We start from the raw sequence: 144179 nt of genomic DNA, 5'->3' as shown, positions 1-144179 counted from the left end.
CAGTTACTGTTTTTTTGTACTTAAAACATTTTCCTGGGACAAGTTTTAGTCTGGCTCCATGCCAAAATTATCGTTGTTACATCGTATTCACAAGATGGGATTCAGACCATTTTATAATTTTGGACTTTATTTCCCTTTAAAAAAAAATCCTCCAGAGTCCACAAATCTGAAAAAGAAAATGTAGGGATACTCTGCAAAAAATGTTTGAGACATGTTAAAATACTAGCCTAAATTAAGAGAAGAATATTCTTATTTATTTGGCGATGAGAAAAAAAAAACTAAAAAATGTGGTGCGGTTGGAATCGAACGCGAGTCATCCCGCTTACTAGAGACTTCGCTTAACCATTACACCGAACGTGCTACACAACTTTTGGTGGGAATTTAATACATCTTATAATTCAGCCCTATTTTAAAGAGTACAGCGCCCTCTGTTGATATGGATTGCCGTCATTACCTCCGGCAAAATATCCACTATCATATTGTTTGGACGCGACGGGCTGCCACTGCCAGCACTCGACTCCTGATGATCCCAGGCATGCCAGGCGGGAAGGGGAGGGGCTAGGAAGGGGGGGGGGCGGGCAAAGGGGAGAAGGCCGAGGAGATCATACCGTGATCATACGTATATGTTTTTCATTTATCAAAGAATGCATTTTTATGATGTAGGCCTACGATAATCTGGTCTTGCTGGTCTCTGCTCTTGACATTGAACACGGAACAGCGCGGTTCTGAGTGCTGCACAGGGGTGTGAAATCTCAGCTTTTAAGCTGATTTCAGCTTTTGTTGTTTTGGATTTCAGCTTTTTTCCCTCACTTGCTGTGTACAAAAGTAGGCCTAGTATTAGCTCTACTGAGTGGAGCGTTGAATTACGGGTACCCCTCCATACCAACGCTCCACCGATTCGCCATACTTTGGTAGCACCATCACAGTAGCATAGTCACAAACCCACGCGAGGACAAAAAGACCCCAAAAAACTGGTAAAGAGATTACAAAATAATACGTGCTCCGATCCGCGCGGCGCCGTACGACAGTATGGGCTTTGAACACACCCAAGGAGCACGTATCATTACACAAAACAGTCGTTGATAAAGCGCGACTTGTTTTTCTTCGCGATCGAGCAATGACGGTGACTTCACGTCAGACGCCCTCATTGACAAGCTAATTCAAGAACTGAGCCTCCATGCAAACACATTGAACTGTAAAATTTCAGACTATTTTGCTGTTTTTTTCCAAAATGTTCGCTGTTTGGGAACAATATAAGGGGTCTCATGGAATGTCAAGAATGTATAGATCAATCCAGGATAACTGTCTCTCTCATTTGTAATCTCTTTACCGGTTTTTTGGGGTCTTTTTGTCCTCGCGTGGGTTTGTGACTATGCTACTGTGATGGTGCTACCAAAGTATGGCGAATCGGTGGAGCGTTGGTATGGAGGGGTACCCGTAATTCAACGCTCCACTCAGTAGAGCTAGCCTAGTATAGGACTAGGAGATTTCCAAAGTTCAGCTTTTTTGCACCTTTTTCAGCTGTTTTCAGCTATTTTTATCAGTGCTGCACTAGGCCTGTGTAATGATTTATATGTTGTCTTGCACAGGATAAATTCACGAAAACTTAATCTATCGCTTATCAGTGCAATATCGATAATGCACCTTAGTTTCACAGTAATAATATGCGCCAATTGTTTACGGGGCAAAAAGAACATGTGTTGCTAACGTTAGAAGTGAGCACATGTTGGAATGAACGCATGATGACTTGGAAGCGTAAAAGTTTTTGATTGGCAACGCTTGTTCTTTTTGCCCCGTCAACAAGATGGCGTATTAGAATTACCGTGAAAGTGCTTATTGACTGTGCCGAACTTGTGTGTTTAGTTGTACGTGTTCATCTTTTCAAACCGTGGACGAAAAATACCAGAGAACAAAAGAGAACAATATTGTCTACAATTCCCAGCATACGTCCGTGATTGGGGTCGTGTACAAAACCTATGGGAGTCGTCCTAAAAAGTTAGAGTACAAACAAAAGAGGGACAATAGGACGTCCACGATCGACGGCGAACACACACGTGATCATACAGGAACTTGCACAGTCCATCGGTCAAGCTAGTGGGATTCTAAGATGTCGGCAAAATGCAAAAAAAAAACCCACGTTCTTGCACAATTGACTGATCACACGAACTTGTTCCTGCAAATCAACTCATCACATCAGTTAATCTGTTAACCCGTTTCTCTACAGTGACTGAAAAGTGAAGACGCAAACTCTGGCCTGCGCAATCGACTGATGCACAGTTTGTTGTCCCGATGATATCCGGTTCGTTAGTGTGACGTCATCTCAATTCAACCATGCATACTTCACACAATGTAGCATACAATGTAGCACGAATGGAACCGGAAGTTAACGCAACTCGAGCGTTTATACAATGGGCGCTAGTAATCAGTGGTGTGCGCGCGTGTATGACGTTTTTACTAACGAACCGGATACAGAGTGTGTCAAAAAAAGTGCAACATTCAGAAAAGTGAGAAAACAAATAATTACGACTGTAAAATGTTTTTATTCGATGAAATTATTTATAACAATATTAATCATAACGGCAATTTATAACGCGCCGGTATCCGCCAAAATGACGCTTATGGCGCAATACATTAAGATCAAAATCAGAAATATTAAAGCCTGACTATTTCTCAATTCACTCCTTTTTACCCCATTCCATTTGGGTCCCTAGATCCAGAAATACAGTCAATTAAAGCTACAGTCCATCATTTGTAATTTGTGCATTTTGTTCGTTTGAAGCAACAAAAGAGTTCAAAATCTAATGGAGGATACTGAACAACTAACCTGATAAAGTTTCAACTAAGCTTCAGCTGTACATTCCGAGAAAAACAGCATTCTAAGATCTCAATTTCAAATCAAAAGTTACTGAATCATGTTTTGAATTGCAGCTATACGCGACGTTGCGCACTGATCCGACGAATTATAACAACCGCGCGCGCGTGTGCGTCGTTCCAATACTTGTACGCGCTGCGCTGAATAACAAAACGAACTACTAATTTAAATTTTCCTACGGTGCTTCTTAAGAATCACCGTTGGAAAGGCCTTCTTTCGTTGATTACTTCAAAATGACAGCTTCCCAGAAAGAATAATTTCACAGGGAGTTTAGTTCCCTTACTATCTTTCAACCAAGTTTGTTTTTCAACAATAATTATGCCAGTTACTTTTCGGATGGCTGCAAATGATGGACTATAGCTTTAAGTGAAAGGGTGTAAATTTTACTTGGGCCACTCTCACCTGTGATGTCACCAACTTCAATGCCTATTAGTGCATGAATATCATATTCAATGCTTAGCCCAGATTCAGCATGTCCAGGTGAGAGTGGCCCAAGTAAAATTTACACCCTTTCACTTAACTGATTGTATTTCTGGATCTTAGAGTGGGTTGAGAAATAGTCAGTTTAATGTACTATATACTTTCATTGAGGAAAAAAACATTAAACTGTATACAAATATTGAGTGGATCGGCGTGGAATTGGATGAATATTATCGCAAGGTAAAATCTGAACTTTTCCATTTCACGAGGCGAAGCCGAGTGAACTGGAAATGTCCAGATTTTACCGAGCGATAATATTCCTCCTATTTCACAATTTAAAGCCACTCAATATTTGTTTTATATAACTGACATATAGATCCTTGTCATTTATTTGAACTTTTATTTCAATACAAAATTGGTGAACAATTTATTTTTCTCTTCCAAACCACCCCTTCACGAAAATGTTTGAACCCAACGCTGTAGCGCTGGCTCTTTGGAACAATACGCGCTATGCGCAACGCTGAACGCGCACACCAGCATGCATTTGCACACAAATACCGCGTCATGGAACAAGAATGATCCTAACTGTTGAATAGTATTTCCCATTCCCCATGGGCGGATAGTACTTTTTGAGCCCCGGCGTGAATGGCAGTAATAACGAATGACACGTGATGTGAGTTCCACAAATCAAATGACAAGGATCTGTGTGTCGGTTATATAATTTTAATTTTTGGCTTTTCCGCAAAAAAGCGGAAAAGCCTTTTTTTTTGTTCTCATTTTTGGCTTTTCCGCAAAAAAGCGGAAAAGCCTTTCTTTTTGTTCTCATTTTTGGCTTTTCCGCAAAGTTGCGGAAAAGCCTTTGTTTTTGTTCTCATTTTTTTTTTTTTTTTTTTTTTTTTTTGGCTTTTCCGCAAAGTTGCGGAAAAGCCTTTGTTTTTGTTCTCATTTTTTTTTTTTTTTTTGGCTTCTTCTTTTTGTCGCCTAAACCCCATAGACTTTGTGCACGTTTTTTCTCAACGCCACTTTTGGCATTAATCTTTGTCATACATCATTCAAAGTTAGCATAAGCATAGTCCCTATAGCAAAGATGTGTCCCAAAGATTGACGTCATGGTGACGTCATCGACTAATTTATTATAGATTTTTGAATATTTAATTTTTCCCATAGACTTTGTACACAGAAATTTAAAAAAAATTGTCGATTTGCAAAGGGCATTTTTGACTCTTTGCCAGTAGTTCGTTTACACCAATCTTTGTCCAAGCAAAGACCCTAATTTAAACAACATTGTGTAATGATGACGTCATGATGACGTCATCAGGTGTGTATTTATAGGCAATTAAATTGTGACACTTTTAATATTCAAAAATGCATAAGAAATCAACCGTACGCGTCCGCAGCATTTTGTTGCTGGCAAGTGGTAGAATAGGTTGAGGTCTTTATTTCATTCAGTGTGCGTGAAATCACGTGACCCTTGCTTCCGGTCGAAAAAGGCCCAAACCGGAAGTGGCTTATCATTTAAAAGTGGTAATAGATATGAACTTGCTTTTAACGGTGTTAGTCTCTTGGCTGACAGTATTCTTCAAATCATTTACCGATGACGTCATGCAATCTTCGAGCGCCCTCTAGCGACAGGTTGAAAATTTGCAAAAATGTATTTTGAATAGATGTCTGTGGCGAAGTTTGTCGTAATCGCCTAAATATTGGTGTATATGATGACCTTGACCCACTTAAGACGTGTGCGAAGTTTTAGGCAAATGACGTCATCAGACCGGAAGTTACAATAAAAAGACCCTTTTTCATTTGAAAATTCCTGAAAAATCAACCATGGCAGTTTTTATATTTGTTTTTACTTTAATTGTCGATTGAAGAGTAGGTCTAAAACATTTCAATGTTTCGAGGCGATAAGCAAACTCGAACATACCCTGCGCACGCTTAAAACTTCACGTTGACAATACCTCTGCTTCAAAACATGCACAGGACAGAACGTCCACAATGTACATGTATATGTACATGCACGTACGTTGTACATAGGCACATACATCGTATGTCAGTCAGCCTGCAGCGCACGTGTTGCTAAGGTCAAATCCTGTCCACAGTGACCGTTTTAGCAGATTTTCGGCTAACTTTGACAGATTTTATGTTCATGCATGCGCATAGACAGGGACGTATTATAGCACTCTTGGCATTAATCTTTTTCAGATATCATTGAAAGTTTGCATAAGCATAGTCCCTATAGCCAAGACGTGTCCCCAAGAGTGACGTCATGGTGACGCCATCAAGTGATTTATTATGGATTTATGAATAATTAATTTTTCTCATAGACTTTGTACACAGCTTTCTCCACAAGTCTTTCCCTATACAACACTGATATATCTTACTGAGTAGTTCTGAACTTCGGCTGAGAATTACTATGAGAAGGAAAAAGAAATTATATTTTTTTTACGCCTTTCATTTGATTGAAAATATTCCCAAGAGTTAGAATAGCAAGTAATATTTTATAAAAATGTTTCAGTTTAAAGGAAAATCACGCATTTAAAGGTGCAGTTTTTCTGCTGTGGGATTTTTAACCTATTGACTTTGTACACGTTTTCAAGCCACCATTTTCATATTTTGGCGATCTGGAATCGTCATCAAAGTTACAGCCAAGAAAGACCCTCATACAAAAATTATGCCAAGACTATGACATCATGATGACGTCATCATCAAATGATTTATTATGGATTCATGAATAATTAATTTTTCGCATAGACTTTGTACACAGCTTTCTCCACAAGTCTTTTCCTATACAACACTGATATATCTTACTGAGTAGTTCTGAACTTCGGCTGAGAATTACTATGAGAAGGAAAAAGAAATCGTATTTTTTTACGCCTGTCATTTGATTGAAAATATTCCCAAGAGTCAGAATATCAAGTAATATTTGATAAAAAGGTTTCAGTTTAAAGGCAAATCACGTATTTAAAGGTGCAGTTTTTCTGCTGTTGGATTTTTAACCCATTGACTTTGTACACGTTTTCAAGGCACCATTTTTATAACTTGGCGATCTGGAATCGTCATCAAAGTTACAGCCAAGGAAGACCCTCATACAAAAATTCTGCCTATACTATGACGTCACGATGACGTCATCACCTAATTATTTATTGATTTTTGAAAATTTACGTACATATTGTGAAGTCTTATATCTACAGAAATGTAAGTCCGATTGGGTTGAAACTTGGTATGTGGCTATACCAGGATGTGTTATAGATTAAAAATGAGGTGACGTCATGATGACGTCATCCTGAGATTTTATATGAATATTTATTTGTTCGGACCTTTTAGCTATATCTCCCGAACGCAACATGCAAAATGCAAAATTCTTTTGACAGATTTTATGTTCATGAATATTCAGGGCATATTATTGATTAAAAAAAATCATAATGCGGAAAAGCCCTATGTTCTGTTGCAAACAGACATAGACCTCTAGTTTTGGCTTCTTCTTTTTTTCGCCTAAATCCCATAGACTTTGTGCACGTTTTTTCTCAGTGCCACTTTTGGCATTAATCTTTGTCATACATCATTCAAAGTTAGCATAAGCATAATCCCTATAGCAAAGATGTGTCCCGAAGATTGACGTCTTGGTGACGTCATCGACTAATTTATTATAGATTTTTGAATATTTAATTTTTCCCATAGACTTTGTACACAGAAATTAAAAAAAAATTGTCAATTTGCAAAAGGCCTTTTTGACTCTTTGCCAGTAATTCATTTACACCAATCTTTGTCTAAGCAAAGACCCTAATTTAAACAACATTGTGTAATGATGACGTGTCATGATGACGTCATCAGGTGTGTATTTATAGGCAATTAAATTGTGACACTTTTAATATTCAAAAATGCATAAGAAATCAACCGTACGCGTCCGCAGCATTTTGTTGCCGGCAAGTGGTAGAATAGGTTGATGTCTTTATTTCATTCAGTGTGCGTGCAATCACGTGACCCTTGCTTCCGGTCGAAAAAGGCCAAAACCGGAAGTGGCTTATCATTTAAAAGTGGTAATAGATATAAACTAGCTTTTAACGATGTTAGTCTCTTGGCCAATAGTATTCTTCAAATCATCTACCGATGACGTCATGCAATCTTTGAGCGCCCTCTAGCGACAGGATGAAAATTAGCAAAAGTGTATTTTGAATAGATGTCTGTGGCGAAGTTTGTCGTAATCGCCTAAATATTGGTGTTTATGATGACCTTGACCCACTTAAGACATGTGCGAAGTTTTAGGCAAATGACGTCATCAGACCGGAAGTTACAATAAAAAGACCCTTTTTCATTTGAAAATTCCTGAAAAAATCAACCATGGCAGTTTTTATATTTGTTTTTACTTTAATTGTCGATTGAAGGGTAGGTCTAAAACATTTGAAAGTTTCGAGGCGATAAGCAAACTCGAACATACCCTACGCACGCTTAAAACTTCACGTTGACAATACCTCTGCTTCAAAACATGCACAGGACAGGACGTCCACAATGCACATGTACATGCACGTACGTTGTACATAGGCACATACATCGTATGTCAGTCAGCCTGCAGCGCACGTGTTGCCGAGGTCAAATCCTGTCCACAGTGACCGTTTTAGCCGATTTTCGGCTAACTTTGACAGATTTTATGTTCATGCATATTCAGGGCATATTATTGATTAAAAAAAATCATAATGCGGAAAAGCCCTATGTTCTGTTGCAAACAGACATAGACCTCTAGTTTTTCTTTCTTCTTCTTCTTCTTTTTGTCGCCTAAATCCCATAGACTTTGTACACGTTTTTTCTCAGTGCCACTTTTGACATTTATCTTTGTCATACATCATTCAAAGTTAGCATAGTCATAATCCCTATAGCAGAGATGTGCCCCGAAGAGTGACGTCATCGTGACGTCATCGACTAATTTATTATAGATTTTTGAATATTTAATTTTTCCCATAGACTTTGTACACAAACATTTAAACAAAATTGTCGATTTTCAAAGGGCATTTTCGACTCTTTGCCAGTATTACATTTACACCACTCTTTGTCCAAGCAATGACCCTAATTCAAACAACATTGTGGAATGATGACGTCATGATGACGTCATCCTGTGCTAACTTATAGGCAATTAAATTGTGACACTTTTAATATTTAAAAATGCATAAGAAATCAACCGTACGCGTCCGCAGCATTCTGTTGCCAGCAAGTGGTAGAGTAGGTTAAGGTCTTCATGTCATTCAGTGTGCGTGCAATCACGTGACCCTTGCTTCCGGTCGAAAAAGGCCCAAACCGGAAGTGGCTTATTATTTGAAAGTGGTAATAGAAATGAACTTGATTTCAACGGTGTTAGTCTCTTGGCCAATAGTATTCTTTAAATCATCTACCGATGACGTCATGCAATCTTCGAGCGCCCTCTAGCGACAGGTTGAAAATTAGCAAAAATGTATTTTGAATAGATGTCTGTGGCGAAGTTTGTCGGAATCGCCTACATATTGGTGTATATAATGACCTTTACCACCTTAAGAAATGTGCGAAGTTTTAGGTGAATGACGTCATCAGACCGGAAGTTATAATGAAAAGACCCTTTTTCATTTGAATATTCCTGAAAAATCAACCATGGCAGTTTTTAAATTTGTTTTTACTTTAATTGTTGATTGAAGGGTAGGTCTAAAACATTTCAAAGTTTCGAACATACCGTGTGCACGCTTAAAACTTCACGTTGACAATACCTCTGCTTCAAAACATGCACAGGACAGAACATCCACAATGTACATGTACATGTACATGCACGTACGTTGTACATAGGCACATATGTACATCGTATGTCAGTCAGCCTGCAGCGCACGTGTTGCTGAGGTCAAATCCTGTCCACAGTGACCGTTTTAGCCGATTTTCGGCTAACTTTGACAGATTTTATGTTCATGCATGCGCATAGACAGTGACGTATTATAGCACTTTTGGCATTAATCTTTGTCAGATATCATTGAAAGTTGGCATAAGCATAGTCCCTATAGCCAAGATGTGTCCCGAAGAGTGACGTCATGGTGACGTCATTCAGTGATTTATTATGGATTTATGAATAATTAATTTTTCTCATAGACTTTGTACACAGCTTTCTCCACAAGTCTTTCCCTATACAACACTGATTTATCTTACTGAGTAGTTCTGAACTTCGGCTGAGAATTACTATGAGAAGCAAAACTCGGAAATCGTATTTTTTTATGCCTGCCATTTGATTGAAAATATTCCCAAGAGTCAGAATATCAAGTAATATTTTATAAAAACGTTTCAGTTTAAAGGCAAATCACGTATTTAAAGGTGCAGTTTTTCTGCTGTGGGATTTTTAACCCATTGACTTTGTACACGTTTTCAAGCCACCATTTTTATAACTTGGCGATCTGGAATCGTCATCAAAGTTACAGCCAAGGAAGACCCTCATACAAAAATTATACCAAGTCTATGGCGTCACGATGACGTCATCACCTAATTTTTTTTATTGATTTTTGAAAATGTACGTACATATTGTGAAGTCTTATATCTACAGAAATGTAAGTCCGATTGGGTTGAAACTCGGTATGTGGCTATACCAGGAAGTGTTATAGATTAAAAATGAGGTGACGTCATGATGACGTCATCCTGAGATTTTATATGAATATTTATTTTTTTGGACCTTTTAGCCATATCTCCCGAACGCAACATGCAAAATGCAAAATTCTTTTTTGTTTTGGTCTGTTATGTAATAGCTATTCGCACAAAACTTGAAAAATGTGTGACGTCATCATGACGTCATCAAAATGCGATTTTTCAAAAATCCTATAAGGAAAGGTCCAATTGTCATGAAACTTGGAGGGTAGGTTGTTAATCATACTAGTATGCACAGTTTGAAATGACGTCACGATGACGTCATCAAAAATTTAAAAATAATTGTCAATTTTCAAAGTGCGTTTTTGACTCTTTGCCAGTAATTTATTTAGATCACTCTTTGTCCAAGCAAAGACCTTGTACACACGCACATACATCGTATTGCCGAGGTCAAATCCTGTCCAAAGTGACCGTTTTAGCCGATTTTTCGGCTAACTTTGACAGATTTTATGTTCATGCATATTCAGGGCATATTGTTGATTAAAAAAAATCATAATGTGGAAAAGCCCTATGTTCTGTTGCAAACAGACATAGACCTCTAGTTTTTTTTCTTCTTCTTCTTCTTTTTGTCGCCTAAATCCCATAGACTTTGTACACGTTTTTTCTCAGTGCCACTTTTGACATTTATCTTTGTCATACATCATTCAAAGTTAGCATAGTCATAATCCCTATAGCAGAGATGTGCCCCGAAGAGTGACGTCATCGTGACGTCATCGACTAATTTATTATAGATTTTTGAATATTTAATTTTTCCCATAGACTTTGTACACAAACATTTAAACAAAATTGTCGATTTTCAAAGGGCATTTTCGACTCTTTGCCAGTATTACATTTACACCACTCTTTGTCCAAGCAATGACCCTAATTCAAACAACATTGTGGAATGATGACGTCATGATGACGTCATCCTGTGCTAACTTATAGGCAATTAAATTGTGACACTTTTAATATTTAAAAATGCATAAGAAATCAACCGTACGCGTCCGCAGCATTCTGTTGCCAGCAAGTGGTAGAGTAGGTTAAGGTCTTCATGTCATTCAGTGTGCGTGCAATCACGTGACCCTTGCTTCCGGTCGAAAAAGGCCCAAACCGGAAGTGGCTTATTATTTGAAAGTGGTAATAGAAATGAACTTGATTTCAACGGTGTTAGTCTCTTGGCCAATAGTATTCTTTAAATCATCTACCGATGACGTCATGCAATCTTCGAGCGCCCTCTAGCGACAGGTTGAAAATTAGCAAAAATGTATTTTGAATAGATGTCTGTGGCGAAGTTTGTCGGAATCGCCTACATATTGGTGTATATAATGACCTTTACCACCTTAAGAAATGTGCGAAGTTTTAGGTGAATGACGTCATCAGACCGGAAGTTATAATGAAAAGACCCTTTTTCATTTGAATATTCCTGAAAAATCAACCATGGCAGTTTTTAAATTTGTTTTTACTTTAATTGTTGATTGAAGGGTAGGTCTAAAACATTTCAAAGTTTCGAACATACCGTGTGCACGCTTAAAACTTCACGTTGACAATACCTCTGCTTCAAAACATGCACAGGACAGAACATCCACAATGTACATGTACATGTACATGCACGTACGTTGTACATAGGCACATATGTACATCGTATGTCAGTCAGCCTGCAGCGCACGTGTTGCTGAGGTCAAATCCTGTCCACAGTGACCGTTTTAGCCGATTTTCGGCTAACTTTGACAGATTTTATGTTCATGCATGCGCATAGACAGTGACGTATTATAGCACTTTTGGCATTAATCTTTGTCAGATATCATTGAAAGTTGGCATAAGCATAGTCCCTATAGCCAAGATGTGTCCCGAAGAGTGACGTCATGGTGACGTCATTCAGTGATTTATTATGGATTTATGAATAATTAATTTTTCTCATAGACTTTGTACACAGCTTTCTCCACAAGTCTTTCCCTATACAACACTGATTTATCTTACTGAGTAGTTCTGAACTTCGGCTGAGAATTACTATGAGAAGCAAAACTCGGAAATCGTATTTTTTTATGCCTGCCATTTGATTGAAAATATTCCCAAGAGTCAGAATATCAAGTAATATTTTATAAAAACGTTTCAGTTTAAAGGCAAATCACGTATTTAAAGGTGCAGTTTTTCTGCTGTGGGATTTTTAACCCATTGACTTTGTACACGTTTTCAAGCCACCATTTTTATAACTTGGCGATCTGGAATCGTCATCAAAGTTACAGCCAAGGAAGACCCTCATACAAAAATTATACCAAGTCTATGGCGTCACGATGACGTCATCACCTAATTTTTTTTATTGATTTTTGAAAATGTACGTACATATTGTGAAGTCTTATATCTACAGAAATGTAAGTCCGATTGGGTTGAAACTCGGTATGTGGCTATACCAGGAAGTGTTATAGATTAAAAATGAGGTGACGTCATGATGACGTCATCCTGAGATTTTATATGAATATTTATTTTTTTGGACCTTTTAGCCATATCTCCCGAACGCAACATGCAAAATGCAAAATTCTTTTTTGTTTTGGTCTGTTATGTAATAGCTATTCGCACAAAACTTGAAAAATGTGTGACGTCATCATGACGTCATCAAAATGCGATTTTTCAAAAATCCTATAAGGAAAGGTCCAATTGTCATGAAACTTGGAGGGTAGGTTGTTAATCATACTAGTATGCACAGTTTGAAATGACGTCACGATGACGTCATCAAAAATTTAAAAATAATTGTCAATTTTCAAAGTGCGTTTTTGACTCTTTGCCAGTAATTTATTTAGATCACTCTTTGTCCAAGCAAAGACCTTGTACACACGCACATACATCGTATTGCCGAGGTCAAATCCTGTCCAAAGTGACCGTTTTAGCCGATTTTTCGGCTAACTTTGACAGATTTTATGTTCATGCATATTCAGGGCATATTGTTGATTAAAAAAAATCATAATGTGGAAAAGCCCTATGTTCTGTTGCAAACAGACATAGACCTCTAGTTTTTTTTCTGATTGTTGCATTTTTTAGGCACACTCTGTACATCCCCCTTCCATGCTTTACAGATTGATACACTTAGCTGTGTTCGATTTGAAGAAGTGATTATTTTTACTTTCAAATTGCCAGTGTTGTAGTACTCGTACTCGAATACTGCTCGAGTACGTTTTTGGAGTACTTGAACTCATACTCGTACTCGAATGTCAAAGTACTTGTACTCGAAATGACGGTACTCGTACTCGGGCAGCAAAGTACTCGTATCAGACTTGTCGAAATTGTACTTGATCATCAAAGTACTCGTACTCGAATTATAATAGCAGTACTTGAAAAAAAATGGTATAGCTCGACTGAAAAATGGTATAGTGGTCAGGCTCGACTGACCACTGCCATTTTTAATTATCCATACTTTCCGTTGGAAATGGTGGATTGGCTTGCAGAGAAGTCAAAGTTTCCTAATTTTTTACTGTGCACGTCCAGACAAACACATTTAACAGCTAGCCGTGAGTGGGTCTGTATATTGGTTTGACTGGACCTGGGCCAATTACGCACAATGAACCATTTGCCAAATGGCCGTGTTCGGAAATAGAAGTACTCGTACTCGGAATACAAGTACTCGTACTCGTACTTGGAAGTACAAGTACTTGTACTCAGAGACCTGAACTTGTACTCGTACTTGTACTCGGTAACCTAAGTACTCGGCAGTACTCGGTACTCGGAAAAAAAGTACTCAACTACAACACTGCGAATTGCAACAGATGGCATACAACAAATGAACAAGTTTTCATATGCATCAAGCATTTGCTTCTTTTTTTCCCCAGGTCAGTCCACAGATCCTACCAGTCCGATGCATCACAAATTCAGAGACTGGAGCCATTCTGGCCAAGCCCTCAACGGTCAAGTTCGGCCTTCCTAAAGCCCTGATCATCCTGGCACCCTTGATGTACCTGGGGGCCACAATCAGCAAAGAGGGTGCGGCTTTCCTGGAAGAGAACGACATCTTCATACCAGATGACGACGATGACTAGCCATGCGCAGGTAAAAGACGTATGTGAAGCAGGGGCCGGGACACGACCGTGAACAGTGCCAAAAAACAAACTCCGCATGTAGATCGGGGGATGCACCTACGACTGTATTCTTGTACTGCGCCTTGTCATGAAACAGTCGTAGGCGCATCCCCCGATCTACATGCGGAGTTTGTTTTTCGGCACTGGTCGTGGTCGTGTCTCGGCCCCTGCTTCACGTACGTGTTTGTATGTGTACATGATGTACATCCATACTACCATAGACAATGCGGTAGTTGATAAAAGCCATAACGTTTTTTAATGATCGCTGTGTGATGTCTGTGCAATAGTGGTTGAATTTCACGGATTTTCAACCCAAAAAATATTCGTGAGTATCATTGAAGCCCCATTACTTCGTCTTTGACATGTGGAAATGCCAGTAGGTGCTTTCAAAGGTATTTTTGTCAAGTATTTTGCATGATTTTTGTGGTGAACTTTGAAATTGTAACATTGACAATACTTCCGTAGTGGGACGCTAGTATGACAGACCAACATCCCAAATGTCAAAAAAGGAGTTCTAGCGCCCCAGTTAGTGGGACTATCTCAGCCCCTATTTGGAGGCTAAAATTTATTGTCGCAAATAGGCTAGATCGATTGCTTGTGGTCCAATTAGTAAAATACCAGAATTTGTGGGGGTAGGAAAAGGTAAAATTGGGATTAGGGGTCATTAAAGTTGGAAAAATGTTTGTGCACAAGTCTATGTGAATGCCTCCCTAGTGACCCATTATCAGTTGATAAGATTATTATAAGATGATGACAACGGATGCGATTTTAGGATGTGTGTGGTGGATAGAACAGTGTAGGAGACGTTTGTTGAAACACTACATGTATGTGAAGTGTTCTTCTCTGACAGATATATTTCTAAAAAAGAACTGGAGGTTTTAATTTGACAGTTTGGTCAGTGTGCTCTAACTTCTAAGAGCACATTTGTTTGGCTACGGATCCAAATCTGGATCCAGGAACCAATATCTTGTAATGTCAAAAACTGCGCTTGATGTAGATCTGAAGTCACATGACTAGCCAAAAGTAAAGATTGAGACGGTTAAACATTGGACATCTTCTCATAAGTCGCCATTTTGAATCTCGCGCTGATCCGTCTCTCGGGAAGGATCCCTGAGATCCGTGATCCAGATCAGAATCCGAGCAAAACAAACGAAGGGATCCTGGATCCGGATCAGGATCTGTGTGAAAAAGACACCACCAAAAATAGCAGTGGTTGGAGATGCTAAGCAAACTTCTGATGATCGTGGTCAGAACGTACTGACTTGGGTTGAATACCTTGGCTTCTCTTAGAACCACTTTTTTTCACAAATGGAGCATCCTGATCCCAAATCAAACACCAGTTCTCCTAGATCTTTCTTTTAGAGATGGTTCTTCACAGAACCCGAGTTTTTGAGTTTTAGAGAGATGTTGATGTACCCTATAAAATTTGAGCTAAGCGGTTAGTCAGACAAATACCCGTGGAACAATTGAGTAGCACTTTTTGAGCTAATCGAATAAAACTAAAAGTTTGCGTAAGCTTTCGTGGCGACAACAACTTCATCAGATGCATCAGATAAAATTTGATTGTAACAACGTAAGTGTCAATTTTTTTTAAGTTATTGGTTTATTTCTTTTTGTTGCTTGTGTTTGTTCAGAAAGCATTTTTAAAACTCCAGATTTTGAAGGGTCCATGCAATGGAATTTTTTTACAATCCTTTGAAATGCACCATATTTTCAATTTTCGTTTGCCCTTTTTTCAAGGGTATTTTGATGCCTTTTTGGTTTTATGCTAATGTAAATTTCCATATTCATGAGCAAAAGTGTGTTGTCATTTCAGGGAAAAAACCTCAATGTTTCAGCTATTTCAGCACCAAAACTTGCCACAATGTTGGATGTGTCGCTGTCTTAAATTTTCTTTTCTTTGGTGATTCATTGTTGTGTCAGTACATGGCAGTAAGCCAATGAGCGAACTTTTCCCACAAATATTTACAATAAGCAAACATTTTGGGTTCACATTTTGGACAAAAAAAACCTAAACTGAACAGTGTCTTCCTGAAATGACATCAAAGCAACAGCGCCCTCAGTTGTCCAACAAAAGCATGGAGAATTTGAAATGTTTCAAGAAGTGCACTTTTCAGTAATAATAACCAAAAAAGGGATGTTTAATATTTTTCATACGCTTAGAGACGAGTGAAAAGAAAGAAAAATGCACTTCAATCTTAGAACCTTTTCCTCATTCCATTCCTTTGCCTCATTCCAATGTTTGTTTTACTTGGTGCAGGTTTCATCTTCAGTACCGTAGCTCAAGTGTGTTTTACCAATCAGCCCTTTTTGACTGAAGACTGCAGCATTCTGACCAGAAGATTTAACAGCACAACCCATTTGTGAAGGACGGAACAATACTCGAGTGAAACTCACTCATGACCTGCTCCAGGAAAAGGTGATATAAGTCGCGCTGTGCCTTTACGTGTAATGGCCCGCCGAACGTTGAGAGGGTGAAATTTTTCATCAAAATTTGATTTTCGTTTTTTGTCTTAAATAACATCTTTGATACCTAAAGTTTAAGGATTCATTCACAGAAAAGTTTGATTTCGATGAAAAAAGGGAAAAAAATAACCTTATTCTGTGTGCATTGTTCTCTTTATTTTACATCCAAAAACTATCATTTTAATCAATATGCAAATTAGCCAAAATATAGTAATCTGGTTTCAAAAAGTCTCTTTTTTCCAAAAATCATTGAAAATATTTATTTTAGAATCAATATCCAAAGTTTAAAAGTGATAGTAAAACAGAAACATGTTGGTTGCTAAGAGATTAAAAGTGAGCTTTTCATGCCCAAATCTACAACCGAGCCAGCTATTTCAAAGCCTGTTTTCTCAGTTGTGTAAATGAACTCCATGGAACTAATTAATATGCAAATTCATCATATCTCCACAACGAGAAGGGCTATAGAGCTGTGTCATATACCAAATGAAAGCTTATATTGTGGGCTTTCCAGTCGTGCATGTAACTTGAATTTTATTTTTTACGACTTATATCACCTTTTCCTGTAGTGGGTCACATATTGTGCACAGGGTGAAATTACTCACAAAACCTCTCGGTCAAAATGAACCAGCGCATTCAGTTGGGAACTTCAACACGTTGATAATCAAAATAGGTGATCCAACTTAGATGCACTTATGCAAATTTGATCGAGCAGATCTGTTGTGTTGTCAGACAAAGTGTGTAAATGATCTTGAAACTTGCAATAATCTACAGTAATTTCACCCTGTGTTGGGTATTGTAATGGGGACCTAGATGTATGTACATGTAGTTCAGTTCACACACATGTACGTAGTACTGCAGTGGGTCATTACATACAGCATACATTAGCTTAGATAGCAAAAACCTACAGTTGTTGGAAAGTGGGTATTTATTTCAAAGTGGTGGATGTAAATTAATGAATGGGCAAACATTTGTGAATGGGCAAATCATTATATGATATTTATTAGTGATTTTTATAATATAACTCTTATGGATGTACTTTCTGGTATTTCGCATAGCGTACCTTTTGGGGGCTAATAGTCATAATAGTGGGCCAGCTAAACTTGGATTTTTATATTTTGGAAGATATATTTCTTTTTTGTAATTTCGCTGTGGATTTTTTTTCGTTTGGATATGCCCCTATGCTTAATCTTTTGTCAATTAAAACATTATTTTGTTAAAAAACTTCCTCAAATTAAGAGCTTTTCCTTTCCAAGTACTGTGTTTCCTGGTATGTTCATTCATATCCTTGTCCTTGGTGTGTCTCAATACTGGACGAAATTTGTGCATGGGGTTTGCACCAAAGAAACTAGATTGAACTAACATTCTTACAATTGACTGTTGAAACTTGGTAGTACAAACATATTGATTTAACCATAGTTTACTGATTAACATGTTAATTATACCTAAGGCATGGCTCTGCTTATAATATGATGGTGCACCTACATGTACTATCATCTTTCTGTGCGTATGGTGCGATCACGGACATTTTGTGCTTTAAAAGGGATTATATAACCGACATACAGATCCTTGTCATTTGATTGGTGGAACTCACATCACGTGTCATTCGTTATTACTGCCATTCATGCCGGGGCTCAAAATGGGGAATGGGAAATACTATTCAACAGTTAGGATCTTGCTTGTTCCATGATGGCAAATGCATGCTGGTGTGCGCGTTCAGTGTTGCGCGTAGCGCGTATTGTTCCAAAGAGTCGGCGCTACAGCGCTGGGTTCAAACATTTTCGTGAAGGGGTGGTTTGGAAGAGAGAAATACATTTTTCACCAATTTTGTATTGAAATAAAAGTTCAAATATATCAAATGGCAAGGATCTATATGTCAGTTATATAAAACAAATATTGAGTGGCTTTAAATTGTGAAATAGGAGGAATATTATCGCTCGGTAAAATCTGGACTTTTCCAGTTCACTCGGCTTCGCCTCGTGAAATGGGAAAGTCCAGATTTTACCTTGCGATAATATTCCTCCCATTCCACGCTGATCCACTCAATATTTGTATCATATACAACATTTGCTTTTGCTGTAATTTTCAGAAAACAGATAGATTTGAGGGTTAGTACTTTTTATACAACACCTGAATAAATCCCCGTCATCTGATTGGTGAATTGTAGATCACGTGACATATTATTATTCGGTATAATGCACGGTGCGACCATGCGTTATACCGTTTCACTTTGCGCTTGTTCCATGACGCGGTATTTGCGTGCAAAATGCATGCTGGTGTGCGCGTTCAGCGTAGCGCGTATTGTTCCAAAGAGCCAGCGCTACAACGTTGGGTTCAAACATTTTCGTGAAGGGGTAGTTCAACATCTTTAAAATCAAAATAAATTGTGGTTTATAATTTACCAATCAAATGACGAGAATTTATTCTGGTGTTGTATAAAACAAATAACGAATGTTTTACGTTCGTGCGATGGAAAGAATAATTTCATTCGGTGACAGATTGAATGTTCTATTCCACTCGGCTTCGCCTCGTGGAATAGAACATTCAATCTGTCACCTCATGAAATTATTCTTACCATCGCACTCACAAACATTCGTCATTTGTATAATAGCAAATACTGTTACACTGACCTGGTCAAAGTTTTGTTTTCATAGATGCTGGAAAAACCAAGAAATAGACTGATGTCTGGTTCCCTGACCCCACATCTCTGCAGCTGTAAGATACTGTGCAAACTCCTTGATAGGATATCCCGCATAGGATGAAACGGAGCAAATTAAAGACATCAGAGAACTGTAAGGTCAGGGAACCAGTCTAGCTTACTTGCACCCGTTTCAAATGTGTAACCAATTGCAAACAGAATGTGGACTGACTAAATTTGGGCCAGTATTTGAAAAAAGCCAGTTTTTCTGCAGTGTTGGTCAGCCGACCGTTGTTGGAAATTAAAGAAAAAACACCCACTTTTCTTGAAAATGACAGCACACCAGGTGCCATGATTTTACAGGATGCTTTAGACTGTCATTCACTAACAGTCAAGTAAGGTATTTCACAATAACTTAGTAGTTTTGTTTTTTGATGTTTGCAAATGTTGTACATTGCCTTTGATGCTGTTAGCAAGTAAGGCCGTGTCGGAATCACTTAGCTTATGGTCGGCAATAACACACGAGTCTATGGGGAATGGCTGCAGCCACTAGCCAGTGGCTTCCAAAGGTTTGCTTCTTTTTTTTCAACAGTAACGAAGCGATTCAGATACGGCCTTACACATAATGTATGTGCACATAAGCTAAACTTCCTTGCTGAACGGTGAAACGGGTCCGCTCATAAGTCCGAGGCCTCATAGGTCCGACGCCTCATAAGTCCGACAAAATCGCATCCCCTAACCAAATAAAGGCCCATAAGTCAGACGCCTTAAAGGTCCGACGCCTCATAAGTCTGACGCCTCATAGGTCCGACGCCTCATAGGTCCGATGCCTCATAAGTCCGACAACGGAAAAACGAGGCGTTTAATTTGTCGGACTTGTGAGGCGTCCGACTTATGAGGCGTCGGACCTATGAGGTGGAATAAATAAATTTTATGCCTCATAAGTCCGACGACTCATAAGTCCAAAATTTCGGACTTATGAGGCGTCGGACTTATGAGGCATTGGACTTACGATACGGCCCCGTTGAAACACGCGCACAATTGACACAGGGTTTTTCTTCGTTTACTGTGAGCAGAGCTATGAAAATTGGCCCAGTTTTTAACATTTTTCAACTTGAATTTGCACTATGTACCGGTACATTTTTTTCAGCAGTTCAGAAATGTCATGTATACCTGGGTAACAGTCATGCTATAAATTTGGGGTCCACTTTTTTTGCCCTGTCCCTGTTACATCTGACATTATGATTTTATAATTCTGATACACTCCTTAATGCAGTCGTCCTCCGAGAGTGATTATGAATAGCAAACTACCTACCCAACAAACATAACAACCATTCTTAATGATACTTGAATGGCGAATTAAAAAAGTTCAGAGGTAGTAGGGAAAGGAAAAAATGTCACACTTTGGACGCTTAATTTGTAGAATGACCAACCAACAAAAGATGAGGATTAGCATGCTGTTATGGATTACAATTGCAAAAACATTGGCAATAAATAATTCAATGTGTGCAAAATTTTTAAACCCAGTCGCGTTTTTCTTCCTTTTGGGTTCTTTGAAAGTGAAGAATGCAAAGACATCAACATATAAATCACAATAAAATACCAACTATTGTAGATAATTATTGCATAAATTGGAGATTCAGATAAACAGTGGAAACAAATTACTCATTGGTAAAGTATTTTGTAAATAATAGTCCTATAGGAGTGGAGTTTGAGGAAATAAAAACAAATCCTATCAAAACTTGACATCAGTTTGAGAAATGTTATCATTTGTGTTTCTTTCCATTGTTCAGTGTGATACGAAGTTGCAGAGAAGCCAAAGTTATTGTTGGCACCCATTTGCAGAGCTGCGCATGAACATTTGTGCTATTTCCTTCTTCCTGCAAGGGAACCGGTAATTTTTTGATGCATGAATTAACTCGTTGTACTTTTGATTGCATTTGAGCATAGTATTTCTGTAAATGTGAGGTGGAGTGTGGGGGATGTTTGTATGTATATTCTTTGTACCCTCGGGGTGGGTTTGGCCAGGAAGGTTTTTTTGGGGGGTTTTTGTCCAATGTTTTTTTTTTTGGGGGGGGGGGGGACGCGGGGAGAGAGCGGTGGATCAATGGTACACATGTAGTTCAGAAATTGAGTGCACTGTGCGCACCCCCCCGCCCCCCTACCCTCCACTTCTGGATGCACCCCGGTATTAAAATCCCACAGACATCAGTGCTAAATACACATACTTCAAAATTCTTTCACAAATACCCGTTAAAGGGAATGTACATCATTGGCTTTTGCTGTTATTTTTAAAAATGAAATATTTGAGGGGTTAGTATAATAGATCAAATATTGTTACACTGACATGTTTGAAGTTTTGTGTTCGAAAATGCTGGAAAAGCCAAGAAAAACAAAAACGTTCAAGTAGTCTGGTTCCCTGACTCCACTAAAGATGAAATGGATCAATTTATAGATGCCGGAAAATTGTTAGGTCAGGGAACCAGTCTAGCTGGCCTGCACCCGTTCATGAACATGTAACCAATAGCAAACAAAATTTTGACTGAACAAAATGGTAAATTTGGAGCAGTAGTTGAAAAATAGTTAAGTTTTTGCAACGGTGGTTTATACAAAAATACCATTTTCTTGAAAACGACTTCACACCAAGTGCCATAATATTTTACAGGATGCTTTAGACTGTCCTTAACCAACATCCTAGTGAGGTATTTCGTAAAAACTTGGTAGTTTTATTTGTCGATGTTTGCAAATGTTGTACATGTATATTCCCTTTAATTCTCTCCAGGTATTTTGATGATCAACATGTCATCTTTCATATTCTTTTCAATTTATGGTGGGTTGACCATTGACTTCTCGAGAAATTCTCATCCAATGAAGACGACCCCTGTTTTTTTCCCCCTGTGGAACAGTAGCCATCTTGAAAAAGGATCCCTCCACAACATGGCTAAATGGCGCCACTTTCGGGTGCAACTGCATCAAACATTTTGAGAATTGGAAGCCCCAAGTCATGCAAGTCTGGGCCAGAGGTGCATTGCCATATCTCTTCAATTCCATGGCTCTCGGAACTCGCTAATAAAGAGTATTTTGAGTGTATATAATATTTATTCATGAGCTCGGATATTTGGCATATTAAATGGTGTGCACCTTTCTGTGGATTGACTACTACAGTCGACTCTCGTTATAACAAACTCGTTCGGACCCAGCCAAATTGTTTGTTATATCAGAATTTTGTATTAAGAGGAACATCAGTCCCATTCATTGTGCACATAAATGCACAGTCGGGACCAAGGCTTTATGTTTGTTATAACTAGAATTTTGTATTAACAGAGTTTGTACTAACGAGAGTCGACTGTATATGAACCTATTGATAGGGTTTAGTCTATTATCTATAAAAACAGTGGTGCAACAGGGGGATGGGGGACCCCTCCCCTCCCCTAGGTGCCTGCATGCACCCCCTCCCTTTGTGCCCCCAAGCCCCTCAGAATTTGTATAAGCGCCCCTCCCCAATACAGAAAATTAGGCCCCCTAAGTCCCCACCCCCACCCCCTTAAAATTAGGGACCACATTTATACCACTAAAAAAGAACACATCTCCATGCAAAATCAACTTCAATTCATCAAGACATTCCAACACAGACAAATTTGCAAACACATTTCATCATTTTATTGTAACAGGTATAAGCCTAAATATCCCATTCTCCACTTCTTTCAGAGTTTTATACTGTTTTTGCTTCCACATTATACAAAAAGAAAGAAAGAAAAGTTACACATAGAGTACATTATACGTGTAATACTACAAAATTAAGCCTTTATTTTAATTTTACACCGTTCCAAGCAGCCACCACTATTTCTGTTTAATAAGACAGTATTCAAATAATTCCGGAAAGCACCACAAGTTCTCAATCTCTTAGGTATTTTTTTTTTACATTTATGTTGTTTTTTTTTGTACATTTTTCTTCAATACTGGAATGGAGGACTGCGGTTCAACACGGAACTCTGGCAGTGCACAGTTATTAAGTAGAATTCCAACACCCAAAATGTCCTTATCCTAGTTTCTGGTGTTGTCAGCAGCAGGCCCAGATAGAACAAAGCACGATACATGGAAGATATTTTACATGTTGTTTGTTATAAAATGGAACTACCCCACCCCCATGTCCACCAGAAGTCTTGGTGCCTACATGTATACAGGGTGAGTAACAAAACCCCATGAAACCCAAATGTCGGGACCATTGTTTTAGTAAAGTTCTGCATGTAGCACGTTCAAAACCTAGGATATGAAAGCCCAATTCATAAGCCTTCCTTTAGTACAAGAATCATTCAATTCACTCATGTAATTTATCGTTAGTTACAGAATTTTAAACAAAACCACCATTTTAAAGTTCTATCCACAGATCACAAAAAGGTAGGTGTTATTTTAGCAAAACGAACAGATGACATAGGGATGTGTGTGAATTGTTTTTGTTTTGCTGAAAGAACACACATTTTTTGTGTGTTCAGTGGACAGAACTTTAAAATGGTGGTTGTGTTTAAAATTCTGTATTTTGAAATTAAAAGTACATGAGTGATTTGAATTACTGTTGTACTAAACATGCTAAAAGAAAGCTTATGAATTGGGCTTTTATATCCTAGATTTTGAAAGTGCAATATGCATCACTTCACTAAAACAATAGTCCTGACATTTGGGTTTCGCTTTTTTCTTTACTCACCCTGTCAGTTATTCACCAACATCAGAATCTTTTCAAAAATAGCATGTCTGATATCAAATTGTTTTTGCCCTATTTATGTTATTTCTTGAGTTATGTAGAAAATATCAGCAATTTGACAAATCAAAGCACTTTAAGATTGGCCAATTATTACCCCCGACTGACAGGCCAACACACATCACAAAACCACTGCCAATGTTGGTTTTGAATTTCACTAGCCTTGTTTCAAGTCAATTGTTGACACTCGCACTCTCATCGCATTTCACTTTGGTCAACTAATGAAATTTATTTTTGTAACTCAAGTAAGCTGCCAGGAATTACGCTTCACAAAGCAGCAATGCACATGACAAGTTTGAACCGTACAGAGAGGAGCAAATTTAAAGCAGCACGTAACTTTACAAAAGTATGCTTCAATATTTGTTGATCAATTTAATCCATTTCTACAGACGCTTCTAAATTCTGCTGTACAGACATATCTAGTTTACAACTGCCTTTCCATCTCTACTCAATCACCAAAAAAAAAATTCACATTCTTTTTTTTCTCATTTATTATAAAACGTTTGATAAGGCCTCTGGAAAAATGGTAGATTTTGTTTCATTTAACAAGCAGAAAACTGGCAACATACATGAAGTTTTTTTTTTACGCAACAATTTTACAAATAGGGCAGTTGGAGTGTACACAACCCGTATGAAGATATTTACATCCCAACTTGAATTACCATAGTTTAACGTTCTGGGTAGTTACATATAGGCAACCAGTACAAAAAACTATGCTACTTTTAACATTTTATACATGATATACGTGTAATACCTTCAACATCTTTTGAAAAGGAGATCAAAAGTCAGTCGATTTATTCTCAAAAAAAAAGGAAGAATTACAATTTCGGTGGTTGAATAAATATCTCTTTGTAGCAGCATGCATTTACATGTAGAAGGGAAATATGTCAAAAGAGCTCACACAGATATTGAGTCAGAAAACGGCTTGTGTGTTTTTGTCCTTTTGACCTCTGACAAAGGGTCAACTTCATTTGAATATTCACAGCACTCTGTGTGTGTAAGCAGAGATCTAAGCCAATCAGATTACAAGGGAAGATTTAATACAAATGGCAACCAATGCAAAAAGCTCTGAGGGTAGCACATACTGCCTGTCCTCGTGCAGAATCGTATGAGATCAGGTCTCCAGTCTAATGGTTACACCACATGATTCAAGGTAAGACTTTCAAATATTGGATACCAGAAAGCAAATTTGAGGTGAGGATGGCTCCCTTCATTTTTTGGAGAAAAAACGAGTCGGGGTCAACTTCATGGCTCTAACCCTCCTGTGCAAACATACATTCTGTGCCAAGTAGTCCTTTCAGTCAAAATCAAACAAGTGACTGTTTTCACCAGTTAAGAACTCCCAGTTTACATAAAGCAGGATTGACTGGCTGGGACTGTTTAAGTACCTTGATATACATGTAGCTATGCTTTGACTCCAGGTGAGTGATAAAACAGCTGTGATCACAACTTGTCTGCTTTGTCTGTTGACCCAGTTTGACTAGTCATGGTGCTTGCTCAACATGTGATCTGACTGCTGGTGACTAGCCTTTCTTAAAAAGTATAGCAGGGGAAGTGGAAGTGAAGTTTGACTGTCTGTTTCTGTTTAAATAGCGGGAGGGTTAACCATAAGCACACAATTCTGTTCTAAGCAGAAAATTCAGTGCTGATGTTCAGCTTATTTCAGAGGTTAGCAAGCAATGTTTGCTGGTGCCAATGAGTACGGACTATGTGTACAGGTACACGCCCCTAAAAGGGAAGAATTGGGGGGGGGGGCGACTTGAAGGGACAATTGAACGTATTGCTGACGACGCCTGATGCTCACGCGAGGACACCACTCTTTTGTGCACATACGGAATAAAATTGATCATGCGTACTCCATGTGATACCCATGCAGTTAAGTCTGTATTTGCCTGCAATTGTAGACCCCCTGTTGTCCCTCTATTGTTTGTACTTGAACTTTTTAGGAAGACCTCCCATATGTTTTGTACACATCGCCAAATTGGGGACCTTCGGGAATTGGGGACCCTATTGTCCTCTATTGTTCAACGTCCCCTATTGAATGCAGAAACAAACTCAAACCAGCTTGTGCACATGGTGTGTTTCCACACTGCAGCTCTTGAAAGTTGCCAAAACGCACCATCTACTGTTCGCACTTTGACTCCATATCCATACCTAAGGATTCTGTGCTTACAGGGTCAGCGCAGAACTTCTTTGCTCACACTGTAAGCACAGAATGGTGATATTAAGCACAGAATTCAGCAGCCAGTATAGAGCCATGATTGATGACATTGGGCCTTGGTTAGGCCCATGGGCCTTGGTTAGGCCCATGGACCTTGTGCATCAACAGGAGATGGCCCTTCATGACTACCGGGTAACTCTGTCAAGAGCTCCAGTGGGATTGAGGGACACACCGCATGCGCATACTGGTGCACGCGCGCCTTTGCGCCAGCATCAGGCGCGTCTTTGCGTGAGCGTCAGACCCCGTTGGCAATGCATTCAAATTTCCCTCCCAGTGGTCTCCTCCAACTCTCCCTTTTAAACTGCTGAGGGGGTTTGTGCACGGAGTCCATACACATACCGATTTGTTCATGCATGCACGCCTTTGCGCAAGTGTCAGGCGCGCCTTTGTGCGAGCGTCAGACGCCGTCGGCAATGCGTTCAAAATACCCTCCCAGTGGTCTTCTCCAACTCTCCCTTTTAAACTCTTGAGGGGGTTTTGTGCACGGAGTCCATGCGCATACTGGTTCAGGCGCGCCTTTGCGCCAGCGTCAGGCGCGCCTTTGCGCGAGCGTCAGGCGCCGTCGGCAATGCATTCAAAAATTCCTCCCAGTGGTCTCCTCTAACTCTCTCTTTTAAACTCTTGAGGGGGTTTGTGCACGGAGTCCATGCGCATACTGGTTCACGCACGCCTTTGCGACAGAGTCAGGCGGGCCTTTGCGCGAGCGTCAGGCGCCATCGGCAATGCGCTCAAAATTCAATCCCAGTGGTCTCCTCCAACTCTCCCTTTTAAACTCTTGAGGGGGTTTGTGTACGGAGACCATAGGAACCACATACAGTCCACATATATGTAGGGACTCCAGTTTGGATAGACCATGGGGACATGGGGTCAGGTTCTGTACAGCTCTTTGTTCACACCAAGTTGAAAGAAAAATGCTTGTGACTATAAATCTGGTAGAACCCAATTGCTTTCTTGTATACTTGTAACCAAAACATATTTAAAAAAAAAGTTAAATTACGTACAGCAACAAAACAGCTTGCATAGAGCTTTTTGAAATTATTCTTACACAATGCAGACATTTAACAAGCCTTTAAATAAATTTTAAAAACCAATTGTATTCAGGGAAGTAAATTTCTTACAAGTTCATATAATTTGTAGGGAGGTGCAGTTTGCAAAAGAGATATATTCAGAAAGGCTTACAAAAAAAATAATCATATTGCGCTTGCTCTACGTGTGCATTTATACATAAAGTGTCGCAAAAAAAACACAAACCCTACAACTGTTGCATGATTGGAGGTGGATTTTATGAATCAAACCAATAGTTCAGGGAACAGGAAGTGAATTTAGGGCACTGTGCACAGGGCCAGAGGTGAAAGACATGTACCCTAACATTTACATGTAGTTCCTGTTTGTTTTGACTTGCTGTGCATTATCTGCTTCGGAAATGGTCTTTTTAAAAAAATGATATGTGCTACTGTTGTTTGAAGTTTTTCCATGTATTATTTATCTGCACCACAAAGTAAACTGCTTTTTATGGCATGCGAACAAGGGGAAACATGTCAACTGGGAAAGTCCCTGAAAATTCAGGGTGTGTTTTTTTACCAGCCTGCACTGTCAGTGTCAGCAAGCACTTATCCCAGCCGGAACTTACAAATAATTCTATTTTTTTGCATTTCCTTGTAGGAATAGGATATGGTAAATGAAATGACTTTTACATGTGATCTCATTTTATTTCCCAGAATTATATTTTAAGCATGCACGTAACATTAACATTGTAAATCGTGCCCTGTACCACAGAGAAAAATATTACAACCTACATGTAGTGTAGAAGATATTATTTTAGTTTTATCTTGATGTTTTCCAAAAACATGTACCTGTATCAATGATGGTAGCCATTTTTGTCGTGTTCCCTGAATGTATTTCACAAATTGTTAACTGTTGAATGGGATGGCGCCAGACTATTGATGCAGCCTTATTTTACTTTCGAATTTGTTTTTAAATCTGGCTTAAAACATTAGGGAATGTTTAATTACAAATTTTCAATTATTCATTTAAGCAGACTGGAATTATTTAGTAATGTACTGGCTTTCATTTCTCTTCGCAAGTTCCAACAAGGAAGATTTTACCTCACTTTCAATTCAACATGGCCGACTCGTGAATTAGGCCCATTTTCTTTCCACCGAAATCTGGTTGAACTAAAAACAAAGAACCACGCTCAGATCAGTTAGCAAGTTTTGCAACAAGTCTTACACAACAAAGACTGCCAACTTTGCGGGTCGTATAAATTTACGGTCCAAAGTTTGACATTTTTCCTGTCCCTGTTTAATAGTCGGTACTTTGTAATTTGCCACTGAAGTGCCATTAAAAAGGACTTCAAACTAATTTATTTGTTGGGTAGGTAGTTAGCTTCACATAATCACTCCCAGGGTAAGTCCAAGAGTTCCCGCACGCTGTGTCCCAAATGCTGTTTCGTTAACAAAAGTTTTAAAAATTCACGGATTTCAGTGGTTTTTTTATTCTACTGTTGGGCATCTGCAAGGAGAACACCCACAAGAATTTTGATGTTTATTAGACATTGTGATGAAAATGTAATAAAAAAAAACATGGCATTACGTATGGGACAAAAATGGGATCTTTTCTTGGACTCAACCCTTGGAGGAAGAATACATTAAAGCCCAAGTCCATCATTTGCAGCTATCCAAAAAAGTAACTGGCGTAGTTATTGTTGAAAAACATACTGGTTGAAAGATAGTAAGGGGACTAAACTCCCTGTGAAATTATCATTTCTGGCAAGCTCTCATTTTGAAGAAATCAACAAAAGAAGGCATTTCACACGGTGCGTCTTAAGAAGCACCGTAGGAAAATTTAAATTAGTAGTTCGTTTTGTTATTCGGCGCAGCGCGCACAAGCATTGGAACGACGCACAGGCGCGCGCGGTTGCTATAATTCGTCGGATCAGTGCGCGACATCGCGTTACAAAGCTGCAATTCAAAACAATTCGAAACATGATTTAGCAAGTTTTGATTTGAAATTGAGATCCTAGAATGCTGTTTTTCTCGGAATATTAAGCTGAAGCTGAGCTGAAACTTCATCAAGTAAGTTGTTCAGTATCCTTCATTAGATTTTGAACACTTTTGTTGCTTCAAACGAACAAAATGCACTAATTACAAATGATGGACTATAGCTTTAAGGAGTGCATCTGGATTTACAAGATGGCAAATGTAACAGGGACAGGGAAAAAAAATTGTGGGACCCTTATATGGATAATTATGCATATTAATTGATCACCAGCCTTTTTTTTTTAACTTGTGACTTGTTCTGTACTATACCACAGCCCTTTTCACACTAGACAAATCTCAGGGTTGACGCAGGGTTGAAAACATGCATTGTTTTACACTTGAAGAATTTCAACCCTGCGTCAACCCCGAGATTGATTTCGCCCCGGGTTGAACACAACCCTGCTCCAGACCAGGGTTGAGATTTTTAACCTCGGTTGAAATCTTTGTCAGGGTTCAAAGCGGTAGTAACTGAGCACGATAAACTTGATTTGCATGAAACAAGTGTGAAACGATGCGGGGTTGACAATCAAAAACTCAACCCGGGGTGGCACTTGGTTCGCCCAGGGTTGAGTTCAACCCGGGTTGAGAGGCTCTAGTGTGAAAAGCCCTCAAGTGTATTAAGAACCACAAGGGCACCTTGATGCATGCATAACCACACATTTTTGGGCGTGAAATTTCTCAGCACACTCTGTGGTCATTTCTTGTCAACATAAATAACCATGACACTTGGCAGGTCACAGGGTTCCCCAGGGTGTAGGCTTACAACCCTCCATTCATCTTTTTGTTTTCTTGGAGGGGAAGGGTTTAGGCACTTTTTGTGTTTGTCTGAACACTTTGCCATGGCAACGTGCAAGGCAGCCACCGACAATGGCAGATGGATTATCTCCAGGGCCAGAAAGAGGTCACTTCATATTACCCAATCACTGCGCACATTAAAAGAATATTATGCTAGACTTTTCCCAATTTTATTCACGAGTCGTCCATATCTAATTGAAAGCCAGATAAAGTCTTCATTTCTGGAACTTGCGAGTAGAAATTAAAGCAATGAAATTTAAGTTCATTGATGAATAAATTCAAAATTTGTGATTAAACATACCTAATGCTTTAAGCCACATTAAAAAAAGTTAAGGCTTGAAAGTGTGGCTTGAAACGCACTCCAATCATAAAATAGTCTGGCACCATCCCATTCAACAGTTTATAATTTATAACATTGATTTAGGGAACACGATCCAAAATGGCTTCCTCGTGCATAAGGTCTATATCTTGCCAAGTATGACTTCACCGTTGACAAAACATGCCACAGTGACTGAAATACATGTACATGTACATACATGTACATGTACATTTTTTGTACATGTACAAAGTTCAACATGGCTATCCACTAGACGTAAATTCTACGAAATTCAAGGGGTCACAATTTCCCTTTTTATTGGCAAAATACATGTTAAGCACCAGTTGCACACATGTACATGTAGGTTGAGGTACATGTATGTCACATTCACACTGTAACAGAGCATGCAAGTATTGTAATGGAGACGACATTTTCACACGTTCATTTGTACTGTAGGTTTTTTTTTTTCACAGGTTTTCGATTTAACATGAAGACCTGGAATGCAAAGCACATTTTTCTCTTTTCTACGTAGGCCCTTAATATGTCTGATGTGGCATTAACTCTTTTTTTTTAAATTATAGAATAAGAATACCACAAAAGTAGTTAATTGCGATTGTTCCATTAAGTGAATGCACTTGAGTTGTGTGAAATTGATCGCTGTCCTAAAAAGACTCCAATTTCTAAAAAGTTTGCCGACTCACTCTTCAAATTGGCATATTTCACCCAATATTTCACCTAACGCAAAGATGTGCTTTGTAATACGCTCCATGGTTATTGTACAGAGGAACAGTACTGTACCCAATAGCACTGTTAACAGTAAAATGTACAATGTACAATGTACATTGTCAGGGACATATTGTGTCGCCTTGACCTCGGTACACACACAAATGTATGGTAGGAAATAACTTGTGGTAGGTTGATAGGATATCCGCGATATTACTTTGCAACATGTAGGCCGTTTTGTGCAAGGGTGCCAATTGTGACTGAAATTACAGACTTTCAGTATTAAAGCACAGTGTACACATAACAGGTATGGAACTCAATAACTAGTGGCTTTTGATTCAGAGATGCCACCAATATATCAATAAAAAGCCTGAAACACTACTAAAAAAACTGAAACTACATGTACCCTTGTAACCCCCTTTCAAAAATGTGTTTTCTGGAAGTTTCAGACCAAATCCAGCACTTTTAATTTGTCACATTTTTTGAAGAAAAAAAAAAAAAACCCTGAATTCAGGTTAAAACCTGAAAAGTGGCATCACTGTTGATTGCATTATCAAAATGGGGAAGGCAGGGGTTTTTTTGGTGGTTTTTGCCAATTAACCAACACAGTGCATTGTATGCTCAGTGTTTTCCAACATGCTTCTCAAGAAATTAAAAGAAAATACCAATTGTCGTTGTGGTTTCTAAATCATGTGTGATGGGTTCAAACGCTGACTGGATACATAGTGCTTGTGTTCTTGGGCAAGACACCTTACTGCAATTGCCTCTCTCCATCTCCCTAAGAGCATAAATGGGTGCCTGTGTCGGTAGCGACCAGATAGTGCTGACACGTGTCACGCTTCTGTTTCTGTGTTTATTATTCACCAGATCAACTTGGGTTCAACTCTGCTTGACAATAAAACTTAATATACAATATTTTAATAAATCTGTACACCTTGCTAGCCCTTGCATCTTTCCGAATCCATTTTATAATACTCTAATCCCAATAACACTAGTACTGAACTGGTATACGCTACAAATCTACATGCCGGAGAAAAACTTAAAACCTACAGAAGTATCGTTATCCTGGACTTGATGTCTAAGAATCCACAATGATTGTATAAAAAGTTGCACAAACAAAACACGAAGAAAAACAAATATCCTTCCTGAATGGTTACGGAACGGATCATGCACATATGCGTTGCGTGTACATCCAGGCTACGGAAGTGCGTACATGTACAGTGATTTAAAAATATATACAATGAAAATAAAACAGGAACTCTATTTTTTTTGCATTTTAATCATGCCATGAAATTTATGGACACCCATTTCTTGCCATCCTGTTGATGGCAAGAGCACTGTCCAACAGGATATCCTGCAAGAAACCAAGTTGGATTTTTAAGCTTCGGGAAGATTGGGCATATGATATAATTTTAATGAGGGTCATTCTGTAATGTTAAGGTTCTAGAGTGTGACACTTTTCCCTGTCCCTGTGACCTCTGAACTTTGTAATTTGCCATTCAAGTATCATCAAAAATGACTTGAAAGTAATTTGTATTTGTTGGGTAGGTCATTCGCTTCACATAATCACTCTTGGAGGAAGAATGCGTTGAAAGGTAGAGTATATCATTTGCAGCTATCCAAAAAGTAAGTGACGAAATTATTGATGAAAAGCTTACTTGGTTTAACGATAGTAAAGGGCGCGCGCAAGCGTCGACACGACGCGACACGACGTTCAGCACATGACAGCGCATAGCTGCAATGGGCTGAATGCCAACGTGTCCTGGATGCGGATTTCAGGCACAATTCAAAACATGACTAGATAAATTTTGAATTGGAAACGAGATCCTAGAATATTGTTTACTCCGAAGATACTGCATCCACAGAGCTAAAACTTCATCAGGTTAGTTATTAAGCACCCGTCTGTACTTGAGCAAGTTTATTTTCAAATAAAAAAAAATGCACAATGACAAATGATCTACCGGTACCCTACCTTTAAGGATTGCATCCAGAATGACAAATTCAGATATCAGGGACAGGAAAAAGTGGACCCCAAATTTTCCGAATGACCCATCTGCACTTTTACTAAGAGCTCCTTTAATACTAAACAATATTTTGTACGGTACATGGCTTTTTAAGTTGAACTATTTGCTTAAATTAAAAACCCATTGTGTCCTTTTATCTTCATGACCCACAGACAACAAAATGGCCGAAGTATTGAAAGCCCATCTAAAGTCCAAAGGAAAACTTGCAAATTAATTCATTTTTTATTTTAAGTGTTTACCCAACAAATTGTGTACAGTCAGTAGTACCTCAATCAAATTAGGCCCTGGTTTTAACAGAGATTATGAAAATGGTATTTTTGAACGTGCTGAATGGCAGGTCATTACACATCATACATGTACCTGTACGACCAGACAAATTTTGCTCAATTTGGGGGGTCAATATTGAAAATGCAACTCAAATTTTCCTTCCCTGAGCAAAATTTTGCAGTTTAGATGACAGTGGATTGTAATCGGTTTCAAATTCATAAAACAAACAAACAAACAAAACGTGTGCGGTACACACATCATGTGCATGTACATGTGATGAACACCCACTTGCAAAATGAAAACAAATACTTTGTGGTTTGAAAATCCCCAAATATTTCAATTTCTCTTAAAAAGGCAGCATTTCATATCCATATGCATTGCTGGGCTAGTATTTTTTTCTTCTTCAGTTTCTCATTATGAATGGTATAGACTAATTCGGCGGCAGCCATATTCTGCGGCGACACCAGGCTTGCGTGAGTCGCGCTCAGGTAGGACGCACGCACTCCGGGCTCCTTCGACCAATCCAGTTACCTAAATACGCGCGCCTCATCTTTGAGATCGCGTGCGGGTGCAGCATGCGTGCAAAAATGGCTTCCGAGTTTGCTCGGCGAATTGCACTACAGCCTTGTAATTACAAAAGAAACGTGATTAACTGTTACGGGAAAATTTGAGTTATGCATTGATTATTGTGGCAGAAAAACTCTGTTATTACTTGCTGATTTGCGTCATTGACATCACATGACAGAGTCCTGTTCACCGTTACAAAGAAGTTTGAGAATTAAGAAATATAACGTACATGTATTGTTGATCTTTTTTTGTTCAGAACGCCAATTAACATGTTTGTAAGCCCTTTTAGTCAACTGAAACAATAATAAACAACTACGCCCCCTTAATCCACCATATCTTTTATACACGATTTACACTAAATTCTAAATATAAAACAAAAACCAGAAAGCCGACAAGACGTGGTAACCTTAATAACGTGGCCATTTTCAATGTCCGCACATACGTACTTGCATTAAAAAAAAAAAGACACTTGTTTTTTTTTCTTTTTTCTTTTTTATAATAAAGGAAAATATACATGTATGTACATAAAAAATAGTCTTATTCAGTAACACTTGCCGTATATATTCTCTCTGACAATCTGTGTGTGGTTTTAACAGGGACAATTATTCATTAAAAACAAATCTGTGTGGAAATTGTTCTCGAGAACTTAATTGTTTTTTTAACACTGGTTTTTCATGTTGTCATGGTTTGTTCGTTGAACTATTCATGACAATTTGGAAATGTATCAACATTTTCGAAACTTGGAACGTTCTTCTGGGAAAACCACCAGCAAACTTTTCTTGCTGGAGAACAGCTTAGTTGGGAACTATCCCACTGCAAGTGAGAAAATGCTGAGAACATGTTAGCTTGTTCCTAACAGGGGAAAAGCACCGTTTTCCAAAAAGGAGGATTGTGAAAGGAAGAACAGTGTTTCGGGTTTTTACATGAAGGACTCTTTCAGAGAACTGTCATATATATCACTTTATTTCACATATCGTCGTGTCCTTGCAACAAGGTCGAATCTCCTAAAATGGGCCGTACCTGAAACGTGAGTTTCAGAATGTCAAAAGGTTGTATCTCACTTAAAATAACCCGGATGTACACACAAAGTCAATGGGCGTCGAGATTCGGCCTTGTTGCACGGAGCGTACATGTACTCACGCGAGATACGACTTTGTTGCAGAATGAAGTTACAACCTCGTTGCACTGACGCAACGATATGTGGGACACAATTTAGAGCAAGTTCAAGCAAGAACCATGGTTTACCATGGTTGGGAATATCTTCAACTGAACCCACACTAGTCAACCACAGCTGGACTAGTCTAGTCGACTATTCGGGACCGGCCTACTGAGGTCAGGCACCTCCCTGTCTACCATTGCCTTGCATATCATAACCCTAACCATGCTTAATGCAACAGAAAACAACAAAAGTAAAAAGTTGTTGCATACTGTTACTTTTAGCAGCCAACTCAAGTCATTCTGCTTTGTTGCATCTTGTTGCATTTAGAATGGTAACTGCTCAAAGTGCCAAGGCGATACAACAGACTCCACTGTTGCATTTTGTTGCATTTAGCAGGGTAACTGCTTGGTGCCAAGGCCGGTATGCACTGGGTTCACTGCACAATGCAACAGAATCCATTGTTGCAGTTTGTTGCATTTAGCAGGGTTCTCATTTGAGTTGAGATGGATTTTGTTCTATTTAGCAGAGTACCTGAGGAACACCCGATCGGGGTTAGTGATAATGCACAACACGTACCGGTAGCCGGAACCAAGACGTTTTGTAACATTTTACGTTTTGACCATCAATTGCGCGTTGCTGTGAGTGTGCAGGCGTAAGTTAAAATCATGAATCCACAACGATTAGACCACCGGTCCTCAACTGAACTTGCTCTAAGGGGTCCCAGTAAAGATGTTAATCCTAGGGGTTTTCTTTCGACCTGAAAACACACTCGTGTGAAAGGTAAAGTAAAGATCAACTTGTACACTGAACTGTAGGATAAGGTTCAAGCTTGAACTGAACGCGACATTAGGGTTTATCCACGGAAGATTAAAAAAATTTTTTAAAAATTGAAGAGTTACCACTCGCTGGATCCTCGAATTAAGAAACTTCATATTTCCAAGGCCACAGGCGACCGTCTTGGAGAAGGCAAGAGACTCACTCAACTTGGAACAAAAACCACAAGCTACTGCAGCATAAGGCCTTCTAGATTCTGCTTGAGAATAATGTCCCGGACCGCGTAGAATACGTACCGAATGTTGTTCGTGTCTACGGCGGTGGTGAAGTGGTGGAAGAGCGTTTTAGTGCGTTCCCGGCGCCGCATGTCAAACATGAGCAAGATGAAGGCCTGCACCTGCTTGAGGTCGTCGGACTCGCCCTCGTAGGCAGCAAAATAGTCCTTCAGGTTGACCACCTTGATCTTCTCCTCGAGAAGGTCCGTCTTGTTCAGGAAGAGGATGATGGAGACCTTGCAGAAGTACTTGTGGTTGACGATGGTCTCGAAGATGTTGCAGGACTCCACCAGCCGGTTGGTGATGCGATCCTCCATGAGCACCTGGTCAAACTCGCTGGAGGAGACCAGGAACAAGATTGAGGTCACGCCCTCGAAGCACTGGAACCACTTCTGCCGCTGCGAGCGCTGGCCGCCGACGTCCACGAACCGGAAGGGGACGTTCTTGATGTCGATGACGTGCTCCACGATGCCCTTGGTGGCCTTGCGGGCGTACAGGATGTCTTGCGTGGTGGGCAAGTAATCCTACCAGATTGGAAAGACCATAAAACCAAAAATTGAGATCAACAATTTGTCACTGTTGAACAAGAAATTGACTGGAGCGGGGCTTGAACCTGCGACCTCCGGATTGCCGTTTCGGTGCTCTACCAACTGAGCTATCCAGCCCTGTGTTGGCGGTTCCCCATTTTGTCAATGTCTTCGTTCAAGGGGTGCAAGTCAGAAGCCATAAACCTGTATATGCCATGTAGCCAGGGATCACGCCCAAAGTCATGATACTAACAACAGTAGCTGCCCTGCAACCTAGGAAATAGCAAACGGGCATCACTCAGCTACAGCTTTTCATTACATATCAATTTAGAATGAGATCTGTACATTTTTCTACAACATTATTTTTTAGAAATGTCATCAAGTCAATTGCAAGTCAATTACACGTCAAATCTCAAATCAGGTCACAAGTGAAGAGGCAATGACGATGACAGAAAAATTAACGTTTGTCACTTGAATAGAGTGATGAATGGTTGTGGGGACTTTACTTAATTAACTGTGTGGATACCACCTAAAAATGGCCGAACATGTATTTCTTCCTGATAATTTTGAATTTTTTTTATGTAATGCAATAAATTGGCCCCAGTTATTGAATGATTAGTAATTTATGTACCTTCTTCCCAATCCGATCCAGCTCGTCCAGAAAGTACTTTACAGAGTCCGCCTGAATAATGAAAAGAATGAGAAAACAAAGAGCATGTTAAGGAAATTTAGTGTTTACTGAGAGGATTTACACAATTCCAGACACTCTTGCATTTTAACCACTTTGCTCCGGGATTGTTTTTGCAGAAAATCCCGGTTTTGCAAAAGGTGAAAATTTCCAGCCAACTTCTGATATATATACAGTCAAACGCCACAAATACTGATTCGCATGAGTACTTCCAACAGTCTTTGTACGATATTTCTTGCTAAAACCTCATAATGTTTCAATACTCGGGGTTTGTGCACTGGAGCGTAAATTGTACAACAAATACATGTACCGTATACAAGTACTGGTAACATGGGGCTAGCTGATGCCTTGTGACAGAATGGATCCATCATAAATGTACACTATCCAGGCATATTTTGGATCAATTCTGCAACGGTTGAAAGGTCATTGTATTTGATCATAGAGGCGTGCAAATGTTATGCCAAGAGCACAATTGCACGAGTACATGTACGCTGTACACGGTATGGTAAATACGGTACATACATGTACAGTGTATGTACATGTATTCACATACAATCGGTGTGCACTCAGTTGGGATGATATTGTTGCACTAGTCACAATGCATAACAAAAATAGTAGTCCGAGTTCTTTTATATTCAACTACTGCACAATACACTGTCTGTGAAATGCACGTTGTACAAGTCACTTGTCAATGCAATTTTCATAAGTTCAGGAAATAAACGCCTCCAACAGTATAGCACACATGTACATGTACAAATGTATAGTGGCCTTAGATAAAAAATTTAAAAGAAGTGTAGGCCTACTATGTTCAAAACATAATCATATGAACACGTGCAATCTTTTACTTTTGCCATCTACAGGTACGTACAGGGGCATTAGAAAGTCATACAGTTCGCAAACATACAAAACTTTACACAGAAAAAGAAAGAAAGTGTACATATTACACAATCGTTGTAGAGTTTGGATTCACAGAAAGAAAACATGTCAACAGTGTCTTTGTAAAATGGAGGATTTCGCACGCTATATTGAGGCTACATGTATTTGACAAAAACGTGCGGCTGATTTTGGAGGATGCACTGTTTCAAGGTCTTTGGCCGGACCTTGTGTTGCTTATGCTAAGCCGTGCATAAATTTACATTGTAGGCCTAGATTGTACTTGGAATCCTCTGCACTGCTCCAGGATGACACTAGCTCTGCCTCAACATGCGGAGAGTGATTGCTGGTGGATTTCGCAGGATTGAGGCAGTGGTCACCCCTCCAAGGACCACATTCAAGAAATTACAGAGGATTTTGGAGGATTGAGCTTGAGGCTGTGTGCAATTTTTTTTACATGGAGGCAGTTGGAGGATTTTGCAGGATTGAGGTTGCATCCTAGCAAAAATGCCTGGGGAGTTACAGGTACATGTAGGGTTAGAAAAGTGAACAAAATAACACCAGATGCCACTACCTCAAAAATGGCTTCTAATTTTGTTTGCCGGATTACACTATAGACTATCAATTTAGCTTCCTATTAAAAATATAATTACAAAAGTACTCTGCAGGCATTAAGCTTATGGATGTGCACATGTATTTATGTACATGTATCAAATGCCAGTCCACTGTCTTGTTTATAATTGCCGTCTGTATGTTATGTCTGACAACCAAATGCCGTCTGGATCTTAAAATATTAAAGGGCAACACAGTGACATTTAAAAATGGTTGATGTGATCATATTTGCACGTACATGTATGATGTACACACTGTATCTTGGAGTATCATGACACACATGTACATCGTACATATGAATTTTATCCACAACGACTTTCTCAGTATTAGCAAGGTTCTGTGACTCAAATAATGTGAGAGTTTTATGTGACATACACCATGTTGTACACATGTATAGAACAATCCTTTAACAAATTTTCAAATAAACCACATAGGTTTTAGGCTAAATAAGAAAAAAAAACAGATTTAGCTCCCTGCCTTTATGAAAAAAAGGAAGGAGGCGGCCCCCTTCCCCCCCCCCCCCCCCCCCAAACAAATGGCCACCCGACCCGTTTTCCAAAACGACCGGCTGGGCTATTTTTCAAGATGGCTATCAACTTTTTTAAAATGGCCGCCACTTGGACTCAGGAAATGACATACCAGCTTTATACATGTATGGGCTAGATGCAACAGACAAAGAGGCCAAAGTGATGTCACTGTTTAAAATTTATCATTTGTTCTGGGTTTTTTTTTTCAATTACATGTACCAAAAAGAAAAAGAGGCGGCCTCCAAAAAGGAAGCGGGTGGGGGCGCTAAACATGTTTTTGGAAGATTTCCTGCGATAGAGGAAAAGGATACTTCTTTTGGCGAAGGAAGAAGAAACTAAAGAATGCTACAATGTACATGCACTTACTTCAGGAATAACCAACTTGCCCCTATGAACCATGGAGGAGTTGCCATGGAATCAGCAAATTCCTGGTCAGAAGCCAGGGATGTAGGTCTTAAAGGCAGGTCTCGGTTTCGAGATTGGTCTCAAGACTGATTTTCGCAGGTCTCAATCATTTCAAAGTCTTGACTCAAAGAACTCGGTCACCGAATTTCTGGTAACGCAAACTCCCTTGCGGTAATTGGGTACAAAGGAATTGTACCACATGCGCTATGCGTGGGTATACCACATCGAGTTGATCAATCGCAACCATGTCGGCACACTCTGCATTGATAAAGTTTGGTTTCAAAGACCACACTGAATTCCATGACCGGAAGGCAAACAATTTGAAACACTCTGCGTTTCTAACTAGTGCCCCTTGAACTAAGACATTATCGACAAAATAGGAAACCACCAACATCGGGCTGGATAGCTCAGTTGGTACATGTAGACCATTGGAATGGCAATGCGGAGCTCACAGGTTCAAATCCTACTCCAGTCACATCTTTGTTCAACTTTTAAATAACTTCAATAACATTTGACGTTAGACAGTTTGAGTCCAGAATATTTAAGACATGATATTACAATTTTTTTAAAAAGTGGAAGTTTGTTCTGTCCATAATCTCCGGTAGGCACACAGTCTCTGGCCAAGAGTTCCTGGTACCCGGTTATTCTAAGCAAACGAAAGCTTTCCCAACATCCATAAACCAGCAAACAAGAGTGTACACATTCCGTTCCCTATAGATCCATTTTTTAAGCCTAATGTACCTGAATCCAATTAAACCATACCCCTGTTTTGGAGTATTGCAATGGATTCAGGATACCTCCATATTGAAAACAGGGGGATTTTGATGGATTCAGGATTGTAAGCCGAGCGGTACTGAAGGATTTTGATGGATTCAGGATACCTCCACACTGAGCAGTCACCAACATCAAATTTTTTGTGCATGACATAATCGGTGGATTTTGGCGGATTCAGGATACTTTCTAGTAAAAGTGCTCAAGGGGTTAGGGTTATAAACAACAATGTCCAGGATTTTTTGCTTTCATGATTTCTCTTGATTGAGTAGGTCCACGAAATTGAGCCCAAGCTCAATTTCCCTGAGCTACTAAGCACAGAACGTTGCCTGGCATGCAGAAAATATATTGTACTTGCTAACCCACAACTGGTACCAGCTTAAAATGTCGTGCCACTTGTGGCTGCTTCGTAAGTAAATTTTTGCTTCAAACTAGGCTTGGACGGTATTTCAATAACATCGTATAATTTTTAATAACGACCAATACCGAATGATGTTTTAAAAATGTATACCGCGATACCGAAAAAGTTGGTATGGATTTCAATACCACAGAAACCACAGTATTCTCTCTAAAATGTGGACGGATGTGTGCAAAAGCCCTTCAAAAGAAAAGAAAAAACCATAAAACATCTCAAGTGGGCAGATCTGAAATATTTGGATAATTGCTTTAAGTCTTAGTGATCATGCTATCTCCTGATACTTTCGCTTACTAGCCATCCAGCAGAGCCTTTGTTGGATGGACCTTTGCCACGTGTTTGTGATTTCCTTATCACTTATTCTCCTTTGATGACGTAATACTGTCCAGAAAAGGGTTGTACCGAATACCTCGTTTATTGTTGTGATGATGGACTCTCAAAATCCAATACTGCACAAGTCTACTTCAAACATAAATTTTATAAGGAAGCACTATTTATACTTGGCAAATGGGACCCAGACAAGCAAATTTAAAGTCTGTAATAAAAAACCACATCCTCTGAGTGACCACTGTTTGCTATTTCCTGGGTTTGCAGCATTGCTGCCGTTGCTAGTATCGTGACTTTGGGCGTGATCCCTGGCTACATGGCCTTACGGCTTCTAACTAGCCTCCTTGAACAAGGACATTGGGGAGCCGTCAAAATACAATGTTCATGTAGGGCTGGATAGCTCAGTTAGTAGAGCACCAGAGTTGCAGGTTGAACTTCACACCCCGTTCCAGTCAATTTTCTTCATTCAGCTTTCAAATGTTTGAATTTTTAATAAAAAGCATAAACTTTGTTTCAGGATACGGACAGCACATCAAGTTCTACACACCCTTCCATTCATTGAGGTTACATGTGTTCTGACAAGGTGTCGATTGCCAGGATTTGACAAAAATGCCTAACATTAGGTACTACAGTATGCCAAACATTTCGTTCGCTGGAAGCGTGGCAGAGGGGGCAAAACCTGCCACATTCAGCTGTGTGGTGGAAGTCTGAGGAATGCATCAGCATGGCTGGCAGAGATGAATTAAATTTCAGGTGTAATTGACCATGGAGGCAAGTTGATGCTCTGTCACTGACAGATGCCTGTAAATGCCGGAATATATGTCACGCACATGAACTCATTAAAAAAATTATTATACACGTATCTATAGGCATAAATGTACATGTACATGTATGTTATGTATTTATATATAATCACTAGTGTGTATTTTAAATTCCAATATCATCCTATCCTACAATTCGTCGCAGAGCTGACATACATGTACCGGCGAATCGACCATTTTGGCGATTTCAAGATTTTGTTATTTTTAGGGTTTATGAAGGTTGCTCTTTCAAGTATTTATGCCAAAATTCTTAATTTTTGTCTGGATTTTGAGATTCAGAGCCTCCCCTTGTGGCGAATCTCTCACAACAACAAATCCATAATTTGACATAGTGACGAATACGGAATTTCGCCGGTAACCAGCTTATGTTAGGTGTGCGTTCAAAGTACCAACGAATGTTATTCATCAGTTTGTTGGATTGACGCGCGCGTGCGTGCGCGATCCGACAAACTGACAAATAGCTACAAACAATTCACTGGTAACCAGCTCATGTAAGGTGTGGGTTCTAAGTACCAACAAAGGTTATTCGTCAATCTGTCGGATTACGCGCGCACGTGCGATCCGACAAACTGACGAATAGCATACAAACAGTGTAAAGAGCAACCGGCTATTGGAGATTAATGTAATTTGACAAACTGACGAAAACGTTTACGATCAAATAAAATCATATCGCACAACTTCTCTGATTAAATAAGTGACCTGATGGATACTTAGTTTCCTATTTTATTCCGAATATATATACTAAAAGGGTTTTATCGAAACATTAAGGGTAAAATATGGCGCCCAGAAAAATGTCCAACTTCAAACGCGAATTACTCGAAACAAGGTTTTCGCTTATTCGTTGGTATGTCAGCTCTGCGACGAATTAAAGTAATTTACATGTATGTCCAGTTCAAAATATGCCGTATCTCATTCACTGCCTCCATTCTTGTGGCCTTTTCACAGTTGTCTTCCCTAACCGGATCCCATCAAACAATGGTACGCAAGGCATATCGTTTGCACTTACACCAGGTTGTACCACGGGTTGGCTGAAGATTTTGAATGTTCTTCCCGGCCGGGTGCAGCCTCTCGACCCTTGTGCCGACCAGGGTTGGATTTCACCATTGTAGAGTGCCAGACCCCTTGCTAGTGTGAGATTCTTGCTAGTGGGAAGAGGGGTTCCTGAAATCTCTGTGTTGGACCCGGGTCCGATTCAAAGATTTTGGACAATGTAAACGGCCCTTTTGAGGTGGTTACTCACCTCAACAAGACATGATCAAGCCGCCACCTTTGACTTTGTTTGCTTGTTTCCTTAATTTTTTTTTTTAGCATATATATACTGTACATAGGTCTTGGCCAAAGACTTTAGTCATGTTAGTGATCAATAGCGATGGTTGCATTGTTGCATTTTTTCATTTACTTCCTCACACTAACGTTTAAGGAAATTTGCAGCAATGGGGGCGTGGCCATTTTATGAAAATTAGACCGTTGGTGTAAATATTAACATCTTCGAACAAAACGGCGGCTTCCCATTTGATACCAGTGGTCGCACGCTCACACGGGAGTATCACTGCGTTGCGTATCTATTAAGTGATGCTTGATCACCGCACGTAGTGCGTACCTGTTTAAAACCGTCGCGCGAGCGGGCGTGACTGACTTTAAACCATTTCACGATCGCTGATTGGTTCCCTAGGAAAGCCAAGGGAGAAAATAAAGAAAAACTTAAACTGCTGATTTCCCAAGACGTAGTCTAATCATGCCGTTAGATATGCACGATCCACTATCGAATCACTAGCATCTTGGTCCTGGAGGGGCTTGGAAATACGGTACGTAGCTTTGTTAGTCTGAGCAACTTGTACATGTATCAAAAAAGTCATATCCATATCCTCTTGAGTAATTCAAAATCAATACTGTACAAACATCTACACAATTCTGAGAATATACGTACTTACTACTTAGCCTAAATTTCGAACTTAAATCCATCTTTCCCCTTCCCTAAAAAAAACCCCAGAGAATCCGCCAAGTCCAAGTGGCACTTCAGTATCAACTGAGGCATTGATTGGCTTGGGTTAGTCCTCCACTTTTACTGGCCAACCATGACAAGCGTGTGCGTCTGGGAGAGCCAACTAAATGGATATCAAGTACACTCAGCAGTGCCCCTCCTTTTTTTTCTCTCTCTCTAATTGAAAAGGAAAATACAGCAAACAAAGGTGGTTGGCCGCGGCTAAACCATTTGGGAAGAACGGGACATGCCAGGATCATGAAGGATCAGAACTCTTCGGTCGGTGTAAGAACTCCTCTGAGTATTTTTCATAAAAAATAAACTCTCTTGAGTGATCCATGTTTGCTAGTATTTCCCCAGTTTTCAGCATTGCTAATGTTGCACTAGCATCGCGACTTTGGGCGTGATCCCTGGTTATTCACGGGTTTGTTGCTGCTGATTAGCACCCCTTGAACAAACACATTGACAAAATGGGGATCCGCCAACATAAGGCCAAGAAAAAGTCTTCGGTTTCTGGTATGGAGCTTGCCCCAAAAGTGGTGCGGCGATGCGTTTTTTGTTTTCCCCCTTGTTTTTTCTTCAAATGTCGGCTGATGACTGCATAGTGCATAGATGGTGCCCGACTAAGTTTAGTGCAAAATATATTGGAGCCAAGAGAGGCCACATAAAGCTTATACTCGATCGTAACCCCATCTAAAAGCACGTTAAAATTGTGCAGCAGCAGGATTCCAGTCAAACCAGTGAGTTTGGCGGTTTTGAGACATCATCTTACATTGAAAAAAGAATGTTTTAATTTGCCGATGCGCATGGCTACGGCAACGCGCGCGCATACCAGAAACCGGAGACTTGTGGTTTTTTTTGGCCTAAAGCCAGATAGCTCAGTCGGTAGAGCACTGGAATGGCAATATGGAGGTCGCAGGTTCAAACCCTGTTCCAGTAAATTTCTTTGTTCAACTTCTAAAAAATTATCACTATGCACCTACATATGTAGTCAGTTGAGGTTTACAATGTATTTGATAATATTTTCGTAAACTGTATGCAGTTTGCCTATTGCCACTCCCTGATATACAGTATGTACTGCGCGTGTATACAAGTTCACATATCTATGATTTATCATTGAATTGCTAACCCCGTGCCCTCCTGAAAGCATCAGAACCCTGACTGTCATGTTGTGAAGCCATCACTGATGGATAGCCCAGACACCATTCACATGCATCAGCATGATGATTGATGTCTCAATTCTCAATATAGTAAGCACATAATAGTACACACTGTATGTACATGTACTATGCGTCATTAATGCACAGAGGCAGATTTTGCTGGGAAGAGGATGGCTTCTTCCATTTATAAGGCCCCCCCAAAAAGTCTCCGGTTTCTGGTATGGAGCTTGCCCAAAAAGTGGTGCGGCGACGCGTTTTTTTTTTTCTTTTTTTCCTTTTTTTTTTTGCTTCAAATGTCGGCTGATGACTGCAAATGGTGCCCGACTAAACTTAGTGCAAATATATGGGAGTCCAGAGAGGCCACATAAAGCTTATTCTCGATCATAACCCCATCTAAAAACACGTTAAAATTGTGCAGCAGCAGGATTCCAGTCAAACCAGTGAGTTTGGCGGTTTTTAGACATCATCTTTTATTGAAAAAACCTTTTTCATTTTGCAGACGCTCATGGCTACGGCGACGCGCGCCCATACCAGAAACCGGAGACTTTTTTTTTTTGGCCTAATCACTGGGTATTCATGATTTTAGTTCAATAATATTAACCCTCCTATGCAAACATACATTCTGCGCTAACTACCAAGTAGTCCTTTCAGTCAAAATCAATCAAGCGACTGTTTTCAACAGTTAAGAATTCTAAGCCTCCATATATGTCAAGCAAGATTGACTGACTGTGGCTGTTTATGCTCGATACAGCTTTGCTTTGGCTGTGGGTAATTGATAAACCAGGTGTGCCCACAACTTGCCTGCTTTGTCTGTTCATGGTCTGTTGACTGAGTTTGACTAGTCACAGTGCTTGCTCGACATTATGATCTGACTGCTGGTGACTAGTGTGTCTACAAGTATACACATGTAGCAGGGGAAGTGGATGGACATTTTGGCTGTGACTGGTTAAATCAGGTTTAAATTTGGTTAATTTCACAGCCTTGTGCTTGTGTGAATTGCATTTTTGTCACCTGTTTTTTTTTTTTGCTATTAAATGCACTGACTAATATCTACACAACTGTACAAAACCGTTTCTCAAAGCACATTGGCTACTGCGGTTTCAAAGCCGGATACTTGTGTCCTTGGGCAAGACATTTCACCATAACCTGTCTTTCTCTTTGTCTCTATTCTGAGTTAATTAGGTAGGTGTATATATCAGGGAGGGGCATGCATTTGGCAAGCTAATTGACAGTAGTAAAGTAAGCAGGTGCGTACATTTTGTCCTTGAGCAACACACTGTACTATAAATTTTCTTTCTCTCCTCAGGCTTATCAGTATTTTTGTAATTGGGTGCACACAGATTTTGTGTGTGTGTATGAGTGAAATGCATGCATTTGGTGAGCCCGGTGACGTAATGAATTACAATGTAGCAGGTGTGGTCATTCACTAGATCAAGAATCTCAGATGGAAAAGAAGTACGCAAGGAATAACGAACAAGGCTGCAATGCTCTGCAACTCAAATAATTCTGCTGTATAGGACGGGCAAGGGACTTTTTCCCCCAGATCAATTGTACTTCTTGTTCAAATGGTACTTCCAAGGGGCATGAGCCACATGTCACTGCATTTAACTTCCTCAATCCTGCAACATTTTTAGTGGATTTTGGAGGATCTAAGAAGGTTGTATTGCATCAAGTCACATGTCACTACATGTCTGGCTTCTCCGATCCCTTCCTCAATCCTGAAAAATCCCCTCAAAATCTGCAGGTGGATTTTGAAGGATCTGGGAGAGTTGTACTGGCATGTCACTGTATGTACCGGTATGTCTGGGCTCCACCTTCCTCAATCCTGGAAAAATCCTACAACAATATTCTGGTGGGTTTTCAAGGATCTGGGAGAGTTGTACTGGCATGTCACTGTATGTTTATATGTCTGGGCTCCACCTTCCTCAATCCTGCAAAATCCCACAAAAGCTTCAGGTGTATTTTAAAGGATCTGGGAGAGTTGTACTGGCATGCATACACGTGTACCAGATCTAGTTGTACTGGCATACCACTCTATGAGCCTATTATGTATCTGAGCTCTAACTTCCTCAATCCTGCAAAATCCTACAAAAATCTGCAGGTGGTCATGGTGGTTTTTGAAAAATCTAGCATGTCTGTTACCGGTAGTTTGACCTTAACAGGAAAAACCAATGAGATATATAAGGCTCCAGAAAACAATTTGACTGTCACAATCAATATACCAAAAGTCTGAGGTACTTCCTCTTCCTCGTGCTTCAGAGGACACACTTTCTGTTAAGTATGTATAGTATATTGGTTCAAAATGGCACTCACTAGTCACTAAATTATATGCTGATTTACATGTACATGTTTATCAGCTCGAAAATTATGACACATTGTTCTGGTTTCATCTATAAAAAAAAATAAATAAATAAAACTAAAAGCAACTGTGTCTCTACTCATCATCATATAGGCCTAGGACTAGGCCTACAGTATTCAACAAAAAAATTCTTTTTCCAGGTTAGTCATGTTAGTTATCAGGATACACATGTTAAAATCTACATGTTTATGTACATTGTACAAGAAACAACAAAAACTTGCTATTTTGACTTGGGTATCATCAGTGTCACCTTGCTCTATTTTCTCTACGGCATCACATAAAACATACTTTATATTGCAGGAAAATGAATAAAAATGCTGCAAACTGCTTAAACACCGACAGGTTTGACCTAGATAATACCAATAAAAATGTTAGAGGGCCTTACGCCTTGGTCCTAGCAAAAGTCCTGCTAGTGCTATGACTGAAAAGTTAGGCCCTAACCACTATTAAACTAATAGTAGGCCCTAATTTGTTACTTATGTTTGTTTTGAATTAAATTACAGAAAATAATAAACAATTAGACATAACGAGGGCTATGCATGACATTTGACAGAGAGTGATCAACATTTATTTACTTTGCAAAGCATTATTATGGTCTCACAATGCATTGCTCAAATACAATAATTTTAGTACCACATACTGTACAAACTAAAGTGTATGCCAAAACCACACGCATGAACGGTTCCGTGTCTGATGATCGGACCGCCCCGGTCCGGTAGGCCTACGTGTACGTGGGGCGTGCATACAAACTCACCAACTGAAATTCACGCCTTCTGTCGTACGCTCCCTGTATTCCGCTGTCGGCCCATAACGCCCGGCAATTCGGCACAAATTGCCCGAAAACCGTGGGCTCTAGCTGGGCCGTGTCGCAGCCCATGACCTGGGCAACGTGCTCCTCGTTAGCCGGGTCCCCCCACGGTATCTGCAGCTTGCTGCGGGCGTCCTGCAGCACTTTGAGCCCCTTGATAACGTTGGAGTAAATGATATTGCGGTAGTCTTTGAAATCTTCATCCGTGAACTCCTGTCCGTGGATGATTTTCATCTGTTTCAGGAAAGTGCTCTTCCCACTCTCGCCGGCACCTAGCAGCAAGATCTTGATTTCTCTCCGGATGTAAGATTTGTACTTGTTCAGCTCCTTGTCGATGGCCTGGCTCTTGGATTTTGCCTCTATCTCCTGCGGAGACAGGCAGCACGTAAAGACACTCGCCGCCATGTTGGCTGTAATGTGTTCCCATACCACACCCATGACGTCACGAGCCGGAAGTGAAACTAGCTAGCTGCAGTCAGTACGCGCGTTAAACCGTTGGGTGCACACATGTCATCATGATCATTGAACTGTGCAACCTCCACCCGTCAAAATCGCACCGTTGTGAGATTGACGAGTTGGGTGTTCCCAATCCCCATGAATCAACAGTCACTGTGCGACATAACAATTGTTGACATACTAATTAAAAAGAAGTTGAAACGATGACTGTTTTTTTGGCTTTGTCCATCGGTAGAATTTTAGAGGCGATGCTCCATATTTAACTGTCTCAGATCCCTCAATAAAATAGTCAAGATCAATCAAAATATACGTCACCCTTGGCCCATTAGTAAAATATGTAAATGTGTACTATTGTTCCCTTCATTAAGGCACTCGCAGCACCAATGCTCCATGAATATTCCAAGTTTAATTTTATCTCCTTTGTTGCACAAACAAATATATACACTTTTTAAAATTAGTCATCTTGCCAGCAGACCAGGCAATGGTTTTGAGTGAATCTTTTTTGTACATTCATTGGTACATAGAACAAGGTAATGATAAGACTGACTGAATAAAAAATAAACAAATTTTAACCACCTGTTTCCTTGCTCTATGGTTAACCCTCCAATTTACCTGCAACGCATAAAGTGCATTGTATTCCAAGAATCTAAATTGAGGAGCGTCTCCCTGACTGAGTAATATTTCTCATGTTTGTGATTACGAATTATTAAATTCACTTTATTTATTGTTTAATAAGGGAATAAATGTGTGCTCCGGAGGTTTTTATCACTCTGTTTAATACCACTTAGAGTCTGGGTGCTGATAATTACCCGAGCCGGAGGCGAGGGTAATTATCAGCACCCAGACTCTAAGTGGTATTAAACAGAGTGATAAATACCGACGGAGTACATATTTATTCCCATTCATAAATACCTTTTCGGTAAAAAAAAATCATATAATTCGTTCAAAACATCCCGATTTTGTGCAACAAATTCACTTTATGCTTTTTGAATCATCCCTCCTGCAAAATAATGGAGTGTTCAGCTGGCGAGTAAGATGAAAACAACCCTTTTATGGAGATTGACGCGCGCGTATCATGTTCTATGCGATGTCGCGCAGAACGCACCTGGCGCGTTGCGTTTTGAATTTAGAACTATAAAATTCTAACTCCCTGGTAGTGTTGCGCATGCCTACGTGAGGATTGTGAACGTTCAACCAATGAAACGATAAGAGGCACTGGATTTTTAGGAGTCCACATTTTATTGTGACACTGGAAAAGTGTTTAAGACCAGCTAGCCATGTCTTTATCATCCGTTTAATACCGGCCACGTGACGGGCTCTCGACCAATAGGAATGGCTAAACTGTCTGAGGTATTTATGAATTGCACTTAATACACTTTTCATTATTTTTTTTTGGTTGTCCATGATACATCCGAGGAACTTTGCTCTGTATATACAGGGTGTGGACTGCCTGTACCTCCCAAAATTGACACACCGCCACATTTGATTGACTCTCCCCGCCTCCCCCCCCCCCCCCCTTGCCAGCCATCCTCCCCTCTCCGGCCCCGCCCCTTACTTCACTGGTACCTGACAGAACATTGAACGCTAATCTATATAGTTGATGGCAGGATATGTTTAACCAGCGCTGTTAAAAAAAAGATGGCAGCCTCCTAGTCTGAAAATTTTGCGAACCGCCCATTGCATATAAAATCGAACAGAAAAAAGGAATAAACATGGAAGATACAGTGCAAAAAATACAGGACATAGATGAGAAGTTAATAAAGGTAGGTGAGGTCGAAGATGTTGTTTTTCCTCCGAAATTAGGGAAGTTTTAGGGAGTTTCGTTGTGAAGTGACGATGTCGATATACCTCCACGGCCTGTGATAGGAAAAAGTGGTCTATTTCCGACACTTGTGAATCGCACAATGTATATCACGTATGAAAGATTTCCGTGCTAGGCCACCACTTTTTTTCAAGTGCCAAAAAGTTGCATCCTTTATGGTTATTTCCTCCACTTTCCTTACTCTACTCTCACCCTCTGCTTTCCTTAGGCTTTATTCCTGTTTATTATTATATTAACCCTCCTCTTGCTTAGTCCGAGTAACTTGGACCCAACTTATCGCCTTTTTTAACATTTGGACATGGTCTGGCGATCGCCAGACCATGTCCAAATGTTAAAAAAGGCGATAAGTTAGGTCCAAGTTACTCGGACTATCGCCAGACCATGTCCAAATGTTAAAAAAGGCGATAAGTTGGGTTCAAGTTACTCGGACTACCTCTTGCTTAAGTTAAGATAGAGGTCACCAATGGTCCGCTACTGGCGCTACTGGCGCTAGACCATGCACGATCGCTTGTTGCAGTGATCAATCTTTGGACGTATTTAACCCTAACTCCCTAGGCCTTTTTGCTAGGATGTAGCCTCAATCCTGCAAAATCCTCCAATTGGCCTCATGGAAAAATAGCATATAGCCTCAATCCTGCAAATTCCTCCGTTATTTCTTGAATATGGTCCATGGAGGGGTGACCACTGCCTGAATCCTGCAAAATCCTCCGGCTATGACTGTCAATAGGCTGAGGCAGAGGCAGTGACATCCTTGAGCAGTACGGAGGTTGTCAAGTATAATCAAGGACTAAATTTATGCATGGATGAGCATAAACAACACAAGGTCCGGCCCAAGACCTTGACACTGTGCGTACTCCGAAATCAGCAACGCACTTTTGCCATGTAACCTCAATCCTGCATATTCCTCCAATTTGCAGAAAGGATTTTGGAGGATTCAGGGCGGTTAGGGTTAAAGTATCCATTTTCTTCCTCACCTCCTGGCCTACTGTGTACAAACCAATGGGGGTCTTGACCAATGTTGACCCAAGTAATAAGCAGGCTGACAATGCATGTTTCCATAGGAGGGTTAATCAGTCACTTCAAGTTCATCCAAATTCGGACCGCTGACTCTTGTTTGAAACACAACACTTTAACCGCTACTGGCGCTAGACCATGCACGATCGCTTGTTGCAGTGATGAATCTTTGGACGCATTTAAAGTATCCATTGAAAAAAAAATATTGATGAGAAATTAATTTTTCATAATGACGTATTGCACTGTCGTTGGCTGGCTCATGCATTGTCAATGGTTGTCAATATAAATTTGAACTTGCTCGCGCAAGTTTAAACTTGTGCGAGGGACTCAAATTGCGCTCGACAGAAACACATAGTGTCATATTCCAGTAATCTGAGAGATCTGAGGTCATGGGTTATGATATGGGTTTCCACTGCACGTGCGTCAACTTTACCAAGGTGCATCGGTGGCTGTTGCCTGTCATCAGTGTTGTAGTCCAGACCTCCATGTCCAAGACCGAGACCGAGGCATTCGAGACGGAGACCAAGACCGAGACCAGCTCTTTCGAGACCGAGAGCGGACTTCCGAGACCGAGACTTTTGAAGATCGAGACCAAGACCGAGACCAAGACTTTTGAGACCGAGACCGAGACCCAACATAAAGAAAAACTAAAAGAAATCTCACAGTCCAAATATAGTATTGGCAGGTTGAAAACATTCAAAAATATTTTGGATGAGTTTCCTACCGGTACCCTATTGATTGATTTTTAATGTAAATATAACTCGTAACAAACTATGCAAGACCTTGCACCCCAAAAATGTTGTCAGTCGGGCGAATTCCAATTTCAAAATTAGGCCCTCTAAATTACTGCCTAAATTGCAGCCACCAAAGTTTGGAAGTCGGTATACAACTTCCTGCAAACAAAGGTCATACTTTACTTGCAGAAGGCTTATTGTTGAACGTAAAGTCTAGCAAATACTTCTTAAATGTCAGAAATGAAGCACAAGAACGTGTTACATTTGCACGTGCAAGCACTGCTGGTCACGTCTAGGACAGTACAATGTGTACCAGTGAAATACATGGGCAATGTAACTGTGCAAGGGTACTGAATTGACAAGCTGAATTGACTGGTCTTTATTCCAGCTTCAATTTTTCATCTTCAGCATGAAAACTTACAACAAATTCTTTTATGTTTGGAGTAAAGACTAGACTCGTGTGTAATTCAGCTTGCAAATGAATAAAGCCATTTGTAAATGGTGCATTTTGTTGTGGTCTCAACCGGTCTCGGGGGTAAAACCCGATACTTTAGCATCCAAGACCGAGACCAAGACTGAAACCAGAGCTTTTGAGACCGCGACCAGCCCTCCTGAGACTGAGACTTTGATAGGATGAGACCGGGACCAAGACCACAAAAAAGGTCTCGAGACTGAGACCAGGTCTCTTGACCTACAACACTGCCTGTCATTCAATTCTGTCAACAGCGCACGCATGTGGGTGCATTCAGACCAATGATTACTGAATGACAGGTAACAGCCACCGATGCACATTGGTATTAAAGTTGACGCATTTTCATGTCCTCTTTGGATACATCTCCACAATCTGTGAAACCCCTATCAGATATTTTGAAGTTATTCACAAACTCCTCCAACTTCTTTTTATTTCTGTTTCAGGGAGCAGAGGATCTGACCTTCATTCAAGAAAGTCTCAGCAAAAGCAGTCAGATGACATCAAATATGGTAAGAAATAGATGCTGCCTTGCTATTTCCCAGTAGTGCTGTGCATTTCCGGGTACTGCGGGAACCAGGTACCTACAGACTAGTCCGTCGACAGCCATTTTCTGCGGTGGCACCAGGCTTGCGCAAGTTGCGCTCAGTTAGTACACACTCACTTCGGGCTCCTTCCAACCAATGCGTGCCTCGTCTTTAAGAACGCGTGCAACATGCGTGTGAGCTTGGCACCACCGCAGTAACAACTTCTAATTCTGGTCGCTGGTTTCCAGTTATGCAGTAAAACATGGGTGCCCGGGTACCTGTAGAAAACCCAACCCCAAAATTTGCACAAATTCCAGAAGTTGTTTAAAGAGCTCTATAGCAATTCAAGAGCTCTTTAGCTCCTTAGACAGTACAGTGCACTAAAGTTTGCTAGCGTCTTGCATGCTACTGGCTGAAAATTCGAAGTTTGGTTCAGAGCTAATGTAATATGCAAGATGTTGAATGTGTCTGCATAGGCAAAACAGGTACATGTATGCGTGCTCATGACACTGCCGCTACAAGATTCCCAAGATGTGCTGTGGTAGCGGTTCATGGGTGTTAGCGGTTCATTTTGATAATGCTCTCTTTCGGCAGGTGGTTGCATACTCTATATACCAACGTACATGTAATGACCCAAGACTAAGCACCGTAGATATCTGAATTGTCAATATTTGATATATCGGAAATCCAGTATTGAGAATATTCTATAAAGGCCTACATTGTATCGATAATACCGTGAACAATTTAAAGATACTAAAGATGGCACTTTGATTTAAAAACACCAAAAAAAAAAAAATCTTAAGTCCCAATTTCCCACAGCTTTCTCTGGAGCATATTGGTTGCAAGATAAATGTAAATCAAATTAGGTTTTGCCCTTCACCAACGTATAAACACTGTATACTTGATGTGTTACCTGTTACCTCCCAAATGAAAGTTGGAAAAAAAGAAAAGGCAAAATGTAATTTGATTTACATTACCCCGATGCAAAAATTTACTTACGAATAGTTAATGCGGTACCCGCTGCTACATGTGCTATGTACATTATATTCAAACTGGCCAACCGATCCCATTTGCTCGGTGGTCCAGTGGTTCGACATCCTCTACTAGAAAGTAGGAGGTCGTGGGTTCAAGTCCCACCTGAGTGATTTTTTCCCAACTTTCACTCTGGAGGTAACACACTGAGTATACAGTGTTTATACGTCGGTAAAGGGCAAAACCTAATTTGATTTAGCTCACCCCGACGCAAAAAGTTCCATCTTATGAAAGAAAAATGTAATTTTGATTGCTTTCTATTATTCTACAGGTGACCATACTGACGTCCTTTGAGGAGAGATTGGCCATGTTGGAGCAAAACATCCTTCCAGTCCACAGGGAAACAGTGTCACTTCAGAAACTCCAAGAAAGTATCCTTTAATCGAGGACAAAACGAGGCACTTTTTATTTTTTAGTTGAAACACCTTTGTGGATGGTATAATTGGCTCATTGTCATAGCGTATCGTTTAATGTTCTGTTTAATTAGGGTTACAAAGCTGGGTAAAATCTGGGCCTGGAAGACCCCACTGAACCAGTTAACGTTCTCTCCAGTTCCACAAAGGAACTTTCCCGTTTAGAATGGCTGAACATTGCTTCCAACACAATGTAGGTGTAGATGTTGCTCATGTGTGTCAACTGTGAAGGTCAGCCATACACAGTGTCCCACTGAGGATTTTGTTGTAAAGAGCTACACTTCCTTCCTTCCTTCCTCCTCCTGATGAAGTGTAGATCTCATATGCATAAGGACAAATCACACTGCATACATGTAGGTGGGCTTGCATGGTGCAAGGCATGGCACAAATCACAAGTGCAATATTTACATGTGCTAGTCAAAAAGGGCACATCCTGGGTGATTACTTAAGCTGTCTTAAGGGCGTCAAGGGTTGATGCTGCTGGGTCACTCTTGAGGATATTCCAGTCACGGGTAGTGCGTGGACAAAAAATGAGTTTGAGGACACTGAGAACCTGCAAAGTGGGCTCAGGAAACATGAGACATGGTCTCTGGTGCCAGATGATAATGGAGTAAGGTACTGGGACCACTTGATGTCTATCAGGTCATATACGGTGCGTCGTCTCCAGCCTGCTCATACGACGCCTGGTAGCTACGGTAGTGTGCCATTGGAGATCTTGAACCATGGCTGATACGCAGCTTGTCCTGACGTAGTTACCTGTGACTGTGGCTGAGCTATGTTGCACCTGTTTTGTTCTCTTGGTATTGAGTTGGTTATGGGGATCCCATAAAGCGGCTGAGCACTCCACAATCGGTCTAACGAAGGTCTTATAGCTTTGATGTTACGGCTGCAGTGGCTGAGGCTCCGGCTCAAAAATGCTCAGGACAAGTTGGCCGTCTTTGTCACCACGTCAACATGAGAGTTTAGATCAAACAACAGATCAGAGAGGAGAGAATAAAAAAACAATACCGTTGATTTAGAATAAGGTATCATCACCGACGGTATGGCGGCTAACATCTTTTCGTGCTGCGTACCCATCCGCCAGTATCGACAGAGAGAGCAGGCCAGAAGGGCTGCCACAGCTCGCAGCGAAGCAATCGACAAGGAGCTTGCCGGGACCCGGACAGACCTCAAAGTCCTACTCCTGGGCTCCCCAGGGTCGGGCAAGAGCACCTTCATCAAACAGCTGAGAAGTACATGTATCGACGGAGACGAATTCACAAATGAGGAGGTCGAACGTTACCGTGACATTATTTACTCCAACGTTATTGAAGGCTTGAAATCGCTTTTGGATGCTCGGAGCAAGCTTCAGATTCCGTGGGACGACGCAGCCAATGAGGAACATGCTGCCCGGGTCATCGACTGTGACACATCGCAGCTGAATCCAAGGACATTTGCAACACACGTGTCCAGTTGCAAGGCACTGTGGGCAGATAACGGCATTCAGGAAGCATACAAGAGGCGGGATGAATTCCAGTTGGTGAGTTTGTGATCGTCATGCAATCTGTCTTTACACAAACTGCACGTTGAGTTTGTTTGCTAAATACTTCTGATCGTTTCTTTTAGATGAAATCATCTTGAGTATTCATGACTCCACATTTAAATGCAAATGGCTTTATCTGTTTGTTTTTTTGTTATTTAACAACAAAACCTCCATAAATGGATAATGTTAGAGTTTTTGTCGAGAGTCGTTTAACATGATGTATCCAAATGCTTCTCCCAAGGTATAACTGAATGGAATGTTGAAAACCCCAAATATTCGGAGGATTCTGGAATCTTTGGTTAATCCCAAAATTTCCTCTCCTCGCATTCATAACTTGGCGTTTAAATCAGAGAATGGAAACAAGGTTTAATCATTTTTTTATCAGATGACGTATTTAATCATTCTCCAATGGAAACGAGGTTTAGCCTACATTACATGTGTACCTCACAAGGATGATATGTTATTATAAGTATATTAATCGTTTTTCTTATTGTCCGTATTATACCATACAGGAAAGCTGTGTCGGGTACTTTCTTGATGAGCTGGATCGGATTGGAAATGAGGTGCTTACGTGGCTTTTGACTTTTTGTTCGTCAGTTTGTTCCTGTAATTTACTTGGGTGCATTAGTTGCTCAAAAAGAAAAGGATTGTGTTTCCCCATTTTTCACCGAAGATTTGGACTCGATCCCCTTTTTTGCAGGATTATCATCCCTACATCCAGGACATCCTCTACGCGCAACAAAGTACGCCAGGTGTAGCGGAGTACGTCAGCGAAAGCCGCGACCTAGTCCGGCGGTTCATCGACTTGGGTGCCCTGCTGCGGTACAAGAAAGTCTTCACTCACTTTGAAGACGTCAGAGCAGTCTTGTATTTCGTGTCAGTTGATGAGTTTGATCAAGTCCTGACTGCGGGGACCAATGACGAGGGTACCGGCAGCACCAACTGGCTGATGAAGGAGTGCGACGCCCTGAGCTTGATCCTCAAATGCCGGTGGTTCACCGGGTCCCAAGTCTTTCTCATTCTCAACAAAGCCGACCTGTTGGAACAGAAGATCAAACACGTTAATCTCAAAGACTTCTTTCCACAGTTCGATCGTGACCCGAGAAATATAGATCAGGTGAAGGAATTCATTTTTGACTTATTTGAGAAGCGGTGCGACAGTCGATGGGGGGATGCATTCTGTACGTACTTCATCACCGCAGTGGACCAAATAAACATGGCTTCTGTTTGGTCAGCCATGTCGGATGCTATTCGGCCGCTGCCCAAGGGTAGCCCCTTCGTTCTCTATTGACTCCCTCCATGAACAGTAGATGCCGCCTTGTCACCTCACATGAGAGCTCCATAGAGAGGGACACACTGTGTGCGTGCATACAGTCGTGTTTTACATAACTCCCGAGGATAAGCCGTTGTCTTTTCCTTTGTCCCTGTAATATAACACTCTCCCATAGATTAAACACGTAAACGCATGATCGAGGACCATTTTCGACAGCAGATGAACGATGGAGGTCAACAAAGAATCTGTTGTTCTCCCTTTGTGGGTCCTTGGGGTGTATGTAGTGTATGCCCACTAATTCGTGCATGGACGGCGTGAAGTAAGCTTGCCTAACTTTATTCTGAATGGGCACAAATCTGTAACATCTTCTCATGAGCATCAGGAGCATCAGGCAATGCATTCAAGAATCCCTCCCAGTGGTCCCTCAGGAGTGTCATGGCCTAGCGGTTAAGAGCACCGGACTCATGCTCTGGTGTTTCAGAGGCAACAGTGGCATGGGTTCGAGCCCGGTTCTGAAAACTTGTGCCCTTAAGCAAGGCACTTAACCATTATTGCTTCGTCCTTCTGATGGGGCGTAAAGCCGTAGGTCCCGTGTGTTGTATAATGCACGTAAAAGAACCCAGTAACACTTATCGCCAAGAGAAGGGGTTCGCCCCGGTGTTTCTGGCAAGTGCGCTTATCCTCGTACATATGAGGCTGCACTTTCAGTGAAGTAAGGAAGGAAGGACCAACACTCTCTCTGTAACCATTGAGGGGGTACTTTGCACAGTGTTCATAATTTCAGTTAGCAAACCCGCCATTGCAAAACGTCAGAGAGTTGAAGCAAATAGAGATATCACTGTTAAACTGAAACTGTGCCCCCTATTGGTGGTTAATTGTAGGGGATGGTGTACAGTACATGTACACTCGGTACCTCTCGTGATCTTCCAATGTATTAAAGCCCTCCGATCAGACCTCAAACAGAAAATGGGGTGGGGTTGGGGAGGGTGGGTGGGGGGGATCAGTGGAGGGGGGATCCGTGTTTTGCGGAGAAAGAAAGTTGCAACACTTTCTTGAGTTGCAACACTTTCTTGAGGGCGTCCCTCATTGTGTGCAAACTTGATGAGGGCGTACGTATGTGAGCGCACGTGAAATCGCACGCGTGGCGTCAATTCGAATCTACATTTAAATTCAAAATATTATGCTGATTTTGTTTTGTTCCGCTTTGATGCAACTTGTCTGCTTGACGTTAACTGTATTTTGTTCGTTTTCTGATCTGTTTCTGACTGAAACTGTGCCTATCTGTTAGGCTGATGGCTGAATCTGACTGATGAAAACTGTGCCTATCTGTTAGGCTGATAGCTGAATCTGACTGATGTAAACTGTGCCTATCTGTTAGGCTGATAGCTGAATCTGACTGTAAACTGTGTCTTTCAGTTATCATGATCTGAAGCGACCACTGTTGATGTAACTGATGTTTATGCTGTATGGATTTGTTGGGGTGAAAAGTTGTGAGTTGTTTTTCCGTGTTTTTCCGTTATATCCACTGTTAGCTTAATGTTTTATTTTGCCTGTTTGATTCTTTGCAGAATTGAATAAAATCCTTTATCTGAATACTTGAACCCTAGTGAGCCATTCCTTCCCTCGCCAAACCCCAAGGTACAATTTTCTCCACTAGCATATAGAACCAAATCATACATGTACACTTGCAAGTTAATCATACATGCAGCATGCAAGTTATGTGCTTTTCCATGGATTTGGGGATGCGCACAATGCACATCACGCTGTATCAAATTAATGATTTAATCACTCTCTGATCGAGCTATCCGGTTCGTTAGTGTGACGTCACTTCAGTTTAAATATGAATATTTAATATAAATATCAAATTAATGATTTAATCACTCTCTGATCGAGCTATCCGGTTCGTTAGTGTGACGTCACTTCAGTTTAAATATGAATATTTAATATAAATATCAAATTAATGATTTAATCACTCTCTGATCGAGCTATCCGGTTCGTTAGTGTGACGTCACTTCAGTTTAAATATGAATATTTAATATAAATATCAAATTAATGATTTAATCACTCTCTGCTCAAACTATCCGGTTCGTTAGTTTCCACAGGGAAACAGTGTCACTTTAGAAACTCCAAGAAAGTATCCTTTAATCGAGGACAAAATGAGGCACTTTTTATTTTTTAGTTGAAACACCTTTGTGGATGGTATAATTGGCTCATTGTCATAGCGTATCGTTTAATGTTCTGTTTAATTAGGGTTACAAAGCTGGGTAAAATCCGGGCCTGGGAGACCCCACTGAACCAGTTCAAGTTCTCTCCAGTTCCACAAAGGAACTTTCCAGTTTAGAATGGCTGAACATTTCTTCCAACACAATGTAGGTGTAGATGTTGCTCATGTGTGTCAACTGTGAAGGTCAGCCATACACAGTGTCCCACTGAGGATTTTGTTTTAAAGAGCTACACTTCCTTCCTTCCTTCCTTCCTCCTCCTGATGAAGTGTAGATCTCATATGCATAAGGACAAATCACACTGCATAGGTGGGCTTGCATGGTGCAAGGCGTGGCACAAATCACAAGTGCAATATTTACATGTGCTAGTCCAAAAGGGCACATCCTGGGTGATTACTTAAGCTGTCTTAAAGGCCTCAAGGGTTGGTGTGATGCTGGTGGGTCACTCGAGGATATTCCAGTCACGGGTAGTGCGTGGGAAGAAGTGAGTTTGAGGACACTGAAGACCTGCAAAGTGGGCACAGGAAACGTGAGGCATGGTCTCTGGTGCCAGATGATAATGGAGTAAGGCCCTGGGACCATTTGATGTCTATCAGGTCATATACGGTACGTCGTCTCCAGCCTGCTCATACGACGCCTGGTAGCTACGGAAGTGTGCCATTGGAGATCTTGAACCATGGCTGATACGCTGCTTGTCCTGACGTAGTCACCTGTGACGAACCTGGCTGAGCTATGCTGCACCTGTTTTGTTCTCTTGGTATTGAGTTGGGTATGGGGATCCCATAAAGAGGCTGAGCACTCCACAATCGGTCTAACGAAGGTCTTATACATGTAGCTGGTAGCTTTGATGTTAACGGCTGCAGCGGCTGAGGCTCCAGCTCAAAAATGCTCAGGAAGAGATGGCCGTCTTTGTCACCACGTCAACATGAGAGTTTAGATCAAACAACAGATCAGAGAGGAGAGAATAAAAAAAACAATACCTTTGATTTAGAATAAGGTATCATCACCGACGGTATGGCCGCTAACATCTTTTCGTGCTGCGTACCCATCCGCCAGTATCGACAGAGAGAGCAGGCCAGAAGGGCTGCCACAGCTCGCAGCGAAGCAATCGACAAGGAGCTTGCCCGGACCCGGACAGACCTCAAAGTCCTACTCCTGGGCTCCCCAGGGTCGGGCAAGAGCACCTTCATCAAACAGCTGAGAAGTATCCACGGAGACGAATTCACAAATGAGGAGGTCGAACGCTACCGTGACGTTATTTACTCCAACGTCATAGAAGGCTTGAAAGCGCTTTTGGATGCTCGGAGCAAGCTTCGGATTCCGTGGGACGACGCAGCCAATGAGGAACATGCTGCCCGGGTCATCGACTGTGACACATCGCAGCTGAATCCAAGGACATTTGCAACACACGTGTCCAGTTGCAAGGCACTGTGGGTGGATAACGGCATTCAGGAAGCATACAAGAGGCGGGATGAATTCCAGTTGGTGAGTTTGTGATTGTCATGCAAACCGTCTTTACACAAACTGCACGTTGAGTTTGTTTGCTAAATACTTCTGATAGTTTCTTTAAAGATTTAATCATGTTGAGTATTCATGACTTAGCATTTAAATGCAAATTGGGCTTTATGTGGCAGAGAACCAAACTTAGAAAAATTTGCAGATACATGTACCACCTTTGTGGACAGATGAAGCTTGTCTGAATGATTCATGATGACAGTCAGAGTGCACTAACCAGAGTTGATGTGTCAAAGACGTTGAGGAGTTTCTAAAACCACCTCTCTTTTTGAGTTAGACATTTAACAAGGTGTGTCCATTAAACTTCTCCCAACGTACAATGTATATCCGAAGGGAAGGTAAAAAAGTAATAAATGGAGAATTCAGGAATCTGTGCGATTCAGGGATGAGGGATATGTGCGTTCACACGTTATTATAAAAAATACACACATAGTGCAAACATACAGTGCTCAAGGACAAGAGCTGCCTTAAGAAAACGTTTGCCATCACAAAGCTTTGGTTGCTGACATTAAGCAGCCTATGTTATCTAACCAGGATAATACATTAATTAAAGAGGTTGTGGAATGCCGGAAGACATTTCCGTAATTTTTCGGGTATATGTAGCCTAAGGTTTGATGAAATAAAAACGACTATTGTTTCTGTCATAAAATGAGTACAAAAGGTACTTTTGAGAGCTGTTTTTCAAGTCCTGTCATGCCTGTTTCGACCCGAACGTGCAATTTGTGTAAAAGTCGTCGTTGCGGGCAGCAAACAAAACACAGTAAATCGTGACGTAATAAACAGGACTCCCGATGCAGAGTAGCATAAACGAGTCCTGTTTATTACGTCACGATTTACTGTGTTTTGTTTGCTGCCCGCAACGACGACTTTTACACAAATTGCACGTTCGGGTCGAAACAGGACCTGAAAAATAGCTCTCAAAAGTACCCTTTGTACTCATTTCAAGTTGGAAACAATAGTCGTTTTTATTTCATCACACCTTAGGCTACATATACCCCAAAAAATGACGGAAATGTCTTCGAGCATTCCACAACCTCTTTAAAGTTTTGTAATAATTTGTCTTTTGTCTATGTACAGGAAAGCTATGTCAGGTACTTTCTGGATGACTTGGATCGCATTGGAAATGAGGTGCTTAAATTTGCTTTTGAGTTTTTATTTTTTCAGTTTATCCCTGTAATTTACTGAGTCCGATTATCACCCATTGTCTAATGGAGCCCTCTCCGTATCCAACGTCTGATATGTGTGAGCAATGCAAATTTTATGATCAGAGTTGACTTAAGAAATTGTGACGTCATTTCAATCAGAAATGTGGACTAAGCTGTTAAATAATGAAAGGCTTGCGGAAACACCATGTGCGAATAATTTCTCAACTAAGAGAATGGTTCTGAAAAGAACCAGAGGTATAAACTTGACGTTCCGGTCAGTATGCTCTGACCGTCTTCAGGAGAGTGCCTAAACTCTAAGAAAGTGAATACTTAAGTAGCAAAAGGCGAAGTCAATGAAGTGAGAAGTTGCATCCTGTGAGGGTGCCAAGTAGACAGGATCCTAGAACAAGCTTGGTGCCCACTGAAGTGGAACAGTAGGGTTGCAGTGTCAGTAGAGGGAGGACCTAGGGTATAGGAGACCCATCAATCTAAGGTGGTAGCTGAGGACCTAGGGTATAGGAGACCCATCAGTCTAAGGTGGTAGCTGAGGACCTAGGGTATAGGAGACCCATTAGTCTGGAGAAGTGGGATCCAGATGTCGTTGAGGTGAAACCTGATGTCTTGCGGAACTGTGTTGTGCTTGCGGATCTCGATGGCTTCCCGTATGCGTCTTGGATGCCAGAACTGGATCGGTGCGATGAGTTCCGCCGCATCCCAGTCAACTTTGTGGTCGTTGATGTGGGAATGTTTGATTAAAAAAAATCCGCAAACCTTTCATTATTTAGTATCTCCACCATGCAAAGCCTCAAATCTTACTGACTAAGCTGTTGATTGGTCAATTTGGCTGCCATGTTTTTGAAATACAACAACGGGTTACGGAAGATCCAATGCAAAGTGCCCGCTGAATGGTCAGAATCTCAAGGTCAAAACTGCATCTTGTTTTGCATAATTAATCGCTGAATCTGCTTGCATATCATCTGTGCAAAGGTATATTCCATAACTTACTTGGGTGCATCAATTACTATTTTAAAAAATGAACATGCCCACTGTTTTTATGTATTAATGTTTTGTCAAAAAGTTATTACAAAATCTTGTGTGTGTAAAGAAAATATTTTTGTTGGTTAAAGAAAACAGTACATTTCAATTAGACGTTGCCTCAATGAGACTTTCTGTTAGCAAGTATCCTTGGGTCAATCTGACAGTTGATATTTTGTGTTGTCATTCACTATAAAAATACTGAAATATTTTTGTCTTAGAAGCAGTCAAATCTGTATTTGAACCTTTTCAATTGCTTCAAAATTCTAAAACTTCAACCCTAAAACTGATCAGCCTTTTGAGAAATGTAGACCAAAGTATCTGACTTCGGGGAGAACTGAATCCTCCAAATTCGGGGTTGGATTTATAGAGGATTTGTAGGATTGTGTTTCGCCTTTTTTCACTGAAGATTTTAACTCGATCTCCCTTTTTTCCAGGATTATCTTCCCAACAGCCAGGACATCTGCCACGCGCATCAAACTACGCCGGGTGTAGCGGAGTACGTCGGCGAAAGCCACGGCCTAGTCCGGCGGTTCGTCGACTTGGGTGCCCCGCTGCGGTACAAGAAAGTCTTCGCTCACTTTGACGACGCCAGGGCAGTCTTGTATTTCGTCTCGGTGGACAAGTTTGATCAAGACCAGGGCATCGACGGCGCCAACCACCTGATGCAGGAGTGCGACACCTTGAGCGTGATCCTCAACAGCCGGCACTTCGCCAGGGCCCACATCTGTGTCATCTTTAACAAAACCGACTTGTTGGAAGAGAAGATCAAACACGTGAACTTCAACGACTTCTTTCCACAGTTTGATGGTGACCCGAGCAATGTAGACCACGTGAAGAAATTCATTCTGGAGTTATTTGAGGAGCGGTGCCGCAGCTGGGGGCGGGACCCGTTCTTTATGTACTTCATCACCGCAGTGGACCCAATAAACATGAAATTTGTTTGGTCGGCCATGTCGGATGTTGTTCGGCCGGCATCCTGGTTGAGTTCCTTGGTTCTTTATTGAGAACATGCACATGCCTACGTAAGGATTGTGAACGTTCAACCAATGAAACGGTAAAAGGCACCAAACTTCATAGGAGTCCAAGTTTTATGTGACACTGCAAACGTGTTGAAGACCAGCCAGCCGGTCTTTATGTATACTGTTTAAAACTGGTCACGTGACGGGCTGTCGACCAATCGGAATGGGTAAAGGTGGGGTGGGGGTGCGGGGTCAGGGAAAGGGGGGGGGGGGTCTTTGCCTTCAACCCCAACGGCAAAATTTTTTTCATTAGCATATACATGTATAACCAAATCATACATGCACGCAACAACGCAGCATTGCAAACATATACAATATTAATCAAATTAGGTTTTGCCCTTCACCGACGTTTTTAAACACTGTATACTCAGTGTGTTACCTCCCGAGTGAAAGTTGGAAAAAATCACTCGGGTGGGACTCAAACCCACGACTTCCTGCTTTCTAGTGCAGATGCTTTCTAATGGGATCGGTTGGCCGGTTAATAATAATTAATATAATTAATAATTGTAAAAGTGCTTTGAGGCCTTTGGTATAAAGCGCTATATAAGCACCACATTATTATTATATTTCTGAAGTATTAATGTTCATCTTTGTTGCACTTTTCTTCCTGATGACTATTTTAAAGTGCATCAGGTGGAGAAGTCTGGTGCACTTTGATGCATTCAGCTACCAACACCAGTGCATAAACGGCCGCTTCTGAGACAATGAGAGCTAGTCCCATTGAACAATGCCACAGTTGTATCCTGCTGCATTCATTGACCACAGACTCTGAGGCAGTTTGGCCTTGAGTCTTTTGGCTTGACGGATCTTGCTACACTGGGCAGGCTAGTCTCTCAGACACTTGTGATGGTGATGGTGGACTTCTTGTTGTAGTGAGCAAGGCGAGAAGATTCTCCGGCGATGCGCTCATTTTAAGCACGTCGTTGACAAAGCTGTGAATGATGCTCATCCTGTTGCTCGATAAACATTTGTGTTTTATTTGGCCGTGGTTAGGCATAAAGTAGCAAGGTAACTACCTTAGTAGATTTGTAAATTTTTATCACCCAACAAATTATAAAAACTGATTAGTTTAAATTTTCAATTGAAATAACTAACATGTACAGTTAAACAAAGAAATTTGATGTAGCAAGATTTGAATGTGTGACCTCCAGAATTCTGTATGCTCGATATTCTCCCAAGTGATTGTAACAAAAGAATTCACAAACTACTTGGCCAATTTCACACGCTGCTCGGCACAAAAATTTGCTCAGCACAAAAAAAGTCTGGCTTATAAAAGTAGGTTACCAGCCAAAACTCCATATGATGTATATTGCTCGTGATTAGTATTCAGCTGTTGTTTGCTTAGCATGAAAATCATATGGAGTTTTGGCTGATAACCTGCTTTTGTAAGCCAGACTTTTTTGTGCTAAGCAATTTTTTTGTGCTTAGCAGCGCCGTGAAATTGGGCCCAGTTCATAAGATGGAATTTGAGACCTCCAGAATACTGCCCACGAGCTCTATCCAGTTATTAGGTTGGTAGTTGCCAAATTAGTGTCTTTGTTTACTGGGCACTTGTCAGAAACCATTAACCTGTATATGTGCCGTGTGGCTAGCAATAATGCCCAATCTTGCGGTGCCTGCACATTAACCTCGTCCCCAGGGCTTACTTGATTTCAATCTCATTTCCCGATAGTAAGCCCTGGATGGGAAGCTGTCTTCCTGTATCCTGATTCGATAGTGCAATTAGCAGGTATTGGTTTATATCGTGTACTTGGTGGTGTTATTTCCAACGTGTATTATGTGTTTTCACATTCATTGTAATTATTACGTCCTCAAAAATACTCCTTCTATTTCCAATTTGCTCATATGAAATGTGATACTGCATATTGGCTGGATACGATTGTAAAATGTTAACTTCGAAAGTGTTTTCGTAACTCACGCCGCGACGAATTGATTCTGTTTTTAACCCAGACACCAAATACAATACATACTGATGTAAAGCACAGGCAGGCACCAGACTATTCCGCATTTGCATACGTATCCAAACATTTTGGATAGGCAAATGATCCAATACCAGGGTGAGAGAGCAGGTAGTGGTGTCGAGCCTGGACATGAGGTTGCCTGCATATAGGCAGTGATGCACGCACTGAAAATGGCAATCAGGAATCACTCAGAGAGGTTACCGTTCTATCACAAGTCATCCAGTAATGCACAAATGAAAACTGACTATTAGGCCAAAAAAAAAAATAAGTCAGTCTCTGGTCAGCGCGCGCGTCGATTTTAATCATGCGCGTCGATCTTTTTTTTTCCAAAATGTTCCGCGGTAGCTCCAACAGCGCCCTCTATTTCCGCACCTCCTCAATTTTTTTTTACCAAAGAGCACCAAGGAATGGGAAATTGCACCAAGGCAAATGATCGAAAGCACCAAGGCAAATTTTGGAGGACACCAATGTACATGAGGACACCAAAAAAGCAAAATAGTACCCACCTTGTCTGTACAATCCAAGCTTGAAGAAAAAAAAAAAAAGCCGCGTGGCCGCGTCAATTCCGGAACTTTGGTCTGACCAGAGACTGAATATTTTTTTTTTTGGCCTTAAATACACTTTCAATCAATCTTAAGGCTGAACAAAGAAATTGACTGGAGTGGGAGTAGAACCCGTGATCTGTCCAACAAGTCACTGGTGCTCTAGTCTGCGTATCACTCGTTATCCGCGGTACCAAGTATAACGTCTGACATCTAAGCATGCATAACGTCATTTCATTCCAAAATCAGGACTAAGACGGTGATTGGTCAATTTCGATGACGCTTTAACAACCTGTACAAAAATGCTTCTCATCGTGGGCGTGATGTTTACGCACCCGGGGAGCTCGAAATTACGCTCGTAAAGAAGGCGTCTGCTGATTGGTCAGTTTCTTGAGGTCGTACTCAGTCTAGTTGCATAATTAATCGTCAAAATCTGTTTAGGTATTATAGACTATGGTCAGCTTAGCCAGGGCCAGGGTCTATTACACAGGCTACCGGGGCGCTTGCAACTGAGCCATTTATTGGTTTCTCCCAATTTTCCAGTGTCTTCAAAGACTAAGGCTGTTTATGATTAGCTGGAAACAACGCACTGGTCTATGGGAAGTGGCTGCAGCTGCTTCCATAGACAACACACTGGTCTATGGGAAGTGGCTGCAGCTGCTTCCATAGACAACACACTGGTCTATGGGAAGTGGCTGCAGCTGCTTCCATAGACAACACACTGGTCTATGGGAAGTGGCTGCAGCCGCTTCCATGGGTGCGTGTGTTATTTCCAGCAAAAGCCAAGTAACTCGGACGCGGCTTCATAGTCGGATGTGCCACACCTTGGAATTTTTCCTAGTAATGAAGGTGTAGGTTTAACCAAACACAAAGACTCTTTCCTTAATAGTCCCCCTCCCAGATCTGTCCGTCACCCTGAGTGTATTTGATGATGTGCTGAGCCACCACGATGCAGTCAGGGACCTAGAGCAAGCCGTCAAGGCAGGGTGAGTAGTTTGACAGGTTCTTGATGGCTGTGGCTTCTGTCTTTTGCCATTACATGCTATTGAGAAAAGCCGCAGCCGCAGGTAGCAAAGCCAGTTTTTGACATGGCCACAAACAAGTCAGTTTTCAATCCCCAGCTTGTCTATGTCTTTGGCTTCAGGCTCCTGCTTCATCACTTTGGAGATGAATTATAAAGGACAAAAGTGTGTTACCTTTGTAATTCAGACTAAATTGTGGAGGCTTCCAAATTTGAAATTGTTAGGAGTCTGAGCCAGGGTTGAAGAGATGACTCTGTGGTAGGCCTAACCAGAATTTATTTTTATGCCCTGCCGGCGAAGCCGAAAGGGCATACTGAGTTTGCCTTGTCCTTCCTTGTGTGTGTGCAAGCAATCAGTTTTCCCACCATAACTTGAGAAGCACTTGACATACCAACTTCAAACTTACTATGTGGGTTAGTCTTGGTGTCCTCTAAAAGCCTGTTGAGTTTGAACCTCATAGGTCAAAGGTCAAGGTCATTGTGGTGAAAACAATAGAAATGGTTTTCCCACAACTTGCATTTTCCTTCGATGCATGTTTAGTATATTGACACATTTCTTTCAAAAAAAAATTAATATGTATTACTATGTGTCGTTTGTGTGTATAATTATAATGCCATACCTTATTGTGGGGCAGCGCTTACACAATCTGCAATCATGTCAGTCAAGAAGTGCAATTCATCTCAGCGGGGCATTGGTGTATGTTTACACATTCTTGTGTTTGTTAAGACATCATTGCTCATAGCGATAAAATAATAAACGATAATAATATTTGAAGGAAAGTACCACAGGAAAAAGTGGTCTTGATTGGCCACCTCGTTTAACAATAATTGATCAGGGGAAAAAAAGTGGGACATTCATGTGGATGGGTTTACGCATGCCAAACTTTATCTGTACACTTTGCAGGGCGGGCAATGGTCTGGAGCAGTACCTGAGCCACATGCAGCAGATAGAAGATGCCAAAAACTTCTTTGAGGAGCACAACCCAAGCAGCCCCGAGCTGGCTAAAGCCGTGAGTATAGACCTTTAATCATGCTGCCACCATTTCGGTCATGTTCCCTGTATCCAGTAACAGTACTGATTGATGTACTGATTGATAACAGTACTGAAGCTGTTCGTCGGTTTAGTACATTCAAATGAAATGTTTTGTGAACCAAATGAAATGTTTTGTGAACCAACCATGTTTTTTTCCCATTTTCTCCTCAACCAGACGTTGTTGTTCAACACTGGCAAGGATTCCCTACAGAATGAGTTCAGGGTGTTACTGAGCCGACACGGCCAGCCGGTCCCACCCACCATGGTGCTTGAGCTCATCGCTGCTGAAGACGAAGGTAGAAACAAGCTCGAAATGATCTCGGAAGCTGCGGGCCAATGCCTTTGTGTTCATGCATATGTGACGTGATGTGCCATGTAATTTCTGGAAGGAGTAGTGTTTTCAGTACAAACATCAGGTTTTTGAACATAGGGACTGCATAAATTGGTAGGGGGTCAATGGAGACCCAGTATGGGCCTGAGGAACGAGGTGATTGATAGCATTGCAAGTAGTGCTGTAGCCGAGTCCACCCCATCCGAGTCCGAGTCCGAGTCTGAGTCATTGGTATCCGAGTCTGAGTCAAAGTCCGAGTCCTTGGTATCCAAGTCTGAGTCATTGTTATCCGAGTCTGAGTCCTTGTCGCCGAGTCCGAGTCTTAGTCCGAGTCCTTTAATGAATGTGTGGCACGGTGGCAGTCAGGCTATATGCCACATGTACATGTACATGATGTAGGCCTACATCATTATCAGTACGATGTAATTCACATGGCTGTTTTATTGATCAATTTTGATGGGGTATAAAAGTAAAATATTTCACAGAATTGTATAAACGCACACCACTAATGGTTCAACATTTTGGAGAGGAAAAAAAGAAAGAAAAAAATCCCCCCCCCCCCGCAACTGGATTCGTCCCATCATTTACAAAGTTCCACAAGCTCACCGAGATTTGTTTACATGCTGCAGATAACGGGTGAAGTTGGAAGTAGTTCCACTAATTTCAGAAATTGTGGCTTTGCAAATGTTATAGTTTGCAGAATGTCTCTTCTTGCCCGATTTGTGGCACAAATACTTCTTGTGATTGGTAAATCCATACTTGATCACTCGGAAAGCGCCGACATGATCTGTGGTATCATGGAGCTATAAAGAGTAAGTCCGAAGCCTCGGCAGTCGACAAGAAGTTGAACACGTGTTACCAACGATCTGCGGGATGATCAGATAGACTGCTCAGTATATGCGCGCGCGTGCGTGCTACGTACGTACTGCGTGCGCCCAAACCTTGAACTGTAGCTAATTCATGCATCGTTTTGCAAAAGATTTTCATTTAAATTCTAGCGCACGCAATATTTTAGCAGATAAATGTATGAGAATGTTCGCAGGGTGTACAAATTGAAAAAGTGCTGTACAATATAGAAATTTAACATTAATCATGTCATGCAAGCCACCAGGCCATTGAACGTGTCAAGTAGGCACAGTCTCATTAGTCTGGTTCCATGGATGAACCAGACTCTTCAGTAAAGTTATAGGTAAAAATATGTGGGTTTTTTTCCGGACTGGGGCCGAGTCCTCAAGAAAGTCAAGTTCTCATTGTTCGAGTCCGAGTCCAAGTCTGAGTCCCCACTATCCGAGTCCGAGTCCTTGAAAATCGGGACTCGAATCCAGACTCAAGTCCGAGTCCGGACTCGAGTCCTCCAGCACTGATTGCAAGGCTGTTGCTGATGTTTGTTACTAACTAACTAACCAACCAACCAACTAACAGAGAGACATTAGTATTTGTTGAGCTGCTTTCCACAGCTAAAACCTGCATCAAATAATCCCTTTACTGGTGAGCTCATTCCCTGTATCCCACCATTGTCCCCCCAAAAAAGTCACCTGTTTCCCCTTAAAATATGTTACGACTCAACAGTATTCTCCTAAACTATCCGAAATACCTGAAATAGTCAAAATATTTGAAGTCAACAAATAATTAAAGAACCTCTTAAATAGTTATTGAAAAAAAAAAACCCTACCCTTTAGGACTGTAAATTATTTGAAAATGCTTAGATTTTTCACATTTTTGTCTTTTTCAGATTTTCCTTCTGATAATGTGTCCCTCAGTTTGAGCCAAATGCCCGGTAAGTTGATAGGAGATACCACAATGTCTACTGTGTTAAAAGTAGTCAAACTTTGGTGGTGCCAAAATCAATGATACTTACAAAATGGGCCAGTGAAATTTAGTCTTTTTCCAGTCATAAAATATGTGTTTTTAACATTGTTGGTTTTTAATAACCAGCTTTTGAAACAGAACAAGAATTTCAAATGTGAATGGAACGTAAGAAAAAAATGGTGATCTACATCTTCTTGATTATGCTTTGTAGAGTGTCTGACAAAATAGGAATTTCAGATTTAGACACTAAAAATGAACTTTTCAAGGCATTTAATCAGTAATAACAATGAAACATTAAAGGTAGAGTACGTCATTTGTCATTTGTACGTTTTTACGTTTTAAGTAACAAAAGTGCTCAAAATCTAAAGGAGGTTGCTTAACAACTGAACTGATGAAGTTTGAGCTCTCTGAATGCTGTATATTCCGAGAAAACAATATTTTATGATCTCGGTTTCAATTCAAAAGTTGACAAGTCATGTTTTGAATTGCGCCCGAAATCAGCGTTTAGGACACGTTCTCATTCAGCTGATTGGAGCTCAGCGATGTCCTGCACTGAACCGATGAACCATAGCAACCAAGCGAACGTGTGCGTAGTGTCAACGCTGGCGGGCACCAGTCGCCGAATTGAAAACGAATTACTAACGGAAATTTCCAAAAATGCGTCTACTTTAGAAATGACCTTCAAGTTGTTTTCTTCAAAATGACAGCATGCCGGATGGAATAATTTCACCGGGAGTTTAATGCCATTACTATCGTTCAACCAAGTAAGCTTTTCAACGATAATTTTGTCAGTTACTTTGTGGATAGCTGCAAATGATATACTCTACCTTTAAACATATGCAATGTACCAAGTGTAACAATAAAACGAATGGCATTGTGAAAAAAATGTACAAAAGTTCTCCTCTTTCATAATCTGCGAATAAGTCATGTTCAGCCTCCTACCCCAAGCCCTGACTCACCCAATTTCAGTTTAATTTTTCAGAAACACTTCAAACTCCCTCTTTTTGAATTTTCACTTTCATTCAACTTTGTCCAGAATCGGCCATGGAAGACCTGACAGAGATTGCCAAGTGGCTGAAGGACCACAGCAAGACGCTGGACTTCATCGACATCTACCACGCCACGCGCTCCATCGTCCTCAAGAAATCCCTGGAGTTAATGAAGGAACATCTCAGGAGAAACGCGGCGCCGTCTTCAGGCAACTTCTCTCCTATGGTGGTCTGTGAAACTATTGTATTTTCCACCTTCTATAAATTCGCTCTCTAAAAATATTTTCCTCGTAAATTTTCAGGGTTTATGACCTACTTTTAATCCTCATAGTCCTCAGCACTGTCCAACCCTTCAATTTTTGCAACCAATAAAACTCCACTTTTTCCGGTGGAGTCAGCACCCACACTTCAAATTACTTTGAGATGATCTGAGGAGGACTAAGGATAACACTTCAAATCCCTGCACAGTTCTTTTGCGTGGTTAAGCTCAGGGCAAGCAGGTAGATTCGGTCACATCGCTTCACTGCTCTCCACAGTGCTGTTTTTGTGTGCAGTGACTCTATGAGACACAGTTACTTTAATAATAATAATAACTATCTTCAAGCAAACACAAATCCTCGATCCCGATTGGGCGATCCATGGCAACAACAGTGTGATATTATACCGTATCGCACGGTCCATATCGCACCCCGCGTATTGAGCTATGCCAAGATGCGAGCGACATTCCAGCTTCATGCGCTAATCCGCTAAAAGGTTCGTGTTAAGTGTGCTAGTTGGCTTGAAGATGAATTTGTTATCATGCTCGCGCTCGTTGATCACGGAAAGTGTAGTGCGTGTTCTGTGTTCCACTCGCGCCTGCAGGATAACTAATAAAATAACTATTCATAAAGCGCCGTCCATCTTAATAAAAAAATCCTCAAAGTGCTGTACATTGAAAGACAAAACACTGTTAAGAAAATGAACAGTTCTTCAAATTATAAACATTAAAACCCTAACATGATTTACTAGCAGCCCTACCCATCCTGGCAAATTCCAACACCATATGGGAAGAAACTTCACACACATGTTTCTGACTTTGATTCTGGAGGTGTGCCAACCCGATGTAAAAGACTGTCAGTTTAGGGGTACTGTACCCATCCTGACAGATTCCAACAAAGCATGTCATTGGGGTTTGATGGGTTGAGTTCTGCTAGGGATTAGCAACCCAAAAAAAAGACATTGTAGGGCTTACACTTCATATCCCTTCATTTGAAACTGACCTGCTTTAATTGAAAGGGCTTTACATATTGCTCTGAATCTTGACTTCCCACTGGGAGGGTCAATAGAAGTGAAACACAATACAATGTCCCGCCTTGAGAAAGCCAGTAATGTGACTCTTAGGAATTGAGTCCATTTTTATCACTATTTCCAGCCTTTTAGTTTTTTAGTTATTACCAATTTCTAATAAATATAAAATATTTTGTTTTTCCAGACTGCTGGCAAAGCTCACAAGCTTAAAGACACGCCCAGGGGAAGGACAGGTTCAAATCTAAGGCCGTAAGTAATTAATTTAATGAAGTCAATGTAAGGTCCAGCAAAGAAATGGATGCTCCATGGATCACTGAGGCAGGCTAGTTTGACTACACCACGAGTTGTAGCCGTCAGTATTTGTTTTTATAACACCTCACCCACAGATTCTGCTTGACTTAAAGAGATATCTGACTGACTTGACCTTAATTCAATTAAAATGCATTTCTATTTCAATGTCAAATTATTTGAAAACTTACTTGCATTTTTCCAAACTACCCCTCCATGAAATGTTTGAACCCTACTCTGTAGTGCTAAGCGCGGGGTAACAATACGTGCAAGACGCACGTCCGTAGGCGTTTCCACACATTCATACTGGTTGCTACGTTGGTTGCTATGCGTGTAGTACTTGTTTTACCCGTTGTATAGCATTTTTGGCAATGCACAGCAAGATAGTAAAAAGTAGCGAATGCCATGTGACCTGCTCTCGGCCAATCAAGATACAGAATCTGTGGGTGAGGGGTTAAATTATTTATATTATATTTGCAAGTGTGTTGTCCATCAGCATAGTTGGTGATTTTTGTTTTTAGGTTTCAGAGCTTATATTGTACAAGAACTTTAGTCATATATGGAAGAAAAAAACTGCAAAGAAAATCAGTTGGAGTGGGCCTTATTCACGAATTGGCCATTTTTTGTTGAGTTCCCTGAATTTATTTCATTAATTGTTAACTGTTGAATGGGATGGTGCCAGACTATTTATGCAAGCAAAATGCAGCCTTATTTACTGGGTTTTTTTTTTTAAATCTTTCTTTAAAAATTAGGGAATGTTTGATTACAAATTTAAAATTATTCATTGAAGCAGACTGGAATTTATTTTAAATTAACTTGCTTTCATTTCTCTTCACAAGTTCCAAAAATTAAGATTTTACCTTACTTTCAATTCAATATGGCCGACTCATGAATAGGGCCCATTGGATTCAGACAGTTGACAGATAAATTCTCGTGTGAACGTTAATTTCACTATTTCCATCTTTCCAGGGTTGTGGCTCGGAAAGGTTCATCAGCAAGCCAGTCAAGCAAAGGGGAAGCTTGTTAGTAAAACATCATAAGTTAAGACTTTTAAGAAATTGAATTTAAAATGTTCAAGTTTCCTGATCAAAGTAAAGACAAAAGTTGCCATAACTTCTTTTTTTTCTTGGAAGGATTCTCTTTTTTGTCTGTTGCTTTTGACAGTTTAGTACACGACAGCCGTTATTGAACTATGTTCATTGTAGCCTAAGATGGTGTCCAATAATGTTCATATTGCTCAGAGGCATGGATATTTGTAGAAAATGCATAGCTGCCAACTGTTACGAATTTTTCGTAATTATTACGAATTGTTTGTTAAATTACGAAAATACGATTTGTTACTAAAACATTACGAATTTCCCATTTTCTACCTAACGAAAAAAAAAAATACTTGTATTTCAGTAAAAAATTCAGTTTTACTTGTTTTCAGTAAAAAAAATATTTTTTTTTTTTTTTTTTTTTTAAATTATCTTTTGGCCTACAGTACATTATTATTGACAACAAGAAGGGTATGCACATGTATGTGTACATGTAAACCATGTACCTGTACTCGATGTTGGTAAAGCTTTTGATAAAACGAGCAGTTGAAAATGACCGCGCAGGTTGATTACTAATTGGGATTTTGAAAAGTTGGCAGCTATGAAAATGTGGTCAGGTTCAATTCATTTTAGTTTGCTGAACAATTTCAGTGACATTAATTCTGAAAATGTTGACTTTCAGTAACAGTTAGTTTTAAATTTTGCCTTTTGTAATATATATATATACAGCTGGACGAAAGTACAACACACTTGCCCCAGACTTCAATGTGGATCTTGATTCAGAGATTGAGAATTACCTGTATTGCGTCAGTGGGCTTCTCAAACTCATGCAGGTTGGTACATGAATTCCTGGAAAACTTTCTAGTCTTGGTCTTGATCTTTGACTTCCTAGTCTTGCTGTCATACCTGGAGCTCCAGGTCTTGGTCTTGGAATGACCGGTTTTTGATATTGGTATCGGACCTCAAAGTCTTGGTCCCTGTCTTGAACCACAAGGTATGGGTCATAGTCTCTGACCTTCAGGTCATGGTCTTGGTCTTGGCTTCATGCTCTTATGATCTTGGGTCTTACTCTAAAACCTCCAGATCTCACTCCAAGACCTTCAGGTCTCGGACTTGATCCTGGCTCCATGCTCTCATGGTCTTGGGTCTTTCTCTAAAGCTACTGGATCTCATTTTTAGTCCTCTAGGTCACGGTCTTGGTCTTGGCTCCGTGCTTTTATGATCTTGGGTCTTACTTTAAAACCTCCGGATCTCACTCCAAGACCTTCAGGTCTCGGACTTGATCCTGGCTCCATGTTCTCATGGTCTTGGGTCTTTCTCTAAAGCCACTTGATCTCATTCTTAATCCTCTAGGTCTTGGACTTGGTCTTGGCTCCATGCTCTCATGGTTCTTGGGTCTTACTCTAAAACCTCACGATCTCACTTTAAGACCTCCAGGTCTAAGACTTGGTCTTGGCTCCATGCTCTCATTGTCTCAGGTCTTACTCTAAAACCTCTGGATCTCACTCTAAGACCTTCAGGTATAAGACTTGGTCTTAGCTGCATGCTCTTATGGTCTTGGGTCTTGCTCTAAAACCTCTGGATCTCACTCTAAGACCTTCAGGTCTAAGACTTGGTCTTAGCTGCATGCTCTTATGGTCTTGGGTCTTGCTCTAAAACCTCTGGATCTCACTTTAAGACCCTTCAGGTCTCAGACTTGGTCTTGGCTGCATGCTCTCATGGTTCTTGAGTCTTACTCTAAAACCTCACGATCTCACTTTAAGACCTTCAGATCTAAGACTTGGTCTTAGCTGCATGCTCTTATGGTCTTGGGTCTTGCTCTAAAAGCTCTGGATCTCACTCTAAGACCTTCAGGTCTAAGACTTGGTCTTAGCTGCATGCTCTTATGGTCTTGGGTCTTGCTCTAAAACCTCTGGATCTCACTCCAAGCCCTTCAGGTCTAAGACTTGGTCTTAGCTGCATGCTCTTATGGTCTTGGGTCTTGCTCTAAAACCTCTGGATCTCACTCTAAGACCTTACAGGTCTAAGACTTGGTCTTAGCTGCATGCTCTTATGGTCTTGGGTCTTGCTCTAAAACCTCTTGATCTAACTCTAAGACCTTCAGGTCTAGTTGTTGGTTTTGGCTCCATGCTCTCATGGTCTTGGGTCGTACTCTAAAATGTCCGGCTCTCACTCTAAGACCATTAGGTCACGTCTTGGTCTTTGCTCCATGCTCTCACGGTCTTTGGTCTTACGCTAAAACCTCTGCATCTCACTTCAAGACCTCAATATCTCAGTGTTGGTCTCGGACTTCCAGGTCTTGGCCTGTATCTTGTACCTCATGAACTTTCTTTAGGACCTCTGGGTCGTATCTCCGATTTGGTCTGGATTTCAGACTCTTTGGTCTTGGTCTTTGTATAAGACGTCTTCCCCTTGGCTTTGTCCTCTGCTATTGTCCCAGCCTCGGTTTCCAAAATTTCTATCTCTGTCTCAATATCTGACATCTGTTTGTCAGTCTCTTGCTCAGACATCAGGGTCATGATTACAATTCTGTATTTATTTATATAGTTATTATTCTTCTGTCTACTCCAGAGTGAAGCTCTGATCATGACTGGCATCATCCCCGGCGAGCATCAGCGCAAGACCTTCGATAAGATCACTGAGAAAGCAATGACAATGATCTTCCAAGATGGAGAGGTGAGTGCCAAACCGCTGCCATTTTTTGTACTCTAGCTTGGTTAGTGTATTTGAGCTCTACTGTGCTGTTCTTGTCCCGTTGTTGCTTAACACAGAGCTCACAGCAAAAACTTTGAAGGTCATGAGATGAATTTTTATCAGGAACACATTTTGTGCAACTTGCTAATCATCTTAAATGTATGAAAACTATTTGACATCCCTTTTTGGTTAATTTTAATGAAAAGTGCACTTCTTTAAACATTTTCAGTTTTCAATTTTCAACTAAGGGTGCTGTTGCTTTGATGTCATTTCAGGAAGACACTGTTCAGTTTAGGGGGTTTTCTGATCAAACTGTGAGCCCAAACTTTGCATGTGAACTTTGCTTTACTATTTTTAGCTGCGGAAAGCAGCTCTACACGTGCTCATGTCGCTCCATTAGTCCGTAGGTTAGTTAGTTAGTAACAAACGTTGGAATGCGCGCCTGTGCACTATAACTCACCTTAGCCAGCTCCTGCTAGAGGCCCAGTGCCAGGTTTATGGCCCTCAAGAGAGGGCAGATGGACTTGCATTATCGAGGTCAAGTTTGCATGTGACGTCCAACAAATGGGAAATCCTTTATTTCAATGCCAGAGACATGTAGATGCAAGAGCGCCATCTATCTCATACAGACTAGGCAGAAGGTACACAGTTAGGAACACAAACTCAATTGCTGTAGCTTCCGAGATCATTTCAAGCTTGTTTTCGCACATTCTCATTCTAAACTTGGTCAATAATATTCCCTATCCAGGCAATATCGTCAGCTGCCAAGAGGGCGGTGCTGAAGCACGACTACACGGCTGTCCTGACCGTGTTTCCCGTCGCCAAACATCTCAGCCAGATCAGACCAGAGTTTGAGGAGACGCTTCAAGTAAGGCTCATGAATTGTTAACAAAAAATCAAATAAACCACAATCAAAAAAACTGATTGGGCTCATTGTTTTTTTTTACACCAGACGAGTTCGAACCTGCAATGTCACGAAAACAGCACTGGTGCTGCAGATGCTCTTATGAACTGAGCTGTTTTCATAAACTTTGAAATGGCGATTTGGGACATCTTGAAGATTTTGTTTGATGTCATCGAATAAACTACAAACAGAAATGATCAGCCCGAGGTCCTGTTCAAGGGGCTCTAGTCAGAAGACATACATGTAAACCTGTATCTTTGTTCTGTTACTTGTCCTAGGGAACGACACCAACTACGCGTTCCAAACTCCCCACCCTGATTGCTAGCCTGGAGACCACTGGAGCCAAAGCACTGGAGGAGTTCTTTGACGTCGTCAAGGTATGTTTTAGCATTTCTTGTCATTTAATATAGAAAATCTCTTATGAGTGATAGTGAAAAACACCATTTTTGAAAAAGACAAGAAATATCAGCCAAATTTTAACATTACGTCAAACACCACAAGTACTGACTCTTGAGAGTCATTTGTACAATATTTGTGGGATACTTCTCATCGTAACTTCACATTTTGCAATACTCTGGGGTCCTGCCACGGAGTGATGTTTGCTTCAATGACAGGCCGTGTACAGCAGCCAAGTTCAAATTCAAAAACACGGTGTGTTTGTAACCAATGGGAACCACTGACGTGTATACACGTCCACCGCCGGAGACTAGGGGAAAGCTTGATGATTTAGTCTGTTACCGCCCCTGCGTATAAACATTGCCGGATTGTGTTTACATGTCCTCCGGCGTTAACTGGTTAAGCGGTAATAGGCAATGACAGTCACAAAGCCTGCTTTACCCAGAGTGTATCATTGAATACAGTTGAAATCCATTTGTAGACTATACCGAATGCTGGTTTTTTTTAAACTTGATAACAAGGGCTCACTTTTTACACTGATCGTGTGATTTAAATTAGAATTCTTGTGTTTTGTGTCTGGTATTCTTGTGTTGTGTGGTGTTGCATGTAAACAGTGAAGTTGGGTGATTGAAAAAGATGATAAAGTCAACTATGAAGTTTAAAAGTGGCCTGTTGAAGGCAAACACTTGACAATGCACCGTATTGCGAATCCCTATATGTTGGCTTGTTTTAAAAAAAAAATTAAAATTGTTGTTTTTTTTTATTTCAGAACGATCCAGACAAGTCCAACATGCCCAGGGACGGCACAGTTCATGAGCTGACCAGCAATGTAAGTCCTTACTGTAAAGTTACCTAGAAAAAAAAATTTGTATCAGGGGGACTCTAGTAGCACTGGGAAGCCTCCTCCATCTTTTCAAAGAGTCACTATTGCCTTCTCTGATCATACTAAAAAATAAAGTAAAAAAAAACTGTTGAGATGGTTTTTGGGTGACACTGGTGCCTAGTGCGTAAGGCGCTCGTCTCTCACTAATGTGGCCCGGTTTCAATTCCCAGCTCGGACCATACATGAGAAGAGTTGTTAGTTGATTCTCTCCTGTGCCACAAGGGTTTTTCTCCGAGCTCTCCGGTTTTCCTCCTGCAAAAATCAACACTTTCAATCTGGCTGTGCTCCGTGGTCACCTTTACATGCCTTCGGCTTGACCACGTTGTAGCCGCGTCCTTCGCAATTCAGCTTCTCAGCTGCGAGTAAGGATGATTAGCCCCCAAATTAGGATTATGTATTTTTCAGTTGTTTTCATCAATTCTCTCATTTAGGCACTGACATTTCTGGAGCATTTCCTGGATTACATCGATACAACTGCAGCTATGCTGACGGCACACAGGGGTCAGTAAATATAGTTTGAAATCGTACTGAGTTATCTTGGTTTACATGTAAGACATTAACCTTAGTTTATATGCATTTGAGGCTTCACACATACCACTCGGCCGTTCCGTGCTCCACTCGCGCTAATAGTATTTTATGATTTTGCAGACCAAGGCTATTCAGCCAAGACGACGGACGTAGAGGCCAACAAGAGACAAGTGTCAAATTATGTTGGTGAGTAGACAATAAGATAATAGTCGCTTTTAAACAGAAATGTTGGCTCAAATCAGGATGAGATTGAACTATAACCTGCTTCTGTTTTTAGTTCTTGTATAGTTTTTAAATGGATATGTGAACCTTTAGCAACTTCCCCCCTACCTCCAAATTTTGCGAGGTGCTCAAGATTGCACATTCAAATCCCGCTCCAGTTAGTTTCTTTGATCAACCTCATATTTGTTTACAGTTATTAAACCGCACCACCTTCTCTTTGTGGTTTATTTAACCCTGGGAGCAGCTTAGCAAAAAATATCACACGGAGTGGCCACGTGGAGAATTTTATCACCACATGTGTTTCTAGGTCAATAACCCCCGCATGCCTGAACATGCACAAGATATAGGTCATTCACATCGTCAGGGATTGTCTTCAACCGGTCTGAGCTCTGGGCGGCACGAGGGGTTGACACAAAGAGATCGGGGGCACAAAGGGTTTGGCCGCCACTGTATTCTCCAAGTACTGCACAAAGGCATGAACCGCCATCTTGGCTTCTGTCTTTCAACACTCCTTACTCCGGAGTAACTAGGGTCTGGCCAATGGGAGTCTACAGGTTTGTGGTGTATAGTAGGGGTGAGGATTACATGGAAGCTTGGCCTAATTGGCCCATTGAAAAAAATATGCCCATATTTGAAAAATGTGGAGAATTTTATCACCGTGTGGCTGCTCAGATGGTTAAAGGGTTCATGACATTAAGTTTACTTGGAAACATATTTTGTGCAACTTTCTACTACTTAAGTTGAGTGAAAAGTGCACTTCTTTAAACGTTTAAAATTGTCCATACTTTTCCTGACAAATGAGGGCGCTGTTGCTGTGATGTCAATTCGGGAAGACACTGTTCAGTTCAGAGGTCTTCTGTTCAATTTGTGAACCCAGTTGAAAACATTTGTGAGAAAAGTTTGCTCATGGCCTACTGTCATGTACTGAAACAACAACGAATCACCAAAGAAAAGAAAATTTACGACAGCAAAATAACCAAAATTGTGGCAGATTTTGGTGCTGAAATAGCAGTTTTGAGGTTTCTGCCCAAAATGACTCACACTTTTCCTCATGAATATGCATATTTGCATTAGCATAAAAACTTAAAAAGGCACCAAAATGACCTTTAAATGAAAATTGAATATAAGGTTAAATGGGATACAAAGGTGCATTTACAAGGATTGCGTAAAATCATTGCATTACATGGGCCCTTTAAGTTAATGATTTGTAAAAGCTGATCGTTCTCAGTAAACAAAACATTAAAGGTTTTAATATCTGGTAACTATTATTGTGAAAACATATTTTCATCTTTCCCACATGTTTGTTCAATCTGAGTCATAATAATTCAACACAGTTCACTGGAAAAGTTTTTATAAATTTGAATGATATTTTGATGACAAATATCTGTCTTTCTTGCATACTTTTTTTTCAATTCACGACATGAGGAGTCAACGCAGTTCAGAGTACAGATTCATTGTTTTCACTTTACATTTTCAAACATGTTTATCATTGTCTTCGTGTAGCTAAGGTCTTAGGAGCCCTGAGTCTCAACTTGGACCAGAAGGCCAAGACCTACTCTGACCAGTACCTGGGGGCCATCTTTCTGCTGAACAACTACCACTTCATCCTGAAATCACTGGAAAGGTACGCGATTCTGGCAAGTGGCAACCTGGAGCAAGAATGAGGCCTGAACTCAGTTGTTTGAACAAACAGATCCATTCCCCCAGAAAATCCAATTTCTTGAACTTTCGTAACTAATATCAATGTTGTATGTTGTCACGATTTGTTTTTGCTCATATCATGTTGCGTCCCCTGCTTACTGTTCATCTTAAAGGGAAAATACAACATTTGCAAACATCGAAAAATAAAACTACCAAGTGTTTACGAAATACAGGATGTTGGTAAATGACAGTCTAAAGCATTCTGTAAAATTTTGGCACCTGGTGTGAAGTCACTTTCAAGAAAATGGTATTTTTGTATACATTTCCAACGGTGGTCGGCCGACCACCGTTGGAAAAACCTAACTATTTTTCAACTACTGCTCCAAATGTACCATTTTTTTTTCAGTCCAAATTTTGTTTGCTATTGGTTGCATGTTCTGAATGGGTGCAGGCCAGCTAGACTGGTTCCCTTATCGTACAATTTTCCGGCATCTATAAATTAATCCATTTAATCTTCAGTGGAGTCAGGGAACCAGACTATCGAACATTCTTGTTTTTCTTAGTTTTTCCAGCATTTTCCAACACAAAACTTCAAACATGTCAGTGTAACAATAATTTGATATATTATACTAACCCCTCAAATAGTTCATTTCTGAAAATTAAAGCAAAAGCCAATGATGTACATTCCCTTTAACCTAAAAAAGCTGAGAGTGACTTTTGAATTTGCTTACATTCGTTGCATAACAACTTTCAAATGCAGCAACCTAGACTGTTTTTGTGTCTAAACACTTACAACAAATTGCTCATTGTGTGAATAGTTGAATGTTGCTTACTCATGTCTTCATTTTCATGCCGCAGGTACGATTTGACGAAGTTGGTCATCATCAGTACGCCAGATATAGAGTCTCACTATGCTGAGATCATCAAAGAACAAAAGAGGGAGTACTCAAAGAGGTTTGTCATTTTGGAAAAGAATCAAATGTCTTTTGTAACAACAAAATGCATGCAAACAGCTCAGCACCCGATTTCACGAAGCGCTGCGACCCGTCGCAACTCGAGTTGCGACGTGTAACACGTCGCAACTCGCGACGCGTCGTATCTTCCATTTCACGAAAGTTGCGATGTGTTAAACGCGTCGTAAGTTCCTTGACAACGGCTTAAAACACGTCGCAAGTTACGACATGTCTAGTGGTCATCGCAAAATATGAAGAGTCATTTCTAAGCCAGTTTTATGCCACAAACATTACATTAACGAGATTATAATACCGATGCAATGTGTGTAAAGTTGTAAATAGAAAATTCATTGAATAATTATGAATTACACCGGAATATTAGAGTTGAAATTTCAAAGTAGCTATACAGTCCAATGAGAGCTTGTTTTCCTTCAAAATTGCATCGCACAGCCGCCATTTTGTTTTATGTTTTAACAAATTTCGAGCTGAGATCCGACGACTCTTTGTTGAATGTCAGACGACTATTTACTGTACGCTGACTAAAGACATAAACAGTCACCGAGTTGTGCTATAAATACACCTATGACGCGTCGCACTTACGACGTGTTTCGTGAAATGGATCGCAGCTGCGACGCATCGTAGAGATACGATGCGTCGCAGCGCTGCGATGCATCGTAAGTTACGAAGAGTTTGATGAAATCGGGTGCTGTACCTGTATGAGTAACGATTGGTTTGTAAGCTCACTTAGACTTTGGTACAGCCTGCTACTTTAGCTTTGAACCAACTTGTTTGAGAGTTGTTGTAGTTGATACAATTCGTCGCGGTTTTGACAAAGTGATGAATCCATCCAAAACTGAGATTTTAAGCAACTTGAGATTTTTTGATATTCTAATATTTTATGATGTCCTCTACATGGTTACCAAATTTCGAGACACAAAATTCCATCGTTTGTAAAATACGCTAATCACACAAAGTAATTAATGTGCGACAAACTCAGTTTTGACGAAGTGACGAATCTGTATTTTGTGCTTAGTCTCATTGATTTTACACATGTGCTATATTCAGATTTATATAGCCTCTACAATTTTGCATTTTGACGAAGTGATGAGTCTCCGTTCTCAAATGTGAACATTTTACATACACGCGTGCTGTGTACAAACATATGCTACATTACGTGTGACGAAGTAGAATTTTCGTTTTGACGAAGTGACAATTATCTTTAGTAGTAATAATGTCTGCTAATTAAAAATGATTTTATGAAAACAGACATTTTGGGGGGGGGGGGCTATTTAACTACTGGGCTCTCCCATCAGTTATATATTTTTTAATTTTAGAGTAGAAATGTATGCGAAAACACAATTTGAAAAATCGAAATTATTTATCAGAAATAGGAATTATTTTACTCAACCATTTAAGAAAAAATATTTAAAAATACAAGGTTCTTTTTGTGGAAACAGTGAAAACTTGTTACTTTGAATAAGTATTCATAAATACCTCAGACAGTTTAGCCATTCCTATTGGTCGAGAGCCCGTCACGTGGCCGGTCTTAAACGGATGATAAAGACATGGCTAGCTGGTCTTAAACACTTTTCCAGTGTCGCAAAAATGTAGACCCCTAAAAATCCAGTGCCTCTTACCGTTTCATTGGTTGAACGTTCACAATCCTCACGTAGGCATGCGCAACACTACCAGCCAGTCAGAATTTTATAGTTCTAAATTCAAAACGCAACGCGCCAGGTGCGTTCTGCGCGACATCGCTCAGAACATACCAGCGCGGGTCAATCTCCATAAAAGGGCTGTTTACATCTTACTCGCCAGCTGAACACTCCATTATTTTGCTGGAGGGATGTTTCAAAAAGCATGAAGTGAACTTGTTGAACAAATCGGTATTTTTTGAAGGAATTATTTGATATTTTTTACCAAAAAGGTATTTATGAATGGGAATAAATATGTGCTCAGTCGGTATTTATCACTCTGTTTAAGACCACTTAGAGTCTGGGTGCTGATAATTACCCTCGCCTCCGGCTCGGGTAATTATCAGCACCCAGACTCTAAGTGGTCTTAAACAGAGTGATAAAAACTTCCAGAGCACACATTTATTCCCTTAGTATGACCATTTACATGCAACAATTGTGTGTGTCCTGTAATTGGTAAATTAGAAATTGGAAGTAGATGTTGTTGAATTGAAATTGATGGAGTTTATGACAAGTCTTCACCCAAGCCTGATTAGGTTATTAAAGTATGATTCTTTCTTTTTTCTGCTGGCATGAGTAGCTTGAAATCTTACTTATTTCTCTTCTTTCTGTTTCAGTTGGAACAAAGTCTTGTCCCACATCCTTGAGACAAACAAGCCCATGTCATCTCAGCGCATGGCCCTGGAGGCGGCTAAACTAAAGGATAAAGAGAGGCAACAGATCAAAGACAAATTCAAGGTAAGAAGGAGAGTGACTCGATTCAAATCAATCTTCTAGAGTTTGAATTCTGTGAAAATGAGACCGTCATGCTTGGGGTGTGTTTGTTTGGGTACGGATCCAAAATCGGATCCTTGGAACCAGTTCTGCGCTATAACAAACAAAACTGCACCTGATTCCGATCTTATTAGGCCACACCACTAGCCAAAAGTAAACATGGAGACAGTTGAATTTTGAATTTTGCACTGATCTACCTCTCAAGAAGGATCCCAGAGATCTGTGATCCAGATCCAGATCAGGATCCGAACAAAACAAACGAACGGATCCCGGATCCGGATCCTGGATCCGGATCAAGATCTTTGCGAAACAAACAGGCCCAAAGAGTATTTAATTGTATAAACCCGGGAACAAAATTTCTAAGTCATTACTGAGGCGGATCCAAGCTTGCATTGGTTGGGCCATGGGGACCAGTAAAGAGAAGACAGTGTGAAGAAATGACAGTTTTAGATGTGGGGAGGGGGGGGGGAACCTAGGAGAATATTCTGAGGAAAACCCACGGAATCAGGTAGGGAGTGAAACCCCAATCCGCATATTGGCCCAGGCAGGAATCGCACCTGGGTCACAGCGGTGGAAGGCGAGGAAAGTAACCTGACCTGTGTCACACCAATTCTTATAGTCAAAGGCACATTTTGATAACCCTGTTGGTAAAGGACCATTAAATGCGCATATACAACCTTCGTGCAAGCATGGTTCCACTACAGTAAGGCTTCTGATTGAGGTAAACATTTGTGATTGGCTTTTGTAGACGCAAGTTGGTCACTTAAATAGAAAAAACCATCAAAATGAGCATTGAGTGTGTGCATACCATCTTGAAAGATAAAAGCCTGTCATGCATTTCATTGCATGTACCCCTTCTGTTCCTCTGTGGAGTTCACTTCCTTTCAAGTTTTTTCTTAAACGCAAGGAAACGGCTGGAAAAAATTGGAAAGATTCTAACTTTTCATTGTCTTTAATGCAAATTTTCATACGTTTCTCTCTTTATTCACTGTTTCGTGTTTGGACGCACTGGACACTAATCATCTTTCTTTAAAAATTACTCTCATATAGGGTGAGTAAAAAAACCCAACGAAACCCAAATGTCGGGACTATTGTTTTAATGAAGTTCTGCATGTAGCACTTTCAGAATCTAGGATATGAAAGCCCAATTCATGAGCTTTTTTTTAGTACAAGAATCATTCAAATCACTTATGCACTTTTTAAGTTACGGAGCTTTGAATACAACCGCCGTTTTAAGGTTCTGTCCATGTATCACAAAAAGTTCAGTGTTCTTTCAGCAAAACGAAAACAAATCGCATAAGGATGTGTGTGAATTGTTTGCTGAAAGAATGCACATCTTTTTTGTGATCCATGGACAGAACTTTAAAACGGTGGTTGTGTTTAAAACTCCTTAACTTGAAAAGTACATAAGTGATTTCAATGATTCTTGTACTAAGAGAAAGCTTATGAATTGGGCTTTCATATCCAAGATTTTGAAACTGCTACATGCAGAACTTTAATCAAACAATGGTCCCGACATTTGGGTTTCGTTTTGTTTGACTCACCCTGTATGTATGCATTCTTCTATGGACGTTATTAGCTGGATTGCATGGGTAAAGCTTGTAGTATGCACAAATTCTCATCAGAGTATGTACAAAAATGCAAAGTGTCCTTTCTATGGCTGCTGGCGGCAGTTTTACTGCGGCAATAGCTTTCAAGACTTTGCACTAGTCTAAGCCCTTGTTGGGGGCATGACTCTGCACATGTAGTCCATGTGGTGTGGGTCCAAATTGAAAATGGACCTCATGCATGAACTGTAGATCACAAGCTTTTCCGCTTTTGATAGCTCCTGTTGGAGGGACGCACTCTGTACGCATACTGGTTCGCGCACATATGGCGCGAGGTACATGTATGCATGACTCATTTTATTTTGAATGTGCACAAACAAATAGTGTATTCACGTGACTGTCAGGCGCCATCAGCAGTGCCTTCAAATCGTCACCGGCACCAAACCGACACTCACGTGCCAGTGGATGTCAGTTCGTGAAAACCGCATAATCAACAATTTCGGTTTCACGAACTGACACCTGGGTGTGTGCGCACGCACATCAGACACTGAAGCGTAATAGAACAGTTTTCGTTTTCAGGAACTGATAGCAAGCGTGTTGTAGTATAAATACAAAACGGAGAAAAACGCTTTGAAAGGTTTGACACGAATTATATCCATCCGTAAGCTTGTGGGCTTACACAAAAATTTGATTGAAAATTCTTTTTTAATGGTGAAATTAAGATCAGTGTCAGTTAATGAAAACGGAAATTTATGGAGTGCGTACATGAAGTGCCGCACTGTGCTGGGTGTCAGTTCGTGAAAACGAAATAATGCGGTTCTGCAAAATACGCCCGCGTGCCAGGCACTCGCGTGCACCTGAACGTCAGTTCGTGGTGTCGGCAACGAAATGTTTCTCCCAGTGGTCTCCCTCAACTCTCTCTTTGGACCGTTGAGGGGTTCTTGTGCACGGAGCCCAACTCCCTGTTGTAAATAATAACCTTTGCTGTTAACACTTTGGTATTACGACCCCATGATCTGCCAGGAGCAATTCACCTATAAGGTGAAGGACAAAAAGGAGCGGCAGCAGATCAAGGACATATTCAAGGTCAGAGGTTAAGAGGTCACTCTCATCACAGGTCATCATGCCCGGCCACCTTCAACAAAACGCCGCCCCCTCCCCACTTCCCGCCTCACCAATACGCAAAATCAAATGCTCCCATATAAAATTCATCTGCACTTCAATCATTTTCAAACTGGCATTGTATACACGGTGCTGTGGGAGAGACTGTGAGAAAAAAACAATGCCCTTTGATGGTTAAGCTGATGAGCATACATGATTTTAGCAATCATTGACGGCAGATATCCTTACGATTTTGTTACTAACTCATTTTCTTATTCAAATATACTAACCATTTCCCCCCACCACACCACAGCAGGTGCCGTTTTCATTTCAGCAATTTTGCACAAATCAATCATGTAAAGCAGTGCTGCCTTTTTCCCCCTCTAAATCCAGCGCACTTGAGTTAGGAAGAGACAAGCAAGAAAATCTGCAAATAATTCATCCCGTTTTATTGCACTGCTTTTTTCCTCACACTTGCCAAGCCTTAGTCACTGTGGGTGGTGGGTGGGGTTTGGATTTTTTAAAAGGGTGAGAAGCTAGGGAGCCAGACGATAGGATCCTAAGAGAATCTTTTTCAAAGATTAAACCCAACCCTTCTCAATCCTCCGAAATCCTCCGGGCCAATTTTTGGAGGATTTTGGAGGATTGAGGCTCGAATGGCAAAAAAGTGTTGGTTGATTTTGGAGAATGTATTGTGTCGAGTTCGTACATGTACTGGTAGGCTGTACCCTGCATTGTTTATGTTAAGTCATGCATAATTGAGCCCTGCACAGTTCTAGCCACTTCGATCACTAAAAAGGGGTTAAGGGCCATGTCCTTCAGACAGAAATTGTGTCCTTCAGACAGAAATTGAGCTGAAGGAGTATTGACAAGCACGTGCGACCCAGACTATTTTGGTTGGAGGGTGGATTTCGGAGTACCCTGTTTCTGTAAATTGCCATTGCTCCTTACACGTATTTACCATTTTTGTTCCTTCATGGGTGGATATAGGATATGACAAACCACCATAGTGGTGAACCACCCCGTAGTATTAAAAAAAATTAATTCATTATTCTAAAAATCAATTTTTTTTTTTAGAAATTATATTTTTTTCAAAAATGTTGCCCAAAATTTTTGGCCGCAGAAAAAAATTGGGTGTTTTTTTTTTTTTTTGGGGGGGGGGGGCTATTTTGACGTTGGTGGCGCCATTTACACCCCTATTATACTACTCGAAAATAGGCCACATACATATAACCACGTTCAAATCTTGGGTGCGCCACTGTCCATATCGGAATAACTGTCCCCACTTGAAAAAGCTTTTACATCCAGAAAAATTCTGGATGTAAAAGCACCCCAGCACCCTCCATTCTTATGAAAAGTCCTGGTTTGCCACCGTGTCCATTGTAATTTACTACTCAGGATAGCAGACCCCAACAAGACGTCGTCCTGGATAAAGAAGATGTAATTAGATTGTAAGAGAGAGATGTCCCGAGTCGGTTTCACTGCAGGTGTCAGACGGTTTCACTGCAGGTGTCCGACGTGACCGCAGTCACGGTTTTTGGAGTTTGTTATTGTCCTGCGCGTCCCCCCCCCCCCCCCCCTTCCCAACACTCAGTTAAAGATTGACATTCAGACTGTATATTGCATTTCGGACATGGTTGGCCTTGTTTATGACCGTTAGGCATGGTTGCATATTTGTAAACTCAGCCGATACAGCTGTGTGTTTTGAAGGTCTTATTGTCCTGCAACCCCCCCCCCCTTCCTTTCCTCAATTAAAGATATAAATTGACATTGAGATCATGGATATTGCATTTCGGACACGGTTGGCCTTTTTATGACCGTTCAGCTTGACCGGAACTTTGTAATATCAGCCGCTCCAGCTGCGTAGTTTTTTACGGTCAAGGGTAGCTTTCTGAACAGGGTTTTTGGGATGAAAACAAAAAAGTGAAATTTGAGGAGTCAAATTCTTGAGGGCCTGAAGAATAAAAAAAAATGAGGATTAACAGTTTAGAAATTTTAAAGCACAGCAGAGGGGACTGCTGTTCATAAGTCCTGGTTTCAGGGTTTAGTTTTAGACTTGGCCAAGAAAAAAACAACCTGTGTTTCCTATTACCCTACCCAACCTAGAAAATTATGCGGAACCTAAATCTTTTTAACATGTAAAGATTTAGTATTTGCTGACATTGTCCTGTATGTTTTTGAAATTCTTAGTGCAGCTTTTAAGTTTGTCGGCAATGCGGTCTTGCCGCACCGTGTAGAGAATCATATAAACAATGGACCAAATGAAAAATGAGCAGATAATTCATGTTTACTGTTTTGAGAATGCATGCAACAACAAGAAGTTGAAAAATTAACCGACCATCGTCCCTCTCAGTTTTGTTCTGGTTATAAAAATTTAGAGCAAAGAAAAAAAAAAGATTTTACCAACCCACCCACCCAATAAACACCTGTTATTGGTGTTATTTTACTTCGCCTCTCATTTCATTTATACAGGTGCGGATCCAGAGGGGGGTTGGGGGGTCAAAACACCACCCCCCCCCCCCCCCCCCCCCCCGGTCCTCTCTGATCTCTGAGACACACACGCAAAATTATAACAATTATTGTAATAATCAAAAAAGCATTACCTATAATTATGTCTGCCTGTCCGCAACAATATAACAAAATCTGACGGGTCTGACCCCCCTGCAAAAGTTCCTGGATCCGCCCCTGCTTAGGTACATTGCTAAATTTATGGACCTTATTTCACTTTTAAATAGTTGCTTAAGTGCCCATACCTCTTTTCTTTTCTTTTTCTTTTTCATTTTTTTTGGAGGGGGTGGGGGTGGGGAGGGGGTTATAGGGGCATTTTTTAATGTTTCATCTTGCATCCAGGCATTTGGATGGCCAAAATGGAACCATCTGAAATTGTCATAGAACATTGGCATTCTCATATCATGGTAATGATAAATACACAGAAATACGATTTTCCTTTCATACATTTACATGCAAAGCCCCTGTGCATTTAATTACAACATTATTACTTTAGCAGTATTTTAATTGGTTTGTTGGGCTTTTAATTTAATTAGTGATTTATGTATTTATGTGGTTTGAGGAAAAAACAGTATTGCTAAGAAGCTCATCTCAATCCAGAACCCATCAAATTCAGTCCATTTCTGCATGCATGAAAAAACACATTTTACATTAATAAATGCCATTCTGTTTTGGGAACCATAGCAAAAACAACATTATTTAAAATTCCATTGTTTTTCCTATAATTGAATTGTATTATATATGAAGAGTTTTATTTCCCAAAATGCAATGTATCCATTTTAAAAAAGTGAAAAAATGCTCAGTTATGACAATGTGTCAAACATACACGGTATAACAGCTGCTTCTTGCTTTATTGTATTTTGGGCAGCCACGAGAGAGCGGGATTCTAAAAAGTAACAAAATGGCGTTCTGCGCATTTTAGAAACATAACTCTTCATATGTGTGACAATGTTTAATGTATTTCAATGTCAATTGTATATCGTGTGCTTGAATGCTGTAATTTCATTGGTCTAGAATGGTCACGTGACCAGTCTGTAAAAATGCATATATACCGGGTACACTGCGTACAAATGCATATATACTGCACAGACATGACAGAGTTGTAATGACTCGAGTCAATGACTCGACTCGAGTCCGACTCGAGTCACAATTTTTGGTGACTCGACTCGACTCAAGTCCCCAAGGGTAAATGACTCGACTCGACGCGAGTCACTGCAAGCAAATGACTCGGCTCGACTCGAGTCCCTCATCAGAAGACTCGACTCGACTCGAACGAAGGCTAATAAAACTCGAGTCCCAAAAATAAAAGCACAACTTAAGGTGCTTTTTGACCAAAAGAGGGCCTCGATATACGGGACGATAAATAGCTTTGCATATGCAGTCTTGTTACAGAAGAGATTCTCAAGGCTTCATTTATGAAAAAAAAAATTAACATTTGCCCCTTTTACGACCCTGGAACCTGACAAGGAGATATCTCATTTCATCTTCCGGATCATTAAAGCGCGCTCCCGTTGATGAATTCTCCCCTCATTAGAACATCAGAATTCATCAGGTTTGATTGGAGCAGATGGTGCTTGCATCTTGGAGGTATCGATGCATGCACGACGCATACCTAATGAACGGTGGCCGCATAAACTGGACCCTGGAATGACATGATGCAGTCAATAAAAGATTTGTGAGAGTGTTGCGATTTGTTTTTTTTCTCCTGATCCATGGGCTTATAATTCTTCAAACCTTGATGCCATGACATGTGGCAGTATTGATTGTAGTTGTCTTTGGCTGTGATTAACAAAATGAGTATAACCACTTCTCTTATAGTTACTCACTGGATCCCGAATGGGAAGATCTAAAGTATTGGAGTAAAACGTCTTGCCCAAGGACATAAACCACCTTGAATACATTTATATTGAGTGCGTTCGATTACTTCCCCCAGCTTACTCCCGCCTGGCTCCTCGCGTAATGACAGACATGCGCAGTGGAGCTAAATGGACGAACGATTTCGGGGAAAGTTTCGTGCAAGAGTTTGAAAGTTGAACTTGGACATATCACAGGATGCATCCGAATCAAGTGTCTAGAGCTAGGTCTAGGTCCACGCCCATTGAAAATACACGGGTCCGCGCTGACAATAGACGTAGCCGTAGCTCTGGAAGCCTGTTTCGGAAAAAATGTCGCAACCTGACGCCACTTCAGCGGTTTGTGTACAAAGTCTATGGAGAGTCAAGAATTTTTTTAAAAGTATTTCCTAACAAAATTGGAAAAGTTTCTCATTATCGTCATTTTTGCAATGAATGACCTTGATTGAGATGATATATGAAGAAAAAAGTGGCGTCAGGTTGCAACATTTTTTTCGCCCGTATTGGACACGGTCTGAGGCACCCGCCGGACGTCACGTTGGCAGCCATGTTTATTGCATGGCCTTATGGGAAACTTACCCGAGTAACTGGCTCGGCGAGTCGTTACTTGGGCCAGACTTGAGTAAGCGTGAGAAGTCACGTGAGAGGTCAATCGAACGCTGCCACGCTTGCACGAGTAAGCAGGGGGGGGGATCAAACGCACTCATTAAAGCCAGGGGCAGGGAGCTCAGGTTGTACTCGGTTTGATTGGAACCAGATAGTGCAGGGATGCATGCATGGCACATGCTTAATCAAGGGTGGTCACCTAAACTTGGCCATGGAAACAAACATATTGCAGTCACTAAAAGATTCTGAGAGGTCTGCAATTGTTATTACCCCTGATCAGTGGGCTTATAATTCCTCAAACCTTGATGCCTTGATATGTGACTTGTTTAAGTGTTAGTGGTTGTAGGTTCCTCCTTTGGCTGTGATGGCAAGTGCTCAAATCATAACCATTGCAGTTAATACCCACTTGATGCTGAATGGGAAAATCAGAAGAATTGGAGCAAAACGTCTTGCCCAAGGACATAATAAACCACCTTGAATCCCCAATGTGGGGTTGGACTGTGTTTGATTGGACCAGGTTGTGCTCCCATCATGAGTGCAACGATGCTTGCACAATGCATGCCTAATGAGCGGTGGTTGCATACTCTGGGCCGTACAATATGATGCAGTCACTGCAAGGTTCCGGAGGTTCGCAATTGTTTTTACCCCTGATCTGTGGGATTATAATTCCTCAAACCTTCATTCCATGATATTGTAGCGGGATCCTACTGGGCTCTTGTCCGCCAAATCCGGCCAAACGCAAGAAAAGGGGACAGACAGACAGGATTTCTAACTCTGAAGGAAGATCTCATTTATTTCGCCAAGCGGACTCTGCGGGCAACTTGCCGCACCGCTATAAGAACTGCAACTGATCAATTCCCAGCATAGACATGCACACAATCTGAACAAATGTATACAAATGTAGCAACTTTACCCAACCCTGGAAATCCAGCCAAGTTCTTCCCGCGCAATTGAACAAAAGAACCCCACTTAGCCAACCTATTTGTAGAGCCTATTTCCGGAGCGCGCGCCAGCCAGACCCAAATCCAGGTCAGGTGCGCGCTGCCGGAGCCCCTCCGCCGGAGCGCTAGTGCTAGAAAGCAATGACAACAAAAGTGTGCATAGACTGTCCGTTACAATATGTAACCTGTGGGGGTATTTTGGATTGTAATGTCCTGTTGGTGTGAATACCAACATGGATGACTTCACTTATACTCACTTGCTGTTGCTTGGGAAGATCAGAAGAAATGGAGTAAAGTGTCTTGCTCAAGGGCATTAAACCACTTTGAATCCCCAAGCTGGGGTTGTACGTAAGGTTTGATTGGAACAGTCCATCAGTCACCTCACGAAATTATTCTTAACATTGTATCGTAAATATTCATTATTTGCATACTATACTCTCGCTCGTTTCAAACCCACTTGCTGTACATTCCCCAGCCAACTCTTTCCCCTGTCCAAAATGCAAAACAATTTACTGCCAACAGATTTCTTTTGATGCAGAAGGAGATAAGAAGTAGAATATGTCAAAAGAATTAAGCTCCAGAGTATTTTTCTGGCAGACAAAAAAGAATGATTCAACAATACCTCAGACAGTTTACCCATTCCCAGTAGTCGAGAGCCCGTCAAGTGGTCGTTCTCACATGGATGATAAAGACTTGGCTAGCCTGTCTTTTTAACATTTTCTAGTGTCACATGAAATTTGGACTCCTGTGAAATCCAGTGCCTTTTACCGTTTTATTGGTTGAACGTTCACAATCCTCGCGTAGGCATGCGCAATACTTCCAGTGAGTCGGTATTTCATTGTCCTAAATTCACAATGCACTCGGCGACATCGTGCAGTTCGCGCTTGCCAATCTCCATAAGGAGTAGTTTACGTCCTACTCAATGGACACTCCACTATGTAGCTAGAGGGGTGTTTAAAAAAAATGAAGTGAAATTGTGAAACAAAATTGTTTGAAATTTTGAATTTTTGACTTGTTTTGACTTTTGGACCGAATTTTTTGTTTGTTTACAGAAAAGGTATTTATGAATGGGAATAAATATGTGCTGGGTCAGCATTAAACACTATGTACTTGGTCGGTATTACCCTCGGGTAATTATTAACATTCAGACTCCAACTGTCTTAAATGTAGTGTTTAATACCGACCAAGCACACATTTATTACCTAATTTGAGTCCCCATTTAATGAAAGTTGTGTTTGGAATTGGACTAGTTTATAAATATTTGAGTCGTACATTTCATGTTTACTCACCAACTACATGACATTTCCCCCATCACTTGTATCTTCCGTCTTAACCCACTAATGTTAACATTTGGTCTTTAATAATTATATTTAAACAAGGGCGTTTCATCTCAACATTTAGTAAATGCCTGCAGCGTTTTTCCAATTAATCATTGGAAAGTTTGGTCTGTGGCAATCCTGTGCAAATTTGCAGAACCTGTTATTTATTCAGAGTATTTTTCTATGGATGATTATTTTGCAGGAGAATGCCCCCCTCCCAAATTATTATTTTTTTTTAAATTGCCAATTGTCAGGACAACCTGTTTTAATTTTGTATTTATTTTTTTTCTCTTAATTGTTGTTTTCAAATGATATAAAACAGATTTTGTTCATATCTTAGGAATAATTTCAGCTAGAACAGTCTGCAAAATGTCGCTGGCAATTTTGATTTAATACATTCTCTAAAAACAGTTAATTATATTATCAGCAAATTTCAGCAAAAAAAACACATTGTTTGTAAAAAAAAAAAAAAAATGGTAAACGAATTTTGCAAAGGGATTTGTCATTTTTCACTTCATGACAGGATTCTTTTGACAGGAAAAACAAAATAATAATACAAGTCATAAGCATGTCATCTGCCATTGCATGATCATGCATTGTAGCTTCCAACCATCATACAACCGAAATGGCAAATGGACTGGATTTGCACAGTGCAGGCCGTGTTCCATTTTTAAAAGCTATTTTGAATAAAATAAAAGGTGGACAGAGCCGAGCCATGATGTGCACAATTTCTGTTAGGAAGAATGGATTATCCATACATGTGTATATTTCACATGGATGCAGACCAGTAAATAAACTGAAGTAGGCTCCAATAATGAAAAGCCTCACTGTCAAAGATGATTACCCCGGAAAGTTGTCCGTACAAACCCATCGTCAATTGATCAATGATCTCTCCAGTTCATTGCAAAATACAGGGTGACTAAAAAAACATGCAACCCTAAAACATTTGATCGGTGGATTTTTATGATTTGGGTATCAGTTTTTTCTTTCAAATACTGAAAAATCATGAAAATAGCACTTTGGGTTGCCGAAAAAATGCCAATTATGTAAAAGTAGTCATTTTTCATCCTGTACACATAAAAAAAACACAGTAAGGGATTTTCACTGTACCTATTTGTGCATGTCCTAATCCTTACAAACAACACAGCACATAATATGACAAGAGTACAAATGAATTTGATGGAAACACCTTTGATTTTCCACCTGAACAGGTATATCTTCCTTTTTAGCGCTATTTTAAACCTTTTGTGCATCATAAATATGTCAAAGTATTAAAGAAATTGCACAAATGAAGGATAATTGCACAGTAGGCTTACAGTAAACTGTTTCCCTTTTTGAAAGACTTGTGTACAAGATGAAAAATGACTACTTTTACATAATCAGCATTTTCTCAGCAACCCAAAGTGCTATTTTCATGTTTTTTTCAGTATTTGAAAGAAAAAGCCCTCAGCTTTAATCTGATACCAAAACAAAAAATCTATGGATCCCATTTTTTTTAAAGGCAAGTGTTTTAGAGTTGCATTTTTTTTAGGTCACCCTGTAGAACAATTTCAGGTCAAATTTCATCCCAAATGAATTTTCATAATGCAAGTTCTAAAACCAGTTCAGATCTGGGAACGATCTATGCAGACTGATGATGATATACAAATGGTGATTTGGTCGCCGTAGGCAATCTTTGGCCTATTTAGCGGTCTGCAACCAAATATTGCCAAATGTATCCCTACACCCAAAGAAGCTGTTCACACAATTGAAAACGGGGCACCAGGTAGACAAATATCTGTCCAATGAGCAATCAAAGAACACTAGCTTGTACCAGCTCCTTTGGGATATTGCTGTGGGTACAAGGAAATACTCGTCATGTAAAAGTAACTGTATATCCTCCCTCCACCTTCTTCCCAGGGCTTCAATCAAGACTTTGAGGAGCTGTACAAGACCCAGAAGAGTTACGCCATACCCCATGCTGAGCTGCGGGCTGCGCTGCGTAAAGAGAACAAGGATCTCATCGTGCAACCTTACCAGGTCTTCAGAGACAAGTAAGTTCTGGGAAAGAATTATAAGCAAACCAGACTTTATAGTAATAATGTGTTTTTATAAAGTGCACGTATCCAGCAGTGTTCTGAGGGCACTACATCATTATTACCCTTCTGATTGGGCCAATGAAACATTCCAAAGACAATCTCAGCTCCCTGGGGAGTATACAGCTTGATGCTGCCATTTTTGCGCAAAGCAGCTACAATCAATCACAATAACCATCTCTGCCCTCACAGGTACCCATTTACTCCTGGGTGGAGAGAAGCAATGAGTGACAAAGTGCCTTGCCCAAGGGCACACGCACCATGACCTCAGGGTGGACTCAAACCCACAACCTGCAGAATTACCTGCAGACCACAAATTTAATGCTCCAGACTAGGCCACGGCACTCCACAAATGTTATTATGTTAAAAAAAAGACTGAAGTGGACTTGGCCGCAAGTATTATTGCAAAGTAATTTACAAACAATATACATGAAAACCTGTCGTTAGCTTGGATTTTTCTCATGTGAGTAGTGCAACCCCCCCCCCCCCCGAAAAAGAGGAAAACCATTCAGATATACTAACAATAAGCAAAATCTCTTTGCATCAGCTGTTACCATATTCTCAGAATTTGTATTTCCAGATGCCACCGGTTTTGAATTTCAACTCAATTTCACAACACTAAAAAAACAGCAAGCATTATTAAGATAATAGTACCAGTATTCAAACTAAAAAGAATTCAAAGATTGTCAACGAAGAGGTTTGGCAACACTGCATGAGGAAAGTCAGGGGAAATGTCAAAGTGCACCATGTTAAAGGGAATATACAACATTTGCAAACATCGAAAAATAAAACTACCTAGTTTTTACGAAATACTTTACTAGGATGTTGGTAAATGACAGTCTAAAGCATCCTGTAAAATTATGGCACCTGGTGTGAAGTCATTTTCAAGAAAATGGTATTTTTGTAAAAATTTCCAACGGTGGTCGGCTGACCACCGTTGGAAAAACCTAACTATTTTCAACTACTGCTCCAAATTAACCATTTTTCTTTCAGTCCAAATTTGTTTGCTATTGGTTACATGTTCATGAACGGGTGCAGGCCGGCTAGACTGGTTCCATTACCTTACAATTTTCCGGCATCTGTAAATTGATCCATTTTATATTTAGTGGAGTCAGGGAACCAGACTACTTGAACCTTTTTTCCCCCAGCATTTCAAACACAAACCTTCAAACATGTCAGTCTAACAATATTTGATCTATTATACTAACCCCTCAAATAGTTCATTTCTGAAAATTACAGCAAAAGCCAATCATGTATATTCCCTTTAAGGGAGACTACTATATACAGTATGTCCCCAAAAAATTTTCCGTCTAAATATTTTTGAAATAACAACTAAACCAAGAAGTAAAATTTGAAATGTGTTAATTGTGCAGATACTCCTAATCCTTGGCCTAAACCCCTATGAGTTTCATTTACTCCTAATCCTTGACCTAAACCCCAACGAGTTTCATTTAAATTCCATCACGCCTGACTGCACAATGGTCAATTGAACACAACACGACTCTGTGGTTGGGAATTATTAGAATCAATTTTGCCTTGCTATCAGTCACCATTTGCCCTTGAGCATTAACCCGAAGTCTTGCCATGATTACTGATACCTGATAGCCATGCAAATGATTCCAATCCCCAACCGCAGCCCTTGTTTACAACTTGAAGGATATTACATACCGGTAGTGTACATGACAAAGCACTGAAATTGATTAATGCCAAGGAACTTGGTCTCAGTGTCCAAGAAAGTTGTTGTGTTTAATTGACCATTGTGCAGTGAGGCAAAATTAAATAGAACTCACAGGTTGATGCCAAGGATTAGGTATATCTGCACAATGAACATTTTCAAAATGTACTTGGTTATGTTGTTATTTTAAAGGGAAAATACAACATTTGCAAACATCAAAAAATTAAACTACCAAATCATTTTGAAATACCTTGCTGGACTGTTAGTGAATGACAGTGTAAAGCATCCTGTAAAATCATGGCACCTGGTACATGTATACTGTCATTTTCAAGAAAAGTGGTATTTTTCTATCAATTTCCAACGCAAGTCGGCCGACCAGCGTTGGAAAAAACTGGCTTTTTTTCAAATACTGGCCCCAATTGACCATCGCACTTGTTTGCAATCGATTACACACCTATGAACGGGTACAAGCCAGCTAGACTGGTTCCCTGACCTTACAATTCCCCAATGTATGTAAACTGCTCTGTTTCTTCTTAAATGGAGTCAGGGAACCAGACTACAGGAAAATGATTGTTTTTCTTGGTTTTTATAGCATTTTCGAACCCAAAACCTCAAAAAAAGTCAGTGTAACTATATTTGCTATATATTTCCAACCCCCCAATTCCATCCATTTCTGAAAATTACAGCAAAAGCAAATGATGTATATTCCCTTTAAATATATTTAGACGAACTTTTTGGGGGACATACTGTATCATGTTGCATCTATATTGCAAGTTTCCTTTTCTGTGTGGCGAAGCATGTTTGAGCTGGGGAATTAAAAACACTGACAAAAGTCGCCCACTGCTCATTTTCCACCTGTACCATCTCATTTGTGTCTCTTGCTCTATACGCTCTTATTGCCATCTGACATTGTCTTCTCCAGCTATTCCCCCTATCAATTGCTCCCTGAATGTTTCCTTCCGCCACGCTCGGCTGCCACTTCAAATCGCTCGGCGTCCAACGCGCAATTTATAAAGCCCTCGCCGGCTTTCATGTCTCTTCTGGTTTCTGACACGGTATTGATTTCAACGACTGTCTGTCATCAATTTCCATCTTCGTGGAGGTCTCTCCTCGGCAGAAGAAGCAATCATTTGCCATGCTTGGGGTGGTTCTGAAATGAAACCGAGAGCCGGGCAAGTATTTGCTACTTGAAAACGCCCGATAATAATGGATTCAATATGTGGAATGTTATGGATCATGAAGCTTTGCAGCATTGAAAAAAATGTAATGAAGGTTAAGGGTAATTATCAGCATCCAGACCGGTCTGAAACATAGTGTTTAATACCCGACAAGCACGTATTTATTCCCATTCATAAATACCTTTTCGGTCAAAAACTCAAAACCTTTCGGTCCAAAAGTCAAAACAAGTCAGAAATTATAAATTTCCAACGATAATATTTACTTCATGTTTTTTTTTAAACACCCCTCTAGCTATTTTTTGGTATGTGCCTCTCGCAAGAAGTCGCAAACAACTCCTCATATGGAGATTGGAGCGTGATGCGATGTGAGCGTGATGCGATGTGGCGCAGAACGCAGCTGTGCCGGTGTATTGTGAATTTAGGACTACATGTATGTAATACAGACTCACTGTTAGTATTGTGCATGCCAACATGAGGATTGTGAATGTTCAACCAATAAAACGGTATAGGGCACCGGATTTCATAGGAGTCCAAATTTCATGTGACACTGGAAAAGTGTTTACATGTAAGACGACCCGGCAACTTCGAATACCTCGGGGAGCTAATATCGACTATCCACCCTCAACCCATGTTATATTGGTATTTGTATAATGGCACCCAGTTACTTTGTACAGTTCAGAGGCATGAATATCCTCTTGTGGAGTTTGTTAACACAACAGAATGAAAAACATCAAAGCATCAAAAAGCCACCTGTTTGTGATCTCCCGCCCTTCCTCATATTACCAGTACGTACGTAATGACTACAAAGTGTCTCACAGTAGCTTAGCACTAACGTTGTTGACAGAACAGGTCACATGCAGTTGTCATCGTTCCACAGTGCCCGTTTCTCCGCTTCCAGAGCCCCATTGTCATTACTCGAAAGACGAGTCCTTTAAAGGAAACTCCAGACCCCATTCACGTCCTCCAACCCCCCTTCCCCCTCTACCCTCCAACCTTCCCCCCCCCCCCCCCTTGCCAGAGCCCAATCATCATTTGGATAAAAGCCTCTCGATGATGAGCCCTTCAAGAAAAATGTATACATGTACCTCCTCAGTCCTTTAAGGGAAACTCTAGACCCCATTCACGTCCAACAACCCCCTATCCCCTCTCTACCCTCCAACCTCCCCCCCCCCCACTATTCCCAGAGCCCAATCATCATTGGGATAAAAGCCTCTCGATGATGAGCCCTTCAAGGAAACTGTAGCCCTCTTGTTCCCCAAACCCCATGCCCCTTAACCTTTCAAACCCCCTCCCTTCACCCACCCCCTCCCCCAACCCCTCCACCACCCCTCTACCTACCTTCCTTCCACATCCCCCCCCCCTTCCCTTGTCTCAAACCATCCACAACATTTAACTAGAAACCTGATCGACGTTGACATTTCCAATCCTCATTCGGTGGTTCAGCTTTCCTCCCCTCATCAGAAGGGGACCTGCTTTCCAAGCCAGTCATTTCAGCTGTCCTTAATCCGACCCACGAGGGGATACGCCAAACGCATCGCTCTCAAATGTCAAATGCAAATGCACATTTGCCCGTACCAATGAGTTAAAGTAACCAATATATCCAGGCGAACCACTGTTTCGTGACGGGATCAAGGCCTGCAATCACTTGATGAGTTCGGTGCCTCAGGCCATGCCTCAAGCCAGGCAGTTTGTTAAAAATTTGAAACTATTTCCAGTTTTGCATTTACATTTGTACAACATGCTTACATGTGGATTGCATTGACAAATATTTGCATAGTTTTTTTCCCTTAGAGTAATCACATTTTACATGGGATGTGCCTAGGAGAGTGACATTTTTATAACAGATAAAACTTGACATTTCCTTTAACATACATGTAGTACAGTTTTACTAGGTTTCAGCTAGGTTTTTCTTCAGCTGATTCCCTGGGTTTTCCCTCGCTGATTCCCTGGGTTTTCCCTAGCTGATTCCATGTGTTTTCGCTAGCTGATTCCATGGGTTTTCCCTAGCTGATTCCATGGGTTTTCTTCAGCTGATTCCATGGGTTTTCCCTAGCTGATTCCATGGGTTTTCCCTAGCTGATTCCATGGGTTTTCCCTAGCTGATTCCATGGGTTTCCCCTAGCTGATTCCATGGGTTTTCCCTAGCTGATTCCCTGGGTTTTCCCTAGCTGATTCCCTGGGTTTTCCCTAGCTGATTCCCTGGGTTTTCCCTAGCTGATTCCATGGGTTTTCCCTAGCTGATTCCATGGGTTTCCCCTAGCTGATCCCATGGGTTTTCCCTAGCTGATTCCATGGCTTTTCCCTAGCTGATTCCCTGGGTTTTCCCTAGCTGATCCCATGGGTTTTCCCTAGCTGATTCCCTGGGTTTTCCCTAGCTGATCCCATGGGTTTTCCCTAGCTGATTCCATGGCTTTTCCCTAGCTGATCCCCTGGGTTTTCCCTAGCTGATTCCATGGCTTTTCCCTAGCTGATTCCATGGGTTTTTCATATTTGATTCCTGGGTTTTCCCTAGCTGATTCCATGGATTTTCCCTAGCTGATTCCATGGATTTTCCCTAGCTGATTCCATTGATTTTTCCTGTTTGATTCCTGGGTTTTCCCTAGCTGATTCCATGAGTTTTCTTCAGCTGATTCCATGGATTTTCCCTAGCTAATTTCCATGGATTTCACCACTCAAAATTTAAAGTAGAATGTTCAAAACCTATGCCTGGTAAAGTTTCAGATCAGTGGATGTTGCACACTTTTTGAGAAAACAGTTAAAAAAAAAACGTTTTGAACATGAAACACGATTTCATCCATGGCAGTCTTTATTCCCCAAAAATCAGACAATTGGAAATCCCCTACATTTCTAGATTTCCATTAAATGACGGCAAGCCAGACAGAATAATTTCATGGGGTGTTTATTTAATACCAGTACGATCTTTAATCCATCTACATGTAAGCTTTTTGATAATAACGCCAAACAAAAACAATAGTTATCTGCTTCCAATTACATGGCATTTGAAAATACACATGTAGGGTAGGTAGGTAGGGAATTTTTTGTGTACGATCATATGGAGGTGTCTGCATGTACTCAAAGTTAAAAGGTAGTAATTAATGGGTTTTTTTTGGGGGGGGTGGGGTTTCCTCATTTCCCCCCCCCCAAAAAAAAAAAATAGGGTAGGGGTTGTCAAAATAGGATAGGTATGGTAGGGTAACTGGAAGCAGAACTATTTTTTGGCCTAAATTTGGTAGGTTACTTTTGGGATAAATGCAAATGATCCTATAAGATGTGAAACTTTGTTTTTCATTTCCAGATAAATAGGTAATTCCAGATACGGTTGATTGGTATTGCAAATCAAGGTCCTTGTCGGGGTTAGGTGTGCCTTTAATCAAAACCTCATGCCAGATTGGCTCGCATGGCATTGGCGACGGTGTTCATTAAGCCCACGTATCCATCCCATCCAATCTGTAATGTAACTGAATCCTGCATTGGCAACTGTCACCAGTCTAGTCCTTTGATCCATGGCAGCTGTGAATAGAAACTGCCTGAATATTAGTCTGGTTCCAAGACTGGACTTGGATTTTGTTTCTTTGGTGCAACCAGTCTCGATCCCTGACAAAGTGCAGTCAAGGCGCCTTGGTGGTAGAGGCCACTAACAACCTCAAGGGCGGATGGGGGGGGGGGGCGGCAATGGGGGCCGTGGCTCCCTCCCCCCCCCCCCCCCAAAAAAAGAGGGGTTTTTAAGTGGCGTCGCAATAAAGGCAGGCACTGCGTACATCACCATCTTTTCCTCAAAAAGATTTGGTTAAAGTGGTCAGAAATTGCCTCAGATCGCACCACAGAGCATCTAGAATCCAAAAATGTTTCGGGGCCCTTAATAGCGGGCCCCGAACCCATGCCGTAATTTTTGGGACCCACGTTTGGGGGACCAAAATTTGTTTGGGCCCCCAAAAAATTTTGTTCTGGACCCGCCCTTGATCAACCTGATGAGTCCAATTCATTCTTGGGAAGTTTGGCAGCGCTACCTAGGAAAATCCAAGCATACCGGTACTTATGGTGTGCATTTAAGGGGGATCCAAAACACTTTTTTTGGGGGGGGGGTTCAAAATTTGCTTTTTGTTCCCTGAAAAAGTGGTTCCAAAAGTTTTCCACCCCAAATTAAATATGAAAGCAGAGGGGGGGGGGGGGGGGGGGGGGGGGGGGGAACCAGGGGGGGGGGGGACAAGAACTCTTCATAGCTTTGGTGCATGGTGGCGCAATTTTAATGCTGCCCTTCCAGAATCCCATTTTCTTGGGCAGGCCTAAGAGTGGTGTACTCAGTCATTGCGGTTGTCACTTGTTTCTGCGGACTAACTGAATTTTGTAAATTGGGGGCAGTATTTTGGAAATTGATACAAAAATTCCACTTTTCTTGAGAATGACAGTACACCAGGTGCCATGATTTCACAGGATGCGTGAGACTATTATAAGATGGAATTTTTTTGCGTCGGGACAATATAAATCAAATTAGGTTTTTGCCCTTCACCGACGTTTATACACTGTATACTCAGTGTGTTACCTCCCGAGTGAAAGTTGGACAAAATCACTCGGGTGGGACTCGAACCCACGACCTCCTGCTTTCTAGTGCAGATGTCTTACCACTCGACCACTGAGCCAACGGGATCGGTTGGCTGGTTCGAGACTATTATTCTATGCTTGAGACTATTATTCACTATTACAGTCAAGTAAGCTTATTCCATAATAATTTGGTAGTGTTGTATATTTAATGTTTGCAAATGTTGTATATTACCTTAAATTGTTTCTCCGCTATGAATTAGCTAAGCAGCAATGATGTGATTGGCAGCTGCTGACAGGCTTATTGAGAAGAGGAAAAAAAAGAAAACATTTCAAGAGATTTCCTCAAAAACACTATTTTTAGCCAACTTCCTGTAATTTGTAGTGATGTCCTTTAGAAAGCTTGTTGATGTTGCCAAAAATCCATTCCTCTTTTCAGCCTTTCAGAACGTTTTTACCTTGAGGATTGTCCTTTTTGTGTGTGGTTGTGATGCTCTCGGTCAGCCTTTCATCAGACTATCCCAACCACCTGCCCTATTTGTCTATTATTTCTCTGTGTGTGTTTTTTTTTTTTTTTTTTAGCTGAATAGGTTTTTTGTTTAATAGCCCAGAGGCTGTGTTGTTGGACGAGTCCATCACAAGTCCCTGCAGGTCCTCACAAGTCGTTAAAAGTCGCCCAGTCCCAATTCAAGTTTACAATTTCTTCAAATGAAATTTGATGAAGGCATTCCTTTGCATTCCTTTTTGTTCAACCCCTGCAAATGTGAATGGACTTTTGATTTACTTGTGACTGGACTTGTGATGGACTTTTGACTGGACTTGTGATGGACTCAACTTCAACATTGCCTAGAGGAAGGAAAGGACATTGACTCAAATTTCGGTTTCACAATTTATGAAGATTTGGAGTCCAGAGGCACTTTACATACAGGGTGGCCCCCCAAAAAACCGAACAGTCGAAGCTCCCTCTTTTTCACAGTTTTGTAAAAAATACTTCGAAAGTCTTGATGCACATTTGACAAGTTTCGTTCGCTAGCTTTTCAAAAACAACTTTCCTATCAGGAAAATGTTAATTGAGTTATGGTCAATTTAAAAAACAGTGCCACTTTTAAATTTTGCAACAAGGGTAATTTCTCTTTTGAGAAGAAATTGTAGTCATGAAAAGTTTAACTTGTGTTGTGTTTTAACTTCTCAGCTGTTTTCTGCTCTGCCCTCTACTGGTTGCTTCTTTCAAGGATGGAAGTTTCAAATATCATTTGCCGTGGAAAAAAAATTAAAAAGTGGCACTCGTGTTCAATTGGTCAAAACTCAATAATATTTTTCCGATTGGGAAAGCTTTTTTTGTTGTTGAAAAGCTCATGAAGTTCATTTAAGAGGGCCCACAAGAATCCAGAAATTATGGACTACCTGTTGATTTTTTTTATGACACAGGTACATGCTGATTAACTTCACCAAGAACCCCAACAAGTACATGAAGCTTACCACGGAGATGGTAGCAGCATACATAGACAGGTTCTTTGACATTACAGCGTAGAGGAGATATGAAGCAGCCTGCCCTGTGTTCCAGGTAAGTCCTACCTTAGTTTGATTGATTCATTGAACAGTCAAAATAGAAGCAGTTTGTGGTGCAGGTACTGCCTTACAGTGTATGTACTTTTAAGTTAGTTGATGAGCCTTCTCAACACAGTTGATGAGTCTTCTTAAATCTGCGGATGAGCATGGTTTTATTGCAATGCTGTTTGGATCTCTTAACTCTAACCCCTTTAGGGCGTGTGAAAAACCATATTAAAATTTGAGCATTCAAGAGTGTTTGGGTTAATCGTTGACAGACTTTGTTCGGTTCTTGTTATCTGTAATTCTAAAGGTATTTTACCAGACGATGGACATTTCTTGTTGAGTCATATCTGATATAAGTTGATGAGCCTTCTTCAGTCAGTTGATCAGCCTTCTCTCCATGGATGAACCCTCTGTAATCAGTTGATGAGCCTGCATTTACATGTATTTGTTGTTATGGATATTCAGTGATCAGTTCAAAATAACGTTCTAAGTTGATTCATCTCTTTCGTGGAGGCCTTGTCCTTGTACATGTACATGTATTTTTAAGCTGAAGAGAGGTCTACTGGGGTGTGTGATCCAGCAGCATGCCCCTTCTTATCATTTGGGTAACATTTTTTTTGTTCCGTTTCGGTTTCGTAACACCATGTGGTAATAACCATGTGGTAATAACTACTGTCGCTCAGTAGATATTTAGTTCTGATAAGAACTTGTCCTGCTTATTTTCAACTTTCGCTAATTACGTGAAGGGCAAAACCTAACTTGATTTACATCACCCCTACGCAAAAATCCCATCTTATTAAGTAGTTTTGGTTCTGATAAGAACAGTCCTGCTTTAAGTTCTAAAAGAACTTGTCGTTGGTCACAACGTTTCGTCTAGCCTGCTGTAGTCATCGTCAGGAGACTGAGGAGAGTTGGAGATGCTGCTCTTTAAGCAGGCTTTGTTGTTAGAATTGGTTATTACCACATGGTGTTACCGCAAACCGAAACGATACTGGTACTCCACCATGTAAAGCCTAAAATCTTATGCCCCTTCTTCCTTTCACCTGGCCGACCTTCTGCTATATCTAAGCCCATAGTGGTGTTGGGGGAGGGTCCAACAAACAGCCCTTAAAATGTAATTGAAGAATGTTTGTGTAACACGAATGTGTAAATTCTGTGCCTATTTTTCTATTGTGAATAGTGCCACCTTTATGTAGTGTTATATGCCGTTACACCCTCCCGCTTTGCAAACTTACCATGTCTGAAGTATTTCAATGCATGTGCATTTCACACCAAAGCCAGCTCCATTGCCAGCTCCGGCCATTACGGGGGCCACAGTACCAGCTGGGGGGGGGGTTTACACCACAAGAAAAAAACACAAATGCTTATCATTTTGCCGAGGGGAAAGGGGGGGGGGGGGGCAACTGCTTGCAGCATCGTTGACGCATCGTTGGAAATGGCCTCCTTTCATTTTGGTTTTCTTCACAATGACAGCATGCCAGAAAGAATAATTTCACAGGGAGATCTGTGTCATTACTATCTTTAAACCAAGTAAGCTTCTTCAACAATAATTTTGTCAGTTATTTTTTGGATAGCTGCAAATGATATACTAAAAAGCACCATGAAATAATCCTTTACCTTTTGATTTAGGGGGGAAATGGAAATCCCCCTCTGTGCCTTGCTCTGGTTAAAAAAACAATGAATTCCACTCAAATCTGTGACAGCCAGATACTTTTTTTCTGCTGAAGAAAGCAGAAAAAATCCTGGATCGTTTAGGCAAACTCCAAACTCATAGCCAGTGATACTTCATCAAATACAGACACTGCATGTTTCCCGTCACAAGCAAGTTGGCGCTCTGTGCACAAAGTTCCTTAATATACCGGTACATTGTAAATCATCATCTGATTCACTGTTTTTCCCCATCACCGGCAGTCAGGAACGTATGCATGCGCAAACTCAGCCGTGACGTCCTTAATTAAAAAAAAGGCCAAGAAAAGAGATTGACTGCCCTGTTTCCGTTTTTCTGACAGCTTCAAGCTGCCTTGTCTGTGTGCTTCTGTATCAAAATGTCGTGTCCCCCCCCCCCTTTCCCCCGACACTTCTTTCTTGCACCGTGACATTTCAAGATCGTTGCTGCGTCAATACATGACGCATCGTTCCACCATCAATCTTAGAAGTTTTCAGGGTTTTTGTCGGAGGGTTTTATTTTAAACAACCGTGGGTCTTCTCATCTAACTGATTACAGTGCATCATCGGCAAGGATGTCTAGCAATTTCGGGGGGGGGGGGGGGGGTGTTGGATCGATTACGTTCTCCAAACAGCATCTGGACTTATGATTTATTTGCGTTCACAGTCACGTCGTACCTTGATCCCGCGTTCATCAAAAAAGCATGTGGCGAGACAAGAAACACCCCCCAACTACCGAATAGGCTTCTGAAACGTAAACCATCGACAAACAAGAACCACCGAAGAGAGATTTATATCTAGCTTTGGACTGTTTGTCTGGCGATGCTGGGATAACACGAATCGCAAAACACTCATGCCCAGACGAATTGGTCATGCGGTGCAGAAGACAAAACACAGAGGCCGAGTTTTACGGCGCTGTTTGGTGCATTTAAACTCCATGTAAAAGTGAGAAGAAGGAACCTTAAATGTGCACGTTGTCCTGAAATCGCCGGAAATTTTGTGATTTGTGATTTAGTTTACTTATCAGGTTTGAAAAGCCAGATTGAACGGAAACGCTTATTGTACCTGAGCATGCTGAGAAAAGGTAGCTACAGTAAGTTCCCATTTGCTTGCTGAAGTTGCTACCGGTAGTAAGCTCCCACGAAGACTAAGAAAACATGTGGTTATTTGATCAATATTCAAACATAGCTTTTTATTCTAATTAGCCTTTACATTCAATAAACACCTTAAAGTGATGTACCGGTACACACATATTTTAATTAACGTTTTAAAAGGAACATGTGGGACTGGAATTACACATACAATTTGAAAGTTTGCATGGTGAAGATAGCAATAGCATAAAGATTTACATGTACGGTAGCACCTTGTGACATTTTTCTTTCATGAGTTTGTGAGTTTCTGAAAAGAACCAGGGAAATGTTTCAGACAGTACATATATCTGCCCGTCATCAGGAGATGGCGACAGGCAGAGTATACTGTCCGATACATTTGAGTTTCACTCAGAACCTCACAAACTCACAAAAGAGATTTGTCACATAATAGCGTGATTAAAACAAAAATGAAACCCAAATGTCGAGACCATTGTTTTAGTGAAGTTCTGCATGTAGCACTTTCAAAATCTAGGATATGAAAGCCCAATTCATAAGCTTTCTTGTAGTACCAGAATCATTCAAATCACCCATGTACTTTTCAGGTTCAAAAGTTTTAACACAACCACCGTTTTAAAGTTCTGTCCACTGATCACAGAAAAAGGTGTGCGTTCTTTCAGCAAAACGAAAACAATTCACACACATCCCTATGTGATTTGTTTTCATTTTGCTGAAAGAACACCTTTTTGTGATCCGTTGACAGAACTTTAAAACGGTGGTTGTGGTTAAAATTCCCTAGCTTGAAAATTACTAGAGTGATTTGAAAGATTCTTTTACTAAAAGAAAGCTTATGAAGTGGGCTTTCATATCCTAGATTTAGTGCTACATGCAGAACTTCACTAAAACAATGGTCCAGAAATTTGGGTGCTGTTTTTTTTTTTACTTACCCTGTATAGCTAGCTCTCAAACTGCTCAAATTTTGAGACTCCAAGTGACCCCTGATATTTGTTCTTGTGAGAATACAAAAATTGTCAAATTTTTAAGCAGCTTTTTCCGATTTTGGACATTTTTAACCCTCTGAAAATACGCATTGTTGTTTTGGGTTGCTTTTGTGCCCATAACGCACAGAAAAATACAGAAATAATGTTAAGCTGCAGATAATTCGAAATTCACAAAGTAAATATTCCATAACTAAACGTTACTTTGTTCCATGTCCCATTGCAAAAGTGGATAACTCTTTGTCTTACTGTACTATAAATATAGCAGTTGGAAAACAAAATCTATTTTTTGGTGAAACACGAAAAAAATGCGCTGAGAGAGCAACATTAAAGATTCATAACAAGCCTCTACTTGAGGTGTCGGTTACACATGGTAATGTGTACGTGCTTTGATTTTTTTTTCTTACTCATTGTTGATTTATACAGAAAAACAATCCTACACTCCTAAATGTCAAATGTACATGTGCCGATGGCCTCTGGGCATGTTACAAAACCAGGTATGAGCAGGCAGAAATGTGTCAATCATGGCTGAAACAAACTTTGTGATTACACGTATTATGAAATTTATTTACGGTAAACCAAGGATTCCTCAAAAGCACCCTAGGCCTGAAAAACTTGTAGAGAAGACAACAAAGAAAGTACAGTGTTAGAGGTGGGAGGAAAACCTGAGAAGAATATTTTTTGCAAAACCCACTGAATTATGTACATGTAAGGACTGAAAACCAAATCCACATGTGGACCAGGGCAGGATTCGATCCCGGGCCATAGAGGTGGAAGGCGAGGAGAACCCAATTTTCAGCAAGGCAATTTGCAACAGACCAGGACGATGTATTTGCTGTTTTGAGAAGCAAAGGGAAGACTCTGGATTCAGCCAGATTTCGTAGAGTACCGGTACTCTTGAATTGGGTCCATCTCCAGTCGCAATTTTGCTGACTCAGACTTGACTTGACACTAATGACTCATGAGTTGTGAGTCACTGATTTTATTTTTTTTTTAACTCTTAAAAATATGATTTTGATGTTTATTTTCCGAAAGTCACGTTAAAGCAAGGCTAAAGAACGTTGAGCACAAACCGTACCACACCACTCTCTAGATAATGTTGCAGATAATAATGTTTGTTATTAAGTGTAAGTCTCCCTTTTTCCCGCAACAGTGCCATGAGTGTTCATGTTCATACTCGTCCACTTCGTACAAATGTGACTCGGACTCGAACTTGAATCAAATGACTCTTGGCTCAGACTTGAATCAAAAAGTACTTGTGACTAGGACTCGACCCAAAAGACTCAAAACTCGAACTCGACCCATATGACTCAAGACTCGAACTGGGACTCGATCCAAGTGACTTGAGACTTGAACTCAGACTTGACTCAAGTGACTCATGACTCAGACTCAGACTTGAATCAAATGACTTGTGACTAGGACTTGAGACTTGTGACTATGACTTGAGACTCAAACTCGACCCAGATGACTCAAGACTCAAACTGGGCCTCGATCCAAGTGACTTGAGACTCGGACTCGGGCTTGACTCAAGTGACCCAAAATACATAATGCATTATTTGGTGACTTTCTAATTGCCAAAGGGACTTTGCCATAGCATTCCTTGTGTCTTGAAAATGGCTCTCATTCAAATAAAAAGGAAAATAGATTATTAGAGGAGTTGTTGTCAATATATTTATTCTTACATCTACATTGTATGTTACTTACCCGGTACATGTAGATGCGCCAATATGTTGGCATGCAAGCAACCTGTCACCTCAATTGGTAATATTTTCATTTTAAATTCAGTCAAACAAAAAATAAAGGCAAAGAAATAAGAGGAAAGGTATACATTTCAACTACAAATCTTTCACTCCCAAAAGTGGTTTTCTTAAATTTAGAAGGTACTACATTTCCAGGAGTATTTTCTTGTCTCACTACAAAAAAAAAAAAAATTCCAGTAAAATTAGAATATCTTGAATAAAAAAAATATCTTTTTGACATGAAAAACAAAACAAATCATTTGGTGCAGTGAAATTCACATTAACAGATTTCACTTTTGGTCTCCTGATGTTTGTCCTATTAAGAGACATGCATGTTGTTCGACGTGTGAAGGATACAAAATATTGAAGTTGAAAAACATGTCGGGGAAGACGAAGTACAATAGTCGGTGCTGTGAGAAGGTGTCAGATTTCTGTCTGCTGCGAGATGTGTAAAGAACTCGGTTCCTTTCCTGCGCTCAATCGCAGCTCTTGTGTCGAGCACTTTGACATTTCCACCTTCAATGCCTGCTGCGTCCCCACAATGCCTTGCCGTCTGAATACAAAATTTTACTTCTTTGCCGTTCTCAGGCTTTTTTATCTTCGTGGGTATCCTGTTTTGGAGTCCTCAGGAATAGAATGATGATTCTTAGGAGAGAGAGAGAGTGCTTGGTGACATTATCGAGTTGTTTTCGGCGGAATTTGATAGCGGCTGCAGATGAGAACAGTTCCCTTTAAACAGAGATGCCACTTTTCAGGGTTTTTTGTTTCAAAAAAATGTGACAAACTAAAGTGCTGGATTTGGTCTGAAACATCCAGAAAACACATTTTTGAAAGGGGGTAAGGGTAATTTTTTTTTTTTTTTTTTTTTAGTGTTTCAGGCTTTTTATTGATATAGGGTCATTCCGTGTCAATTCAACACAATTTTGGACCCTCACAAATTGAAACGATATTTGGTGTGATGATTGGCCTTTATGAGATTTTATGAAAAAGGAGGCCATTCAAAGAGCTTTAATAAGATGTACAACTTGGCTTTGTAGGTGCTATACTTTTGGAGATGCAAGTATTTAAAGTTCGGAGGTCATGCTAATTAGTCAAAAGTTCGTCTTCCCGTATCTTAAAATCTAACGAGCCAAACTACAAAAAAATTCAGTTCCGGGGTTTCTCATATAGGCCAATCATCACACCAAATATCGTTTCAATCTGTGAGGGTCGGGTCCAAAATCGTGTTGAATTGACACGAAATGACTCTATGTTGGTGGCAATTTGTTTAAACAATTCAGGCTCAAGTTAGTGTCTGCACTAAATGCTGCGATAAGCGTGCATTTGACTGATGCTTGGAACTTTTGAGTAGTGCTTTGAGTAGGTAGTTATAATCTGTTTAGAAATGAGATATATTCATCATCATTGATCGATAATAATCTTTATTTTTAAATTTTACAATGAGTATGCATTGAAATTGGACATGGATGTGACACATATTTGACAAGGTTATAAACAAAATCTTATCTTGATGTACATTGTAAGAGCTGACACTAATAAGCACTCAGGGTTGCCCTAAACATTTACATAAATTTATGGAGGTTATTGATGCTGTACTTGTACTTCATGTAGATGGTTGATTAAAGGCACGTACGGTACATGTAGGAACATTGGTAATTACCCGGAAACGAAGCCACCGATTTAATGAGAAAAACCTTGCTCAAATTGAAATTGGGGATGGTACCAAATACTCTGTGAAATTATTCTGCCTGAAATGGTATCGTTCGGAAGAAAACAATCATTGAAGGAATTCAGTTACAAGACCCAAAAACTGAAGCATATATTTTCCAAGTTTTCTCAAAATGTAGGAGCCACTGAGCTAAAACTTCCACAGGTTAGCGGTGCACCCCACTTAATATTTTTAGCAATTTCGGTTCAAACTAAAATAATGCACAAAAAGCAAATGATCCGACGTACCTTTAAAGGTGTAGTATATCATTCGCTATTTGTGCATTTTTTTTCCGTTTAAATCAACAAAATTGCTCAAAATCTAAAGACAATGAAAGAAGGGTGCTTAACAACTAACCTGATGAAGTTTTAGCTCATTGAATGCTGTGTATTCCGAGAAAACAACATTCTAGGATCACAATTTCAATTCAGAACTTGCCGAGACATGTATTGAATTGTGCCGAAATCAGCGTCTGGGACACGTTCTCATCCATCCGGGTACAGCTACTTGATGTCACACGCTGAACCAACGAATTATAGTAACGGTGTGCGCGTGTGCGTCGAGTCAACGCTTGCGCGCACCCATTCACGGCTTTGCCAAATTAAAAACAAACTACCAATGGATACTGCCAGAAATGCGTCTGCAGACGCATCTTTGGAAAGGACCTTCTGTTTTCTTCATATTGACAGCATGCCCCCCCCAAAAAAATAATTTCACAGGGAGCTTAGTGCCATTATTATCTTTAAACCAAGTATGCTTTTCAACAATAATTTCAACAGTTACTTTTTGGATTGCTGCAAATGATATGCTCTACCTATAAACATTGTATGGAAACTGCTTAGTGTAAAAAACATTGGCTAGCAAATTATCCCACAAATAAGGCAAAATGAGCATGTTATGCACCACATTCCGGTTAGCAACCCACTAAGCAGAGAATGAAATCGGCCCTTTAATGAGCCCTCATGCATCTTCGTCTGCATTAGGGTCATGACAGTATGTGTCCAGGAGCGAGCGCGCGTCAACGTTTCTCCCACCTGTGCATCTGGCAAAACAAGCCAATGAATGGCAGTCACAATTCTGAGTTGGAAGGGGGGGATTAACGGCTGAAGGGAATCAGATCTCTTAATTGAATAGCCCGTTCAATTAACGTCAATTGCCGGCACCTGAGACCTGCTGGCTTTGTAAAACTTGTCAGCTGCCAAAAAGAAGCTGGGGAAAAAAAGGACCATCTTCATGTTTTGATCAGATAGTGTGCATGGCTGTAAAAAAGGAGGTCTGATTTCCGCTGCTCAAATTCTAATAATTGGACTATTAAGTCCATCTTGTATTGTATTCGACCATACCTCGGTGGTTATAGTTCCCAGTTGGGTTTTACACATGGCTCATTTTTGACGTCATTCGTGCACATGCGTCCATACAGTTAAAGAGGTTGTGGAATGCTCGAAGACATTTCCATCATTTTTCGGGTATATGTAGCCTAAGGTGTGATGAAATAAAAACGACTATTGTTTCTGTCATAAAATGAGCACAAAAGGTACTTTTGAGAGCTGTTTTTCAAGTCCTGTCATGCCTGTTTCGACCCAAACGTGCAATTTGTGTAAAAGTCGTCGTTGCGGGCAGCAAACAAAACACAGTAAATCGTGGCGTAATAAACAAGACTCCCGATGCAGAGTAGCATAAACGAGTCCTGTTTATTACGTCACGATTTACTGTGTTTTGTTTGCTGCCCGCAACGACGACTTTTACACAAATTGCACGTTCGGGTCGAAACAGGACCTGAAAGATAGCTCTCAAAAGTACCCTTTGTACTCATTTCATGACAGAAACAATAGTCGTTTTTATTTCATCACTCCTTAGGCTACATATACCCAAAAAATGACGGAAATGTCTTCGAGCATTCCACAACCTCTTTAAAAAATAGTACATGTACATGTGGTGTGTGCTGAAGATGCTCTTGTTTTGTAGGGGCTGTGCCCGAATATGATCCGGATATTCTATCATCCACCCAATATATCCAAATAGCTTTTGACCAAATAGATTATTCGAGAAAAATAAAATGAGCTGTCTCAAGAAAACGATGAAAAACAACTGCCATTTAATGTTATTTGTATAAGTTGATTGGATTTTTGTTGTTAATATGCCACATTTTTGTGGACAGCCACCTTAAGCACATGATTTGAAAGATTCCATGAGGATTTTTTGCCCTCATTTTCATCTTTAAAGGGAATATACAACATTTGCAAACATCGAAAAATAAAACTACCAAGTTTTAACGAAATACCTTACTAGGATGTTTGTAACTGACAGTCTAAAGCATCCTGTAAAATTATGGCACCTGGTGTTGAGTCATTTTCAAGAAAATGGTATTTTTGTATACATTTCCAACGGTGTTCGGCCGACCACCGTTGGAAAAACCTAACTATTTTTCAACTACTGCTTTAAATTTACAATTTTTTTTCAGTCCAAATTTTGTTTGCCATTGGTTACATGTTCATGAATGGGTGCAGGCCAGCTAGACTGGTTCCCTTACCTTACAATTTTCCGACATCTATAAATTGATCCATTTTATCTTTAGTGGAATCAGGGAGTCAGGGAACCAGACTAGTTAAACAGTTTTGTTTTTTTTGGTTTTTCAAGCATTTTCGAACACAAAACTTCAAACATGTCAGTTAAACAATATTTGATCTATTATAATAACCCCTCAAATAGTTCATTTCTGAAAAAAAACAGCAAAAGCCAATGATGTACATTCCCTTTCAAATCTGTCAAATATAGTCAGGTACATTTTGTACATATGTACCGGTATCTCAAAAATTGATTGATACATATTTGATATTCGTAATGTATTTTTACCTCAAATGCCACTGTTCGAGTATTTGAATATTTGATCAAATCCAAGTTCCAGTAACTAAATACTAAATTATTCGAAAATGCACAGCGCTATTGTTTTGTGAGAGAGTGTTGTGTGTGTTGATGTCATTGTCCGCCGTGATGGTCAGAGGGACTCTGTTTTATACTGGTTTTTTTTTTGGGGGGGGGTGAATTCAGTTATAGACTTTATTCACGAGTCGGCCATGTTAAATTGAAATTGCAGAACTCTTCATTTTTGGAACATGCGAATAGAAATAAAAGCAATGAAATTAAAATTCATTACAAATTAATACCAGTCTGCTCTGAGTCTGATGAATAATTAAAAATTTGTGATTAAACAAATGAACGCAGTGCGATATCACCCTCGGTGTTTGACATGCATTTTTATTTTCGAGATATACGTGGCCGTTCTTGACCAATGAAATTACAGTATATCCAAGCACATGATATACCCGGTAATACCAAAGATTCAGCACATCTGGTATGCAACAAATGGGCTCTCACAGTGTGCCAATCATGAAGTCGTGTGAGATGGGAAAATGTGCCCTAGCTGACGCTGCGTTATAATGGGGAAGATTTCTATTGATAGGGAAATTAGGACCGAGTTATGGGGACTTTCTGCTGTCCCCATAGCATCCTCGGTTCCACATAAAAACTATCACTCATCAGGTCAGTGTTGTAGTACTCGTACTCGGTACTTGTACTCGAGTACCACTCGAGTACTTTTTTTTTAGAGTACTCATACTCATACTCATACTCGAATGTCAAAGTACTCGTACTCGAAATGACGGTACTCGTTATCGGGTAGCAAAGTACTCGTACTCTACATGTCAAAATTTTACTCGATCATCAAAGTACTCGTACTTGAATAGCAGTACTCGAACAAAAAATGGTATACAATGTAGCTTGACTTACCATGGCCTTATCGATACTTTCAGTTTCAAATGGTTGATCGGCTTGCGGAGAAAATGAAGTTTCCTGACTTTCCTCTGCGCACGTCCGGACAAACACATTTAACAGCTAGCCGTGACTGGGTCTGTATATCGGTCTGACTTGGCCTGGGCCAATTACGCACGATGAACCATTTGCCGTATGGCCGTATTCGGAAAAAGATGTACTCGTACTTGTACTCGTACTCAGTAACCTAAGTACTCGGCAGTACTCGGTACTCGGAAAAAAGTACTCGACTACAACACTGCATCAGGTGTGTAGTCCCCATAATTACGGAACAAGACATATACTGAGGGTATTAATTGAGCCAACAACCCTGTGTGATGAGAGGCTAAAAAATGAACTCTTGGATTTGTCAAAACAGTCATTGTTGTAACGACCCTTAACTAATCCTGGTCTTCTGCACTTCACAACCCTTCAAGTTTTGCAAAACCACTTTTGCCCACAGGGTTTAGCACCCACACTTCAAATTCCTTTGATGTAATATTCTGTGGAGTATGGATAACACTTCAAATCCATGCACAATTCTTTTGTGTGGTTAAGCTCAGGGCAAGCTTAAAAGCAGGCAGATTCAGTCACGCTTCACTGCTCTCCACAGTGCCTTTCTTGTTCAGTGACTCTCTGTGTGACACAGTTACTTTATAACACTTCATATCCCTTCACTTGAAACTGACCTGCACGGTTTTAAAGATATAGTCCATCATTTGTAATTTGTGCATTTTTGTTCGTTTGAAGCAACAAGAGTGTTCAAAATCTAAAGAAGGGTACTGAACAACTAACCTGATGAAGTTTCAGCGCAGCTTCAGCTGTATATTCCGAGAAAAACAGCATTCTAGGATCTCAATTTCAAATCAAAAGTTGCTGAATCATGTTTTGAATTGTTTTGAATTGCAGCTTTACGCGATGTCGCGCACTGACCCGACGAATTATAGCAACCGTGCGCGCCTGTGCGTCGTGCCAATGCTTGTGCGCGCTGCGCCGAATAACAAAACGAACTACTAATTTAAATTGTCCTACGGTGCCTCTTAAGGGTTACACCTCTATGTTCCGACACCCCTATGTTCCGACTGCACATATTCCTATTCCTAACCCTAACCCTAACCCTAACCCTAACCGGGAGTAACACAATCTAGGTTGTCGGAACATAGGGGTGTCGGAACATAGAGCAGTCACCGTCTTAAGACGCACCGTTGGAAAGGACTTCTTTCGTTGATTACTTCAAAATGATAGCTTGCCAGAAAGATTAATTTCACAGGGAGTTTAGTCCACTTACTATCTTTCAACCAAGTATGTTTTTCAACAATAATATGCCAGTTACTTTTTCGGATGGCTGCAAATGATGGACTATAGCTTTAAAGGGTTTTATATACTGCTCTGAATATTGACTTCACACTAGGAAGGTTTAAGATGGTGCCTTGTAAAATCTATTGATTAGCCATTAACAGTAAGATAGCAGCCTTTTGCTTTGTGGCCTTGCATTTTCATCACCTGAAAAACCGAAACGAAAGAAAACAAAACAAAGCAAAACACAAAAAAAAAACCTGTCTGAAATCCGGCACCCCGACTCGTTCAAGTGCCCCCAGGCCTCTCCTAGACCCTATGCACCAGCCTATATACCTTGACGCACTCGAGAGCTGCCAGCGGCAGACACTTGGCGGATCATTGGGGGGCACTCTCAAGTCTAAAGCTGTCACGATTTGCACTCTGTACGTCCGTCGTCGCGACGAGGCACTCGCGCGCAAAAAGGCCACGTTCCCATGGTGCTTGACTTAAAATGCCAGGGCGCGGCAGCGAAGACTTCAATCTTGGTCAAAAATTGAAAGCATCTTTGGGAGTAATACAAGAGTGGACCAAATCAACAGTTTGGGAATATTTGTGAAAATTTCTGACATTGGTTTTTTTTAGGATAATAAAATTTAATCCACTGCTGGTAAAACCTCATGCAGAGTTCCCTAGAAAAAAAACCCCTGAAATAACTTGCAATTTTATTTTCAATTTCAAAGCCTGGAAAAGTCATGGAAATGTGTAAAAAAATGATAAAAGTCATGGAATTTGGCGAGGAACAATTTATTTAATATTTGAATCTTTATATATCCATAATTTAGCCTTGGAAATCTGATGAATGTACCCGACCAAATTTTACAAATTTTGCTGATCAAGCGGTTTGATTTCGTAAGACACATTGCCTTTTTAATTTTTTTTTCTGTTTCTGTTAAAGGGAATATACAACATTTGCAAACATCGAAAAATAAAACTACCAAGTTTTTACGAAATACCTCACTTAGGATGTTGGTAAATGACAGTCTAAAGCATCCTGTAAAATTATGGCACCTGGTGTCAAGTCATTTTCAAGAAAATTTTTGTATACATTTCCAACAGTGGTCGGCCGACCACCGTTGGAAAAACCTAACTATTTTTCAACTACTGCTCCAAATTTACAATTTTTTTTCAGTCCAAATTTTGTTTGTTATTGGTTACATGTTCATGAACGGGTGCAGGCCAGCTAGATTGGTTCCCTTACCTTACAATTTTCCGACATCTATATAATTGATCCATTTTATCTTTAGTGGAGTCAGGGAACCAGACTACTTAAACAGTTTTGTTTTTCTTGGTTTTTCAAGCATTTTCGAACACAAAACTTCAAACATGTCAGTTAAACAATATTTGATCTATTATACTAACCCCTCAAATAGTTCATTTCTGAAACTTACAGCAAAAGCCAATGATGTACATTCCCTTTAAGCACTTTTCACAGAACAAGTTTCACAGTTTTGATCTGCATTTTGATGAACTAGGTCATTGATTTTCATAATTTGGTCATGGAAGAGTCACGGAAAAGTCATGCAATTTTATTGTTGTAAATTTGCGGGAACGCGGTCATGTGGGATCTAGTGAAATGTTAATAGATGAGAGGCTTGTAATGAAACCGATTTCAGGATAAGGCCTGGGGTTAATTGATTTTACCTTGAGGCATATCTGATAACTCAACTATATTTATATTAGTTTGAAGAGAGGGATTGATTTGAGTGGAATTTAACACTGTGACAGGCCTGCCAACTCTGAGCATGAGACTCACGCATTGAGCATGAGACTCACACATTTCAGCTTGTTCTCACGTTAAAAAAAAATAGATAAATAATTGACTCCAAACTCAAAAATTATGTTTAAATGATGATGCTCAAAAAAATTGGTGAAAGTGGTCAGAGATCACACCACAGAGCATCTAGAATCCAAAATTGTCCAAGGCCCCAAACCCCACGCTGTTAGGGCTTTGCACTCGCATTAGTTCTAATCAAGCAACAGCGCCAAATTCCCACTCTCAACTCTTGTTTACTTGAACTTGGCAGCCCTGCTGTGACTTCCTACCAAATATTCTAGTCTGGTGCTCTGCCAACTGAGTTATCCAGCCCTGTTTGAGATGTCTCTCAAATTGTACATTTTGTGGTGCATTGGGGATTCAAACAGAAACCAGATACAAAGAACTTACCTATGGCAAAGAATTAGAGGTCAATTCCAAATTCAATGAAGAAGGCAAAGAAAAACATCAGCATACCACTCGATGTCAATTGTGTTTAACCCTATTAAACCTCCTCCAATGTCCTCTTTGCAAAATGGCGGATTTTGCAGGATTGAGGCTATATGGCAAAAATGTTTGGCTGATTTTGGAGGATGCACTGTGTCAAGGTCTTGGGCCGAACCTTGTGTTTATGTTCAGCCGTGCATAAATTTAGACCTAGATTGTACTTGAAATCCTCTGCACTGCTCCACGATGTCACTGGCTCTTTTGCAGGATTGAGGCAGTGGTCACCCCTCCAAGGACCACACTAAAGAAATAACTGAGGATTTTTGGAAGATTGAGGGGATTTTGCAGGATTGAGGTTGCATCCTAGCAAAAATGCCTAGGGAGGTTTTTGTAAAAGAAAATTTTGTTTGAAGCAACCAAATTGCTCAAAATCTTAAGAAGGGCACATAACAACTAACCAGTGGCAGTTCTACAGGGGTGGGGGGGGGGGGGCTTTAGCCCCCCAAAATTTTGTCTAGCCCCCCCCCCCCCAAAAAAAATGTCAAAAAAGAAAAATTGCACTAGCAGAATGTAAGAATGCGACGTACATGGGAACGGTCTCCCCCTAAATAAATAGTCGTGAGAAGGTTGCATTTGTACACTTTTAGTTAATTTAGTGTGCCTGGGAAAATTTTGTTTGAAGCAACCAAATATGGTACAAGCCCCCCCCCCCCCCCCCCCCCCCTACCGGTAAGTGTCCGTAGAAAATAACCAGTCAACATTTCAGCACCCCTCCCTGAAAAAATTGCTGGATCCACCCTGCTAGCCCCCCCCCCCCCCAAAAAAGCTCTAGAACCGCGCCTGCAACTAACCTGTTGAAATTTCAGTTCGGTGGATACTTTTCATTTTGAGAAACCAGAAAATGTACGCATGCACAATTTCTGGGGTCTAGATGGATTCCGTTGCTAATGCATGTAAAAAAAAAAAAAAAATGTGCCTACGGCAAATTTTCTTATTAAACCACCTTCAATTAGTGTTTTCTTCAGAGTGATACCATTGCAGGCGGAATTTCACGATGTACATGTATTTGGTACCAGTTGTATCTTCAATTTGAGCAAAGATTTTCTCGTTAAATAAGTAGGTGCGTGTACGTTTCCACATAATTGCAAATGCTCCTACGTGCCTTTAACATGGTATTTGCAGAGTGTTAGAAGTAGGGTCTGCGTATTTGAATGCGGATGACAAATAGGTCATTCTGTGGCCTGATTTGAGACGACACGCTTGGAATCCTCACATCATAATTGCATCCAGCAATGCATGCGGCAAACGGAAACTGCGGTCTCAAGGTAACTTTGTACTACAAATTTGTAAAAATTGAACACATTTTACAGTGAATATTTTATGATGTGAAAACATGATTGCACTTAGTTTACATTTCTTAAAGGGAATGTACAACATTTGCTTTTGCTGCAATTTTCAGAAATAAATGGATTTGGAGGATTAGTATGTTATAGCAAATATTGTTAAAATGACTTGTTTCACGTTTTGGGCTTGTAGATGCTGGAAAAACCAAGAAAACCAATCGTGTTCTTGTAGTCTGGTTCCCTGACCCCACTTAAGATGAAACGGAGCAATTTATAGACTTTGGGGAATTGTAAGGTCGGAGAATTAGTCTAGCAGGCTTGTACCCATTCACAGGTGTGTAATCAATTGCAAAGACAACGCAGACTAACTAATTATGAAAAATTAGGAACAGTTTTTGAAAAAAGCCAGTTTTCTCCAACGCTGGTCGGCCGACCAGCGTTGGAAAAATACCATTTTTCTTGAAAATGACAGCACACTAGGAGCCACAATTTTACAGGATGCTTTAGACTGTCTTTCCCTAACAACCAGTAAGGTATTTTGTGATAATTTGATCATTTCGTTTTGTGATGTTTGCAAATGTTGTATCTTCCCTTTAAGTATGAACCAGTCTTTACACAGGTCTATAAACTACATTTGAAAAAACAAAACAACTTTGAGCACTCTCTTGATTTTTAGAAGAAACTTAACCCTATAAACAGTCCTGAATCCTCCAATTTTAATATGATTTTGCATACCCCCTAGGGCGTTAAAGGGATTATATTTCTTTATACAGTTAGAACAATTTACAGTGTACTAGAGAGAGTCCAATTTGTTGTGCATAATAGGAAGCTAGTTAACTACTGGATGCAAAATTTAAGTATCTTCCTTTTGCCTCAGCAGGACTTGGCAGTTTTTTTGCATTTTCTGATGCCAACAATTGTAGTTTGCTATGTGCAAATAATGGCAAGTGTATTGATGGGGCTTCCAAACACATATCTTTTTGTCTAGAAATGCATGGAAACAGTGAAAGATAAATGAATAAGTTGGAAAGATGTCGACTGCGAAAGATGCATTCCCTGTTCTATTTTTTTGGTGGCGCACTGTTAGCAACGCATTCGTATTCTGAGAAAATCTGCAGTGCCCGCAATGCGCCCTAACAATCTACATAATTTGACGGAAGGTAATGGCGCAGGCACGCAGAAACAAAATGTCCGCCTGGCAGTTTTGCCTGTCCTCATGGACTGTTACACTACAGGAAATCGGATGTGTCAAGTGTTTGTGGTGGCCTTTTTCGGTTGCCATGGCAATCCTTCCGGCACCTAGCAGAGTGTGATGGATCAGGTTGGCATCGTGCCCGACAGGCAGCTAAATACATTAATACCTTCTGCAGTGTTTAGCCTGTTAGATTAGGTGTCGACAAAAGGCAACAACCTTTTTATTTTTTATCCTCAGCAGTGGTACACTGTACAGGGTGAGTCCAAAAAAAAAAACGAAACCCAATTGTCAGGACCTTTGTTTTAGTGAAGTTCTGCATGTAGCACTTTCAAAATCTAGGATATGAAAACCCAGTTCATAAGCTTTCTTTTAGTACAAGAATCATTCAAATCACTCATGTACTTTTCCAGTTACGGAATTTCAAACCCAACCACCGTTTTAAAGTTCTGTCCACAGATCACAAAACAAGGTGTGTGTTCAGCAAAACGAAAACAATTCACAAACCTTTTTCGTTTTGCTGAAAGAACACTTTCTTTTTTGTTTCTTATCCTGTGAATTTGTGTTTGCATCTAGCGTGGTGTTTTTTTTGCACCTGTTGTTTTTATGTGCAAAAAGAACTGTTGTTTTTTTTGAAAATGTGCCTTTAATTCTTGTGTGAAACCTGCAGTAACAGTCACTGTGGGCAGATTGCTTGTCAATGCTACCAGTCCATTTCTCTGGATCAGTGGAAGATTATGACTTTTGAGATCTATTATTTTGTGTTCCTTTGTGATTCAACATTGCGGTTCATTATTATGAATAATACTCAATAAAAGTACAGTTGATCAGTCCACCATTCATGTGACGAATTGCATCAACATCACATGACTGGTCGACTGATTGGATGGGCTATATATACCGGTACTTTGTGATTGGATACTTTGTCTGCACAGCACTTGACTAATTTGTCGACCCCCATTAAAAGCCATTACTGATAGTGGGACCATGCTTGTGCGCATGTCAGGGAAGTCAGGGAAGCTACTTCAGTGGAGTCCTTTAAGTCAAGACTCCATGAGATGCAGTTGTCTTCAACACTAAGGGGGCCTACTAACAAAATTGTTTAGGGATGCTGCTAGCCACCACGCGCCTGCAACCGTACATCCCATAGTGGAGTTTGCTTGCAGTACGCTACAGATACAGATGTCGCTTTTTTTTATTTTTTTTTTTAGTCCCACGATTTGACCTTGGTGATATGTATGTGGCCTATTTCAGAGTAGTATAATAGGGGTGTAAGTGGCGCCACCAACGTCAAAATTGTCCCCTCCCCCCCCAAAAAAAAAATAACCAAAAAAAACCCCCCAAAAATCTGCAGACAAAAATTTTGGGAAAAATTTTTAACTTAAAAAATTTGTAAAAAAAAACATTGAGAGCTCCCCCCCCCCCCCAAGCCAAATCCTGGGTACAAAATTGGGCCAATTTTTTTACTTCTAAAATTTAAAAAAAAAACAAACATTGTGAGCTCCCCCCCCCCCCCCAGCCAAATCCTGGGTGCGCCACTGTGTTGTGTACATTCTTAAGTTTGAGCTGCACATGCATTCGCGCAAGTTGTAAACACTGCGTAAAGGGCATTAAGTGCCCGTTTACCACCTGTGCTCTAGCAAGGTGCCACCTCAGAAATTATTCACAATTGCGGTCACCAGATAAGTCTAAAGATCAGTTGCTGTTTACAAATCGACTACATTAATGAAAAGGAGAATTAAAGCATTATATGATCACACCTCAAATCCAAGAGAAAGACCACAATGGCTCAGCGGTCTTAAAAATAATATCGTCCAATAAACAGCTGAACAAGCAGTGGCCGAGGGCAGAATGGAGACGAACAAAAAAAAAAAAAAACCCGGAGAAAAACTGATTCTGTCCCCTGGCGACCTTTCAAGTGCGTACTTCTCGGCAACACAACGCACCGTTAAGTAAAAGGTTGAAGTTATTGATTTATCAAGGCAGTCATATGCAAACTGTGGTTCTCCCGAAGCAGTCGAAAGACGCTAGGGCACCCTAAAAGTAATTGAAAAACTAAACAGTAGGCTTGTAAGCCTTGACGTGCGGGGGAAAAAAAAAAAAAAAAAAAAAACAGGGGAAAAAACGGAGGTGTCACTTACCGATTTGACAAGGGCAATTTGCGGCGTTGTCGGATTCTCGTGAAGCATTATTGACTGAGGTCGGGGCCACGAATGTGGTTTATGGGAAACTTGAGACGGCGGGGAAATTGAGTAAAAGCCACCATGGAAGAGGTGGGGGGGGGGGAGGGGTGAAGCGTATGTCGTGATTATCACAGGAAAACCCTGAAGGAGTGCATCAAAGTGATATCAAGGAGCTGGTTTGACTTCTGACATTTGGTATGGAAAAAAATCTGGACTGAATTCTAAAAGTTCCGTAACTGACTTTAAAATTGTTATCTAAAATATTGATTCACTAGTACTCCAAGAGGCTACTTTGAGCTTCACAGTTGACTTCATGAAGTTTCTGTCTTAAGACTCTTGACGTGCCGTATGTAGGGCTGTGCCCAGTATACCGAATATTTGATCCTCAACGGCATGTCCGAAAAGCATTTTTTTACAATTCAGGTATTCAAGAAATTGGGAGTGGTCTCGAGGATATGCTCAAGAGCGTCCATCTTGTTCTTTTAGTTTTATAAGCTGTGAGGTTTTACACCGAATTGTTAAAAAACTGCACATCCCGAAAGTATCACACAAACAGAAACTGTTTATTGGCAGCTTTGTTATAAGAAAAAAACACTGACAGGAAAAAAAAACCTATAACATCAAACATGCGAGACCCCCAAAGTAATGTAAAACCTAATGCCGCTGTTGTCTCGTTCCAAATGAAAATTATTACTAACGTCCTCAAATGGATGTTGACATCATACTCTCTGAGTAAAGCAGTGGTGGGTTTTCTGAGATTCTGACATTTGTGATTACACTTCATGTATTCCTTTTATTATTTCTTTCTTTCTGGTAATGAAACCAAGCATTCCTCAAAAGTGCCCTAGGCTTTGTAGCACGAAAGCCTGAAGAAACCTGTAGAGAGAAGACATTGTAAAGAAATTACAGTTTTAGAGGTGGAGCAAAAGCCCAGAAGAATATTCTCGGGAAAACCCACGGAATCAGGTAGGGACTAAAAACCCAATCCACATGTGGACCAGGGCAGGAATCGAACCCAGGCCACAGCGGTGGAAGGCGAGGACAGCAATTACCGCTGCGTCAATCTGACTCCCTGTAAATGTGAATGTAAACAAGAATAGGCTTGACAAGTCCAGCTGGTCCCAAATGTATCAGTTGAGGTCATTATTAGCACTGTACGACTAGTGTGACAAGTCAACTAGTCGTTACTTGTGACTGCTACTCGTAATCGCGACCTCCATTTTTGTTTTAAAGTTCATGACTAGTCATTGTGCAGGGATAAGCCATAGTGCCATGACTAGTGCTGCGACTAGCCGGTTGGGACATTCATGGAAGATCAATGTATGTTTGTATTCATATTTTTTAGAATTTACCAAATGTTCAATTTAATGGATTTTTCCCGGCCCGTCACCAGCCATGAGTGTCAGGGGGGCCATAGTACCAACTAGGGGGGCCCACTGGGGGGGGGGGGCATAGTACCAACTAGGGGGGCCCACTGGGGGGGGGGGCATAGTACCAACTAGGGGGCCCACTGGGGGGGGGGGGGGCCATAGTACCAACTAGGGGGGCCTACTGGGAGGGGGGCCATAGTACCAACTAGGGGGCCCACTGGCTGGGCCATTGTACCAACTAGGGGGGCCCACGTTCAAACAAGATTGCCCTGTAATCCATAAAATAAACTGGAAGTATGACTTTTGTTCAGACTAAGTGAGACCCAAGTCTTTGAGAATGCTCAAGGTGATGTGCCAAGGCTACATGGGTGATGATCGGTGGTGGGGGAGGGGGGCAGGCATGTGCTCCTTTTTTTCTTCATGATTTTCCTAATTTTTTTTCCAGCCCGAGCGGGGATTTAGACCGCCTAAATGCCCCTCCTCCCCCCCCCCCCCCCCCCTCCCTTAGAAGCGCCACTGATGATGTACTCGAGATCTGGGGATTCTATTCAGTGGACACGCATGAGCTTGTCTTACATACGCAGTGTGGACTTCCGAACAAAACACGTCCACATAATGTAGGTAGCAGCGACGAAGTGTGGACTTGCCCACGTCCACACTCTGTTTCCCCATTTCTGGAAAACAGGTTTAGAGGCATTTTTGGGTTAGGTAGCAGAATGAAGAGAAACACTAAAGGGAATCATAGAAAAAAAATTGGGTTGGAAAAGTTTTCACAGTTTGAGAAAAATGAGTTTTTACACTGGTGTTCCTTAACTACATGAAAAGAAAGGAAAGTCCACACTACGTATGTGAAACAAACATATGGGTGTACATGTACATGTACCGGGTACTTCTGAAATTTGTCACAAGAACAGTCCTCACCAAATGAATTTTCACACCTTAATACCATGGTTTGACAAACATATACACGTAAAGCACACCGTTCTGGTACCGGCTCAATATGTACACAGTGCGCCCGTAGTGCATTGGCATTTGCATGTAGCACGTGCATTGATTGCATAGGCTGCATCGAGCAAATGTCAGACTGTGTCCCAAGATTAAGCTGTGAATTGCATAAGTGCTCTCCGTGATTATTGCCCATTGTGTACACAGCTTTCCTTGAAATGTGTTTGACGGAGCACATTGAAATTGTATTATATGGGCTTGAGTTTTAAAGGTGAAAGGGTCAGTTTTCTGTCTAGAAATTTGAGGAGATGTTTGATGCTTTCTTTAGGACGTAGAGCCCGTGTACCAACAGTTGATGGCACCTTGTGACCACTTCAAAAGCCCAACATGCAATGGGAGGGACACGTACACTGGGTGACTGCTCTACGTTCCGACACCCCTATGTTCCGACATCCCGCACATAAGATTGTGTTACTCCCGGGTAGGGTTAGGATTAGGATTAAGGATAGGAATATGAGCAGTCGGAACATAGGGGTGTAGGAACATAGATGTGTCGGAACATGCCGGTAGGTGTGTCGGAACATAGGTGTGTCGGAACATAGGTGTGTCGGAACATAGGTGTGTCGGAACATACCGGTAGGTGTGTCGGAACATAGGGTGTAGGAACATAGATGTGTCGGAACATGCCGGTAGGTGTGTCGGAACATAGGTGTGTCGGAACATGCCAGTAGGTGTGTCGGAACATAGGTGTGTCGGAACATACCGGTAGGTGTGTCGGAACATAGGTGTGTCGGAACATACCGGTAGGTGTGTCGGAACATAGGTGTGTCGGAACATACTGGTAGGTGTGTCGGAACATAAGTGTGTCGGAACATACCGGTAGGTGTGTCGGAACATAGGTGTGTCGGAACATACCGGTAGGTGTGTCGGAACATAGGTGTGTCGGAACATGCCAGTAGGTGTGTCGGAACATAGGTGTGTCGGAACATACCGGTAGGTGTGTCGGAACATAGGTGTGTCGGAACATACCGGTAGGTGTGTCGGAACATAAGTGTGTCGGAACATAGGTGGACTTGTGTAATGGTACACTGCATGCACGTGCTCAGGTTTGCACATGTATTGCACAAAGCAAGCACACAACTTATTATTGTCTGAATGTGCACAAACCTGAATACTGTCTTGTGCGAGAGAGTCAGATGCTGTTATTAATGCATTCAAATGTCCCTCCCAGTGGTCTTCCCTTCTCTCTTTGTAATTGTTGAGGAGTTACTTTTGCACATCATCATCATCGAATCAGCGGAGCTTGAGTCGGGCACGGCGTTGAGCACGGAACACAGTTCTGTCTGTCATTGGATTGGCCGGTTCCTCTCTAGTTTCTATGCCAGTGTCCTCTATCATTCACTGGAGACCATAAAACTTTTCAAGTTTGATCAAATCAATAAACCACAATAGGAAATGACTTAGAAAGTTTGGATGTGAACCTGCTGCCTCTGAGAAACTGCAGTGATGCTCTATCAACTGAGCTAGCAATAGTAGCATATGGTGATTCAGTTGTCCTTGATAGGGTGTTCCAGGGGTCGTAGGTTCAGGTCTCTTTTCCATCAGATTCTTACACCATGATATCTTTGTTGTGAGTCTGTGTGGTTCTGAAAAGAACTACTAGAAACTCTGCCTGTCTCGGTCTCTTGTCCCTTTTTCTGAGGGGGGGGGGGGGGGGGAGAGGGAGGGGGTGTCTTTGGGGACCTCAAGCTCCCCGAGCCCTCCCCTTAACTGGCATGCAACTTTTCCTAAGATCAGCAGAGTTTCTCATTTTTCACTTCGCGCTTACATGTATGCCATTAAAAATTGGAGATAAAAAAACCCACTGTACAAGGTGTTGCAAAGTGTTGTATTTTTTTGTTACTTTCCAGTTGCATGCCTGCCTTTAGAACATGCCAGCTCACCAGAAATTACAAAATATGTGTGTTCAACCCTCTGCAACATCCCTTTAAGCCTGTCCCGTCGCCCCTCTTGTTTACTCCCTTGCCTGGTGAGAGAGAGGAGGAGACTGAGCGACAACACTCGTCTCCCACTCGTGGGAAGCAAAAACCAAGACGTGCTCAAACACCTATCCAAACGGTTTCACGCGCCGGAATCAGGCCCTGTTTGGACGGCGCACGGTGGTTAAACATTCCGATGTGTTTGTTTCCCGGAATATGGTAATTTGAGACCTGCAAATGAACTCTTTTGAAGGACTACCACGAAGTGTTGTGTATCTTCCACTTGGTATATAAAAAAAGCTCTAAAGAGCAATGCAATGAGATTGTGCATTTTTGCTTTTATTCCTAAATTTGGTAATGAAATATATTAAACATCACAGCAGTTCAAAAATTATCATTAAGCAGAAACCTTGATTTTTTTTAATCAGTTTTAGTTAGGATTTGAAGCTGCAGCCCCAGGAACACAGTGTTCCAGTAATCAGGATTAGCATCAGCCCTTTTTTTCCCCGGATAAGCTAATTCACAGAAATCCCATTAAACTTTGGGTGGGGAAAGCGGTAGATACTGTCGTAAAATGTCTTGCCCGAGGACACAAAGCACCTCAACTTCACAGCTGGACTTGGTCTCACTATCTGGAGAATTGCCCACATAGATCTTGAGTCCTCAGGGCCGTGATACTCGATTTAATATGCATACAAGAGGTAATGTTTGTGTTAATGGAAGTAGAAAAGTGTCTTCTCCAGGGACACACGCACAGCAACTTCACAAGCTGGACTCGAACCCACAACCTTCAAATTGACCCACAGAGATCTTGAGAGTTCAATATTGCTCCTGACCGCGAGGTCAAGGCACTCTCTTTGAACTGTGTGCAAGAGGTACATATTCCTCTTAATGGTTGCAACAAAGTGTATTGCCCAGGGACACACACACACCACAACCTCACAAGCTGGACTTGAATCCACAACCTTCGGATTTACCCACTGATATCTTGTGAGTTCAGTGCTCCCGACCACAAAGTCACGGCACTCTCTTTAGAGTGTGTACAAGAGGTAAATATTCCTCTTAATGGTTGCAGCAAAGTGTCTTGCCCAAGGACTCACACACACTACATCCTCACAAGCTGGACTCGAACCGACAACCTTCAGATACTAGAGCTCCTGACCACGAGGCCACGGCACTCCATTTAATCTGTGTGCAAGAGGTAAATATTCATCTCACTTGTTGCAACAAAGTGTCTTAGCCAGAGACACATGCACCCCAACCTCTTAAGATGGACTCGAACCCACAACCTTCAGAATAACTCCCATAGATCTTGAGAGTTCAGTGCTTCCGACCACGAGGTCACGGCACCCCATTTAATGTGTGTGCAAGAGGTAAATATTCATCTCACTTGTTGCAACCAAGTGTCTTAGCCAGGGACGCATGCACCCCAACATCTCAAGATGGACTCGAACCCACAACCTTCAGAATAATTTGCATAGATCTTGAGAGTACAGTGCTCCCGACCACGAAGACAACACCACTCCATTTAATGTGTGTGCGCAAGAGGTAAATATTCATCTCACTTGTTGCAACCAAGTGTCTTAGCCAGGGACACATGCACCCCAACCTCTCAAGATGGACTCGAACCCACAACCTTCAGAATAACTCCATAGATCTTGAGAGTTCAGTGCTCCCGGCCACGAGGCCACGGCACTCCATTTAATTAATGTGTGTGCAAGAGGTCAATATTCATCTCACTTGTTGCAACCAAGTGTCTAAGCCAGGAACGCATGCACCCCAACATCTCAAGATGGACTCGAACCCACAACCTTCAGAATAAATCCATAGATCTTGAGAGTTCAGTGCTTCCGACCACGAGGCCACGGCACTCCTTTAAATGTGTGTGCAAGAGGTAAATATTCATCTCACTTGTTGCAACCAAGTGTCTTAACCAGGGACGCATGCACCTCAACCTCTCAAGATGGACTCGAACCCACAACCTTCAGAATAACTCCCATAGATCTTGAGAGTTCAGTGCTCCCCGACCACGAGGCCGCGACACTAATGTGCACACAAGAGGCTCGTGCCTTAATGGATTGTTAGTTCTTTATGTCAGTGGTCTGGCCTTGCTGTCTCAAACACTCAATGCCCATTGTCTGGCGCCTCTAGAATATGATGGATCTGCCCTCGTCAGGAGAATGTGATGACAGCCGTCCGACAAAATTGGATTTAATGCATTACATTGATTTCTCAGGGCCAGAGACAATGGATTACTTGGAATACATTTTGTCATTACTTAAGTCCATCTGTCATTCAGAAAAAAATGTTTTTCTGTTTTAGACTGCTGAAAATTATGTAGGTACATGCCCTGTCTTAATTCCTTTGCATTTTCCCCCAGTATTCTTCCTTTTTTGGTCAATTTTTTGTGAATTAGCCATTTCTTAATTAATGTTTTCATCAAAATAGGAATGATATACATCTATAATCATTTTTACATGTTTGAGGCACAGTCTACTGGTAATATTGATTTTTTTCCCTCTCTTTGAAATATTTTGGGCAAAATTTGATGATTTTTCCCCCCGAGATTAAAGGCTGCCACACAGACCGACATAGTGTAATTCACTAAAAATTTAGAAGGGCCCAATTTTAGCCCCTCTGAACTCATAATTTTACTTGTACATTGTACCAGTAATTGTCTCCGTTGAAAAAAAGTTGTGAAATCACTCATTAATGGTCACAGGGGTGTGAAATCTCAGCTTTAAAGCTGATTTCAGCTTTTTTGTGTTTTGGAATTAGGCTTTTTTCCCTTACTTGCTGTGTACAAAAGTATAGGAGATTTCCAAAGTTCAGCTTTTTACACCTTTTCAGGTGTTCTGCACACCCCCTGTGGTCAGGCTGTTTTTTTTAGATTCACACAATGAGTGCTAATTAGCCCTTTAGTAACCATGGCAGCCAGTAACGGCCAGAACTGACATGGCTTTCGCAACCTTTAAGAGTAGGCCATAAAGTGGCGCCACAACAACAGTGCCCTCAGATGTCAGTAAAAGCAGGGAATATTTCAAACGCTTAAAAAGTGGACTGTACAGAAAAGCTTCACTAAAAAGGGAAGTGTATTAGTTTTCATACATTTCGGAGGAATGGATATTTGAACAATGTAAGTTCCAGTGTAATCTTCATGTCACGGACCCTTAAAAAAATGATATCAATTCGGGCGATTCACAATGCAGTGCGCCACCAAGAGTTTGACATGGAGAGTCCCTTTTTTTAGTTTACGGTCGACAAAACATGGCCCATTTCAATGAGTGTCAGTAGACAACTTGAACTAATTTGTTCTAGATTGGGGCATGGCGTTCTGCCGCCTCATAAAAAACACCACATTGATAAAAACAAAACAAAAGGGCAAACAGATACACGAAGCATACCTTTACGAAAGTACCGACTCGGAAAAACGAACAATTTCAAATGTCCCGCGCTGTGAATTTGTCGACCGTCTCCCACAATGCACTGGGAAAAATGAACTCTTCGTTGCAAACCTCTTGTGGCGCACTGCATTGTGAATCGCCCGAATTGCACATGTACATGCCGATACAGAGCTTCCAATATTCTATTGTATGTCAAAAGAAAAGTATTTTTGTTAAAATAGTCCAAAATTGTATGTCTCATTTTACAGGAAACGATTTAGGCATCTTGCACATAACGCTGGGTCAATTTGGACGTTGTGATTTGAGAAAACATTTACTGCAATATTCCTAAGATTTGACATGGGTTCTAGTGTGCTTGCAATTTTACTTTACTCATAGTTGCCGTGATTTACCAACTCGCATTTGCTTTATTTACATAAATAAAAATGTGCACTTAGCTTCAACTGGCATTTATTTACTGTGAGCATACAAGAGGTTTGAAGTCAGTTTCTGAAAAATCCGATTATTTTTAACCCCTTGGACTCAGTTAAGACATCGGTTGTTTGGTAGCCACAGCTTAAAAAAAATTGTCACCCAACATTTGTTTCCTCAACGTCCTTTCCATCATCGATTTCAGCCGTGAGAAAAACGTCGGGAGCAACTTGCCGAAAATCTCCCCAAATTATAATTCATTATAGTCTTCCTCTCTCTCATTTTGCAAGATGTGAGCGACAACCGTTGATGAATCGACGGAGTCAATAACGAGACAAATTTCCATTCGTGAGGGATGGCCGTATTGATTGCCAAGGCGATGAGCGAAAAAAGGAAAAATGTTATTTTGAGGGGTCGTTAGGGGAAAGGGAAAGGTCGAAAGGAAATGGTCACAGAACATGGGGTGGCATAGAATGTGCAGTGTGCTAAGCTGACATACAGGGTGAGTCAAAAACAGCGGAACCCAAACCCCAAAAATTATATTTCATATTCAAAAAAATATGTAGCACCAAAAATAATAAGGACTGGAAAGCCAATATCATAAGGTACTTTTAGATGAAAAAATGACTGAAATTGGTCAATCCGTTCAGAAAATATTACCATTTAAACAGAATGACCCTAAAACCCGACTCGTCCAAAAAATGCGATTTCAAGAATCGTCGTCGCAATCGTCTTCAAACATCACCAGCGATACAATCTCTGTTTAAACGTTAAAAATGTTCAACAGAATCCCTTTGAAGGCCTGTCCTTTAGAAAAAGTAGATTTTATAAATCATATTGTTTGCCTAACCAGGGTTGTTAAAAAGGATATTGTGTACTACAGTTGGTGACAGTTGTTGCAACAAGTATTCTGTGTCATTTTCTGTGTTGTTCCAAACAGTAAAAACACACAATGAATTGCTTTTTTTGGACGAGACAGGTTTTAGGGTCATGGTGTTTAAATGGTGATATTCTTTGAACGGATTGAGCAATTTCAGTAATTTTTTCATCTAAAAGTAGCTTATGAAATTGGCTTTCCAGTCGTTATTATTTTTGGTGGTACATATTTTTTGGGGAGCTGCGAAGCAGATGCGAGCCTATGTAATACCAATTTCCGTCCGTCTGTCCGGGCGCCCGTCCGCCCGTCTGTCCGGCTGTCCGCGTTCAGATAAAAATGTTAAAGTTTTTGGTTTCTAGTTAACTTGGGGGAAAAAATTAAATGCAGTTGTCATGTATCATCTTTATAACTTCAATTAGGTTCATATCATTGCAGTAAATTTTATGATTTTATTGAGGAATTTTAATTCAAGGAAATGTTAAAGTTTTTAATTGTTACATGTAAATGTACACATGTACGTGTGTGTATACCGGTATAACATGTACATTTACACTATGCATTTTGGGGATGTGCATGAGCTTCTGGTTTGATCTTTTAGTTTATGGGGTTGGAGTAGGGATGGGGTAGGGGAGGGTGGGGTGGGGTGGGTTGGGGGATAGGGTTGGAGTTAGGGTTTGTGTGAGTAGGATGAGTAGGGGAGCTAGGATGAGTAGGGGAGCTAGGATGGGTGGGGCGGGGTGGGGTGGGGTGGGGAGAGGGGTTGGAATACTGGGTTTGGGTGGGGTGGGGATTTGTAGGGGTGGGGTGGGAACAGGTAGGGAGAGACAGGTAGGGGGAGACAGGTAGGGAGAGGATGGGCATGGATGTAGGGGTTGGGTTAGGAGGGGGTTGGGCAGGGGGCGGGATATAGGATCGGAGTAGGGGTTGGGTTGGGGATGTGTAGGGATGGGTAGGGATGGGTTGTTGTAGGGGTTGGATAAGGGGAGGGGGCAGTACATAGGGATCAGAGTAGGGGTTACATGGGGTCAGGTGGGGATGTATGGGTGGGGGAATGGGGTGGGCGGGATATTGGAATTCGAGTAAGGGTTAGGATGGGGATGTGTAGGGTGGGTAAGGACAGATAAAGGAAGATAGGGTAGGTGGGTGTAGGGGGTTGGGGTAGGGGAGGGTACGGGTCAGGGGAGGGGGAAGGAGATAGGGATTGGAGTTTGGGTGGGGTTGGGATGTGTAAGTGATAGGGTGGGGATGGTTAGGGGAGGGTGGAATGGGTGTGGGTAGGGGGTTGGGTGGGGGAGGGGGAGGGGGCGGGTTGGGGATGGGGTAAGGTTTGGGGGAGGTGGTGATGGTGCTGTGTCTACATGTACATGTATACCCATTCTTGTTATGCATTTGTGGCGACTACACAAGAGTTTTCCCATGGTAATACAAGTATGGGGACCAGAAGACACTGTTGGGGCTGCAAAAATCCACAACTGGGTCCTAATTACCCTAACAATGGAAAACTCCCCCATAATACAGTGACGGCTAACCTATATACATATGTATTTATTAGGTAATCTGTTAACTTTTTATGTTGACATTTAAAAACTGACCCCTACACCTAGGCACATCAACAAGAATCCTGATCCCCTTCCATCATGCCCATCCCCAACCCTACCTTCAGCCTCCCTTCCTGCCTTGGACAGCGAGCCATGGCGGCTTCGCCGTTCTAGTTTAAATATGGAATATATTTTATGGGGTTTGGGTTGCGCTTTTTTTGACACCCTGTAGATCCAGGGTGCCTGAAAAAGGGAGGGTGGTAGCATATGAGTACGGAGGTACAAGGTTTTTTTTCCAAGTGTCTTTTAAATTTCTTGGCCAAAAAAAGTATGTTTTCAAATGTCTTAGTAAAAACCTTTCTTGTCGTTTCTGTTGATCCACTATTAGTTGGCTATGCATCTGCAGTGTAGTAGATTCATGCACATGTCGGTGTTGTAGGACTCGGTCCAGGACTCGGACTCGATTCAGTCACATTTTTTGTGACTCAGACTCGATTAAATCACATTAGGAAATGACTCGGACTCAGACTAAACCATGATGACTCGGACTCGAGCTTGGTGACTCGTGAATCGAGTCATGTAATTTCATCAAAAGAAAAAATACTAACGTAGGGATGGGAAAGGATCATTGAGGAATAATGTTTGGATGATAAAACATGAAGGGAAGGGATGGAGGAAGATTTTTTTAGGGATGGGAATTAAAAGGAATATACATTTTGGGTTCTAAACAACATGTACATACAGTAAGATAAACTACCGGTAGTCCATTGCAGGTTACTCCCAAGGCAAGCTAGTGCCGGTACCCATTTATACTCCTGGGTGGAGAGAGGCAAGTGGGGGTGAAGTGGCTTGCCCGAGGACACAACATATGACAAGCAGCTGTATTTGAACCCCTGACCCTCTGATCTTGAGACACGAACCCTAACCACTAGGCCACAGTCCCCTCACCCTGAGCAGTAAAACTTTAGTGTCAGGTGGTGTACACTCTCAATGCACTGAACATCATCCCCAGATTTCAAGATGTAACATGTACCTCCCCCTCCCCCTTGAAATATTCTACACTCTGTGACTAGATTGAAAACAATCCTGAATACTTGCTAAAATGCTGGCCCCCCTCCCCCTGGTCTGATTTCTAGATCCACCCATGAAATATGTCCAGGAATGACCACGCCCCCCTCCCCCTTGAAATATTCCACACGCTGTGACTAGATTGAAAACAATCCTGAATACTGGCTAAAATTTTAACCCCCCCCCCTTTGGTCTGATTTCTAGATCCACCCATGAAATGTGTCCAGGAATGACCACGCATATCAGTTTACTATCTCATATATCATAACTCTCGTGCCGTTTAGTCGCTAAGAATCTTCCTGGATCCTCCAGAATGCTGAACTATGCATGCACACGTATGCTGCACTAAACAAGGGATATCAAGCCCAGTGAAAAGAAATAGTGGCTTGGCTCTTCCTTCCTCAATCCTGTCAAACCCCCCAAATCTCTCCTGGTGGATAAGGAAGGATCCGGTAGAGTAAGGTTTAATCCGTTAGCTCTTCTGCGTGTAGCAAGAGAAGTCCACTGCATATCTTGTCTCTCCATTTAACCCCATTCCTCCTCTCCCATTAATGCTCCAAGTGTCTACGTTCCCTTTAATGTTCCCTGTCTCTTCCCAGCAGGGTGTCCGCTCATAAGTCCGACGCCTCATAGGTCCGACGCCTCATAAGTCCGACAAAATCGCATCCCCTAACCAAATAAAGGCCCATAAGTCCGACGCCTCAAAGTTCCGATGCCTCATAAGTCCGACGCCTCATAGGTCCGACGCCTCATAAGTCCGACGCCTCATAAGTCCGACAACGGAAAAACAAGGCGATTAATTTGTCGGACTTATGAGGCGTCGGACCTATGAAGCGGAATAAATAAATTTTATGCCTCATAAGTCCGACGCCTCATAAGTCCGAAATTTCGGACTTATGAGGCGTCGGACCTTTGAGGCGTCGGACTTATGATACGGCCCCTCCCAGCAGTACTTTAGTTGAAGTACTTGCGATGGATCATAAGTTCATCACACAGTCACAAGTAAATCACAAGTCAGTTCACAAGTCCAGTCAGGAGCATTATCAAAGAAAAGCCATTATCCCAGTTCATTTGAAGAGCTTGTGAATTGATTGGGATTGTAAGACTTGTGCTTGACTTGTGATTGACTTGTGATGGCTTCTGATCCATCACATATATGTATGAATAGCTTGTGTTTTGACTTGGGACTAGATGACTTATGATTGACTTGTGATGGACTTGTGATGACTTGTGATCCATCACAGATACCTAAACATTTAGTGAATTGACTTGGGACAAGATGGCTTATGATTGACTTGTGATGGACTTGTAATGACTTGTGATCCATCACAGATACCCAGACATCTGAATAGCTTGTGTATTGACTTGGGACTAGATGACTTATGATTGACTTGTGATGGACTTGTGATGACTTGTGATCTGTCACAGATACCCAGACATCTGAATAGCTTGTGCATTGACTTGGGACTAGATGACTTACGATTGACTTATGATGGACTTGTGATCCATCACAGATACCCAGACATCTGAATAGCTTGTGAATTGACTTGGTACTAGATGACTTATGATTGACTTGTGGTGGACTTGTGATGACTTGTGATCCATCACAGATACCTAGACATTTGAATAGCTTGTGCATTGACTTGGGACTAGATGAGATCATGACTTATGATTGACTTATGATGGACTTGTGATGACTTGTGATCCGTCACAGATACCAGACATCTGAATAGCTTGTGCATTGACTTGGAACTAGATGGCTTATGATGGACTTGTGATGGACTTGTGATAACTTGTGATTCATCACAGATGTCTAGACACATTTGAACAGCTTGTGAATTGACTTGGGACTAGATGGCTTATGCTTGACTTGTGATGGACTTGTGATGACTTGTGATCCATCACAGATACCCAGACATTTGAATAGCTTGTGCATTGACTTGGGACTAGATGACTTATAATTGACTTGTGATGGACTTGTGATAACTTGTGATTCATCACAGATGTCTAGACACATTTAAACAGCTTGTGAATTGACTGGGGACTAGACGACTTATGATTGACTTGTGGTGGAACTGTGATGAGTTGTGATCTGACACCGGTACCTCGACCACAAGACAGCTTTCCAGCTGTTTCATTTTTCTCCTCGCTCACATTTCTCTCTTTATTCCATAAATTTCTTGCCAGCCTTCCAATTTCCCCCAACCCCAATTACTGCTTATACATGTGTGTTCTCTTTCCATAAATTAAGGTGTACCGATAGATCACTGAAATTACCATCCAGATGAATTCTCTGGCACACGCTTGACAAAATTGATGTCTTGTTTTTTTCTTCTTCTTCTTTTTTTTTGTGGCTATTTGGAGGTTCTCTCTCATTTTTTTCTTTTACTCGCATTTTAGCAAGTCGATTTCGCCTCTAAATGTCAATGAATTCATCCCAACATATTATGACTTTTTTCTCTCTCTCCTTTTCTGTATTCTTGGCAGATTGTCCCTGATGGTTTAGGCAGGGAACGGGGCGCGCATATCAACAACTGCAAATTGATCCCTGCAAATGAAGGCAAGTCCGTCGTTATTATCCAGTCTAAGTCCTTCTTTTTTGGGCCGGGCCAGCCAAATCTTCTCCCTCGTCAATTTGCCATTTTTTCCCCCTTCCTTTTCTCGGCTGGCCTGTTGCCATGACAACAGAACGTGGCCACCGTCATACCTGCAGACTGCAGATGTTCTTCTTAGGGTATAACGTCGGCATTATCTAAGACCGTGTTTTCCTACATTTTTTTTTACATTTTCTGGCCTTGCTGATACGAGAGTAATCTAATTTCTTGGCCTCATTATTGGTCTTGGTTTATTGTGGTCAAGCAGTCCTTATAAGAGCGGCTTGCACAATTTTCATAGACGCAAGCTTGTATGAAAAGATATTTTTTTGTTCTTTAAAATCTACAAAAATTGGTTGTGCAAATTCTAAGGAAGAAAAAAAAAAGCACACAGAAATAAATTGTGCAGAACTGGATCAGCCATTGTACATGTACATGTATGTCGACATTTTTTTTTTTCAGATTTCAGGCTGAAATCAGGCCTTTTGAATCTGAGAGAAAGACATTACCAGTATAGAAAGAAATGCATCTTTCAGACCTTTCATTCCATTTTCAGACTTTTTAAAAATTGACGATTATCATCCCTACTTGAAAGTGTGCAATAACCAATCTTGAAAGGTTCTAATGTTGCTACAGTAGGCGTTTCTATAGGGGTCTGGATAACACAGTTGTATTGCTCAGTTAGTAGAGCACTTGTATGGTATTCAGGTGTCCACAAGTTCGAATCTAGCTTTGTTCAATAATTTTGTGGGTTTTTTGTTTAATTTGAAATTAACTACTATGGAGTATCGAAGTGTGACATCATTTAGAACCAGAAAGTCTAGTGCAAACGAATGGAGTACGCGCGCGTGTTGGTTCACGGGCTGAATCACACGCTAATGTCTTTCACACACATTTAGTGCGCTTGACGTATTCACTTTGGTACTCCATTTCCCAGGCTTGCAAGCATGGCTAATGTTTGTAGCATCATGAGTTGGGGCGTGATTCCTGATTACAAATGTACATGGCATATGCAGGTTTATGGCTTCTGAGTAGCGCCCCTTGAACAAAGACATTGACAAAAATGGGAAACCGCCAACATAGGGCTGGATAGCTCAGATGGTAGGGCACCGGAACAGCAATCCAAAGATCGCAGTCTCATACCCTGCTCCAGTTAATTGCTTTGTAAAACTTTGTAACTTCAAAATTATTTAAAAGAGTTTTATAGTTACTTTGTGATCCCATGGGTCAAAACAGTGAAAGGTTTGGCTATACTGACAAGCTGCCCATAAACCCATAAACCATAATACCTTACTAGGATATTGGTAAATGACTTTTAAAGCATCCTGTAAAATTATGGCTCCTGGTGTGAAGTCATTTTCAAGAAAAGTTGCATTTTTGTATTAATTTCCAACGCTGGTCGGCCGACCACCGTTTGAAAAACCTAACTATATTTCAACTACCGGTACTGCTCCAAATTTACCATTTTTTTTTTCAGTTCAAATTTTGTTTGCTATTGGTTACATGTTCATGAACGGGTACAGGCCAGCTAGACTGGTTCCCTTACCTTACAATTTTCCGGCATCTATAAATTGATCCATTTCATCTTTAGTGGAGTCAGGGAACCAGACTACTTGAACCTTTTTGTTTTTCTTGGTTTTTCCACCATTTTCGAACAAAAAACTTCAAACATGTCAGTGTAACAATGTTTGATCTATTGCACTTACCCCTCAATTAGTTCATATCTGAAAATTACAACAAAGCCAGTGATGTACACGTACATTCCCTTTAAGGCATGTGGGATTATTTGCATAATTATTCCGAAAGTAACCTACCAAATTATGAAAAATCTTACTTGGGTTAAGGATGGTACTGGTACTAAACACCTCAGGAAATTATTCAGTCTGGCTTGCTGTCAGTAGGAAGAATTGTAGGTGATTTCCAACGATCAGTCAATTGACTGATTTTTGGAAATAATAATTGCTATGGACGAAATCGTATTTCGTCATCAAAAGGTTGTCGTCAAAAGGTTGTGCATGTTTTTCACTGTTTTGAGAGTGTAATATCCACTGAGCTGAAACTCCAACGGCTTAGGTTTTGAACATTCTTCTTTGGATTTTGAGTGGTGGTATTATTGGAAACAAACAAAATGCATGACAAGTAAATGATCCTATATGCCTTTAATACAGGACTGTTCATTGTTTGAAAACTTACTGATCAGAAATCCTGGTTTTTAAAATTGCCAGCAAGAAAATAAGGAAACCTTCACACTAAGCAGACCTGTCACAAGCGTTCAGTGTATCAAGTTAAATAAGGTCTCACTGCTTGCATTTCTCACTTTGCACAGGCGCAAATTTTGTCGGCAATTCAAGACATGTCCTCACTTGTAAAAACGTGTGATAATTCGCTGCATTTAATATTTTTTTTACGGTCGTGGATTCTGTAATTGCTTCACGCCGCATTGGCCAGTAAAAGCAAGGGTGCTGGGTGTTCTGTCGGGTGTGAAATGCAGAAAACATGAATGTGTGGAGCTGTCCGACTGTGGCGTTGGGTCTCGCGTTGGAGCAGCCGGGGAATGGTTTTATGTTTGGGGAGCGACCAACCAATAATGAAAGATCTTTAGATAAACAATATCTGGACACGGTTTCGATTGATCGCGTAAATAGATTGCGCTCGGTCTCCTTTGGAAATATATGAGTAATTGGATCTATGGGAAAAACCGTAGTTTGCATCTTTCAAATCTTTTCAAATGTCAGCTAGTCAGCTACCGTGTAGAAATTTGATACATGCATGATGTTCTTAATATTCTATTCAAATCATCATCAATTGTTGATACACGTGCGCAAATCCAGATAGGTCGGCGGTTCCATTAAATTCCTTTATGGGCATATGCAAACTCTATCTGGCTCGAGCGCATGCAAACGGCAAGTGCATTTATTGACTGCATGTGCATTTTCTGATTTTCGCATGCAATTTCGGCTAGCGCATGTTAAACCCGACTGGTGCATTTCGAATATTATTTGAATGAATTTAAGTTCAAATATTTGAATACTGAATTATTCGAAAATACACAGGTCTCTGAAAAGAAATCATTTGATTGTCAAAAATAAGCATAGAAAGTAACAAGTTTTTCAGTGATGGTCAGTAAACGATCTCCATCCACAAATAAAAAAAATTCTTAAATTTATGCAGAGGCAGCCCTTGATTTTTTTGGAGAGTTTGGCCTCATGATCAGAGGGTCAGGGGTTCGAATCCAGCTGCTGGTCATATGTTGTGTCCATGGGCAAGCCACTTCACCCCCACTTGCCTCTCTCTACGACCCAGGAGTATAAATGGGTACCAGAATTAGCTGGGGAGTAACCTGCGATGGACTGGCATCCCACCCAGGGGGCACAGTAGCACTCTCAGTCTTTTCATGCCAAGGAAACCGGAGATAAATGTTGGCCTGATTGGCCATATTGGACTTTACTTCGAAACACATGCGCCAGGGTGCTCATACAAACATACTGAAATTTGTATCCTTTTGGAGACATTTCTCTGTTCTGGTGTACCAAAATTTTGAGCTTGAAAATTACTTTAATTTGCGACGGATCAACACACCTTGGAAATTCCTACTTGGTTTTGAGGAAATTCCATGTACATGATATCGTGATAACTTTGTGGAGAGGTATTCACCTATAAAAATTGCCCTGTGGAGAAGTACATGTATAGTACAAATTTTGGTTCCCTATAAAACACATGTCTCCACAGGGCACCCTGTACCGATCAGATGTAATAGTTCATACACCAAGCAAAATTATTAACGCATTTGTTTTAGTTTGAATGAAGTCAGGATGCCAGCTATAAATAGGACTAACAGCATTAGGTTCAGCTACGTCAACGGAGAATCAGATAAGCTGACAATAGAAAGACGCATTCTTTTTGAGCGACGGCCGCTGATCAAATTTGCCAAAGTAATTTACGGTTCATACGACAACCTGACTTGATTGTGTCAAAGTAAAACGGGACATGACATTAAAATTCAGAACAAAAGAAAAGAATCCGCACTCTGACGTCACATTCAAATTAAATCCAGGCTTTTGTCATTTTTCCATGAAAGGCCCGTTGCTATTTTTAATTAAGCCCCTGTCCCTCGAGCGCTCATTACTGGCCGCTTTGTGTAGTCTGATTATTGATGCAGACTTCTTGGTACCTTTGGGAATGAATTAATATATGTGGAGGATTGTGACTGGAGTTCTCACTGAATTTTGATCTCGGCTCATAACACAGTGTGCTTGATATCATTGATACTACTGTTGAGCTGGAAGGGACTTGCTTGTTGTGGATTCTTTTTCTTTTTTTAAAGGAACCCTGGGTCACTTTCCATATTGAGTAACCCCTTGTGGTCTATGTGCCTGTACATACTGGCACA

The 144179-nt window shown here is 40.8% G+C and overlaps 4 protein-coding genes across 6 annotated transcripts; 3 read left to right on the top strand and 1 right to left on the bottom strand.

Annotated features, from left to right (window-relative positions):
* Window positions 1-35862: 35862 nt before the first annotated feature.
* On the bottom strand, window positions 35863-48764 carry LOC119721338 (guanine nucleotide-binding protein subunit alpha-13-like). Its single transcript, XM_038191373.1, has 3 exons — window positions 48208-48764; window positions 37146-37196; window positions 35863-36511 (listed from the first exon to the last, which is right to left on the bottom strand). The coding sequence occupies exons 1-3, from the start codon at window positions 48697-48699 to the stop codon at window positions 35942-35944; spliced, it is 1113 nt and encodes a 370-aa protein (XP_038047301.1). The 5' UTR covers window positions 48700-48764; the 3' UTR covers window positions 35863-35941.
* A 1560-nt stretch (window positions 48765-50324) lies between these two features.
* Window positions 50325-109595, top strand: LOC119721335 (exocyst complex component 7-like). Of its 3 annotated transcripts, XM_038191368.1 has the most exons (24): window positions 50325-50480; window positions 53203-53268; window positions 54587-54686; window positions 67867-67951; window positions 68891-68996; window positions 69195-69315; window positions 71083-71127; window positions 72196-72377; window positions 73620-73684; window positions 74693-74745; window positions 75490-75593; window positions 77332-77436; window positions 78203-78322; window positions 78637-78735; window positions 79524-79583; window positions 80069-80138; window positions 80286-80351; window positions 81891-82011; window positions 82887-82982; window positions 85293-85413; window positions 88020-88082; window positions 97224-97357; window positions 106217-106352; window positions 108675-109595. In XM_038191368.1, exons 1-23 carry the CDS (start codon window positions 50430-50432, stop codon window positions 106317-106319), a joined length of 2136 nt encoding a protein of 711 aa, XP_038047296.1. In that variant the 5' UTR covers window positions 50325-50429; the 3' UTR covers window positions 106320-106352; window positions 108675-109595. The 3 variants fall into 3 exon arrangements, with proteins under 3 accessions (XP_038047296.1, XP_038047297.1, XP_038047298.1); XM_038191369.1 differs by lacking the exon at window positions 88020-88082 and having other exon boundaries at window positions 108675-109593; XM_038191370.1 differs by lacking the exons at window positions 50325-50480; window positions 53203-53268; window positions 54587-54686 and adding an exon at window positions 58540-59657.
* Window positions 55493-57983, top strand: LOC119721336 (guanine nucleotide-binding protein subunit alpha-13-like). Its single transcript, XM_038191371.1, has 3 exons — window positions 55493-56247; window positions 56763-56813; window positions 56951-57983. Exons 1-3 carry the CDS (start codon window positions 55771-55773, stop codon window positions 57539-57541), a joined length of 1119 nt encoding a protein of 372 aa, XP_038047299.1. The 5' UTR covers window positions 55493-55770; the 3' UTR covers window positions 57542-57983.
* LOC119721337 (guanine nucleotide-binding protein subunit alpha-13-like) lies at window positions 59666-64625 on the top strand. The gene is made up of 3 exons (XM_038191372.1): window positions 59666-61230; window positions 62338-62388; window positions 63878-64625. The coding sequence occupies exons 1-3, from the start codon at window positions 60760-60762 to the stop codon at window positions 64445-64447; spliced, it is 1092 nt and encodes a 363-aa protein (XP_038047300.1). The 5' UTR covers window positions 59666-60759; the 3' UTR covers window positions 64448-64625.
* Window positions 109596-144179: the final 34584 nt, after the last annotated feature.

This window comes from Patiria miniata, unplaced genomic scaffold, assembly GCF_015706575.1.
Source record: "Patiria miniata isolate m_02_andy unplaced genomic scaffold, ASM1570657v1 HiC_scaffold_13, whole genome shotgun sequence".
NCBI classification, from domain to species: domain Eukaryota; kingdom Metazoa; phylum Echinodermata; class Asteroidea; order Valvatida; family Asterinidae; genus Patiria; species Patiria miniata.
Note: the sequence above shows the minus strand (reverse complement) of the source record. Positions and strands in the feature narration are given on the sequence as shown.

Bases quoted from the DNA above. Each gene is read 5' to 3' on its own strand.
- LOC119721338 (XM_038191373.1), bottom strand. From the start codon at position 48,699: ATGGGTGTGGTATGGGAACACATTACAGCCAACATGGCGGCGAGTGTC. The intron at 37,197-48,207 runs GTGAGTTTGTAT...TTCATTATTCAG, and splicing joins GAAGGCGTGAATTTCAGTTG to GCGGACTCTGTAAAGTACTT. The intron at 36,512-37,145 runs GTACATAAATTA...CCAATCTGGTAG, and splicing joins TGGATCGGATTGGGAAGAAG to GATTACTTGCCCACCACGCA.
- LOC119721335 (XM_038191368.1), top strand. From the start codon at position 50,430: ATGGAAGATACAGTGCAAAAAATACAGGACATAGATGAGAAGTTAATA. The intron at 77,437-78,202 runs GTGAGTGCCAAA...TTCCCTATCCAG, and splicing joins TGATCTTCCAAGATGGAGAG to GCAATATCGTCAGCTGCCAA. The intron at 80,139-80,285 runs GTCAGTAAATAT...ATGATTTTGCAG, and splicing joins TATGCTGACGGCACACAGGG to ACCAAGGCTATTCAGCCAAG.
- LOC119721336 (XM_038191371.1), top strand. From the start codon at position 55,771: ATGGCGGCTAACATCTTTTCGTGCTGCGTACCCATCCGCCAGTATCGA. The intron at 56,248-56,762 runs GTGAGTTTGTGA...TATACCATACAG, and splicing joins GGCGGGATGAATTCCAGTTG to GAAAGCTGTGTCGGGTACTT. The intron at 56,814-56,950 runs GTGCTTACGTGG...CCTTTTTTGCAG, and splicing joins TGGATCGGATTGGAAATGAG to GATTATCATCCCTACATCCA.
- LOC119721337 (XM_038191372.1), top strand. From the start codon at position 60,760: ATGGCCGCTAACATCTTTTCGTGCTGCGTACCCATCCGCCAGTATCGA. The intron at 61,231-62,337 runs GTGAGTTTGTGA...GTCTATGTACAG, and splicing joins GGCGGGATGAATTCCAGTTG to GAAAGCTATGTCAGGTACTT. The intron at 62,389-63,877 runs GTGCTTAAATTT...CCTTTTTTCCAG, and splicing joins TGGATCGCATTGGAAATGAG to GATTATCTTCCCAACAGCCA.